This window comes from Chenopodium album, chromosome 21 (genome assembly GCF_948465745.1).
Source record: "Chenopodium album chromosome 21, dcCheAlbu1.1, whole genome shotgun sequence".
NCBI lineage: Eukaryota > Viridiplantae > Streptophyta > Magnoliopsida > Caryophyllales > Amaranthaceae > Chenopodium > Chenopodium album.
The window spans coordinates 22,198,954-22,343,132 of record NC_137854.1 but is presented as its reverse complement, the minus strand read 5'-3'; the positions used below and the strand labels follow the sequence as shown (position 1 = coordinate 22,343,132).

Sequence of the window (144,179 nt, the reverse complement as noted above, 5' to 3'; positions counted from 1 at the left end):
CACAGATAAAGTAATGGTCCCCTTGCAGCTTTAGTCCTTTTGCTAAGGGATGTTGTTGTGGGTAGTGGGCACCTTGCTGGTGCTTTGTTGCTGCTCTGCTGCTGCCATCTGATGCTTCTGCCTCCTGCCGTAGGTATGGATGATGCTAGCCTGAGTTTGGTCATTGCATTACCCCCCTCCCAAAGCACCACCTTGTCCTCAAGGTGGAAATCGGGAAACCGGTTGATGATCGATGTAGTCTCTTCCCATGTGGCCTCAAACTCCGGTGTATCCTTCCATTTAATTAAAACTTCCGGCGCTCCTTGAACTCCCCCCTTCCCTTACACAATCCTACTGCTCATCACAGATTCCGGTTCCACTACAAACTCCAAGTCAGGGATGATTTGACTCCAGGTATGGTACCAGAGCTCGGCTAATCACCTATTGCGCGCTTAAGCTCAGATATATGGATATATGGAGCACGGAGTGAATTCGACAATTGTCCGGTAGTGCTAGATTATTTGCAACCTTGCCCACCCATTGGATCACCTCAAACGGCCCATAGAAACGGGTTGACAGCTTCTCAAACGACCTTTTCGCCAATGAATGTTGCCGATATGGCTGAAGCTTCAAGAACACATACTCTCCCACCTAATACTCCTCATCCCTTCTCTTAGAATCGACACTTTTCTTCATAATCTGCTGTGCACGAATCAGGTTATGTTTCAACCCACCCAACATCACATCCCGCTCTTTTAGCGCTTCTTCCACCGAGTCAACTGCTGTCCGACTTGTCCGCACCTTAATTATCTTGGGTGGTTCCTTGCCATACAATACTTGAAAGGGAGTCATCGTATGAAAATTCGGCCCATGGTAAACTTACCCCAAGATTTAGGTTGGTCTCCAACAAAGCACCTAAGATAAGTCTCCAATCCTTTGTTGACCACCTTGATTGACCATTAGTTTGCAGGTGGTACGAGGTATTTCAGCGCAAATCAGTTCATTGTAAATGAAATAATTCCTTCCAAAACACACTCAAGAAGCTCGATTACGATCGGACACAATGCTGCCCGGAAACCTGTGTTAGCGCACCCCTTCTTTAATGAACACCTCATCACAACCCTATAAAGTAAGAATATTTCAAGAGGCGGTCCACCACTACAAAGATGGTGTCAACCCCCTTAGATCGAGGTAGCCCTTCCACAAAGTTCATGGTAATGTCTTCCCATACTCCCTCTGGAATTGAAAGAGATTGTAGACTTGTGGTAAACTCGTCGGAATTCGTTTAGAGTGCTTGCTTCTTTGACACACTCCACAAGCTTTGACATAATCAGCTGCGTCTTTCTTCCTACCTGCCAAAACCACTCCCTAGCCGCCAACAAGTAAGTTTTCGTCTCACCACCATGCCCCCCTTCCGACGAATCGTGATAGGCCCAGAGCAAATTCAATTTCAAGGCCGAGTTTCGTGGTATCACAACTCGCCCTTTGTATTTTACCCACCCCTGCTCCACCGAATAGCCTTGCAAAATATCCTCACCTTGCAAAATATCCTCCTTCAGCTTCTTTAAAATTCATCCTTCGCAATTTCCTCTTCCAATTGAACCCAATCAACCCCTTGTGTAGTCACTATTTATGCCAATACCGCATCATCATCCTCATCCTCATCCTCCCCCTTTCTATGACAGGGCGTCCGCGACCCTATTGGAGGAATTGGGTTTGTATTGAAGGTCAAAGTTGAACCCGATCAGCATCCGGATCCACTTTTGATACTCCATACCCACTTCTCTTTGTTGTGTGATGAAGCGTAAGCTTTGTTGGTCACTCCTAACAATGAATCTCCTCCCTAATAAATAGTGTTTCCATTTTTCCAACACCAAGCAAACCGTCATTAATTTCTTTCCATACACCGATTTACTCTGCCCCAACACCTAACTATAGAAAGCGATTGGCCTTCCATCTTGCATCAACACCGCCCCTAAGCCATACCCAAGGCGTCGGTCTCTACCACGAACAATTTCCGAAAACTCAGTTTTGGCAAAAGACATCGCCTCTTTTAATCTATCCAAGGCTTTCGTGGCTTCTAATGTCTACTTGAAGCTATCCTTTTTTAATTGATTGGTGAGTGGATTAACTATATGGGCATAAGGTGAAATGAACTTTCTATAATAGCCCGTTAGGTCTTGAAAGCCCCTTAACTCTCTCAATGTTTTAGGAATGGGCCACTTAATCATGGATCTAACTTATTCTTAGTTTACTGCTACCCTATGCTTTGGAATAATGTGGCACAAATAAGCAAATATTTGTAAATATTTGATTATTTTCTAACGTGGCTAAGATTACTTGCAAATGCTTAAACTAGAATATAATCAGAGAAAACAAGTACAACTTTATGTAAGGGCGAAATACCTCGTTCATAAGTATTGAAATGTGGCAGGTGCTTTGGTTAATCCGAACGACATTATTAAGAACTCATAATGGCCTTCGTGATTACGGAATGCCGTTTTGGGTGTGCCTTCGGGTTTCACCAATATTTGGTGGTGGCCGGCTTTGAGGTCGAGCTTAGAGAACACTTGTTCCCTGGTGAACTCATCTAACAACTCGTCGATGACCGGAATCGGATACTTGTCGGGAACGGTCTCTTTTTCATCCTTGTTCTTGATAAGTATCACCGGGCTCGAAAAAGGACTAGTAGATGGTTTAACAATTTCGGCGGCTAGCATTTCCAGGTGGAGCTTCTCTATCTCGTCATTTTGAAATTGAGGGTACCGGTAGGGTCTCATGCTCACCGGATTACTCCCCTCCTTGAGTACAATGGCGTGCTAATGTCCCCTTTCACTCGTTTCCGGAGTATCAAACACACCTTGGAGAAACTCGGGAGAAGCTCCTCCATTTGACTTAATTGCACCAAAAGCCCACTTTCCTCCTTCACCAACGACTTAATCATTGCTTTTAATGTAATTCCCGCTCAATTGAGGGAAGGATCCCCCTTAATGCTGATCTCATTGGAACTCATCTCTTGAGTTTTCCAATTGGTGAGCACTACCCTAGTTTCTCGAGCCACTGGACCCAAGTATGATGTCTGAGTTCCCTAATTGCAATGGCAGAAATTCCTCAGGAATGTCCACTCCTTCTCCTACCTTCGCCCATGCCCTCTCACCGCATCGTTGTTTCCCAACGACACCCCAAAATTCCCATTCCCCACCACCAACACTCGTAACTTTTTCACGATGTGGGTGGAAATAAAATTGTGAGTCGCCCGACTGACCACCACATCCACTTCGTCCATGGTACCCGTTAATTTCAATGTTTTCAGTCACAGTAAGGAATTAGGAATTAATAGAGATCACCGTCGATATCGCCTCCTCCTTCTCTAACTCCGGCCTCTCTAATGCTAGCAACTTACCTCCTTCTCCCTCCTTGTCGTCCACTAGTAGCACACTAAATTGCTTGGCTTGACACATGGTTTAGGCCCCACTGCCATCACATTTAAAGCACAAGCCTTTGGCTCATTTAACTTGCAGCTCTTTCTTAGACATCCTTCGCACACCGACCTTATTGAACTTTGGCCCACCTTGTTGGATGGAAAGTTAGACCGATAGGGAATGGATTGGGTCGCCTAACTCCACCTAATATTGTTGTGGCTGGGCTCTTGTTGAAATATGAGTACGACCCAGGTTTCGCAAAAGCCCCGCTTGTTTTCTTAGACCCATGGATCCGATTTCTCTCTTCAACTCCGGTCGCAAGATCCATGGCCTGTCAAACGAAAACGGTTCAGCCCGTATGTCCCCCCTAACCCATTAACAAATTGGCCTTTTATTATTCTCTCCGGCACATGAGTTAAAGGAGACGCCTTCTCTATGGGTTCTCTCCGATATTCCGCCACCGTCGAAGTGTGTGACACGGCGAGCCATTGTTCATGGAGCGTACTGGCGTTAGTAGGCCGCAACCGTAGGAGTGGGTTGAGATCCTCCCATCCCCTCAACGACGGTTCTCCCATTGAAACCATCTCAAGGCGTCATTCTCCATGGATACTACCGCGGCCTAGAGCTGTTCATGCTCCGTCAGTAGAATTGGATATATTGCTCGGCGCGCTCGAAAAACACCGACTTGTCTAGCTTCCGATTTCCTCGACCCCCGGCACTTTCACCGGATCCGGTACAGTTCTCTAGGTGGTTCTCGGGGTGGTCCCCTCTCCTAGTCTAGTCCCAAACCAGGCTTCCGCCGGCATCAGAGTGTTGCTCCGCTTCATCCTCCACCACGACCGGCTGCTTCTGTCGGTCCTGCAGTGACGTCATCACTCCCCTGATTTCGTCGAAGAGCTTGTCTTGGCTGTTTCTTTCCAAGGCTGGTTGTTGGTTGTGGTCCTTCCAAAATCAGTTGAGCCGCCCCTCAAGCCGCTGCGCCTCGGCTTCCTGCTGTTTGGTGAACTTTTCCGACAACGACTGTTGGAGAGCCACAATACTCTCTCAGTGACAGTCTTCGTCAGGATGTGCTGGATGGAGTTTTCTCCTCCGTCCACCTTCGACACAACCACGATCAAATGACCTTCTAGTGCCTCGATTCGCTGCGTGTTTGTACCAAATGCAACGGACAGTGTGCGAAATAGCAAAGAAAGTGACTCAAGAATGGAAGAAGACTAGTGTTTCCGATAGATAATAACCAAAAGGTTGAGTTTTACAAATGTAATAGCTTTGGGCTATCAATCTCCAAGTATTCCAATACCAATTTTCTGAATGCCTTTTTTACTACTACTACTACTTCTTGCTATATAACTACTAGTTATTACACTAATGTGGTCAATGCCTCAATTGCTACAACAACTATCTTTGTCTTCTTCCTAGTGCCTCCAAAATAGCACAGATAAAGTAATGGTCCCCTTGCAGCTTTAGTCCTTTTGCTAAGGGATGTTGTTGTGGGTAGTGGGCACCTTGGTGGTGCTTTGTTGCTGCTCTGCTGCTTCCATCTGATGCTTCTGCCTCCTGCCGTAGGTATGGATGATAGGTGGCCTGAGTTGGGTCATTGCAGGGAATTGGGATATGGTTCTTGCAAATTCTTCTGTGACTTTTTATTGGATAATTCATGAAAGTGGAAGTTTTGAATCAGTATAAACTATTTAATGCCAAAATTCTGGACTATCAAGACCTATTGCAAAGAAATTTAACATGATAGTGCATCATATGGAGCACTGACCGCAAATGCCATTTACCGTACAAGTCTGCTCTATGGCCATATGGAGAGCAAGAAAAAAAGCTTTTGATTTATTTTGTTATTTTTCATATTTTATTGTTGGGTTATTTTTTTTTTTTTTTTTTTTTTGGGGGGGGGGGGGTGTGTGTGGAGGAGATCGAAGTATATAAAAATCTAAGGTGGTTGACTGTTTGGCGGTGAATATAATGATCGAGCACTGATAACAACACATAGGGAGTGTTCAAGGTTCACTCGCATTGAAAATTGAGGGTTCTAAATCTGATTTAGGGCTTTGCTCACCTTTTCTCAAAATTTAGGAATGGCTTTGGGTATTTACAAATCAACTTCAATAACTCTCTAAATTAGGTTTTACGCCTGAACTAAGGATTTTAGTCTGACTGTATTTTATATAAGCAAGAATTTAAATCTGAAACAATATATTCCAGATTTTAAAGCTCTCCTAGCCAAAATAAACACACACAAAAATGAAAAAATAGCCTTATATAGATATTACAAATCACTCCTATACTAAATTCAATACTCCTAGGAGAGTTTAACAAGTCAGAAAAAAGAATAAAATTCACGCCTATAATAAATCTAGAAATTTAAACCAATTCTTGGTAGAAGAAACCTAGGAGAGCTTAACAAGTCAGAAAAAAGAATAAAATTCACACCTATAATAAATCTAGAAATTTAAACCAATTCTTGGTAGAAGTCTAATTATACTAGGACTCTAGCTAGTAAAATAAACTTGTTTTTATAAAAAAAAAAATTAATTTTCTTAAAAGATGAAAAAACCTATCCACATAGGATGGTAGTAAAATGTAAGTAAGCCAACTGTAAAAACAGATTCTACTCAAAGTAGGACAAAGACAACCAGGTTAATTGCACCAAGAGAAGCACATAGGAGGTGGTATTATAGAGGTTTAAAAGGGTGGTAATATCGAAAGGAAAAATTGAAATAAACAGTCCTAAATATTGTCATTCCGCTACAAACAGTCCCACTTTATGTTTATCTTAGGTTGGGCCAAACTTTGATATTCATTTGATGATATTGGGCCTAGTGACTTATTTACATGCTACAATAAGTAAAAATAATCACATGGAGTTTTTTTTTTTTTTTCTTTTCTTATTATAACCCTTGCCTGAGTTATCTCCAACTTTCATTCACTTCCCTGCTAGCCAGTAGCCATACTTCAGCTTCATCTCCATCTTTTCTTAGAAAAAATAAAAATATCATGTCTTTTCCCATTTATGCAACTCATCTTTTCTTAGCCAGTAGCCATACTTCAGCTTCATCTCCATCTTTTCATGTCATGTGCTAGGCACATGTGCATATTATTATCTACCATAAAATGTAAACAAGTTACCCGACCCAATATATCAAACACGTCTCAAAGTTTGACCAACCATGGATAATAGGTGGGACTGTTTATAGTGGAATAATATTAGTTGGATTGTTTATTTCAATTTTTCCATATTGAAAAGTGGTTTTTTGAGGGGTGGTAACAATTAATAAAACACTAAAAACATGCATCAAAACTTCATGTTCACTGTCTAATAACAAATTAAGTATGATGAACATTGTTGCATAAACAAGTTAAAAGAATTGGTCTTAGATATCATGAAACCAAATTAAAAAAAGTCTTACAAATTGTTAAGTAAATAATCTTGATTTAATTAAGCACATAATTGATAAGGGTATGAAATTTAGCAACTCCTTAAATCATAACAAATTTATTATTCCTGAACTAACCCTAAACGAGTGTAGTGGCAATTTCGGAGTCGAATTACAAGGACTAAAGGACAAAGATTTAAGTGAACTAAGGCAATAAAATAGGTCGAAAGTAAATTGGAAAAGAAATCCACATAAGTATAAATTGATTACCAAAGAGATAAAAGCACTAAGGATGGGGGACAGGGCATAGTGATGAATTCAAGCAACCAATTGCACATAAATAATCTTGAGCTCAATTAGGGGAAATTAACCCATTTAACTTACATTGCACAATCAAACATGATAATTATCGACTAGATTAATTAACTTTGACGCAACCTCCCTAGACTAAACATGGATGAATTTTATACTCTCAATTAACTCCATCTCGCATAATTAATCAAGAGCACGATAGTATCAAAGGGGCAATTAGTTATATAAAGTCATCATCCATATTCACAAATTGAGCATCAATTAGAATCTAAACACAATCAATTAATTATAAACATCAGTATCCCCTTCATCCCCTTCCTTAGTTTAAAACCTAGCCTAGCATAAAGAAAGAGACCATGAAAATTATGAAAACATTAGCAAAATTGGCAACCAAAAAAAATGAACAAATAATCAAGGACTAAATAAGAAAAACACTTAACAAGCTAAAAGAAAGGATTAAACTAATGAAAGCAAGTAAATAAAAGCAATAAATATAAGTAATAAAAGCAATAAATAATAATAAAAAGAGTAAGAATGCTCATTGGTTAATGGAGGATTCTTCAAATTCATTTTGTTACCAAAAAATTTTCTGAATCTTTCATCTTTCTTTGAATTTTCTTACTTTTTTCTCTCTGAAAACTCTAAGCTAATCCTAAAGACCTAAGAGAGAGAAAATAAAAGAGAGGCCTAATCTAATCCTATTCTAGGTTGATTAAAAGTTGGTCCTAATAAATTCCCCAAAAGGGTATTTATGTTACAACCTCCATAAAAGAAATTAGCTTATTAAAGATAAATGAAAGAAAGAAGTAAAAGAAAATAAAAATAAAAACAAAAGGAGATAAAAAAAAAGGACATAAAAATAAAAATCTCCCATAAAACAATCAGACCCTTCCACCCTTCCCCTATTTCTGTGCTGCCCTTCTCCAATAATCATCCCCATTTTACACATCAACATTAATTAAATCGCATGAAAGTCGGGACCCTTGGATATGGATGAAATAAATTATGACAATAGAAAATATTAAGCCGTAAAAACTAAGCAGCGAAAATCGGGAAGCAGAAGTTCAGCGCTCTGTCTCCAAATGGATTGTTTAATTTGGAATCGGAGTGCCTGCTCCAAAGAATAAAGTTCCCGCTCTAAGGCTAAGAACAGACTAAAACAAATGGTGTAAATAACTTTTGTGAACAGGGTAGTATAAACAATTAAATTGGAGAAAGTAACAATTCTTAAGCTACAAGGCCACAGGGGAAAATTGGAGCTAACATGCTTTATTTTGCTACTATGCTTTACAATCTTCCATGAGCTTTTTAGTGTATCTAATGTAAGATAAATCTAGGATTCCGTTTTGGAATGTATGTAGTGGCACCAAACTTATCAATATTGTAACATTTTATTATTTCATTGAATCTCTTTATTTTGTGCCAAATGAAGGAGATAATATTGTTTAGAAATTGAAGCTGCTAATGGTTCTTAGGAAATGCTTTGCTAGGGCTAGACTGAAACTAATGATTATAGAATTGAGGGATATTTTTTATTAAAAGCTATATATTTCTTTTAGAACATATGATTTCTATTAATCTATGATGATAGTTGTTCCATATTTCACGCTTAAATATGTTCTAGAGAGAAAATAAAGATAAATTATGGCCAGAGCTTGAAAAGGTATGCCTAAGGTGCAAGGCGCTAGGGGTCATGCGCCTTTTGTGGTCTAGGCAAGGCGATTTTGATGAGGCGTACTAATGCGCACCAAGGCACACTAAGGCTCACAAATATTTTTTTTCACTTTTTAGAATTTTTTATTAGTGTTTATTATATGTGCCTCGCATCGAGACTCATTAAGGCATGCCTTAGGCGCAAGAAAATATAAAGCGCCTTGGTGTGTCTTCTTTTCATACATTTATTATGGCTAGAATTTTTTTAACATATCACCTGATATGGATATCAAGGATATTTAAGATATTGTTACTATATTTAATTTATTTTTATCAAATAAATGTGAGCTTAAAGGAACCTAGGGTTATATTTTAATAGTATAGATTTAGGAAAGCTGCATGGTTTTTCTTATTCCTTAAGAAAAAGAGTTTATATGTGACGAAAAAAATTGTGTTTTATCTTAATTAGGAAACCTAGTTAACATAGGATTAATATGCTTACATAAAAAGGGCTCTTAGGAATTCATGATATGCTGGAAATTATTCTAACAATTAAATCTAGGGTTATCATGAATTCAATTAAACTAAGAGAGAGATAAAACAAGGATGGATTGAATATGCAAGAACAATTAACAAAGATTAAACAAGAACTAGTGTTAATCAAGGATGAAAAACAGAAAATTAATTGACAAGTGAGAGGAAAGAAATTACTAAAATTGATGCTTCTAGATTGAGAATAGTTGTTGAAAATGGTAAAACAAACTTCCATTAATTCTTGTACTATGATTGAGTTTTTGGAAATCTAAACTAAAGGAGAGAAAAACTATGCACTAACTATTATGATAAGCCTAAGGGAGTTAGGAGAGAAGAAGCTGTGTTCAAAGAAGCTCAAGGGAGGTATTTATATGATCCCCAAATAAAAAGGACGGAGAAAATAAGAATTGGCCCGACAGTAAGCCTTCACTGACGTCTAGCACGGACGTGCCGGATTGAGCACGGCTGTGCTAACTGGGGAGAAACGAAGCAGTAGCTACTGTTTCGAGGTTAGGCACTCCGCACGGCCTTGCCATATGATGTTAATAAAGCATTAAGTTTTGTGATAAAACTTATGAGAGTAGGTGATAAGCTTATTCACCCAATCTGGCGTATTTAGTTTGGTTTATTATTTGAATCATCTCTTCAAATCTGTTAATTTAGGTCATTTAATTCCATATCACCACCCTAGCTGTTGTGAATTTCGTTTGATGTAGCAAAATCAGCATCACCACTTAAAAAGAGTAGCATAGAGAGATTGGGTAGGAGACTGCTATTTTACGGGTATATTAGTGTATCTTAGTAAAAAAAAAAAAAATCATGAGAGGTAGGGAAAGTTTTGTTTACTTCATTAGATAAATTTGTGTAAAGATATTGACATTATTAATGTCTGCTAGCTGACTATTAAGGTCTGTCTTGGTCTATACTTGAAACTTTAGTCAAGTGTCAACACCTATTTTAATCATGAACCAATGTCAATGTTGGCACCTGGCATTAATTTTGTTGTATTTGATTGATTTGAATCAATAAGTAGTGTGCAGCTAATCCATTTCATTTTTCTACTTTGTAGGACCGAACATGGTGATGTGAAGGCTGATATCAATGGAATGAACCTGAGTGAGAGTACCTCGAAGGAAGCATTGGATCTTAAGTCCTCGGTTGCAGAGACTTTGATTTCTGAGATGCACGATTTATCTTTCATGCTTGAAAGCAGCCTCTCAATTCCGAACCCTGGTAGATGAAACATCATGTATTGACTTCTCTTCTACTGGATGCAGGATTCGAGCTTTTTATCGTCTCCGTGCATTGTATTTACTGGCATTGTATGTCCATTTGTATTTTCTAGCTTTGATCCATTTTGTCTTCTGATTTTATTTTTATTTTTATTTTTTTTTTGGCTGCTGTGATATTGTGATTTTTTGCACAGGTCTTGGAAGTGGTTATGAAAGTTTTGAATTTTGTTCAGATACTTTTTAGGTAATTAATACTGTGTATCATCTTATGCTACGAGAAAATAAGATTGATAGACCGTAATGAAACGTTTTGGCGTGTAAGCCATATATTGTTTGACTATCACTAATTAAGATGAACTGAACCATAGATCCGGTCCATAGATTGTTCGACAATCACAGAATAGTTAAACAATCATTTGCCATCGTTTGTAGCTATAACTTATGTGTAATTCACACTAAAAGAGCACAATTTTAGTTTATTTAATTTAAGAGTTGCCACCAAGTAGTTAATTCTAACCCCACTTGAAAACTCGTAAGACTCCTCTGCATTGGTCTACGAATTTTGATAAGTGGTTTATTTGACCACTTATAGTGGTGATTTAAATCCGATTTTGCAATCTTTTCCCCTCTTGTTAACCTGTTTTTGAATGAAAATGTTTTATCTCGGCCTTGTCCCCTCTTTGTTTGTGTTTGTCCATGTTTTGCAGGTTTTATGACTCAATTTGAGAAGCATTGACAGATTTTCCTATGTGTTTCGGGGAGTATAAATACTTCCCCTTTCTTTTTACCCTTTTTCACTATTCCTCACCTCTCATTCAAAATCTCATATTCTCTCTCCTCATTCCCCATCTACTTTTCACTCTAAAAACCTCATTTCTCCAACTTCTCTCTTCATATTCATCATCAAATCTCAACTTTCCCCGCTCAAAATTCATTAATTCTTAATCTCCATCAAATTCTCTCTCCAAACATCATATTTTCTCACAAATTTAAGCAAAAATTCGAAGACCCACTGTAGACACCCATTTGTGTCTCCCCAAAACCATACCCAATGATGAATACCTTTCACGTCGAACCATAATCGAATGAAGTGAAAGTGTGAAAAATCAAGTGTTGCAGTTAGTTTTTATTAAAATCTTTCTTTCTGTTTTTGTAGACACCCATTTGTGTCTCCCCAAAACCAGACCCAGTGATCGTCGAACCATAATCAAATGAAGTAAAGGTGTGAAAAGTCAAGTGTTGCGGTTAGTTTTTTTTTTATTAAAATCTTTCTTTCTGTTTTTGAAAACCAACTCTATTTTATGAAAATAGCCAATCTAGTTTAGTTTGGTCCATAATAAGGGTTCAATAATAGTGTAGTTGGATGGGGCTCGCAAAGAGCTTTCCAACGATATATTATAAGCCCAATTCCGATGAATATTGAGGAAGTTATGGCCAAAATACTATTTTGGGTGTTTTTGTCCCTCGGGAGAGTTACAACTTGAAGACTGGTCCGGTGCGGCCTGTACCTGCAAAAAAAACGAAGACACCGGCTGGTGGGTGCTCTGCCTCTGACGATCAAGTTAGTAACTTGAAGGGAGAGAAAAAGGTGCGGAAATTTAGGTGGGTATCTGCTCGGATTCCAAGCTCAGATGTCTCTATCAAAGGGACTGTTTGTAATAAAATGGTAAAACGTGCCCTCCAAAAGAGGGGAATCTCCCTATTTATAGGATCCTCAGGAATTGTGCCCCTTGATCAGGTCACAGAACCCTAATTATTGGTGGGCTGCGCCGCATTGCGGCTCTCTCGGGATTTGGGCCTGAAGGCCGCCATTTCCCCAATATTTCTGGAGTGACACGTGTCAAGCAAGGATAGGTCCACTTTGGACCACCCTGGAAATGACACGTGTCATCCTCTGGCTGGACCACGTGGCGGGGTAAAGTTACCCTAAACATTTGCCCCTCACAGATGTGACGTGGCATGCCACGTGGCATCTGTGACACGCGTCACGCTCCGGTTGGTGGTAATTTTACCGCCAAAAATCACTATTCACCTTCTGAGTAAATTACGGGATTGCCCCCGAATTTACCTTCTATATATTGCCATTTTACCCTCATTATTTTTGTACGTTCACAAAAACTTTCGAGAGAGAAAACTTTGAGAGAGCAGAAGTCATCCGTCTGAGTCAAGCGGAAGTCAGGAAATCTCATTTTCATCAACACAGCCGGACCTGTCTACCTTCAGATATCAAATCTAAAGGTACCGTCTCTGTCTCTCTCAACTCTTTTTCATTTTACACCGCTTGTACTTATTTCTTGCAATAACTGGATTCATCACCAACACACACGGCAGAGCCTAGGTTACAGTCCAGTCGGTCACCACGGACGGCTGAGTCTAGGATTGGGAGTGCCATCTCAGGGTGTTGGAACCACCCCTTTGCTTGGATTCCGACCATTTGCGTGTTTGTGAAAGGACACAATGGCTCGGACTATGCAGACGGCACAAGATCCAAACTATAGGAGCTAAGGCTCAGGAGAACTTCCGGGCAACCTTGCAGGCGGAGCAGAACCGCCTGGTTGCTGAGATGGATGCCGATAATGACGCGAGGATGAAAATCGCCTGGGCTGCCTTGTACCCAAACAAGGATTATGGCGTCTAGGCTCTGGCTCACAAGTACGCCGAGGAGGTGGTATACCTGAGAGAGAAGGGTGAGCCGGAGCCTGAGTCCTTCGCCGTCTGGGCCAATACCGAGCATCCTGAGCCTGATCTTCCCGACCCTGGTCGAGCGCTCGAGATTCCCTCAGACAATGAGGAGCAAGGAGAGAAGGACCAGGAGGGACCGCCTGCGGGGGCTTAATTTCAGCGGCTGTGTGCCAATTCCCTTTTTTTTTTCATCTGCGGCAGTATGCCAATTCTTGCTTTTCTGGCCTGTGTGCCGAGTATCTATGTATTTACCGGCTAAGGAGCCATGTTTATTCAACAATTATTCTCTTTTCCCGGACGGGGTCCGGTTAACATTTGCCCCACCACAACCGTTTGCGTATATACCTGATTTTTGCCTAACTTATCAAAAGCATGCGGCGATCCTTGCCCCTAGACGGCTGTGTGGTTGGTTTCAAATGGAGTTGGTTGATTGACTTGGGAACGTCTGATGCTGCAAAGAGCATGATGCGTTTGCAAGTCAATCAATCACAGTAGTGATTGCCCCAAACCAAGTGCACAGCCGTACATAAATAGGCGTTCCAGTCACTAACTAGACGGTGTTGACCGTCTAGGTAGAGATTGCATAGCCATTGCACAACTCTTTTGCCCCAAACGAGGATGTATGCAATTTAAAACGAAAAATGTTAAGTGAGAATCCGGGTTCCGAAACTTGGTCGTTCCTTAGACTGTTCAGGTATATGGATGGGCCGATTCGGCCGTCCAATTGTGGCCGCCTGCATTGGTACGTAGAGTAAGCAGGTTGGCTTCTCTCTGCGACGATTGCACCCGGAGGGGTGTCGCCGGACGCCTTTGTCCATATTGGGACGGGCGAATTTGTGAAAAAGCAGCCATCCGGCCATTGGCCTCTAGTCTAGGTTGAGACCGGCTGTATAGCCACTAAGCGGTTTTGCGCTTAGCTTAATTATCTAGCCATTGGCCTCTCGTTATATAGACGTTGATTTGATTTCCAAGTATCAAACTCGGAGAAGTAAACAAATGACCCGTCTGAGCAATGCCTCAGACGGCGTACAAAACTTAAAAAGATAAACATAATTGAAAACAAAAAGTAACTTCTCATTAATGTACTTCTTGTTTACAGACATTACAAATCTCAGAAGTAGTATTTTTTTAAATTATCTACGTTCCAAGTTCTAGGCAGGCGCCTACCGTTTGGAGTTTCCAGGCGGTAGGTGCCGTCTCTTACTTCTTCATAAATCCGGTAGGGACCTTCCCAATTTGGAGTTAGCTTTCAAAGGACGTCCACTTTCAAAGGACGCTTGTGTACTCTCTTGTTGTAGGCTGTAGTCATTCTCAGACGGTAAATCTCATAACGCAAGGCGGCATTGCCCCTATGTTCTGGAAGTGAGTCCAAAGCCAGGCGCATTGCCTCCCAGTTTGCCTCTTCATCGTATAGCATGACTCTGAGAGTCGGCTCGTAGTGTTCAATGGGCAAGACGGCTTCAGCACCGTAAACCATGAGGAATGGGGTTTCACCGGTTGCCCCCTTTGCTGTTGTCCGGATGACCCATAGGACATGGATTAACTCTTCTGCCCATAAGCCACCGGCTCTTTCAATTTTCTTCTTAATGCCGTTTAAGATCAATTTGTTGAAGGCTTCAACTTGGCCGTTTGCTTGGGGTCGGCTGACTGATACAAAATAACTTGAGATCCCTTGATCTCCCAACCAAGTTTTGAGCTGAGGCGTCTCAAACTGAGGACCATTATCAAACACCATAGACATAAGAACACCATACCGGGTGATGACGTTTTTCCAGATGAAAGAGATGACGTCTGATGTCTTGATATTCTTAACCGCCTCAGCCTCTACCCACTTGGTTAAGTAATCCACAGCCACCAAGATGTAACGCTTTCCGCCTGGAGCAGGCGTGTAAGGACCTAAAATGTCCATGCCCCATCTTGCAAACGGGATTGGGCTGTGGATGGCCGTCAGATCAGTAGTCGTATGGCCAAGCTCCACTATTTTTATCCTTAATTGTTGTAATATTATTTCTCCAGCGACGTGCAATGGTATTGAGATGGAAATAAGAAATGTTGCAGTCTCCATCACATATCCATTCGACTCTCGATTTGTGATACCATAATAATTCTTCCTGTTCAAGAGTATCATCAAGATTTACGACGGACAATGAGCTAAAGTCAAATTTTTTTCCAAGGCCACTAAATCCGTCGGAAACGAGTTTCCGACAGAATTTTCCTCGAAAATTTGCTGATTTCCTATGAACGTTTTTCCGACGAAGCTTTACGACGAATTTCCGTCGGAATGTTTATTTGCGACGGAATTCAGCCCTTTACCGACGGAAATTTCCGTCGAAAAAGGACCTTTTTCTAGTAGTGGGTCCCTCGAACGCTGCTCAAAAAGACTACGCTGGACCCCTGCAATTCGAGCAAGAAGATTTCTTTTTTTCTTGAAAATATTGTGGAACACATCTCGATTCCATTCTTGCAACTCATTCCCCACTTTTTTCAACAAAGGTACAAGCGGACTAGTTTTATCCCATTTATTCTCTAAGAATTCACGAAAATGGTCATGAGTTAGCCAAGCCGCTTGAAACTTAAAAGGTTTATTAATCGATGCTATTGGAGCAAAACCATTAGGGGATATCAAGATCGGACAATGATCCGATTGCACAGCTGGGAGGTTTTTAGCAGCAGCATTCGCAAAACGAAGGTTCCATTCCGAGTTACACAAGGCCCTATCCAAACGAGCACTAGTCCTTGTCTCAATTGAATTGCCTCTAGCCCAACTATGATTAGGACCACAAAATTATAGTTCCAAAAAATCCATGTCTTCAACCCATTCATTGAACTTAGCAGTACGTCTAGTTGTTTCAGCACAACTCGAACTACGTTCATGAGTAAACCAAGTATCATTGAAATCGCCAGCTAGCATCCAAGGCTTATTATGAGTTATTGTAAAATTTTTTAATTCATTCCACAGATCAACACTTTTAACCAGATCAGGGCTAGCATAAACAGCTGTAAAACACCAAGGCTCCTCACCCACCCTTCGAATATTCATAGTAATGTATTGATTATGTTGGTAAATAGGTTCGACTGTCACCAAATCAGGTTTCCAATACACCCAAAAACCACCACTAAAACCTTGAGCATCAACCCTAGTATGACCCGCATAGCCTAGGATATTAGAAATACGTTCATCTTGTTGTCCCCCCATATGAGTTTCTACAAGAGTTAACACATTCGGTCTATGATTTCTAACCACTTCTCTCAAAGCACTAATAAAAGCCCTACTTCCTGCCCCTTGAACATTCCATACCATGCATGAAATAGACTGGGAATTTGGAGCTAAATTTGGGATAGTGTCTTCCATTAAAGTAGGAATAGAAGGCAAAGAACTTACATAAGCACTGGAGATGAGTCTCATCAAACGGCTCACTTCATTGGGAATTCGTAGTGTCACTACTAATTCCATTGGCTCCGGAATTGGCTCCATCCATGATTCCATGATCACTTCCAACACGTTTGTCAGGGGGTCGGCTATGCCCAAGTATGGTTTCTCCATAGGTTGACCCACGCAAAGAATCTTGTCCGTTGGACTACATCTGATGGTGGGGGAAATATGTGTGAGTGTCTTTGGTGATTCATCTTGGGATGCTGTGTCAATTACCACTTGAGTTACTTCTTTGTTCTTCTGAAAATCTTCCTTCACAAGAGTATCAGTATTATTTTCCTTCCCTAGCTTATTTTTGGTAGCAAAAAATTGAGTAGCTTCTTTCAAATTTTCCAAATTTGTTATTGGGGCAAGAGGTTCGATATTTTTGGTAGCTTCCTTGGTGCCTTTAGACGCCTCCTTTTTCTTGAATATTTTTTGGCTACTAACACGCTTTCCATGATTATCTTTTCCATGAATAAAGGTATTTGCTTTAGGATAATTACCAAAATTATTTTGTGAATTATCACCTAGATTAATTGTGGGCATATTTACCTCACTATTATGGGATGATATATTTTGAATTTCAACATAATCCCCTGTTCCCAAGTTGATCGCTCCTTGCATTATATCATTCGAGATAGAATTTTCCAAATTAATATCCTCTAAATCGCCTTGACCCCCAAGCACATCAAAACTCGATTTTGTACCCTCGATACCTGCCGTTGATTTAGCTTGGTTTTTAGGAAGGTTCTGACCCACTTCCTTATTTTGCCCTTGGGCTTCCTTCCCCTGAGACGGACCCCCCTTATTAACTCTCGGGTTACGTCTTCGACCCAGTTTCTTGACTAACATCCAGTCCCCATAGCTGTCTACTTCTTCAGGTCTAGCAAGAGGTGCCTTCTGGTGTATATCAATAGCATTAATTTGTTCATTAACTTGATCAATAACCATTTTATCTGAGGAATTTTTCAAAGAACATCGATCTTCAACATATATGGCCAAGCTTTCCACACTTATAACATAATAACTTAATTCCTTCGTATTATATCCTCCAAATTCTTCCCTTCAACCAGAATTTTGCTAGCAAAGGTTTCGAAAGGTCGATCTCTACACTCAGACGAGTGAACTACCCCCTCTCAGCATAAGCTGTTGACTTATCAACTCTATTAACTCTGCCGATATTTGTCCCTATCTTCTTCAAGAACTCCTTATCGAAGTACTCCACAGATAAATTTGGTATTCTAACCCACGCAGTAAGAACATTAATATAGGCTTCTTCCGGAATGAAATTAGGAGTCCACTTACGAATAGTAAGGTACTTATCATCGATTAACCAAGGACCTTGAGTTAATACATAATTATAATCATCCACATTATTGAATCTTGCAATGAAATATTTGCAACCAATGTCTGTTAAAACCAATTCCCCTTTCAATTGCCATTTCCTTTTAAGCCTTTTCATAAGCCCCATGTATCCGAGGCTACCATCAAACATTCGAATAATCAACGTATGCTTCCAAGGTTTGCGCATAGCACGTTTTTCCTCCTTCGTGAGGAGAATAACAGGGCACCTTGCACTATCTTCGACACCCTCAGGAGCCTCATCATCATCAGAAACATCATCATCTTCTACATCAATATGGTCTCCCATATCAGCAGCAGCCTCCAATTGAGTGTCTCTAAGCAGGTCCCTAAAGGATTTGGCATTTGTACCATGAATTAGTGGAGGCATCGGTTGTTGCATAGGTGAATTTTGGTGCGTTCTTTGACCTAAATGGCCCTTCAAACCACCACCATTTTCAATTTTCATAGCAGAATCCTCTTGTAGGGCCTCAGAATTACTTTCTCTATCAGACAAGAGATGAGTAATCTTTCGTTTTGGTTTCTTTTTTGATCGATTCAATTGATCCACCATTTTAGAAGGGCTAGGGTGCAGGGGGTTGTCGCTCATTTGTAGAGAGAATTTTCTAAAGTGATATATAGCAAAGCTCAGATTATTGTATAATAATCGAAAAATTGTGGATTATTTATAGTATTTCGGCCAAAGTCAAAATTATTACATAAAATTTTTTCCTTGCTAAAGTTAAAAATTTAATATGGACCATGCGCCTTGAAACACAAAATTCACCCCCCTCTTCGAACTCGTTAACTCGAACATAAATAATAAAGAAGAAAAACAAGGAAAAAAAAAAAAGTTAATAGAACTTGCTTCTTCATCCATAGTCGAAATTTGAAATTAGAGCGACAAGAACAAATCAAAAATTCAAACTGGTTTTCCCGGCATCGCAACAAGGAACAATCCTCATCTTCCCACAAATTTCGTAGATCGAATTTCTTCCGCTTTTAATTTTAGGGTTTTACCTCCAATTTTACAATTCAATCAAGATTTATATATATTTGGTTTTGAATTCAGTTGATTAAGTTTGTAGTAATCAAGAATAATGAAGCGAAAACGTGGGCATAAGAAGGGGAAGAGCAAGAAACGAAAGTCGCAATCGCCGATTGTTCCGATAAACGCTGAAGAATCCCCAAATAATGACATTGAAAGTGTAAATTCGGAGGAAAATAATTCTGGATCTGAGGAGGAGGACAACAATAAGGTGGAAGAAGTGTCGAAACCGATATCGGAACCGGTTATGGTATCGGCACCAGCGATGCCGGTTAAGGCAGTGGAAACAATGCCTGTACTTCCAAAAGTGTTTCAAAGACCTACTCCAACTGCTGTTTATGGGCGTGTTAAATTGAAGCTGAAAACAACGCCTAAACCACCTCCACCTGTTGAGCCTCAGGTTGTTGGTTCATCTGTTGGTCAATTTCAAGGTGACGGGGTAAAAAATAGTGAGGTTGGTTGTGTAGTGGAGAAGAAAGATGATAAAGAAGTTGTTAGTGGTGAGAAGGTTGATGGGAGTAGTAAAAAATCTGGGGTTATTAAGATTGTGTCTTCGAAGAGTTCGAGTCCTTCGGGTTTGGGTGGTGTTGAGAGTGGTAAGGTTGTGAATTTGAAAAGTTCGAGTCCTCTGGCCTCGGCTGAAAATGAGAATGACAGTGGTAAGGTTGTGGCGAAAAGTTCAAGTTCTCTAGCCTTGGCTGAGAATGAGAATGAGAGTGGTAAGGTTGTGGCAAAAAGTTCAAGTCCTCTAGCCTCGGCTGAGAATGAGAATGAGAGTGGTAAGATTGTGTCCTTGAAAAGTTCAAGTCCTCTGGCCTCGGCTGAGAATGAGAATGAGAGTGGTAAGGTTGTGGCGAAAAGTTCAAGTTCTCTACCCTCGGCTGAGAATGAGAATGAGTGTGGTAAGATTGTGTCTTTGAAAAGTTCAAGTCCTCTGGTCTCAGCTGAGAATGAGATTGGTAAGGTTGTGTCTTTGAAAAGTCCAAGTCCTCTGGCCTCAGCTGAAAATGAGAGTGGTAAGGTTGTGTGTTTGAGAAGTTCAAGTCCTTTGGCCTCGGCTGAGAATGAGAGTGGCAAGATTGTGTCTTCAAAAAGCTGGAGTACCCTGACATCAGGTTGTAATGAAAGTGGTAAGATTGTGTCTCTGAATTCCCCAGCTGTAGGTGGTAATGGTAATGAGAGTGGTAAGGCTGTGTTTGTGAAAAATTCAAGCCCTCTAGTTTCGGTTAGTATTGAGAGTGGTAATGCTGTGTCTTTGAAAAGTACGAGTATCCCAGCTTCTGGTGGTAAAGAGAGTGGTAAGATTGTGTTTTCGAAAAGTTCAAGTCCTCCATCCTCGGGTGGTAAACAGATTGGTAAGATTGTTATTCGGAAAAGTTCAAGTCCCCCTACCTCGGGTGGTGGTATGATTGTTATTAGGAAAAGTTCAAGTCCCCCTACCTCTGGTGGTGGTGAGATTGTGGTTTCGAAAAGTTCAAGTCCTCCAGCCCTTGATGGTAAAGAGAATGGTGTTAATGATTTGTCACAAAATGAGGAAAAGATTGAGGAATACAAAGCGAGGTTTCCTCAACAAGAAGCTAAATATAACAAGGAAGAGTTGGAGGCTTCTTTAGAGGTATGAGATGGAGAGGTATTTTTATTATTTTGTAATAATGTTTGATTTTTGAGATGTACAAGTAGAATGTAGAGCTTTAGGATTTTATTTACTCGTATTAAGGGGATTTTAACTGGTTTTGATTTTCTTAGGTGATCCAGAAGATTATGAAAATGGATGCTGCTGAACCCTTTAATGTACCAGTTGATCCTATTGGGTTAGGAATACCAGTAAGTATGATGTGATAACTTTATTCAATACTGAGAAACCTGTTGTCATAATGCTTAGATTTAAATGTTAATGGGATGGCATGATACTTACTAAGATCAGGTTTGGTTTGGACTGGTGCACTCGAGAAATATACTTATCAGGTGTCTTGTCTGTCAAAAGAGACATTCTTGGCTTTAGCCGAGTTAGACGGAAACATTTTTAGGCTTATTTTCCTGCTGCATGCATTTCTGATTTTGGTGGTGGTTATAATGTGAATTATGGGTTTATACAATTTTATAATTTATACTTCCCCACTATCAATTTAGTTTCTTTGACTTAGGAGGCTTAGGAAATCATTTTGTGTAGCATTAGCCTGTAGTCTGTATTTTTAAAATTAGCTTTTGGACTAAGGCACTCAAGAAAAAGAAGAGTGTTTAATTTGTTAGTTTGTTACTTCTTGTTTACTCATTCAATAATGGTGTTCTAGGTATACTGTGTTATGATCTTAAAGTGGTCAATCATCTTGGTCACTCAAATTCTAAAAATGTTCTTAGTTAACAATCTGTAGGGTAGAGTGAGCTTGCTTTAAGCGTATTGCAGTTAATGATTGTTTGATACCTTCATACCTTGTTCATCTGAAGAGTGTGTACTTTGCTACTGTGGTTATCTTATTCTATTCTTTTGTGATAGGATTACTTTGATGTCATTGATACTCCAATGGATTTTGGCACCATCCGCAGCAATCTTGAAAGTGGAAAAAAGTATATGGATTCTGAGGATGTCTATAAGGATGTACAGTATATATGGGATAATTGCAGCAAGTACAACAATAAGGGTGACTACATTGTTGATCTTATGAAGCGAGTCAAAAAGAACTTTATGAAGTATTGGATGGCAGCTGGGCTGTATACTGAACAAACACAGAAGATGAAAGGTAAGCAAATATGTTCTCATTTATATGTTGATTTAATCTAGAGGCAGGTCATAAGCTGTTAATAGATCGAAGGAGGTTTCTTTGCTCATGCCTATACTTTTGTTTATACTATGTATAGAAAACAAAGGGTGACTCATTGGTCACTTGACTGTGGACTAGTTTGCAGATATTTAAGTGATTGTGGTTGCGAAATTTAAAATATATATAGTATATTAGTATGTGCGTTAATTTCAAATTTTAATCTGTATAAGTAATCAATATAGCTCCTATAGTAGAGTTGTAGAATCTTTAGATTTGGGTCCAAATTTAATGATAGTGGATGTATATTTTTGATATTGTGTAAACTAGATTTGGTAGTTCTTAGTAATTTGACAATCTCCTTTGCTAATTTATACTTTTGTACAAGCCTACATCTCCAGCCTCATCCTTGTTCATTCAAATCTCATCATTCAACACCAACCCTTCCATTGTATTTTAATTTTTTTACTTATGACAATTTTGTAACAAGTTTTATTGCATATTATCTTAAAAGTCTAACAGTTGAATTTTTGGGTAACAAAGTACCATCATAGTTTTCTTAAAAAGGCAATAACTTATATAATGCGCTAAGGTACAATGGTAAAATCTTGGCTCTAGATGTTGAAGAAGATAGAGCATATGTTTGTACCATTAGTGACTGGGTTAGGAAGTCATTCTTAACCATGATATGGGAATGCATCTGAAATATAGAATATAGGCATAGAATACTCATAGACTTTCTAGCACCTTTCCCCAGATGATTGTTTATTTTCCCCCTTTTCCCATTAATTTATTTAATATTTCCTAAACTTTGCAAAGGTGATCTTATCTTGAACTTCACATATATAGGCTAGCTTAATGTGTTTTTTTTTTTATTTTTTTATTTTTTATTTGTTTTTAATGGAGAAAGGATTTGTGGTACCTATGAGTCAACCAAGCATATACACGCCAATTTACACTTATAGATGTTATTTATTGAGGTATGGAAGTTAGAATTCATTTGAATTCTAATATCAAGGTCCAAAGGCTAACAGTTATAAGGTGAAAAATAAGTGTAGTGTTTTCTTCACATTTAATGTGAGAAGGTCCAAAGGCTGAAATTTGATTTGTACCACTGTTAGAGATTTTCTATTTTAACAGAATTTATGTTTAATTTTGTATATGCAAAATTGATATACATGTATAATGCACATTATGAATCTTGTAGATGAGATGAGAGATCCTTCTTAATGATTAAAGTTAAATCGTATGAGTAAGGCGATGGTTTGTGGATTAAGTTTGAAGATTTGCGGTTCAGTTCCATTCAATTCTGCCTAGTCCAATAATTTTTCTCTCATCAATTAAGCTCCCTCCTAATGGTTTAAATACTATTTTATTTAAAAGAGATGCCATTTGCTAGATCTTTAGTTTTCATAAACACAATTAATATTGTAACAACTATTTGTGGAAAAAAGTTTGTAATACGGGTATTATTTGCTCTTGCTTGGGCTCCCCACAACTTTAAGTTATTTTGGTGATAGGAAAAACAGGAGATTTGTTGCTCGCCTTGTGGACCAGGCAAGTGTACCCTGTGCAACTTATCTGTCTTTTGACATTAAACTTGATGGTCTTGGTGACTACTCCAAAAACTATTATACTTCATAACCAATGTAGCCAGGTGGAAAGTGGACTTGGTTCTGAGGTTTACTAGTTTCTGAGAGTAGTTTTCATATCTTTGTATGATTTCTACATAGGTGGTATTTGTGATTGGCTTAAGATTGTGTTCACCTATATTTCGGTCTCGATAAGTTCCATGTCCTTCACATTGTATTTGCGACGTGGTGATGTGGTTGAGATTTAATAACATGAGCACGAGTAATTACTGTCCCCAATACTCGATATGTCCTCGTACCAAGGACGATACTAGTACTTAACACAACTCTTTCTTTATAGTCCCTGTCAATTCCCCCATCCCCTCTTGTGTATAGATTATTTACAAAGCCAAAAGGGTAGAATTATACATGGACGTGATTATTACAAGTAAATATACGATTTGACACAAGATTATTAAATATTTCTTCCGTTCTTTTTTAGTTTACACTTTCTTTTATGATGTTTGGCAATGCACAAGTTCAACTATTAATGTCTTTATTATCAACTATTAAAACTTGTAAAAAGTTGATAGTTTGGAAACACATATTGAGACGATTTTAACAAAATTCCACAACCCACTTGACTATGTATTACCATAATTATAAATCACAAAAGCTAATCAATTTAGGGTTTGTGGATAGTGTCAAAAGTCAAAATGTGTTAACTATAATAAGTGGAGGAAATATGGGAGAGATGAGAAGAACATTACTGAGTCAGACTAGGATATTTCAGGGTAAGATTTGCTATGTCAAAACCCTGTTGAGACACAAGAATCATTCCGAATTAAACATAAAAGTTTTTATGTATTGAAAAGATAGTGGAAGTTAGCCATGAATTTCAAACTTCCAATGTCCAGTTACCATGAGTCGCCAGGTCTATTCAACCTCATTGTATTAGTGACTAAGTAGATTAGATCAGTGTTGATTATAATTCATTAAGGGTATTATTGGCTTGATCTCTACATTATGATAATCACTCTCTGTGGGGTTAAGCTGCAGGGGCTTTTAATAATTATTCAGTGGTAGAAATTCAAAGAAACTGGGCTAATTTGTATTCTGTGATTGCTGTTATATGGGCTACTTTTGTACCCTTATTTTTTTTGGCAATCCTTTTCTTGTTTCTGCTGATCATAACTTCATGTATTAAAAAAAAATTTCTTGATAATAACAAAAAAATTATCTGAGTTTCCTTGCAATTATTAAATTGGTGTCTGATATATGTAATAGAGGTTTATGAGGCCCTCTTTTCTTTGTTCCTAACCTTCTCTCTATACATTTTCGTTGTGGTTGGTTAGAAATAAATTTTTCTTTAGGTCGAGTGATTTTCTTATCTTTTTATGGCTTGTAATTATTTCTTACTTTTCTCTTTGTATACTCCTTTCTCCTTTCTACCCCAATTTCATTTTTCTTTTGCTCTTTATATGGTTATAAAAAACCAAAGAACTAGAGGTGATCATTGGGCGGGCCGGGCCGGACCGAAGCTAAAATCTATGCCCACTTCTCGGGCTGGGTCGGGCCAAGTTTCGGGGCCGGAATTTTTGTGCCCAAACCCGCCAAAAAAATGGTCGGGCCGGGCCTAAAAATCAACTAAATATGCGTAAAAACGTATTCCCAAACCCGTCCAGAAAAATTAATTTTTCGGATAATGCAAGTTTGATGCCTGATTTTAGTTGAAAAGAAGACCAATTTAAAATGTAATAATGTAAATTTTGTTTAATCTTGCACCCCTCCATACCTTCTCAAATTCAATCTTACTGTAAGCATGTTTTTTTTTTTTCCTTCTTTGTTTACTTCTGCTTCCATTCTGCTTGCGATTACTTTCACGACTTTGCTTTAAAGCATTATTTTTTATATGCGTTTGTTAGTTAGCCACTCTCTCTCTTGGGTGTTTGTGTCTTATAACAGCATATCAATGATGAGTGTCATGGTCTCCTATTATTTAGGTGAAGAAGGCAGTCCCCTGGATGAACCAACAACTTCAGGTCATGGAAAGAAGCTTAAAAAAGGAAAAGGGTATGTTTCTAGGGTCTGGGATGGAGAATTTCTGAAGTTGCAGCTATCTTATATTTGCTTATAGTTATTTACTTGTATGTTTTTTCAGTGAAGTTAGATATTAACCTATTCTTTTCTTACTCTTTTTTTTTTTTTTTTTTTAAAGAAAGCAATTAACCTATTCTTAGTGCATGTATCATTTCTAAAGTTACCAATACAGCTATAATATTAAATTTACTGGTGATAAATTGACCTAAAAATGATAAGGTTATGATATAATACTGGTGAATTATTGATACAGTTATTGCTCATCGCAAAGAGTATGCGGGTTTGGGCTGCTCCAAATTGCGGTTTTAGGCTACAACACGAGCCCATCCCGAAATACTTGCTTTATCCCAAATATTCCCATATGATTTTGCAGGTTTGGACAAGTGCTATTGTACAAAGCTCGTCCTGGCCCAATTTATCACCTGAACATCAAACTTAATTATTACATATGATACTGTTTATACAGGGGTTTTTTATGTACAATTGTCTCGTTTTTATTGTTAGTTTTGATTTAAATGTTTTACTTGCTTTGAATCTAAAGTAGCCCCTTGTCTTGTTGAAACCTACAGAGTCAAGCGTCACAAAGATGACTGTCTTTGTGCTATATGCATTATGAAGCGTCGGAGACGAGAGCGTGAGGCTCGTGAGGCACAACTGGCTCGTGAAATGGGAGGTCAAGTTGCTTCACCTCAAATTAAAGTCCCCAAGACTGGGCTACCTGAAGAATACAGGCAAGAGGTGTGTTACATATTTTTGATTATACATATATGATTATAAGTAGAGTACGGTCATGTTTTGCATTAGGCTATTAACTGAATAAATTTAAAATCTACTTTGTTCATTATTAAATTGAAAATTATCTTATTTTAAAAATATTTTTATTTATCTATTTATTTATTTATTTTTATTACCTGAGGATACAGATTCTATTTGAAAGGATGACATTTTCTAGGCCTTTTGCTATCTCATTTGTTTTTCCTATCTTCTTTATAGCTTGAGGCAAAATGCATGTTACTTCGTATTTTGCTATGAAATTTTCATACTCTTATGAGATATTAAGTACGAGTATATTTCTATTTCATGTCTTGAGCATTTAAGATTTTTTTTTTTTTTTTTTTTTTTTTTTTTTTTTTATATTTTATTTATTTATTTATTTTTTTTTTTTTTTAAGATACTAGCCTACTAGGTAGGTAACCAATTGTTTTCCTTCGACGGAGTAAGTTTTTGGAGCAATCTTCCCAAAGGATAATTATTACTTTCTTTTATGAGTGTAAAATCTGTTCTACGTATAACATGCAGGAACAAATTTTAATTTGATATGTCGAGAATTACTTGAAACATGCATTATTTTGTTAATTTCGTGTGACCTTTTTTTTAATGGCAAAAAACTGAAGTAAACATGATATACTTCCTCCGTTTCTTTTTAGTTGACGCGTTTCTTTAGTCACGTTTGCCAATGCACTTATTCAATCATCAATATCTTTAATTATCGATAAGCAAAAATTATGAAAAGTTTATATTTTGAAAGTATATAACGTGACGAATCTAACAAGATCCCACATGACCATATTTTTCATTACGTATAAAGCACAAAATACGGTCAAAGGAAGGTGTATGAATAGTGCTAAAGTCAAAACGTGTCAACTAAAAAGAAACAAAGGTAGTATAAGAATCATAAAATATTGATTTTACTAAAGTCGCTATTTGTTGGAGACTTGATATGTGTATTTGATGCCATGTTTTTGGCACATAGGAGCTGCATATGAAGCCATCTTAGTGTGATAGTAAGAAGCCTAGAACATTTCAAAAATTAATGTTCATGCCACTATGCCAGACAGCATCTAAATCAAATGTTAATGATTGGCCCTGGAACCTGTGAATAGGGTTGATGTTGCGTGTAAATTGAATATTTAACAAAGCAAAGCATTTGACACATTGCTCTTTGCCGTGATTACTTTAGGATATTTTACATGCTGAAAGTCCTGTTGAGACCTCGTCTTATATGGAGACTTCCCATGATGGGGATGCAGATGCTGAAATGGAAGACGGGGAGACGAAGCCTGAAGCTGTTGCATCTCAGTACAACAATGAGAAGTCCGAGATTGATAGAGCTTATTTACAAGATAAATCTGATAGATCTGGAGATATTTCGGAGAAATCATTGCATAGTGACAAAGGTGATGCCGAACTATATTTTCATAATGAAGTAAATGTTCAGGATGAATTCGGGAGTAGATTTAACAATATTGCCCGGCAGCAACCATTGCTTCAGCAAGAAGGACAAACTGCTGGATATCTGCAACATAGACAAGAGGTATTGGCTGTTATTATATCAGCCCTGCATTCTTCATCTGCTAGTTGCTTATGTTTATACTGGAAGTTGGTCACAGTTATTGAATCATAAAATTTCTACTAAGCACTATATGCTCGTTTGTTTAACCTATATTTTGATTACAAGCCAATGTGTTGTTATAAACTGTCCAATAGTAAAGACTGCGAAGTATTTGTAATGTTTACCAAGGTAAACAAATCATATCAACATTGCTCAAGATAAATGGGCTCATAATTTGATAGACATATTGGGTTTCTTCTAATGCTCCAGACAGCTATGTTGTCATTGCCTTTCTGAACTTTCATCAGATAATAAATGCACCTCTTTAGATGTAGACTAAGCATGTAAATTTGTCTCCAGATGCTAAAAATTCTATTTCTAAAGTTGAAGGAACATTTGCTTACTCTTATCTAAATTAACAGCATTAATCGTATTGGTGCAGCTATTGGAGATGGAGAAGAAACGTCAGAAGCTAAGAATGCTGGAGACTTTCCGTGATCTTGAAAACCCTAAGCTCTTAGGGTTATGTGAAACCCTCTTTCCGAACAATGTACAAACTGTTTGGAATGGAGCCAACTCACTGGTGCGATGTGAAAGAACATGCCACAGAAGAGACATTCATGAGGCTGTCGCGTCATTCATGAATCCTCCCTGCAAACCTGCCTCCTTTCTGAAGTAATTGTCTGGTGGATATACAAATTAAGCAATCATCTCCAGCATAAGATATTCATTCCAGCATTTCATTTGTATGACTTCACAAGCACCTCGTATTTCAAATAAAGGTTGAAGATTGAAGATACACGGGAGATTCTTGAATGTCAATTCCGCGGAGTAATTTTAACTAGGATTACTGACTTACTATTCTTAGAGAGCTAGATGCATCTAGATTGCATTAAATTCTATCGATAATTAGTGATCAAGACAGAACAAATTGATATCATGATTTGTAAGTAGCAAAATTATATGCAATATATGGGCAGTCTCTCATTGTCCTGAACCTCTGTCCTCGAGAAGCTTCATTTATGAAGCCAGCTTTAGGCTATAGCTTAACATATTTCTAATAATTATTAAGGGAATGTCTCGGGTTCTAGCAACTAGAGTCCTTGAGGCCTCCTCTAGTAATTGGCAGTTTTTGTTGGTATTTTTTGTGACTTTTTAGGTCTACCACCAATACCTATTTTTATAGTCGTACCAACATTTTTTTTTTTTTTTTTTTTTTTGGAGAATGGTCCAAAAAAAGAGGCTAGCTTCCAACTGACTCAACACTACAAGTAGAACTGTAGAACAAGGAAAGGTTTAGTTCTCATAGCTATACTAACACAAGACCTAAACTAGGGATTGGGGATACAACATTCATGGTCTGCATGACAGACATAGAGAACATGAAGGAGGATGGTGGAAGGAAAGATAGTGGTTGGCCAGGTTCAAGAGTCATGGGATCATCTTCAATAGAACCTATGGATTCCACTTCAAAAATGTTATTGGTATTTCTCTCGCAAGAACTTCACTCCCCTTTGTTTAGCTTGAACCTTCATCGCTATTATAGTCAGACATAGATAAATAGCTTCATCTCCTTCTCCACGGCCATAGTGTTGGCCTTACCAAACTCAACATGGTTGACTACATCAGAATCAGGAGAGATTATGACCAACCAACTCAATATTAGTATACAAAATGGAATTTATATGACATTAAATTTTGCTTGTTTCTATTTACAATTTTTAATGGTACTAATTATTGCTGCTTACTAGTTACATATCAAAATAAATTAACATTAAAGTTTAATAGTTCACCATGCATGCTTCACAATATTAAATGTAAAGAGAGTTTTGACCAACAACTGAACTTAGTCGACAGTGAAACCTTTGGGGTTCTGAGCTTTCGGCCTTACCTAGTTATCTAACCCTAACCCAGTCTTCCTTAGATAAGACATATCACATATCTAATTCGTTACCTACCGTACACCGTAGTCTCTAATCAAACAATCTCTATTGTTCTTATGATGAAGCTTTAATTTTAAACAGAAAAATAACTCATTTGACATATAACATTTAAGAGGATAACTTCCCTCCTGAAATAAACTTTTTTTAGTTTGAAAATATTACAACAGTCTAACTGAAGTTTAAACAGACATGACAAGAACTAGTGGTTTTCTCTACTTTAAGAGAGATGAAAACCCAATCTTTTTCTTAACTTCTAAGGTATGAGGCTTTTCTCTAGAGGACTCTTTATGATTTCAAAATGACTCTATTATGAAACTCTCTTCAAGCTTGCCTTTCTCTTGTATCCTACAATCCGTTACATAGCAAAGGATTCTTTCCTTTTGCTACTACTCATGAATTAGCAAATGCATACCAGCCACTTCTTTGTACAAAGCTTCTTTTTAAAAGAAATACTATGCACTAATATTTAATACATGGCTACAGTAAAAGTAACATGCATGATTGCTGTTGTAGGGCTCAACCTTCTACTATTTCATCCATCATTATCTTTAATTTGTAGGCTACTGTGAGGAGGGTGTGCCCGTCGTAGGGGATCCTTTTCTCTATGCCCATGACGCTTTAAAAGCCTAGGACTTTATACTTTTTAGGGGGTGTTAGGATTTGAATTCCTGACTATTTGGAAGACTTTGAATTAAAGTTGATTCTATCATTACGCTTATTTTTTTTTATTATTATTATTTTTTTAAGAAATTAGTATAGAGTCGCCAATGAGTTTTAGGAAAATTCATAAACCTCTTCATGCCTTTCTCTCACGTAGGGTTCAAGGGATATATAGGATGAATCATATGTTTACCCATGCCCAAATTGATCTACTAATAAGTTTGGGGGCGAGGGTACTAAAATAACGTCCCCTTTAGGGGGGAATCGCTATTCTAGCCCTAGTGCGGCCTCTGCTAGCTCTTCCTTTTTCACAATTTCAGTACCAAATAACATATATTTGGTTTTATTTACAAGCATTGATTACGTAATGATTACATTGCAATGAGTGTCGTTATTCTTATTTAATTCAAATTAGTGAAAAGAGCAAAATAAACAAGATTCGCCTTGACTTAAGTGATAAAACAACAATTAATTATTCTAATTCTAGTCTTTACTTAACGCAAGAATACTATGTGAAATTAATTAATTAAAAGTTTGTTTAAAGTGATAAAAAAAACAATAATTAATCAATTAAAATTATTTAAACCATAAAAGAAAAATTATCTAAATAAGTGCTTAGGAAACTAACCGTTTTTCTTTTATGCTAAATCTCCGTTTTAGATGTTTATAGACCTTCTTTCTTCTTCGTACCTCCAAGCACCTCAATGGATTCGGTTAAGGTTGGAAAATATTTGGGGAGAGAGAAGAAAAGTAGTATGATAGTAAGAGGTTTTGAGAGATTAGGAATTTCAGAATTTAGAGTTTAGAACTCTGTTTTTTCTTCTATTGTCCAAGGTTAAACGAAGACCCCTAATTACACGCGTAGGAATCTTGGTTTAGGGTTTTAGATCCGCGGCGTCAGGTGACACGCACAAATCTCAGAGTCACGCTTGTTTGGGTGTTTTTGTGTCCCTCGGGAGAGTTACAACTCAAATACTGGTTTCAGCAAGGATGCCTATACTTGCAAAACAAACGGAGCTCCGAATGGTCGGAGGTCCGCCTCCGAAGATAAAGTTAGTACGAAATCAGAGTAAAACGTGCTGAAAGAAGGTTATCTGCTCGGATGCCGAGCTCACGTGCTCTCTATTTTAGAGAGTAATAAATGTCGTAATGATTAAGACGTGTTGATGTGATGTTTTTTACGGTACCCCAATTATTGGGGGGAATCTCCCTATTTATAGGGTCCAAGAAAAGTGTACCTGTAGGGAATATTTCAAGTATTCACTAAAGTACGTTGGCGTTCCAAAGGGAAAGAAAAAGAGCAAAAAGAGTCGCCAACAAGTTTTAGGAACTTGTAAACCCAAAAGACAATCCAAAAGGACCATCAACTACTCCATTAGGTCTTGAACCAAACAGGGTCCGGGGATGAGGGTACGAATCCAATCTACAAAAGAAAGGACCCGTCCTATAAAATAGGCCTCTACTTTGTTCTGCTCGTATTCATGCGCGCTTTTCGAATAACATACAAACATTATATTAAACCTACCCTGTTTATCTATGTTGGTTGAATATTAATGCACAAATAATACTATTATTGGCGATCACTTGACTTAAAATCACATTAGTCTAAACCAAATTATTAATTATCTTATTAAGCGTGATTTCAAGTACCAATTCCCTTTAACAATCATAAAAGGTGTAATCAAGCAATAACAATAAAAAAATATAAAATCAAGCAACATAATAATAAACAATAACAACAATGATGATAATAGCATGATAAGGCATAATAAAGCTTAAAAGAATAGCAAGATCCTAGGCATTATACTAACAAGGTTAATAACAAACCCTAGCATGTCACTAAACAATAAAGATCAAAGTTTTAAACCTAGCATGGTACTAACATGATATTATGATATTAGAAAAGAGTAAAGGCACCCTAAACATGATACTAGAAAGCATAAAATAACATCCTAACATGATACTAGGAATCATAAAACAATAATAAGCATGCTTTCTACATTGTGAAAGAAATAGGAAGTAAGCTAATCTACTTACTTTGAAGCCTCGTACCTCTTTCTAATAACAAAATACACAAGTTAGTAAACTTCAATGAAAATAATAAAGAATAATTAAAGGGATTAAATTAAAGAAAGTTTTGACTAGTTTTGGACCAAACCCTCAGAAATTATCAACCTTTCACGTCTAGGGCGAAGGCAACTTCGAACTTGGCTAAGAGATTCAAGATCTTGTGAATGCGGAATATTGTGTTTGTAAAAAGGTAGTTTAGAAAGAGAGAGAGAGAAAATAAGAATTAAGTAATTCTTGAGAGGGAATAGAGAGAATTGAGGAAGAGTTGATGATTGTGAATGATTTCTGAAAACAGGAATTCGGACCCTATTTATAAGAAAAATAGTCCGGAAAAACATAGAATTTGATAAGGAATAAAACTCCACTCTGTCGCTAACAAACCGACCTTGTCGCCAGAAATTTATCTTGTCGCCAGGCGACAGAGTCTGTCGCGAGGCGACAAGCCTGTCGTTTGGCGACAGAGATAGTTTTTGCGGATTTTGTTTTTATCATATCTTTTGATCTAGAAGTCCAAATAAGTCATATAATATGTCGTTGGAAAGCTCTTGAAGTCTAATTTCTAATGCAATTAGAATCAAATTAAAATATTTTGTAGATAAAAAGATATGGCCGAAATAGTGAAAGGGTGTCAGTTTTGGATAGAGTTTCGTATATCTTTAATATCTTTTTCGTTATTGCTCGGATTTAATATTATAATATATCATTGGAAAGATAATTTCAAGATCCATCCAACCATATAAAATTTGGATAAAATATATGAGGCACGAAAATAATATCTGACTATCTTTGAACATCTTTAAATCCGAATAGAATTAGGAAAGTTTTAAAGAAGGAAAGTTTATATTCAAATCAAATTCTATGATCTTATCTTTTCAAAAAAGGATAATTAAGATATTTTAGAAACTTATAGAAGATTCTAATCAATCCTAATTAGTTTAGGAATAGGATTAAACCTTTGGACCCTCCTCATGATCATTGGGTCGTAGGTAAAATCCGGTTTGGGCCCAGTTTAGTATTTTGGCCATAACTTCCTCATTATTCATCGGAATTGGGCTTATAATATATCGTTGGAAAGGTCTTTTAAAGCCCCATCCAACTACACCATTATTGGACCCTTATCATCGACCAAACTAAACTGGATTGGACGTTTTTATAAAATAGAGTGGGTTATGGCCATTATTCGAAAATAGAAAGAAGGATTTTAATAAAAACTAACCGCAACACTTGACTTTTCACACTTTCACCTCATTCGATTATGGTTCGACGTGAAAGACATTCATCACCGGGTTTGGTTTTGGGGAGACACAAATGGGTGTCTAAAGTACCCTCCCTAGGTTTTAATGACCTAGGGATTAGGGCACGTCGTTTTGCGGCGCCCTTTGGGATTTGGGCCTTGAAGGCCTCCATTTCCAGGGGGCGCATATCTGAGTAACACGTGTCACCCATCCAAGGGTCCATTTGGACTTCTCTTAGAGGGACACGTGTCGCTCTCTCATTGGTCCACTTGGGGGTATTAAATACCCTAAATCATTTGCCCCTCACAGGGGAGACGTGGTCATGCCACGCGGCACCTGTGACAGGTGTCGGCCTCTGACAGGCCGAATCTATATTTTTACTATTGAGGGGAATCTAGGGTTTTTTACCCCAAGTTTACCCCCTCTATAAATAGGAAGTTGACCCTCCTTAGATTCGCACTTTTGCGTGAATCTTTGAGGAGAATCTAGAACTTCTGACTTTCAAAGACTTGACTTTTTCAGCATCCGACACTCGGCCTTCCGTCCTCCCGCTCCAGCGAACTTGAGACCAAGCGCCTCTAGTACCTTCTTCTAAGGTAACCGCCTGATCCTTTCTTTGATTTATTTTTGAATTCTTTCTTTTTCAAAAATAGATTCCCAAACGCACACGACACGGCATAGGGTAGTGATCAGCCGGTCACTGGGGACGGCTAAATTTAGAACTAGCGGTGCCGATTGCTTGTTCAAGGACTCTGCTTTGCAAACTTCCCCGAATCCGACCGTTTCTGTGTTTGTGCAGGATACCATGGCCAGAACCAAGAGAACTTCAAGAAAATATAATTCAAATGGTTCTTTCTACCATTCGGAAGGGTCTACCATTTACTCAGACGCCTCCATTAGGGCGCCTGTTAATGAGTTGTATGATAATCCTCCAAGCCCTTCTTCTGGCCCTCCTCCAACCCTAACCTCTACTACCATTCCCCAACTTCTAGCGGTACTCCCAATGAATCAATATTGTGGGAGGCTGAAAAACAGTCTATGTCCGAGCCTTCTGGACAGGCGTCGGAGGAGAGATTGGGGGAGGACCCTGATTGTAATCCCCCATTTTTATAAATATATTATTGTAATCCCCCACATTTTAATTTAATTATAATTTAATTATATATTATTCTTGTAATTATATTTATGGTAATTTCATTAAATAAATTATTTTATGGAAGGATTTAAAATAAAGTAGTGTATTTTTATTGATTTACAAATAATCCTAGTCTATTTAGGAATACTACTCCTAATCTAATTAGGAAACTAAAGCCCAAATAAAAACCCTTATACTCCTTCTCCTCCCTCAATTCTCACGTAAAAAAAAAAAAAAAAAAAAAAAAAGAAAAAAAAAAAGAGAAAAGCTCTCCTTCTTCCTACTGCTTTCACGAAGAGAAGAAAAAAAAAAAAAAACATACCTAAAACTGTTGCTACCGCCAGCAGCCACCACCGCCTCTGCCGCCGCGCCGCCAGCCGAGCCACCAGCAGCAGTTCGGCTCCTCCCTTTCTCCTTCCCCTTATTTCTCCTTCTCTTATTCTTGTTATTTTTAATTAAAGTTTTAATCTTTATTGAAATTTTGTTCATGAATTATTATTATTATGGTTTGATATTATACTTGGGTTATAAAAGATTATAAATTTATGAGTTTTATCATGTTTAATTTATTGAATAAAATTTCAGATTTGGTTTAATTAAAAATTAAGGGTTTAAATGTTGATTTTTCATGGTTTTAGGGTTTAAAACGTACTAATTAAGTTATCTAATTATATTATGTGTAAATTATGTTTAAGTTCAATTATTTTGATTATTATTAAATTTTCAGATTTTGTATCTTCTATTTTGAAGCCTCTAATTGCATTGAATTGATGTATTTTTGGGTTTTTAACACTCTAAATTGCTATATAATGACTTTTTCAAATAATTATGCTTATGGGATTATTTTATATGCTTAAACCAAATTTTCAGATTTATTTAACCACTTTAAAGTTGCTGTAATTTATTATTAAACACTATATTTTCATGATTTTAACACATAAACTTGTAGTTGGGATGTTGTACTATTAGTTTTGGCTAATGGGATTAATTTAAGGACTTTATTTTAATGGTTTGAGAGGTTTTTAAATACTTTAGTATTGCTGTTATTTTAATTGCTTTGGTATTGATTTATTCCTTATTATTTGGTTTAGGAGAGGACTTTGTAGAAGGTGATTTCTAGTCTCTAAAGTGGCAATCGAATTGTTTACTCAAGGTATGTACAAGTTACAAAACCTTGCTTTTAGGTGCATGTTTAAGGATGGATCGAGAACTTAGTATTATGTCTAGGGATGACTGGGTTAAATTGTTTGGTTATACATTGTGAATTTCATTTGATGTGCACTATTTCTTATTCCAATTATTGGTTATGTACTAATTATGCAAGGTGTGCTTAGAGGCAAAGGTATGTGATTGGTGAAACGATTTAATCATTACTCATTCATGATTTAATAAAATAGGATGAGTAAAGGAATAGTTCATGTCTTATAAGACAAGGTTAAGAGTTTGGGGTGCCTTATGTACTCAAGGTGTTTATACACCCAGGTAGTAAAGGAATAAATAATAAATGTTGCTTGCCACTAATAAATCAAGAATTGAAATTGGAAAGTTGTTTTACTTGATTGAATTGATATTGGATTGATTGAATTGTTATGCATACGAGTCATCACCAAGTATAAACCTGTAAATCACGTAAAGTGCAAGATGGATGAGCAATAAAACTCTGGATTGGTGCACTTCTGGAGTAATGACAATCAGGGGTTGGGGTACATGGGGTATTAGCCGTGTACTTTTCTCGAGGCCGTCTGATCTACGAGTCTCTTATTTCAAATATTTTTCAAAACTAGGAGTTAGGTGAGATCTCATACTAACTACGGTCACGGAGTCGCGCCCGTGGTCGTTGGATGTTTTTATTGATGTTTCCGAAAGGAGGCATGGGGTTTTTCTTTATTGATGTTCCAAATGGGACATGGGTTGGACAACCTTGTCTATTGCTAAATCCAATGAATAAATTGAAATGAGTTAGCTATTATTAGCTAGTGGAGTCTTAATAAATTAAATAATCGAGTCGTGTGTTGAGTTTGTTATTTAATGATGTGTATGATTGATTATTAGTAGCATGTTAAGTACTTCCTTATTTTACTTTGCAGATTGTATGTACTCAGCTTTGCTGATTGCGTGCTTTTGTGTGTGTGTCCTTCTTTGGTCATGGCCTTCACCTTTCAATGACCCTGTGACGATCCAATTTTTACACTTGTAATATTGGGAGCAGAATAACCGCAGGTTCTCTCACATGCAGCATTCATCAGGGTTGTGGGATCTTGAGAAGAGAGTTGGTTGCTTACATTTCTTTTGCCTTGCAAATTTGACTTTATTTTTAACTCAATTTTATTTGACACTATTTCTCTTGGTTTAAGCTTGTTTAAACACTGAATTTAATCACTTAGTATTTCTTTGGGGTTTTGAATAAGGGCCTTAATGGTTCCAACTTGTAATACTTATTTTGATTTAAATACTTTGCTTTGAGGTTTATTTAAAAATGTTTTGGTTTTCCGCTGCTAATTTCTGAGATAGCCTTAACGTTTGAACACGTGGCGGTAGCACACCAGTAATTCTCTTGAATTTGTTCAGGTTATTTACAGGTTTCTCACAGGTTTTTAAGAGAGAATTATTGGGGTGTTACAATTATAAATGAATTTTTATTTTATTTATAATATTTATGTGTGTTTTTTCGGGATTTAAGTTTTAAAGTTCCAAATTATTTTTGGGTTGATAATTGATTTTGTTCTAAAAGGATTTTTAATTGTCCATTGTACATTTATGCCATACATATTAAAAAAAGCTAGTCCATTTTATTTATCTAATTGGCCCATTAATTTTATGAGGCCCAATCTTAAAACTAACCCTACACCACTCTCTCTTCTATAAATACCCCATACATCCCCAAATTTTTCCCCACACAAAAGGTTAGTCTTATTTTTCCTCCTCTTTATTTTCTTTATTTTGTTTTTCCTTTATTTTTCTTTTCCTTTATTTTATTTTATTTTTCTCTTCCTTTCCTTTTTCTTTTTTTTTTCCCTTTCTTTTTCCCCTTATTCCTCCTTCACGTGAGGAAATCCTCACTTCCACCGCTGCCACCCTTATGCCGCCAGCCACCACCGGCGCCCCCCCTGCCGCCGCCGCCGGCGACCTGCCGGCCCACCAGCCCAGCCACCACGTGGCCTTCCTCTCCTCCTTCCTCCTTTGTTTCATTATTTTCTTGCTTAATATTTATATAATTAGTTTTGGGTTATGATTTTATGGTATAAAGTTTATATTTTTAGTATCAAAATCATGTTTTTGATAGCTTAAACCTATAATTTCATATTTTAATTATGTTATAAAGTTTCAGATTTTATAATTTATAAACCTAGGGTTTTAATTTAATCAAATTGGGATTTTAGGGTTCTAATGAGCAATTAATTTGGGGCTTTTGTTCCTATTGGATTTCTAATGCATAATTAACCATAAAAATATGTTTTTAATGAAGTTTTAAGGACTTTTAATGTAAATTATATTGCTGGAAATTTTTGTATGTATTAAAAAAATTTGTGATTATGGGTTGTATTCTAGGAGGTGATTTTTCCTTAGGAGACTTTTAAGTGATTAAAAGTGGCTCAAAGGATTGTTTGTACGAGGTACGTACATGTCTACTTTGTTATAAGTAGTATCATGTTAGGTACCGAAAGGAAAGAACTTAGTTTCATGATTAGGGAACACTTGGATGGAAATTGTTTGGTTACACATTGATTTAATTCATGTGCTTATGTTTATGAAACATGTTTTGGTGAATTGATTTTGTTTGTATGGAATTATGGATGCATACATGTTGAATTATATTGGATAAAATGTTTGTATGGAATGTTGATACAAGCATAATTTTATTGGATTGGTTTGTTAACCACATTTGGATTATTAAAGGATTGGAATTGAATGGTTTAAGTGGAATGAATTTATTAATTATTCCACAAGGTTATTATTATTTATTTATTACTCAATCATAACTTGTTAGTATGTTGAGTAAAGGTGAATTAAGCTGAAATGGCTAGGTGAGTTGACTATGTTCAACAATTTTGGATAATTTGGAAGTTTAATAGAATTAAAGGTCAATTTGTGATGTGATCACCATTGTCCTAAATAAGATTAAAAATGAATTGATGTATGATTGTCATGTATGGTCTTCTTAGCTTGATTGAGTCGGCTATTAATTAAAATTGTAATCACGTAAAGTGAAACATGGATGAGCAATAAAACTCTGGAAAGCGTGCACTTCTAGAGTATTGACAATTATGGGTTGGGGTACACGGTGGTAGCCCGTGGCTTTTCGAGGCTTGTTTGATCAACATGTCCTCTTCTCTTTTGGTATTTACATTTTATTTTATAATGAAAGTTAGATGGGATCCTAGACTAACTTTGTGAGAATGGATTCGCGCCCATTCTTGCATCGCGCTAAACTTTTATTTCAAATGGTCATTTGGGACCAAAATGATTCGGTGGATTGGACAACCTGGTCTATTGCTTACTCCAAACTAAATTAAATTAATTGGATTAAATATATAGAGTCAAGTGTTTGGATTTGTTTAGTGAGTATGTTGAGTCAATTGAATTGTCTAAGTGTGGAGTCTTGATTAATGAATTCGTATTGTATGTTTATTGACTTTAATTAGTTGAGCATGTTAGGTTTTGTGCGTTGTAGCTTGTATGTACTCAGCTTTGCTGATTGCGTGCTTTTGTGTGTGTTTTCTTTTGGTCATGGCCTTCGCCTTTCAATGACCCTGTGATGATCCAATTATTACACTTGTATTATTGGGGAGCAGTATTGCACAGGTTAGCTTGATGATGTGAAGTTCGGGATTTGACATACGCATTGTCAAGGGTTTAGTGTGGTTGAGAGTATTCGATTCTTGTGTTGAACTTATTTATATTTTGCTATTTCATTTATGTTTTGGACTTTGATTATTGGTTTGATTTTAAATAAGGGCCTTTATGGTTCCGATTTGTAAGCTTTGACTTATTCGTTTTCTAAAGTACGTTATTTTAAAGACTTAAGTTTGATTTTCCGCTGCGATACTTTGATAAAGCCTTAACGTTTTAACACGTGGCGGTAACACGTCAATGGTTCTCCACTATTTTATTTAAAGTAAGTGATTTGGAAAAGGGAGAATTATTGGGGTGTTACACTGATGGCACCAGTCGGCAGTCCCCCAGCTCTGATGATGACACCGGGTCATCATCTTCTGATAGTGTCTCCGTTGACTCGGAGGAGGCGCGATCAAGGTTGGAAACTGCCCGAGAGTCCCTTTCCGTTGAGAAGGGAGAGGACTGGGAGGAGCCATCTACTTCAAGGCGGATGGAACGTGCCCCTTATTATTGTCACGTTGCCGAGAGCAGGCGAAAAGCAATGAAATCCGGCCTTGGCAAGTTTCTTAATGACCATGTCATGGGACATGGTTATCTTTTGTCAGTGCTGGATGGTGAGGACACCGTCACTTGGCCTGAAAAGGCCAGCTATGGTGACGAGTGTTTTGGATGCTATGAGGCGTTCATCCAGGTAGGACTTCGCTTCCCTCTCCACCCGGCTATGGAGAGGATTTTGGACGGATACCAATTGGGTATTTGGCAACTAACCCCCAACTCTTGGGTCAATATGTTGGGCTATGTTGTCGCCTGTGAGATGCTGGCGGTGGAGCCCAGGTTTAAGGCAATCGCTCATATGCACTATTTGAGCAGGACTCCACTGGTCTTAATAAAGTCCAGCTGAGAGATTGAAGTCTACAACAACAAGCAGCAACAATTCCTCACTGTTCTCGCTACTGTAAAGGGGTCGACAAGTACTTCCTAGAGCTGACAACATTGTCGTGTCATGTCGTGTTCATACCTGTGTTTTAAATTAACCCGATTTTTCGTGTCGTGTCATCCGGCACAGACAGCAGAAAACCATGTCCCATGACATGGGTTGAAAGAAATTTGCCGAGGTCTTCCTTCATTGTTTTCCGCCTACTCTCGGCGACGTGCAAGAAATAAGGGGCACGTTCCAGTCGCCGCGAAGCAGACGACTCCTCCCAGCCCTCTCCATTCTCTACTAAAAGGGATTCTCGGGCATCCGCAAGTTTGGATCGCGCCTCCTCCGAGTCAATGAAGGCGCTTTCAAAGGATGATGACAGTGTCATCATCAGAGTTTTCCTCTGAGATAGGGGCCCGCCGGCTGGTACCAGCGGTGTCCTCCCCCATCTCAACATCCGGCACCGAACCACTCGGCACGGGAGATTGTCGTTCATCGTCCGACTTCTCTAGAATAAGGGAGCTCGGGGTACTAATATTGCTGGGAGGGTTTCGGTTAACCTCAGAGACAGGCGCCTTAATGGAGCCATCCGAGTAGACAATTGATCTTTCTGAATGGTCCCAGGTACCATCCGTCCTTAATTTTCGAGTGGTCTGCTTTATTCTTGCCATGGTGTTCTGTAGGGGCACAGACACTGTTGGTTTTGGAGAAGTACTCAAAGGGGAGTCCGCAAACGAGCATTCGGCACTCCTAGTTCTAGATTCAGCCGTCCCCGGTGACTGGCTGATCGCCAACCTAGATCGTGCCGGGTGCGTTTGGGGAACCATTTTTGAAAGAGAAAAAACGCAAAAATAAAAACAAAGAAAGGATCAGGCGGTTACCTTAGAGGAAGGTCCTAGAGGCACTTGGTCTCTAAGTCTGTTGGAACAGGCGAACAATTGGGCGAGTGTCGGATGCTGAAGAAGTCAAAGTCTTTGAAAGTCAGAGATTCAAGATTCACCCAAAGATTCGTGCAAGTGCAAATCCAAGGGGAAGTCAACCTTCTATTTATAAAGGGGATGAAAACCTGGGGTAAAACCCTACATTTCCCTCAGCTGTAAAAAACGAGAATCCGGCCAATCAGAGGTTGACACCTGTCACAGGCGTCATGTAGCTTGCCACGTCCCCCCTATGTGGGGCAAATGCTTTGGGGTATTTAATACCCCCAAGTGGACCATGAGAGGATGACACGTGTCATTTTGGGAGGTGTCCACTTTGTCCACTTTGAGCACCCAGATGCGCGACACACGTCACTCAGATATGGCCCCTTGGGAATGACGGCCTTCATGGCCCAAATCCCAAGGGGTGGCGCAAAACGGCACAGCTCAAATCCCTAGGTCACTAAACCCTAGGGTAGGGCACGCTTTCCTAGGACCCTATAAATAGGGAGATTACCCCAATAATTGGGACATCTTGAAACTTTCTATCGTTACGTCTTAATCATTAAGGCATTTATTGTCCTCTGAAATAGAGAACACCTGAGCTCGGAATTCGAGCAAATAACTTATTTTCCGCACGTTTTACTCCGATTCTGTACTAACTTAATCTTCGGAGGCGGACCACCGACCATTCGGAGCTCCGTTCGTTTTGCAGGTACTGGAGTCCTTGTCGAATCCAGTCTTTGAGTTGTAACTCTCCCAAGGGACATAAAAACACCCAAAACAATTACAACCTAAGAAAGTCCTTTTGACTTAGAGGTTGAGTCATATATTGGGGGAAGGAATTATGAGTTATAGCCTAAGGAGAGGGGATGCATATTCAAGACGTCAAGTAGCCCAAAGTATTTTCTTTTCTGGTTCCTTCGTGGAATTATTAAGATTCTCATTAGTGGAAGATTTGAGACTAATAGGGAGAACGCGGTAAGATCATTTGGGATGAACGTGGATTGTGGTTAATAGTTCTCTACACTTAGCATATTTTATGTTTCAATCAACCTCGGATATTTTGGAACGTGCATACCCTTACTTGCTTGAGAAAGTTGTTTATTAATTTGAAGTGTAGTCATTTTGTAAAGTCCAATTCGTAAAGGTTTTGATTTTGCTTTTCCTTTCTTTTTTCTTTTACTTTTTGTGGTTTGCCTAATGTATGTTGGTTGAGAGTTATGGGTTAAGCTCTTAGGAAACCTTTACGAGACCTCACTCGTCCTCACAGGTGACTTTGGGGTTTAAAGGGCTTGTTGTAGCTAATAAAAAACCGTGATTCCTACGTCAGTAAGTCTTAGTGTATATTCTCATCTTATGTCTTTCTTCTCCTTTTTGAAAAAGTCTTTCATCCTTATTTCTTGCTTGCTTGGTTTTGCTCGAGGACGAGAAAAAGTTTAGCTTGGGGGATTTTGATGAGTGTCATTTATGGCACTCATTTGATCCTTTTTATGGTGAATTTCAATATCTTTTGTAGCTCTTTTCTTTCATTTTCCTTAGTTTTGCTCCTTATTTCTTTAGTTTCTACTTTCCTTAGTTAGTTTTCCACTTTCTTGTATTTCTTGGTTTATTTTGCCTTTTTCCCTTTTATTTGTTTCTTTTCTTTCATTTTCAAGTTAAGATCGTTGTCCAAGGATTCCCAAGGTTCCTTCCCGAGTTTTGCATGGATTAGGATGCCTAGTGCTTTCCATTTGAACCTCTAGAGTGAAGATGTGCAAGTTCCAAGTTCCTTGGGGCGTGCATTCAAGTCGTGTGGGAACCATTCTTGGTGTTGAACCTACCGTAGAAGCCCCTTGAAATCTTCCATGTCCCGTATTCATCAAGCACACAAAGTGGAGCGCACGAGGAGCATCGAAGTGAAGAAGAGGAGACTGCCCTGTTCCTAGGCGCGGGCGCGCGTGTCCTTAACGCGGTCTTCTTTGGACGATTTAACTAACTTCTCATTGTTAGTTTTACTATATACAGATTTTTCTTCATATTTAGAGAAAAAAATTAGAATTAGAATTAAATTTGATTTTCTTAAAGAGAGAAACTCTAGTTCTTAGCTTTTTAGAGAGAGCAACTTGGAGATTTATGGTTGATGATTGATGATAGCAACATTTGGGCTAATTTTAAGTACATTTCCTTTGATTTGATCAAGTTTGTAAGAATTTTCTTTACTTTAATTCAATCTTTAGCTTTTGATTTCAATTGTTTGTTGATTATTCGAGTTATTGGTTGTTTGATTGAAATGATGATGATAAATTTGTTGATTAGTGTAGTTTTGATCTTGATTTTCTTGATGAATTGTGAGTAGTTTACTTGCTAGGGAGATGTGAAGCATGTATGAGTAATGGATCAATGCTAATTGGGGGGAATTGATTGAGTTAGCATTGTGATTAAATTGGTTGATTGATTATGTGCATGTGTGTGTTTAATTTAGGAGTGATAAATCTTATTACTCACACTAGATTGCATTGTGAGTTCACTTTGATACGGACATTGATTTGTGGCTCGCATTTGTCGATTGAATTGCTTAGTGAAGTTCCTAGTTAGAGTCTTTCGTAGTTGGCGCTAGTTAGACCTCTAAGAGAATAGCTTTTCATACTCTTTTGATTGCATCGTCGATTTTCCCTCGCAATACTTGACTTAATCAATCCCCAACCCGATTAGTTTGTGTCATTGCACGTATATGTGGATCCTAATCCCTAATGTTCGATATATTTGATTTACTTGATTGTTTAGTTGATTTTAGGTTACTAGATTTGATACATTTCCGTTAATTCTTCGAAATAGCTTAACCAAGACCGTAGCAAATAGCTCACATTCCTAGTGGTACGACCTTTGACTTGCCCCTATACTAGTTATTAGGGTTAGTTAAGTGATTTACAAATGTTGTTTGGCTTAGGGGTTAGTTCAACGACCTAGTCATGACCTCCTTGTCAAGAGACATCCTTTAAAGCATCTTCTGGGAACTTTAATTAGATCTTTCAAACAGGTCAGGCTGATGAGGTCGGACGAACTGCCCGTATCTACCAGTATCCGTTTGACCTTCAGGTTGGCCTCACTCACTGTTACCTCTGGGAAAGGCTCCACCTTAACCCCTTCGGCTTGCATTACTTTTCCTAAATTCCATGCATCCTACTTGATTCCCTTCATGGTAGGGCCGACCGCGGCAAAGCCGCCTGATATTATCTATAGGTTATATGATATCCTCTATTGGTTCTATGATATCATCTGTAAGCTGTATGGTATCATCATTGCCTAAATTATATCATTCATAGGATGGATGATATGTATCCTCTAATGACTGTATGATATCATTTGTAGGCTGGATGATATCCTCTATTAGTTTGTTCGATGATATCTTCTATTGGTTATATGATATCATCTATTGTATGTATGATAATCCTCTATTGATTCTATGATATTGTCTATTGGTTCCATGATATCATCGATCTACTGTGTATATATATGATATCATCTTGCCTATTGATGATATCATTTGTTTGTTTAATTATATCCTCTATTAGTTTCATGATATCATGTATAAGTTTGATGATAACCTCTATTTATTATATGATATCATATACAAAGTGGGATTGTTGTTTTAAGGCTTGACTCACCAAACTATTGATTGTATGATTTTTGTATTTATTATTTTACTTGTTGGCACACTATAGATTATGATAGGAATAACTCTAAGTTCAGCGAATTGATGAAAATAGTTTGCCTTAAGTTCAGTTTTATAAACCACTATTTCTTCTCCAAAATTTTGTATTCCCTTACAAACCCAATTACACCATTCGAGTCACTTTCTTAAAACTATGTGAAGTCAAATTGATGCACTTAAAAATTAAACCAGTGCTGAAAAAAAAAGCGTAAAATAATCTAATGAGTCATAATGTCTAATCAAATTAAACAAGTCCTTTAATCCTTCAAACTTTGGGATTCCAATCCCTTTTTGGACCATTACGCAATCCTAGCAATAAGTTTCATGTTGATTGGGCTAGCGAGTTGCACTATTTTTTGGCCTTTCGACAGTAGTTTTGATTATTGTCATTGAAATTGATCATTTTTATGCTTTCAAAGTGAAATTTCCCCACTTCGACTTTTCTGAACAAATGATCGTTCAAAAGCTCCTCCAAAGATTGCTGCAACAATTTTTGCTTTGTTTGTTGTTAAAATAAAATTCTAAAGCTTCATCCTAATGAAGATATTTTGTTCATTGTTAGTTTGTTACCATCTATTTAAACTCAACCCTAAACGGGTGCATAAACGTCCAAACAAGAAAATAAAAATGCGTAGCAACAAACTAATTGAAGTGTTGAACATAAAGTTGCTCAAGTTTGATAAAGGTATTTTACTAGAATCATTACCATTCATGATAGCAGATAAATGTAAGTTTCTGTAGTTGAAAAGGATCCATGCACATCATGCATGCATTAAAAACACTCTGTAAAGAAATGATCAATGACGAGCATTTGTGAAAATTTCTTAGTTAAGATTAAAAGCTACCACTGAATTTGTAATTTGTAAGATACCACTGAATTTGTTGTTCCTAATGCCACAAATAAAAAGCTAAAAACAATTAATAAATGTCAAAATCTTAATAACCTGGAATATGATGCTATTAAGATTTCCCACAAAAGGAGATCAAAACGAAATACGGCACCATAAATCTGAAAAGAATGCCCCAACCAATTCCGTCAAAATCAGCATGGTTTTTTCAGCCAGAAACAATTCACCATCAATTGAAATCATATTTAACTTGGCCAAGGTATAAGCCGCAAGCAGGAGCCATGGGACTTGCAGCAGTGACGGATCTTGCATTCAGGATACATTTCACTGACAATAATTTATCACATTAGTCTCAGAATTAACCCTTACAGGCTCATACACAAAGCGGAGATAAAAAATAAAAAGAGAGAGGAAAGAATTAAAACATAGAAACATACACAACACACGGGGAAACAAAAAGGAAAGATAAGAAAAAACTAACAGTTTACGATAAAGAAAGTTTAAGGAGAAAGAGTATCAAATATTAACTAAGTACAAAAAAACACACCATCAGCAACTGTTAATTGTCCTGTGCCAACACACTTGAGAACACCAACGAGCAACCTCACCTGAACATATTAGGCATATCCATCAACACGAATAATACGAAAAAAAATTTATTAAAGATTCATATCATAGGGTAGAAGCATAGGCCATTTTCTTATTTTACTATGTTCAATCCAAGAATATAATATAATATAAAAATGTTTACTGAGGTTAAGGATAACACATTCATTAATTTATTTTACTGAGAAAATTTTGTCTGATCTTCACATAACTCTTACTAAAAATAACCCATCAATACTATTTCGTATCTATCCTCCCCCTCTAGCTGCTGGGTTCATTCATTCCTATGAAGTTTTAATTTTAATCCTTGCTTATATATAATCTAAATATGACTTTCATTTAGCATTACTATTACCAGTCTTCACAGAACCACAGGTAAGGGATAAAGGATAACAGCACAACATAATGCTATTCATTCCCTGGCTTTAACCTTTGATATTTGCATTGCCAATGGTCATATATACACAGGACTTTACGAAAAGAAATTCATAAATGTTTATCAATGTCGTCATAGCTTTCATGTTAGGCATAAAGCTATATTATTGGTGCAGCTGCCAGAATGCTTTTGTTGTATTCATAAATGTATATTAAGGGAAATTAAAGAGAATGCACCCATCAAATCCCCCCCTCGCAAAATGACTAAAAGGTTCTGAAAAATTAAGAAAAGCCAACCTGATGATATAGAAAGGAGCGTGAACGTGCTTTAACTACCAAGCAACGGTGTCCTCTCCTAATTCCAAACTGTTGACAAGATTCAGTGAGCTTTTCTCCACTATTGTTTGGGGAATCCTGAACACTGAAATTACACTGCTCCCTCTCAGCAAAGGATGGAAAATATGGAACGGACACAGATTCGGTGACATGAAGCTCATCTAATGTTCTAACAGGAGACTTAGCCTGTGATATTGAAGAAAAACAGCATTAATAAAACAAGTCATATAGTTAAAACTGAAAACACGATATAGAAGAAATTCCATTCAATTATTTTTTTAGTGCCAAAAACAGATGATACAAGTTTTGTGCAACAAAATATATCCCTTTTATAGTAAATTTACAAGCAAACCCTTACTTCACACTAATCAACACATTAAATCATACTTCCTCCGTTTTCTTTTGGATGCAACACACACTTTTTCACGGTATTTAAGAAATGTGGGGTTCACATAATATAATACACTTTAAAATTGGATGAGTGCTTGTTAGAAATGTAATTTAGTGGGCCATGTGATTTAAATAAGGGAAATAGTATAGTTTTTCCCTAAAGTAACTTTCCTTTTATAGTGTGTTGCAAGTATTGTGACATTTCCTTTTCAGGAAAATGTTGCAAGTAAAAGAAAACGGAGGAAGTATATTATTAACTTATTAACCCAACTTAATCGTCCCTCAAAAAAACTATAACCCACTCTCCTCCCTCACACTACATCCACCCCTCACACCAACATTTTCTCTCTCCTCTCTCTCAAGCCACCCTCACCACGACTTTTCTCTCCTCTCACAACCACCACCACCACCATATTTTCTCTCCCCTCCCTCACCATCACCGCCACTGGTCATTGTCTCTTCATCAGGTCGGATCACCGACACTTCCTCCTCCCCCATTAAAGTCTTCACCACCGCCCCTCCTCTTCAGGTCGGGTCACCGCCGGCTTCCTCTCTCTTCTTTTTTTGTTTCCACAACACAATTAAAACTTCGGGTTGAGGTTTTATGGATCAAATTTGGCAATGAAAACTCTAGACGAAATTTGACCAAATAAACCCCTAATTGACGATGAAAAGGTAATACTTTCCAATTTAAATCTTTTTTCTATAGAGTTGTTAGTGGTGGCTTGGAGAGAGGGGGTGAGTGGTGGCTAATTTCGGGGAGCAGGAGGGTGAGTGTTGGTGGTTTCGGCCGGGGAGATGGATGGTAAGTGATGGTGGTTTCCAGGAAAGGAGGAAAGGAAGAGTGGTTGGTGGTGATTTTGGATAAAAAGGGAGGATGGTTGGTTGTTTTTTCAGGGAGAGGGAGGGTGGTAGTGGTGGTTGACTAGGTAGATGGTGGTGGCGATAAAGGGTGGGTGTTTGAATGGGGTGGATGTTGCAATGTATAAAAAAGCACAAGGCATACTGAAGCGAGAGGGGTTCTGCAGCGCTTAGGTGGGTGTTTGAATGGGGTGGGTGTTTGAATGGGGTGGATGTTGCAATGTATAAAAAAGCACAAGGCATACTGAAGTGAGAGGGGTTCTGCAGCGCTTAGGTGCGCTTCTTTGAAGTGAGGCGCAATATATGGGCAGAAAAAAATGGACAAAGTTTGCTTCAAGTGTCGCTTGTGCGCTTATGGTTGGCATGATTAGTGAGTAGTTCCCCCCATTAAGGGGATGGTTGTGGTGTAGTTGGATCTTGAACATATTTTAGGGTTTGGAGTTGATTTGATTGTGATTAAAGCCTTTATTTGCTTGATGTTCTTCATCTACTTGCCAGTGATGCTAGTTGATGCGATAGTTGAACTAGCTAGTTCATTTGTATCGATTGATATTTGATTGCACCTTCCAATATATGGTTCTAATGTGACAACATAGAGGCTATGTTAAGAAGCCAATTGGCCCCCACAGGTAGCTACACTGGATCTTTCATTGATATTCAAGCATATTTAGTTCATAATTAATTCAATTTCCATGCCTTTGTTTATGCTTGAGTGAATACTATGCCTAAACCATTTTCCTTAGGGTTTTATTTCTTGTTTTAGTTTCTTTAGACTTTAGTTTACTTTTCCTCTATTCTGAACTAGCTTAGTTGTTGATAACATTTGGTAGTGCTTAACTGTTTCCCTGTGGTTCGACCCCTATACTTACCTTATACTCGTATTAGCTTTGTTTAGGTTGTATAAATTGTATTTGACCTAGGGATAGAGATTGATGACGCGTTTATTCCCTTATCAGGATACCATGAGAAACAAGATAGCAGAGGACAAAGCAATCCAAAAGAGAAGAGTTTCCTAACAATGCTTTGGAGCATTGGGCAAAGAAGTTCCTTTGAAGGAACCGAAGCTTTGGAGAACAAGTTCCAAAATTTCAGTAGAGAAGTGAAGTTCCCTAAAGAAGTGTCGAGAGAAACACGAAGATTAATATATTTTTATATTTTAGGATTTATGTAAGTATGAGAATTATGTTTATTTTCTAAGTAGTTGTGTGGAATAAGCCTAAAAGATATTTTTATGTGTAGCTTATTTTTAGGAAAATAGTTGGTTTTAATTCTTATAATTTTGAAAACAAAGAAAGGATTTTATTTTCTTTTTATTCAAGAAATCTAGTGCAAAAATTAAATATGTTTTATATTGACCTAATCTTGCGGACTACTCTCCATGACTTAGTCCATGTCATGGTCTTGCACAATAAGGGAGATCATGTCCTTATTTTTCGGACATGACTTTCTTAGTGCCTTAGTGGGTATAGAGTAGTGGCGTAAAGTTTAAGATGCACAAAGCGTTTATCCTAAGCTAAGTAAGCCTGTAAATAGCAAGTTATTTCAGTTGGAAAAACTCACCGTTAAGTATAATTTTATCTTTTATTTTCTTAAACTGAGTTAAGAGTCCTATTCCACACTAGCAAATTATGGTGTTCTTATGTTCTTATACTAAAGTTAATCTTTTCGAGTTGTACTTTGGGAATTGAGGAATTTAAGTGCACTTTGTTTTAGCTTTGAGTGATGCTAGGAGAAGAAAAGAGAGAAAGAGAAAGAAGAGAAGAAAAGAGCTACAGGTTGAGTGACTTGTTGCTTGGGGCTTTGAGTTCCTTGAGAAACTTGAAGTAAGAGTCTTTAGTTTGTAATAGGCCATTGCTCTATTCTTGTAAAGAGTCTTCCTAAAATCCCTTGTGGTCGTGGTTTTTCTCCTTGTTTAGGGTCAAGAAGTTTTCCACATAAAATCTCTCTTGCACTTTTGAGTTCCTTGAGCTTACTTGTTTTAATTTCCACAAAAAGTTTGACAAATCTGTCATATTACGATTCAACCCCCCCTCCCCCCCCCCCCCCCTCTATAAGTATTCATTAGAATAACATATATGGTATCCTAGTACAATCTGTACTATTCTGCCTTTCCAGTCAATGAAACATGCTGTAGAATTTTTGTTTCGGGAAATATTATCTAAATACTGGTCAACAAATAACAAGTTTGACAAAAGCAATATGATCTAGCTTTTTGACGGAAGGGTTCCTGAAGCTGGTTATTGATAATATATTTTATGTAATTCATACAGAAAAGATCAACTCCAGTTCCTTGCTTCTACACTATAACTTATTAGAAGGAAAAAAAAAAAAAAAAAAAAAAAAAAAAAAAAGAGAGAGAAAAAAAAGAAACACTGTGTTAACAGAATAACGCTCAGTTCACTAACATGCTTGGGGTGGAGTGTGTACAATCTACATTGGCCTCAAAGTATAAACAATGAAGCTAAATTGTAATAGATGACAGTCAGAAAAAAGCAACTACATGAAGCAAACCAAGACATTATTCAGGTTCAGTTTAGCATCCATTCTAGCAAAAGTTAACCAAGTCAAACCTATGTCCATAATGTTGATAAGTTTGTACATTACTTAGAAGATTTGGGCACTCCCAGAAAAACATTACATGGAATTATCAGAAAAATTCCCGATCTGTTAACTAATGAGAATGAGAACCATGAAATTAGTGATTAATCAAGGTTGTAATTGATCTGTGGGGGCATAAATAGATAATTTTTTAACAGATGAGTATTGCCCTATAACCCAATGCATGACTTTGAACTATCAAGTGTCAAGAAGGGAGAATGAACCTGACAACCAGCAGCCCTGAATGAACTGAAATCATGGTGTCCAACAAGAACCTTGCATGCTTCCTATGGAAAAAAAAAAGATATCACAATTAAAGCACCCTAAAACATTAGTAGTATTAATAAAAAAAGACAACCACTTCAAAGTTCAAACCGACCTGCATAGTTTGAAGGTTTAGTTCCTCAGGAACATGCCATGCCCGATCTCTCTCAAATGTTGACAGTGATTCTGGACCTGATAGCAAGCGATAATAATACCTACATCAAAAATTAGAAAAACTCAGATTTACATTTCCACACAGAACATTACAACTCTTCATATAATGAAAGCCAATTATGTTAAATTCCATGACAGCTCTAGATCTTCTTCAATATTTATCTGCTTGCTGGAAAAGCCCTGGAAGAATGCTAAACAGGAACCTAAAGGAACCTTTACTATAGAAGCACAGTTTATAGCATGTTTGAAGAATCTAATCATGTATTATTGTTGCAGAAGGTTGTCACTGTGAATTGTAGGTGGTACTGAAAGACCTCTACAAAAATTAAGCAACAACATACATACAGTGCTACCGTTTGATAACAACAAGAGCAAATCAAAGTTAAACATATTGAAATTTAATTCCATGTTAAAGAAAAGAGTTTATAGAGAAGAAAAGGTGTCTATGGAACATATGAGAACAAACTCTATGGTTGTGGATTCTATGAAAAAGAGATTAACACCCAAGGTCTTTTATGAGCTTATTGCTGATATAGGTGTAATGTTCAGGTTACTGGAAACTTGGTGTTTAGATAGCTCATGCCATAGACAGTTAGACACGATTAATGTCTATAGATAATACTTTTCTCAATTAAAAAAGTTTTGAGTTTATGGTTCACTCTAGTCTATTTTGCTATGATCTCCCAAAACAGAAAAGTTGGACTAGTTGGAAATTGGCAAGTTAAGATCACTTTAAATGAAATAATCTATTTCACTCAAATTGAGTAAAAGGATAGGCATGGAGTAAACAAATACCTACGTGCGCTCTTGAGCCCTATATCTGGCATGAAAATCAGAGGGAACACTACGTACATCAATAACCATTATGTCACCTTCTTTCTGCCACACATTAGAATGTAATCAGTACTATTGAACGAGCATAAAAGCAAGAGGCAAGAAGAAAATATGTTGAATATAAATAAATGATAGTAGGTGGCTAACATAATGGCTCGCTAAAAAAAAAATTAAAAGTGATCAATTGAATATTTGTTAGACTATTCCTCTTCGCATCATAGTGTATATCAGTTAAGGTGACAAAATCAGTGACACTCATCAGGATTCAAAATACACAACATCTAAGCAACTTATAACCTTTCTCGGACTCTCTCTGCCTCTGAATTAACCAATTGAAATGAAATATTAACAATCAAAAAACATGGACTACCAACAAATAAAAGGAAAAAAAAAAAAAGTATTTTCAGGGTGAAGTGAGAGCACTAATACACGCTTTCAACACAATCACTAGGAAACATAATCCCTTTTTTATATATTATACGAGTAAATTAAATGTTGGCTATTTGTATTTTAGATTGCCAAATCAACATAATAAAACTATTCGGATCCATTATATTCAAGTATACTTAATTTTGTGTTTAAGAGTAGACAAATTAACAATATCAATTAGATACAAATGGTAAAAAACTATCTTATTCGTGTAGATTATAGAAAGTACAAAGGGTGAAGGGATTCAACATAATTATTAGGATACATCATTCCTAATTTATAAGAATGTCAATAGACCTTTATGAGACTCAATAAATAGTCAATTGACCATTCTTCTCACTGAACAATTGACAAATATATATATGAGAAATCCTCCTTATGTGAGAAATCTTTCATATGTGAGAACACTTTCATGTTCTAAATTTTACTAGTTTGTTCTAAATTTTAAATCAGATGTTCTAAATTTTAAATCAGATGTTCTAAATTTTAAAGTATGTGTTCTAAATCTTAAATGAGTTGAATTAAATGTTTTAAATCATTACTCACATGTTCTAAATCTTAAGTTATATGTTCTAAATTTTAACTTATATGTTTTAAATTTTAAATATGTTAGGGGGGCAAATAGTCCTAGGAAGCAAATAGGCAAATAGTTCTAAGATTTTTTTAATCACATGTTCTAAAGTATTGCTCGTATGTTCCAAACTTTTACTCACATGTTCTAAATGTTACTCATATATTCTAATTTAAAATTTAGTGTTCTTAATCTGTATTCAAATGTTCTAAATTTTAAATCAGATATTCTAAATTTTATTAAAATTTTCTAATTTTTAAATCAGGTTTTTTATACTTTTAATCACACGTTGTAAATCCAAAATCAAATGTTCTAAATTATTACTTGCGTAGATGTTCTAAATTATTACTCAAATGTTACTCACATGTTTTAAATTTAAAATTTGGTGTTCTTAATTTTTATTCACATGTTCTAAATCTTAACTTAGATGATCTAAATTTTACTGTATTAACATTTTTTAAATTTTAGGTTTTTTTAATTTTTAATCACAAGTTGTAAATCCAAAATCAAATGTTCTAAATTATTACTTGCGTAGATATACTAAAATATTACTCACGTGTTCAAAATTTTAAATCATGTGTTCTGAAGTTTAAATCATGTGTTCTAAATATATATATGTGTATATATACATATATGTGTGTATATGTGTAGATACACATATGTATGTGTATATATATATGTATACATATATATACACATACATATATACATATACATAGATTATATATGTATATATATGTGTGTGTGTGTGTGTGTGTGTGTGTGTGTATGCGATTAGGAGGGAAAACGGAGCTCAACCCTCCCCTCCCCCTTCCTCCTCTTTCCCTCTCCTTCCTTACTCTTTTATGATTTTATCTAGTCATCCAAACAAAGTGAAAAGGATTAGCATCAAAAAAAAAAAAAAAAACAAAGTGAAAAGGATAAGATACAGAATTCAACTTCCCTCCTTTCAAAAAGTGGTTCTTGATAACAAAGCAAACCAATTCCAAAATAAAAATTTATGTATAATGGACAATTTTTGGTCTCATATGATCTCTTGTCCGATCAAATGTTCGTTAAAAGCCTTGGATTCTGTTAGGCAATATGAAATATATTACCTTGTATTATCTATTCACTGTTATCTATGAAAAAAAAAAAAAAAAATTATTCTGTTAGAAAGAGTTTTATTTGTGTGAAATAAAAATGTCATGAAAAGAAATTTATATTTTATTATGAATGTCTTAAACTTTATATAGTATCAGGAATTATTGTCTTGATTGAAATAATTGAAATCAAGTTGAAACATCCAGGGCCTAAAGTGTAAGTTGCCTTCTTATACTTATTGGCGTTGTTTCAGTATCATAATTCACACAATGTCAACAAGAGCCTGCAGACATTTGTCAGCTAGAGGAATAGTTTATTTATTTAAACATCTCAGTCAAAAGCTGTCTAAAGATGAAGGGCAAGAGGGTTATCATGTGTTGACCACAAGACACGAACACTCCTTTGTACAGTAAAAAACAATGGTAATAATAAATATATATACTTCGTATAAATTTAATGTACAAACCACAAATTTCATAGAATAAAAGTCTGAACAGCATTAAGTTACCTGTAAAAAATGGTTCACAGCTCTTCTAACAACAGAAGGTTCGTGCGGTTGCAACTATATAAAGAAACAACAAAGAATTTGCATATCAATCAGAAAAGGATTTATAATAAATTTGAAACACAATTAACTGTTTACAACAATAGGTCAAGAGAAAGAGATGAATGGGAGGGGAAGGGAAGAGAATGCCTCATGCCAAAAAGGGAAAAAAAAAAAAAAAAAAAAGACAACAGATGCACAAAACCAAACAAAACAGGTAAGAACCTATTGGAATTCAAGTCCTTTCTAGATCATGGCTGGGTATCAAGTGGTACAAGAGAGTTGATGTCAAGCAGACGTATTATCTCACGAAGTACTGACACATGAAAACACATTTATGAGTTCACGGTGTATTACAGCCTACAAAGGAATTGGTATGCTACATTGATTCAAACTGGAAATGGGTACATTTCCAGTTTGAGGAGGGATGTTGGAGATTACATATTGGATTATAAAGTAGTTTGTTACTCATTTTCCTTAGCTAATGTACTAAGTAGTATAAGTATCATAAATAGTAATATGTCATGGTACCTTGTATCTTATCATTTCATTCTACAGAATAATACTCTCATTTTTCTCTCTTCCTCCAAACTCAAACTCAACTTCAATGGCTGCCTTCTCTCTCTTCTCTTTTCTTTCTCCTTAAACTCTCAAATTAATAGAACCTTATCCATGCTGTTGAATATAATAAATGCCAAACCTTAAACTATATGATTCCTTTGACCATCTTATACCAGCTGTTCAAGGAATTATTAAATACTTACAACCTACCAAACAGGGGTCAACATCCTATTTCGCTACAGATTTGATAATTTACCCAATCACCCAATGTATAACAAAACTAATTAAAAAAACATGGGGATTCTGAACTACTTCATCCGAGGTCTAAAAAAAAAAACAAAAACAGCCCCAACATCTGAAATCTTTAGTAAAGCAAACCTTTAACATTTACCAATTGAACCTTAGTCCATAGACATGATAACTTAATCATCTTCTCAAGACCATTCCAGACAGCAACTTTAAGGCCTTTTTCCTAGTTCTGACATGGATTCTATGTTCGCAACTGGATCAGGTCATGTTGACACAACTCATACGAGGACGAGCATCATAGAATTAAGGAAATACTCCTCTTAGTCTAATATTTTATGTAAGTAAGTATCATTATGTGTATTTTGCCGACTTTTGATTTTAGTAAAATTTTACAGAGTATTCATTATTTGATTCATCTAGTATTTTATTTTGCCAATTTTATATTTGAATTTGATAAAAATAATATTCATGAAAATAATACATATGTTAATGTAAAAAATTTCATCTAAACGAGATAGATTATAAACCATTCTCCATCATATGTTAATGTAGATAAATAAGTCCTACGCTGCTTCAAAATAAAAAATAATAAGTCCTATGAAATAAAAAAACAAAAGATCCACTAATTTTAACATTAAAGTTTTATATAAAAAAAAATGATAAATAAAAGCTTATAATCGCTCATATTATAGTGTAGCCTCTAAGTACAAATTAATCCCCTGAGAACAGCTTATTTTCAGTTAAGAAATCATCAAGTTGATGATAAAATCCATGGACGTTCGAGTGGACATTATGCGCTTGTTACACAACAACCCCTTTGAGGAAGAGCCAAGCAAGGAGGACAACAGGTAGGAGAAATGGAGATTTGGGCTCTAGAAGGATTTGGTGTTGCTCATATTTTACAAGAGATGCTTAGTTATAAATCGGATCATATTAAAGCTTGCCGGGAAGTACTTGGTACTACGATCATTGGGGGAACAATACCTAACCCCGAAGATGCTCCAGAATCTTTTCGACTACACCCATTTTAAGCTGGAGACTCGCTAAACCCAACATATCTTTGTCGTCGGTTTAATCAACAAAATAAAATTCTCTTTTCGTCCCATAATGTGATTACAAAATTTTAAATCAGGTTACTAAGCTTGGAGAGTAGAATTAGGGTGAGGTGAACTGAACTAATTAGAGCCGAAGTGAACTAATTGACTGAAGTGAACTGAACTGAATATTTTATGAGAGAAGGAAATTAAATTAAAAACTGAACTGAACCGAACTTATTGGAGTTGGAATTTTGTGGCCCAAGCACTTATTTGTTCAGGAGAAACTGATCCAATTCGGAGTTGTTGATATCGATCATAGAAAAAAAGTTCGAATTTATTCCGATTAAGCTTCCGTCCTATTAATCTGGAAATTCCTCTCAGATACAAGGAAATGATTCAGAGCCAAAGATTGTTAATATTGATTTTTTTAATCAACTACATATTTTTTTTATATATTATAACTATCATATTACTTGTGTGACTATACATACAAATATGTTAATCAACTTTGCTGCATAGTGTGTCAAATAAACTTCATATAAATAAAAAATGTACATCAAAAAACATATTACTAAACATACGACAATCGACTTGATGAGTGTAGGAGCTAGGAGTCATTTGACCTGGAGCCCTTGGAGAAGTGGCGGTTATTGTTTGGAGTTAGGTTCCTTAGGTTTTCCTTTCATCCGATTCTAGATTAGATACCTTATGATTTATGTAATTTTTGATAAAAAAAAATAAATAAATAAAATATCTACAAGTCTATAGGTTGAATCCGAGTCGGGTTTTGGGTCTAAATTTTTCAGACCCAAATCACCTATAGCACTTAAATTCAAACTTTTGTACTTTACCCAGATCCAATTAAGACCCATACCCTAAAACATGGGTTGGGTCTAGGTCGAGTCCTATACCCATTGCCACCCCTAGGTAATATATGATGAAATATCTGCATGGGTACGATTAGCTTGAGTCATTTTTATTTAAAAGTAAAATAAGTTAAGGCCATAAACCTTTTAATATCTCTAAATTTAAATTTCAACAATACATTAAAATTATGATATGCAATATCATGATACACATTTAGACCTGGTTATTATTGGGCGGGTCGGGATCGGTGCGGGTCGGGTCAAAGAGGGTCACATTTTATAGGGTCAATATTGGGTTGGGCGAATGCAGGTCGCGGGTCAATATTGGGCGGGCCTACAAAATATCAATTAAAATAAACATTGGACAAAGCCATTTTTAAGTATATATAAATACAAATTTATCTATGTAATATTTTTTTTCATTTGAAGAAAAATTTATCTATGTAATTATTTTTACACTATCTATTTTCTTTATCAATTATATTATAATAACATTTTGACCCTATATTGATCCTACCCAATAAGGACCCTATCCATTAAAGATTGTGTCCATTAAAAAACCCTTTAAACTTGAACGTGACACTATTATCATTGAGCATTTGAGCTACCCTACCCAATAACCACCTCTATATACATTATTGTAAATGAATAATCAAATAAAGTAAAAATATATAATTATTATACATTAAGCTAACTTTAGTTTCGATCTTGTTAAATTTAATACTCCCTTTCATAATATTTGTCCCATATAGAATCAATCAAATAAAATAAGAAAACAAATATATTTGGAATCTAACATTAAAGTACAACATACTTCATAATTAGTTTACCTTATTTAATTTTTTTGATTTTTTATTAGGAAAGCACAAGTCATAATTGCATAATTTAAGGTGAAAATTTCCTTACTTAGAGTCATGTCATCAATCCACAATCAATTCATTCCAAAAAAAATCAAGTTATAAATAAAATATACTTGTGCTCAATATGGGTAGATCTTTTTGAAATGCCCAAAATAGTATATGGGACTAACATTATGAAATGGAGAGAGTATTTGAACTATCAAAAGCGTGCAATAGCACGGGTACTCTACTAGTTGAACCTTAGTCCATAGACATGATAACTTAATCATCTTCTCAAGACCATTCCAGGCCTTTTTTTCCTAGTTCGGACATGGATTTGATTTTCGCAACTGGATCAGGTCATGTTGACAGAACTCATACGAGGACGAGCATAGAATTAAGGAAATACTCCTCTTAGTCCCCAAAATACCTCTTTCTATTTCCATTGGGAACATAAATTTAGGAGAGAATTATGTCTTTGTTGAAAAAAAAAGTGAATCAATATAAAGATTGTTTGCAAACAGATTGTAGCCACCCACACAGGACCTTAAGGAACAAAAATCTCAGAATAATTAGCTATGGCATGTGGTTGTGAAGATCCTCTGCAAGTAGCTTTAGAAGATTGCTTGCGATGCAATAGCTAACTAATAGGTATAACAGAAACTGATTACTCATACAAGATTTTTCTGTTAAGCTCACTCTGACACCAAAAGAAGCAATATGACATAGGTATAAAATATTAAGTACAACCAAAGGCAACAGTAATCTAGCAATATCAGGAAGCAGTCAACAACTATACTTATATATTAAAAAAAGTTCCTAAAACAGAATATGTTCCACGTAGTTCGACATGCAGCAATATGCGCCACATGTCATTATAAACATGACATATCACTATCACATGTATTAGGTTTGCATCTAAAAAATGCTTATGACAAGACTTGAACTCAAGACTAATAAATCTTAAGTTAAGAGTCTTACCATCTTAGCCATTTATTAATTGTGTTTTTTTATCCAACAAAATTATAGTTAACTTAGATGAGTTAATTTGTGTCTTATTATACTATTTGTTTCCATTATGTAATTATTGAGTTTGACAACTAAAAAATGTATATAGCAAAACTTAAACTCGAAACCAACAAGTTTTACTATCTAAACAATCAAATTTGATTACAAATTAAACAAGTACAAACTAGTAACGAGGCATCGTCCGGCCCACACACTAGTCATTTCCTAAAATTTATAAATTCAATTTAACTACTAAATGTCATTATAGAATAATTAATTTCAAAGTCATACTCTTCCCCATCCACATGCCTTAGAACTTCCCATTCTTAATTTACATCTACATATTTAAAGAGATTTGCATAAAAAAGAAACCAGCATTGATGTATGCAGAAATCACATTGACATATAGCCTCCTTTGTCCCAAAATGATTTGGGATCGGCTAAAATGAATCATCATAAGGATCTAACCACAAAAAAAGGAGCAACGAAAGGAAAGAAACAAAAGTGAATGAAAAAAAGAGAAAGAAATATAGCGAGAAAAAATGAAGGCCGTGTAAAATTAAAACCCAAAAATTAATCATAAAAATAAATCTTGAGAAAGTTTAATGAACAAGTAGTAAGGGTGGATAAATTATACTCCCTCCATTTCTTTTTACTCGCAACAAATACTATAAATGGAAGTCACACATTACTTGCAACAAACTAATTTATTTCCTTTTGTGGTAAGTTTTTAATGGTAAAATGACAACATTGCCCTTACTTTTTTTTTAACTTCTTTCAATTTTTCCTAAACTATACTTTACTTAACTCCTAATCTAATTTACTCGATCTAATCTAATCTAACCATTCCCACCAAAAATTACCCACCCCCATCTGATTTCATTATAAATCATCCAACTCCTCAACTACCCCAATTAGAAATCATACAACTACTCAACTACCCCAATCTTCATTCAATTGGCCTCGACAATGGTACACAGGCTCTCTTCTTTTGGAGATTTCTCTAGATGAACTTCATAAACCCTAGATCTACTCCATTTTTCTCCTTTCTCTCTCATCTTCGTTTAATGTTCTCTTTTTTCCATCTTCTCTGTGAATCCCTAACTTCAATTTCCATTTAATTTCTGGAAAAATGAGTCCTAAAAAAACAGAGAAAAAGTCCCTTGATCGTCCTAAGAAAGATGGTGAGTCCAGTTTCACTCGTTACAGGGCTCTACGAGGAACTGGAATCATGAAACCAGTTTGTCGTTGCTTTGCGTCGTTTTCCAGGTACTCCAGTGGAAAAATTGGGGCTAAATTGGTGGAGCATATCTCCAACGACGACGAGAAGGAGGTTATTATAGCAGATCCGGTGCAGACGCAGACTGTGCATGTTCCGGTGTCAGTGGTTGCACCTGTGTGTGGCTCCTACTGATGGAGAAGTGGTGGAGAGGTGGTTGATGCTGATGATGGCTTGATGGGGAGCCCTAAACTTGATGACCGAAGAAGGAGACGCTTGTGAAGGGTTCAAGTAGTGGTGGGTCTTCTCGGGGAAAGAAGCGGGCTAGATCTGTGTGGAAGGAGGACTACAGCGACTGGGATCCTTGCTACATGGCCTATTCGAGGGACAAATACCCTTATGACTTCTCCCCCTCTAATCTTGCAGCTTAACTATTACTAAACCCCATGTGCATTGTTTTTGCTTAGATCATAGTCCCTTTTAATGATTTTGAGTTTGATTATGTTGGCTAAAGTTGTTGGTGTTGGTTGTTCTGATTATGTTAGCTAAAGTTGTTGTTGTTAGTTGTTCTGATTATGTTGGTTAAAGTTGTTGGTTGTTCCGATAAATGAGTTATGCTTGTTAGATCTGAGTCCCTTTTAATGACCTTGACCATGTTGGCTAAAGTTATTAGTGTTGGTTGTTCTGATTTGTTGGTTAGTTGTTAGATTATGGTTATGCTGTTTGTTGTTTTGATTATGGTTGATATCTGTTTTTACTTTAATCTATCCCTTTTTAAAAGGGACCACTCTTTTTCCCACCCTTTTTAACTCTCCTAATCACATGCCCCTCCCTTTAATCTATCCCCTTAAAAACTTTTGCCTAGGAGTCCGTTCTTCCCCTCTTTGTTGCGAGTAAAACGAAACGAAGGGAGTAAAAGAGATAAAAATCAAGCAAATAAAAACACATTAAAAATTTGAGAAAACTTTACATAGATAAATATATAGAGCATATGTAAGAAATAAATTAACAAGTCATTATTACCACTTCACCTGGCTTCCTCTTACTAGTGCGTTCAACATCTACATGACAAACATTTGACAACGCATGAACTCCAGCATCCTGCATAACGGGAACATAATTATAAATTTCCCTTCTACTTTCGCTTATTCCTTAAGTTCCTTATGTGGACGCATAAAATCTACAATACTATCCACCAAATTATCCGTCTTCACAAAATATGATAATTATCATAAGCACAGATAAACAAATAACTATCAGCAAGATGTTATATTACATAATTAGCTGCTGTACCCTCCTGATATCTTTGCAGGACCATAAACTGCAAAATGTGAATGCACACTGAATATTCAATAATTAACATAAAAATCCATGGTGAGAAAGAGTTTTCGCATAGCACTTGATAAAAATAGTCTTTGTGCTTATAGGCCTTGTATGATATCTTCCCTAACTTATAGGCCTTCACTCTGGATTGTTTCAACTACAGCTAAAAAGGAGGGCTTGAAGTTCCCACTTTATTAGGTCGACTAAATTAGCCTTGACTCGGAAAAAAAAAAAAAACAAAAAACAAAAAAACAAAAAACAAAAAAAAAAAAAAAAAAAAAAAACCTTATACAAAAGTAATAATCGTAACTTAAGGAGAAATTGTTATAACTATTCTATACTTATATATTAAATAGCATTCCTAATAGTGTGTGTCACGTGTCATTCGTTCCAAGCACTATAAACATGCCACATCACCTGTACAAGTATAACATGTAATAGATGTAATAAGTTAATAACCAATCAAAAAGGCTAATACAAAGGCTTGAACGTAAGACCAACAAGTGTTACATTACAAGTATACCATCTTAGCTATTCATTACTATGATTTCATACCAAACAAAAGTATAGTTGACTCGGATATGATGAGAGTCTAACTGTACTATTTTGTTTCCTTTATGTAATGATCATAGCAATGTACCACCTTTAATTTTGGAAAATTGTTTTTTTTTTTTTTTAATTTATTTATTTTTTTATTCGATGAAATATAGTTAGTAATAATTTTATGTTTCGGTTAAATTATCAATAGTTGTTGAATATCTTTATATCATAACATACTTTTGAACATGGTTCTCCTAATACAAACAACCGAAAAATAATACTCCCTCCGTCCCATGTTATAATCACTGTTTGTGTTTTTTCACGTTATTTAAGAAATAGGAGGAGAAAGTGGATGAAATACATTAATAAAAGTGAAAAATACAATTATAGACAAAACGGGGTATAAATGAGCCGATATGTTCGTAAACTACTCGCAAACAAGCTCGGTCAAAGTTTGGTCAAAACTCGTTTGTTAAGCTAACAAACAAGCTTGAACAAAATATTTAACTCCTCAAATAGATGAAACAAGCTCGAACAACATCATGTTCGACTCGGTAATGTTCATGAACATCTCGTTTAAGTCAATTTATAAGATTTTTCACGCTCAATCAAAATTCGAAAAATTTATATATCTTTTATTTATACGTATTAGTAAAAAAATAAAAAAAGTAATTATTTCATCATGTAAAACCATGAAAACTCTATATTATCTTTTTCTATAGAAAAATTATAAACATCTTATATAAAATTAAATGAATGTGTTAAAATTTGAAAGAAACTATTTTTTTAATGATAAATTATGGCTCGTTTATTTAATCAAGCCCGATTTAGACCCGTTCAATACCGAACTTAAACTCAAAATGCAAACGAGTACGTTCGTGAACAAAGCTCGAACAAGCCAAATTCATAACGAGCCCGCTCGAACAAGACTTTTAAAAGCTCGTTCAAGCTCGAGATAGTTCGAACATGAATAGTTCTGATTAAGCTAAGCTCGAACAAACTAAAACTCTGCTAGACTCTAAATGTACTATTTTGTTTTCTTTATGTAATGATTATAGCAATGTAGCACCTTTAACTTTGGAACAATGTATTAAAAACCTCAAGGCGCAATAAGGCGATAAGGGTTTTGTAGCGCCTAGGTGCGCTTAAAACAGTTTAAAAAATTGGCAGAAAATTGCTTCAAAAGCGCCTCCTGTGCGCCTCATGTGCGCTTCGCGCGCTTTTTGGTGCGCTTCACGCGCCTCAGGTGCGCCTAATTGAAAACGCCTCCCTAGGCCAAAAAAAGCTCTTACCCCCTATCGCCTTGCGCCTCTTTTTCAAACACTGTTTTAGAAAATTGTATTTTTATTTTATTTGATGAAATATAGTTAGTAATAATTTTATGTTTGGGTTAAATTTTCAATAGTTGTTGAATATCTTTATATCATAACATACTTTTGAACATGGTTATCCTAATACAAACAGCCGAAAAATAATACTCCCTCTATCCCATATTATAGTTCCTGTTTGTGTTTTTTTCATGTCAATTAAGAAATAGGAGGAGAAAGCAGATGAATTACATTAATAACAAGTACAATATATTAACCCAAGGCGTTGCCAAGGCCACACACTAATTAAATTAGAGAGAGGGTTAAGGAGGAATCAACCTACAAATGGACTTTTATTATTCAGGCAACATATGTAAGACCCTGCAACAAAATCAAAAGAGACCACCTACACTTATTACCTATGCCATTACAAGATTGTGGACTACAATGTAAAAGTGAAATGTAGCTAGTGAGAAGGAAATTCAAGGGGAGGGAAAAAAAAAGTGTAATCTGGTATCTTGGGAAAGATGTAGTCTCTCAAAGCTACTACCTTGAATAGTGTTTTGCTAAATCTAAACTTAAAGTTCCAATCTTTCTTTGCATTCCTGTCATTTTTGCTGCGAGGTCAGAATGTATTGCAATTCAAGTCATCAGGGAGATGCTCTTACAGAAAGGAGAATATGGAGGCGGAATTTGTTGCTATGGAGAGAGATGCACTGTGATGGTTCCAACAATAGCACCGCCGGTGACCCATGAAAGATTGGGCTGATCTAAAAGGTGCATTCTTTGTCAATTCAGACCAAAAAACTCTGGCACTCTTCATGAACAGTGGCTAGCCGCCACCCAAGTTTCGAAGAGTATAGCCAGAAGTTTATTTTGCTTACAGCACCACTAGATGATGTGCCGGAATGTAATATGATGGCGCACTAGCGCAGTTTATTAAAGGATTGAAAGAGGAGATAAAGGCACAGATCCAAATTCTTAAACCATTTAACCTGGAGCAATCCAAGGATTTAGCTAGTAGGGTTGAGGAAAGAATGGGATTGGACTGTAGAATGGAGCAACCAAAGCAGTCAAATCTAACTTGACTATGGGCCATTCTAAATCCTTCAGGCAGGCTGCCAAGCTGCCAGTTTACACTTGGGGAGCTCAATCCAACCCAAGTTCTGGAAAGTTGGGAACTGAGTTCCCAACAAATCCCAAGCCTCGATAAACCACAATTCCAAAGTTTCTACACTTTCTACTCAGAAGAGAGGAGAAACAAAGAGACTAGCATAGCATGTGCTACAGGAAAAAAGGACATAGGGCTATGCTAACGGTGTCACTGAGAAATAGGTAATTAGACATGTATGTAATAAGAAGTTGAGTGTGCTTCTTGGCTGCGCTATCGTGGCTGAGAAACCCAAAATCTGGGAAAATGGCTACTTCATATGAGCAAATTCCTCTTGCAATACCTCGCCCCATATACCTCAACTAAACATACACCTTTCAAGGTTGTGCACAGGAGGGACCAACTGAAACTAATTAAACTGAGAAAGGGCATACTCCAGTTTATACTTTAGAGGAGTGGTTGCAGGGAGTGATTACATACTAGATGAGCTCCACATCACCCCTAAGATAGCATAGTTTCTCTCTTTTGTCTGACTTAAAAGGCACATAACTCCAACGTATCTAGCCAGTTGATTTTGAAAGAGCCATTTTTAGGCTTAAACAGCAACACCAGACTGACCGACACAAATTTAAGCTTATAGCCATCTGTAGATTTATTTGATGTTGCTGATCACCCCAGAATGATCAAATCATGATTGAATCAAATATTGTGTTAATCAACTCGTCAAACACGCAGCAAGATGAGGTAAACACTATAATTACAGCTGAAGTTTGGTACATGCATTTCAGCTCACTCTTCACTTCATTGAGCTAGGCAGTTAAGCTAAAAAGCGTGTCTCATATAATTTGTCACATTTCACATTATAGGAGAAGAAGGCGATAAAACATTAACATACCGTTCGACTAGAGCCAAAGATTGAAACTGGTTGTCCCACAAATTTCTGAAAAGCAGTCTGCACAAACCACAAAAAAAAAAATTAAAAAAAAAATAAAATAAAATAATAATAATAAAACAAATCAAAACAAAACAAAAAAACAAAAAAGTTTCATCAACCAAACAGCAAATTAAGAAAATTGTGAATACAAAGCTTGAATTCACAAAAAAGCAAACCATCAACCACTTAAGAATCATTGCAACTACGTTGTTGCCTCGATAGAAAATATAAGATAAATATATTCGGCCCTTTTGGTAGCCGGTACTAAATTGAGGTAATGGAGTTAAATTTTAAGTGTAATTTAGTATGACAAACAGCTTATAATCTGCTATTCAAAAAAAAAAAAAAAAAAAAAAAAAAAAAAAAAAAAAAACAGCCTATAATCTCCATAAGAACACGATCTCAAATTATCATCCCCAAAGCATGTGTATTGTTCATGTTTTTCCATTATCACTTGGAAGGTGGTTTTAGGTGGGAATGAAATTTTATGATATAAAATAGACAATTTTGATGTCATCTTGAATGCTCATGGGAATGGATATTGATTTTCTTTTAAAATTTATGTACAAATTCATTTTCATTAGTATTGTTTATGACCGGTTACCAAATTATAATACAAAAAAGCAAAAATCCCATATTAAAAAAATTAAGAAAATTCCCAACATAAACCTTGAATTCGCAAATAAGATATATTTACATCAACCATTTATTAAAAAATACAACCATTGTGTTACATAAAATTTAATAAGATTATAGATTAGCCACAAATTCAAATTCACAGATTAGCGAAAATATCATCAACCAATTATGACTATACCCTATTGGCAATGACTTTGTTGCCTCATTAACAAATACGAATTATATGATTAATCCCATACACAAAGTAACTAATAGTTCCTTTGTTATCGAATACTTGCAACACACCTTTTTTTTTAGCACGCGGTTTGAGGAAAAGATTAGAAAAGTTAAACAAACGTATTAAATTATATCGTAAAATTTTAACTATTAACAACTGAATACTTTTTTCTTATCAGTAGAAAAATTATTTCAATTAATTTGTCCTTTAACCTCGTCTAATATCAACCAAAGTTATGCGTACAAATCAAATGAAAATGGAGGAAGTATCAAATTCAAGTTCACATAATAGCTACCTTTGATGCCTCATTAGCAAATTCATAAAGGCCAGATGCTTAACCTCACATTCGAATTCTCAATACAGCAGATTTCCATCAATTATTATAACTTCACAAAAATAAAAAAAAATTAAAAAAAAAAAAGTGAAATGAGGAAGGAGAGAAAGACACCTGAAGAACACCGACAGCAGTTCTCTGATCGAGTTGTTGCTGGGAGCCGGAAAAGTGGGTGCCAATGTATTCAAAAGCAACAAGATACCGCTGTAATCCAGGTTTAGGTGGCTTCATGCCTTCAACTTGTTGTTGTTCTTCTTGGATCCTAGGGACTTTGGGCGGCCGTTGAGGTTGGTCGCCGTTATCCGACGATGTTGATTCTCCCTGGATAGCACCACACTCGACAGAGCTCATCGTTCTGCTGCCTATAGCCTTTGGAAAGTGGAAACGCTCACTCACACTAGTATCGTTCAAGGGTTTTGCCGTACTTAAATTTTCATGTTTAGTATCAGAAAAACAAAAACACAAAAAAATGGAAAAATTGTTCCCATTAATGTAAACTTTGCCTCATCCGTCAAAAATCTTGTTTTTTTTTTTTTTTTTTTTTTTTTGACAAGAGCAAAGGAGCTACAAACACGACGACATTTCCTCGTGATATCGTTAGCCCGTTTTACCTGTTCCCTTGAGACCTTTAGGATTGTGCACCTCAGGAAAGAAGCCCCCACTTCCCTAATTTCCTTAATCAACCAAGTAATCGAGACATCCTTACCATGATTATCTTGCAGGTTATTAAGGAGGGAAATGGAGTCAGAAAGCAGAAGGATACCATGTTTCCCCTGTGTCCTAGCCCATTTCATTGCCTCAAGACATGAAAAAGCTTCACACTGAACCGCTGAAGAGGCCACCCCACATCTTCCCCCTTCCATTGTCCTACCGGTAGGGCTAAACTTTACTGCCGCCCAACCAACCCCTGCTCTAGAGGTCTTCTTATCCCATGACCCATCTGCTTCCACAATGAAGTTATCATAACCAGTCATGTTCCTTCCCAAATGCACATGATTAAAGCCAGGGGGAATGATTGGGTCATTACACCTCAACTCCCTTTCGGGATTTCCTTGATTACCCTTATAAATGAAGCTTTCATGGTCTTGCATTGCTTGGTTTATAAATTCCTTCACCAAACTCGCATTCCCATTAGCATTCTTGAAGCATCTAGCATTTCTTGACTTCCACAAACCCCATAATGTTGCTATGAACAAAGCACTACGTGTACTATACTTGCCATCCTCGCTGTGAAAGAGCAGGATATAGCTTTGGATCCACTTCCTCAGAGAACTAGAACCAGTAGGATCATGGCTAATAGGAAGGGGGGAATCACCCCAAACTTCCATTGCCAGAGCACAATAACGAAAGAGATGTTGGCTGTCTTCCGGATCCGAGCCACAATAATCACAAATCTCCTCGACTGGTAACCCTCTTCTTGCAAGATTGACCTTAACAGCGATACTATCATGGCTGAGTCTCCATAGGAAGAGTTTCCACTTAGGTTGGATGTCTAACCTCCAGACCAGCTTTACAAACTCTTTGTCACTCATTGAAAAAGAGGTAGGACTCAACCCTACCTCCTTCATCAGAAAATAGTACCCCGTTTTTACCATGTACCTCCCAGAAGGGTGAAACTTCCAATAGATAAAATCATCATCCCCTTTATGCGGGAGTTCCATTGCTAAGATAGCCTTTGCACTATCCCAATCAAAACACCTCCTTACCTATCCCGCATCCCAGGAACCTGTATTTTTGTCAATAAAGTCCTCTACCATCCAACTTAGCGCCGCTCCCAAAGTTTGGTTAGAGTTCACCATAGGAATCTCTCCCTCCACCCAAGGCATACTGATGGCCTTACCTGTTTCCCATTACCAATTTTCCAAGCAAACCCTTCCTTGAGCACCCGCAAAACTTTTTGGAGGCTAGACCTTCCCAAGGAAGGAACACCCTTTCTTTCATAAGGCCTAGCCATATTGCACACACCACACGATTGAAACCCTCCATGTACTTTAGAGAGCAAAAGCTGAGGATTTAAGTGCATCCTGGAAGATTGCTTGAACAGGAGAGCATCATTGAGGGCAGATGTACCTCTAATTCCCAAACCCCCCATACTCTTCGGGATTTGGATGATGTCCCTACTTACCCAGTGCATCCCCTTGCCACCTTTGTTGGACCACCAGAATCTCGTAATAAGCGAGTCAATCTTGTTAGCAATGCTTTGAGGGAGCTTAAGACATTTCATAACATGTGCTGAAATACTCACAAGAGCCGTGTTGATGAGGACTAACTTGGCCGCTTGTGAGAGGTTTAGAGAGGCCCAAGACACAATTTTATCCAAAACTTTATCCACCAAACATTGGAAAAGCCAGCTTTTTCTTCCCCTTAATATCAATAGGAGCCCCTAGGTGAATACCCATATTATCCGTTTCTGGCATAGAGAGGATGTTCTTCACCTCTATCCTCTCGTTATTACCCAAACCCGGAGAGAACTTAACAAAAGACTTATGAAGGTTTAACTGTTGCCCTGAAGCTTTACCAAACCTCAGGAGGATATCCTTTATACACAAACAAGCCTCCTCATCAGCATTGAAGAACAACATGGCATCATTTGCAAAGAACAGATGAGAGATAGAAGGAGACCTCCTTAAAGCTTTCAAACCTTTGAATTGACCTATCTCCTCTGCTAGCAAAAGCATTCTAGAGAGGATATCCATGTAGAAGATGAAGAGATATGGAGAAAGCGGATCCCCTTGCCTCAGCCCGCATTTAGGTGCAAAATGCTCTGAGGTTCTCCTGTTGATGACTGCTTTAAAACTCACCATCGAGATGCATTGCGAAACCATCCTTAGCCAATGGCTAGAAAACCCATAAGCCTGTAAGATCTTAAGAAGAAAGAGCCAGTCAACTCTATCATAGGCCTTTAACATATCAATCTTAACCGCAGTGAAGTTCGAGCCCTTTCTTGAATTAATCAAATGCATAAGCTCATGACTCAACAGAATATTATCCTCCATATACCTCCCCGGAATAAAGGCATGTTGGTATTCTATGATAATGTTTGGAAGGATACCCTTTAACTTGTTAACCAAACACTTTGAGATGCATTTGTAGACTGTGTTGCAAAGGATTATAGGCCTAAAATGATTTGCTAACTCAGGAACCTGAACCTTAGGGATCAAAACCAAAAGAGACTAGTTCCACTCTTTGAGCATATTTCCTGTTCTCAAAAATTGTTGTACACTATCCACCACTAGCCCTCCTACCTCTTCCCAGTAAGCCTGGAAAAAATTCGCAATAATACCATCTAGGCCCGGAGACTTTGAACTATGCATACCAAACATAGCCTTTTTGATTTCAAATAACAAAAACAAAAAATCATGTTTAAATAAAAATTTAAAAAGTGCTTTTACTTTGTTTTGAATAAACTAAGGCCCCGTTCTTTAAAACTGCTCTGCATTGCTCTGCCCTGCTCTACTCTACTCAAATTAAATCTGCTCTACTCTGCTCTGCTCAAATTAAATCTGCTCTACACTGCTCTGCTCAAAAGAAATCTGCTCTGCTCTATTTTCAAATAATAATTAATAATAACAATATTAATAATTAATATTCAATAATAATAATAATAATTAATATTGTATTGACGATAATAATTTATTATTCTGAATAAATATAAAAATAATTTTAATAATTATTAATATTAATAATAAAAAATATTTATTAATCATAATAATAATTAATGATAATAATCATCAATAATAATATTAAATAATTCAAATTATTATAATATTTAATAATATTATTAATTAATAATTTCTAATAATTATAACAATTCTTTCAAAACAAATAAATAATAACAATAATAACAATTAATAAAAATTTCTTTTATAAATATTTGATATTAGAATCACAATGTGTAGAAACATTTTATGTGGGTATTGATGGTTAGTTCATTGAGTTGAATTATTTTTCAAATCCTTCCACACAATTTAGGAATTAAAAAAAAAAGCTTGTTTTCAAATAGTACTTTGTATATCATTATTATTTTTAGTGTTAAAAATATATGATTAATACAAATTTATAAGTAAAATCATTATTACTCATTAAATCATTTTATTTTAAAATTTTTGTGAAATAAATATAACTAAATCATTGTCTTTTTTCATTCTACTATTAACATATGCTAAATATGGTACACATATATTTATGTTTTCACTCACCTAAATCAATGGTATATGCACTTAATAATAATAATAACAATAATAATAATAATAATATAATAATAATAATAAATAAATAATAATAATAACAATAATAATAACAATAATAATAATAATAATAATGATAATGATAATGATAATAATGATAATGATAATAATAATAATAATAATATTAATAATAATAATAATAATGATGATGATGATAATGATAATGATGATAATAGTAATAATAATAATAATAATAATGATGATGATAATAATAATAATAGTAATAATAATAATAATAATAATAACATTAATAATAGTATTAATAATAATGTTGAAATCTGCTCGGCTCGGCTCTACTCTGCTTTACTATCCTGAAATCTGGTCTGCTCTGCTCTGCTGAAATTTAATCTGCTTTGCTCTGCTGACCCCTGCTCTGCTCTGCCTAGAAGCTCAAAAGAATAGGGCCTAAGTGGTGTTTGGTTCGCAAAGTGATATAGTTTGGAATCAGAGGGTTAAGGTGGTGTCGAGTTAGAACTTGATACTTAATGTCATGTGTTTGGTTTAATTTTGGAATACAATATCATCCGCTTAATTTCATGTATTTGATACCTAAGGAAATGGAATGAGTCAAACCCATCTCCCCCCCCCCCCACCCCACAAGGTTTCTAAACGACATACCTCATGAATTTGAGGTATGGGTTTAAAAATCATATTTTTGACTCCAAACATATGGTATGGATTTTGGTCATTTTAAACTCATACTTCATACCTATAATCCACAAACCAACCCCCCCCCCAGCATGTATCAATGAAACCATTAATCCTAAATACATGGTGCCTTTCCCTTCGTTGGTTTATTATTTTAGATAAATCTAAGAGAACGGTTATATGAAAGAACATGTCTCTTTGCTATATCTAAGATACCAGAAATAAAATCCGGTCTCTTTGGCTAAGAGTTCTACTTCTACTACCTAGGGACCGGGCCTTTTTCGGTATCTTAGCCATATTTTGCCTAATTTCTTAAACTATTTTTGTAGTAGTGGTGTTTGACTTTCATTTGATTTAATTAGCTTTGTTGAATGCATTTGACTTTCATTTGATTCAAAATGCTTTGTTTGAATACATTTGAATTTCATTTGATTCAAAAGGCTTTGTTTGAATGTGTTTGACTTTCATTTAATTCAATTAGTTTTGTTGAGTGCATTTGACTTTCATTTGATTCAAAAAGCTTTGTTTGAAGGTGTTTGACTTTCATTTGATTCAATTACCTTTGTTGGATGCATTTCACTTTCTTTTGATTCAAAAAGCTTTATTTGAATGTGTTTGACTTTCTTTTGATTCAATTAGCTTTGTTGAATGCATTTTACTTTTATTTGATTCAAAAAGCTTTTCTCTGAATTTGTTTGACTATCAATTGATTCAATTAGCTTTGTTGAATGCATTTGACTTTCATTTGTTCAAAAAGCTTTGTTTGAATGCATTTTGTTTAGGGTAACAATACCCTAGACACGTGGACTAATCAAAGAGGGACACGTGTCAAGCCTAGACAGGTCCAACATGGGCCACTCACCAACTGACATGTGTCAGCTAAAATTGTGGCCTTCAAAGCCTAATTCCCAAGAAAGCCACAAACGACGCAGCCCATAGAGCACGTATTCCTATGACCCTATTAGTGGTCTTCAAAGCCCAATTTCCAAGAAAGCCGCAAAACGCCGTAGCCATAGAGCACGTATTCCTATGACCCTATAGGGAGATTTCTCTCATTTTGGGGGCACGTTCATTTATTATAACTACCCTACATTCTCTCACATCAGATAAACACCTGATATCGGAATCTGAGAAGATCTCACTTTTACTTTTCTGCACTCTTTACATTCTCCAACACGTTCTAACTTGATTGTCGAAGGTGGAGCTCCTACCACCCAGAGTCTCCATTGTTTTACATATACAGACCGCGCTGGACTAGTTTTCGAGTTGTAACTCTCTTGAGGGACCAGAAAACACCCAGAACATTTGGCGCCGTCTCTCGGGAAAGTACCTCAAAGATGGTTCAAGAGTCTGTACCACCGCCTAACCCCAAACGACATCAGGTCGATGGAGAAGTCTTTTCAAACAGTGATCATGACTACGACTGAGAAGTCGAAACCCATGTGGCCTCTGATGGGTCACTCATTTCAAGGTGCATCCGTTCCAAGGATAAACCGGAACGAAACGCAAACAAGGCAAGTCCTAGCAACCCTCTTGTGCAACCGTCTATTAACTAGGCAGGAGGATCAACCCCAATCACTCGAGACGAACTCATGAAATTCATGAGTAGTTTCAAAGGTGAGATCAAGGACCTAATTGACGTGAGGTCAAACTAGGTCGTTGAAACTAACCCTCCCCTAGGCCAAACAAAATTTGTAATCTCTCAACACACCCTTATACAAGTATAATGGTAAGTCGAGGATCGAACCACTAAGGAATGGGGGGCGATCATCTATTGTCAAAGTCACGCTATTTCGAAATAGTAGGGTAAAGGTGTGTAATGCTAGGATAACTAAAGCAAACGAGTTTGGAATCAAGTATATAAAGCACTAGGGCTAGGATCCACATATAGTCGTAACGGATTCAGCTAATCGGGAGGTCAAAATGACTAAGTCGAGTGATGCGAGGGAAAACCAATCATGCAATCAAAAGAGCATATCAAGTTATTTTCCTAGAGGTCTAACTAGCGTCAACTACGAGAAACTCTAGCTAGGAACGTCACAAGACACCTCAATCGACAAATGTAAGTCACAAATCAATTGTCCGTATCAATGGAACTTACAATGCAATCTAGTGCAACAATCAAAGTTAGCTACTCTTCAATCAATTACACACATGCACATGATCAATCAACCAATTTAATCACATCATCAACTCCATCAATTTTCCCCAATTAGCATCAATCCATTACTCATATATGCTTCACCATCACCCTAGCAAGTAAACTACTCACTAGCCATGGAAATCAAGATCATAACAAAGCTAAACAAAAAATTCATCATGATCATATTAAACAAGCTAAAATTAATCACAAATCAATCAAACTTCAATCAAACTTGAACAATCAACAAAACAATTAAAATTAAACTAATGACCAAACTAAAGATTGAATTAAAGCAAAGGAAATTCTTACAAACTTGATCAAAATCAAAGGAAATGTAGCTAGCTTCAATCATCAACAATCCACCATGAAATTCTCTCACTAAAAACCTAGAGTTTCTCTCTCTGAAAACCTCTCTAATTGTTCTTCTAATTAATCTCTCATCTTACTCTAATGATCCTCTCTCTAAAAATAGAAGGAAAAACTATATATAGGAAAATTACAAAAGAGAGTTAGTTAGATCGTCTAAAAGAAACCCGGGAAGGCGCGGTCGCAACAAAGGAAGCGCGACCGCGAGAAAATGGGTACGGAAGCAGAGGCCGAGAGAGGCGCGCCCGCGCCACCAGGATGCGCGCCCGAGCCATAGTCGCGCATGCCCGCACCTGGGAGCAGGACACTTCTCCTCTCTTCGAACTTGCTCTTCCTCGTGCGCTCCACTTGGTGATGATGATGAACACTAAGGTAGGCAGTCTTGAAATGGCTTCCATGGTGGGTTCAACACCAAAACGGTGCCCCCACCGTATGCATGCACCAACTCATGAACTTGCTCCTTGTGTTCCTTCAAACTTGAGCTCTAAATGGCAAGCAAGAGGCATCCAAAATGATGAGAAATATGAGACGAAAACTCAAAAATCCTTGGAGCACGATCATAACCTGAAAATACACCAAAACAAGCAAATAATAGGGAAAAGACCAGATAAACTAAGAAAAGCACAAAGATAGAAAACTAACTAAGGAAAGCACAAACTAGAGAAATAAGGAACAAAACTAAGGAAAAGAGCTATGAAATAGCATGAAATTCATCCTAAAAGAAGCCAATTGAGTGCCATAAATGACACTCATCACTAATCAACAAAAACAAGGCTGGCTTAAGTAATGGTCAATCGGCTAAGAAAACTCCTTAAGCTGAGAGGAGGAAGGCAGTCAAGGACAGGCAGCCCACTCAACATCTAAAGGAAAAGGCCGCCGCAACGCATGACTAGTCTAAAACCTTCTGCCTCAAAAGGGCCCAAGGAGAGTCATCCAGCAGGTTCAACCGAATGGCAACAAGAAGTCATTCTCCGACGCTCGAAATATCATTGAGTAGATGAGAAATTAGCAGCTGTCTTAGTTAGCCTACTCGAGCTTCCCAGATATCTTCAAAAACACTTATGCAAGGATTTCCCAATCCTTACATGAGAGCCATGTAGGCGGCGAGTCTGTCCACACTGACCCTCAAATAATCGGCTCAGCTCCGTATGTGCCTCAACTGCCATACTGGCAATATGTCCTTCCATACATGCAGCTAACCTTCTATGGAGGTTAGGCGACATACAACTTCCAACCCCTAGACTGGTAGCTCCGTCTACTCAAACTTGGTGAACAACCTTCTGCGTTCACCAAGGAAATAACCTAGGCGACACAACCGGCCAAGGTTAAGAATGTGTTGGTTGGTACATATGATGGTACCACAAACCCTGAGCACCACCTTGTTTTGGGTAAAATTACCCCGCCACGTGGCCCATTTAAATCAGGACACGTGTCCACCCAGTATTGATCCAAATCGGGCCACTATCAAGGTGACACGTGGAATCCACTATCAGGAGAAGGAATGACAGCCTTTAAAGGCCCTATTCGCCAAAAAAGTCGCCAAAACGGGGCAGCATACCAAATCTAGGTCATTTGACCTACGTAAGGGCACAATTTCCAATGACCCTATAAATAGGGAGATTTTCCCCATTTTGGGGACAAGTTCATTTATTACCTCAAACCTACTTTCTCTCACATCAGAGAAACACACCTGATCTCGGAATCCGAGAAGATCTCACTTTTACCTTTTTTCCGCACTTTTTATTCACTCACACACGTTCTAACTTGATCGTCGAAGGCGGAGCTCCTACTAACCGGAGTCTCTGTTGTTTTGCAGGTACAGACCGCGTCGGACCAGTCTTCGAGCTGTATAACACCCCCAAATCTCCCTCTACGGAAATACTAGTATAATACATATAATTATACCATAGAGATAGATTTAGGCGTATTAACGCCGCGTGATTATGCAAGGCTACTCAAACTTACTAAATAAACCAATACTTTGCAGCGAAAAATTTCAATACTCTTCTTTATTAATAATATACTGAAATAGTAACCACTGTCATGAGTACTCAAAATTAAATACAAGGACCTATAATTCCTAATCTAGGTGAAACTATTCCCGGGACTCCAAATGCTTAACATTGACTCCACCTGAAATTAGTCAACACTGCTTACCATTACGATAAACAGGGAGAACCAAAATAAATAAGAAGTACGGGTTAGCAAAATATGCTAATTAAGTACGATAAGTGCAAGATAATTAAACTCAATTTATTTGCAAACATACTTTTGAAATCAATTCCAATCATTATTCCAATAATTCCAAACTCATGATTCAAAACCAATTCTCAATATTCCAATAATTCAATAAATAAGATTTATAAAACCAATTCAAATAAATAATAGTTAATAAAATTAATTCCTCTCCCAAGTGTGCACACCCCCCAATCTAGTCTCCTTATGTTACAAGGCTATTCTCGAGGAAAGACCCGGTCATACAAAGTCCAAGGCCTTATCAATAAACCAAATCCGCATAGTGGGATTACCAACATGCTTATAAATCATTAATAAGAACAAAATTTCAATGATTCAATAAATCCTCTTTTGAATCCAATAATTCCAACCTTTAAAATAATAAATTCTAAAACTCCTTTTTATTAAAAACAACATGCTTCCAAAATCAAACCTTTTACACATGAATAATCATTTAGTTAATCAAAACATGTGATAAAGATCAATACTTCACTTAAATTATTAAAACCAATCATTTTAAACATACTTTTATTTCATAAACCATAATTCAATTCAATTTAATTCAATCATCATAAAATCATTCAAACATGTATATTCAAACCAATCACTTTCAAGGTATCTAGCCACCTAACGTACCTTGATCCTTGCTTAGCCAAAAACATTTCAAAACAACCCTCAAGGATCTTGATCAAAGACACCCTACAAATAAATATAACCTTAATTAATATAAGGTTAACAAATAATCACAATAATTAAATTAAAAACCTCCCAACTATATGTACATGAACTTTTTTAAATTACTTTATCATAAACATTATTAAAATCTTATTTTATAAGATTAAAACTACTCATAATAATTTTTATAAATCTCCCATAATTATAATAATTGAATAAGAGAAAAGGAGAAGAGAAGATAAGAAACCAAGGAGAAAAGAAGGATGGAGAGGCTGCAAGGGCAGTAGCACAACGACAGGTGGCTGCTGCCGGTGGTGGCTGGAGGTGGCAGATGGCGCCGGTGGTTGAAGGCGGTGCTCGGTGGTGGTGGTCGCGCAAGGAGAAAGAGAAAAGAATAAGAATTTGTGAGAGAAATTATGAGAATTTGTGTGAGGGTTTGATCATGAATTGAAGGGGTATTTATAGGCTAGTATGAGCATGAATTATGGTAGGAAAATGTAGGAAGAATTATAGTTAATAGGGTTTGAGGGATTACTTGGAGAAGTGAGTAAAAGAATTAAGGAAGGTTATGATATTAAGGTGATTGTGTATAATTAATTATGGAAAGTATGTATGTCATGAAAAATAATAAGGAAATTGGAATTACTTGGGGAATAATTAAGAAGAATAAAAGGCAAGAGAATTTGATGATCAAATATTAAAAAGATGGAGAAATAATAGAAATAAGGAAAATAAGAGATTTTGGGAGATAATTAAAATACAATTTTACCATAATAAATTCCCCTAAAATAATTAAAGAAGGCCAAAAATATTGAGCTTTCCATAGCTCAAATTTTCGAATTTCTCAAGGATTATTTAGGAAGATTTTGCTCGATTTTTAAGGAATAAAAATAATTGTATAAATAATATAGAATAAATAATTAAAAAATTAATTAATTAATTAAATGCCAATTATTTACCAATAAATAACCTAGAAAAATCAGATTTTCCATACATGGAAAATCCGAAATCCCTAGCTTATTACTGGGATTTTTCGGCCATAATAATTAATAAAATATTATTCTGCTTTAATTAAAATATCTGAAATATGTAAATAATCCGGTTTTTAAAATAAGATAAATGGATAAGAATCTTATCCAGACTAATGATTAGTTTTCAAAAATACTTTTGGCGCCAAAATTCAAATATAATTTTTGCTCAAAATAATAAATTTACTAAAATACCCTTTTTATAAAATAATTTCTGATTAATTAATTAGGAAAATACGTATGAAAATACGGGGTATTACAAGCTATAACTCTCTCAAGGGACTAAAAACACCCGAAACATTTGGTGCCATATGTGGGGATAGTACCTCAAAGATGATTCAAGAGTCTATACCAACTCCTGATCCTCAAATAGGTCGTCAGACGAAATCTCAGCTAGAGTTCTTTATAGACCAGGACAATGATGACCCTCAGGTTGAAATGTATGTGGCCAAAGATGAGTCATTCGTTTCCAGGTACATCCGTTCCAAGGAATAACTGAAACGTAATACCGACTAGGCGGGTCCAAGCAGGTCCTTTGGGCAGCCAGAAGGGGAAACCCAGACGACAAAGGGATCAGCCCCAGTCACCTGGGACGAACTCATGAGATGCATGACCAGTTTTAAGGGCAAAATCAAGGAGTTGATCAACGAAAAGAACAAGGCTGGCACTAGTAAGGGTCAGTCGGCAAAGAAGACTCCATCAGCTGAGAGGAGAAAGCCAGTCAAGGACAGGCAGCCGACTCCACATCCCAAGAAGAAGACCGCCGCAAAACTTGACTAGACAAAGATCTTCCTGCCTCAGAAAGGTCCGTTGGGAAACCCCCGACATGATTAGCCGGGTGAAAGCAAAAAATTAATCTCCGACTGTAGGGAATATTTCAAGCATTATGATCCCAAACTTGAACCCCACTGTGATCATACACTAAAGTACGGTGGCGTTCCAAAGGGAAAGACAAAGAGCAAAAAGAGTCGCCAACAAGTTTTAGGAACTTGTAAACCCAAAAGACAATCCAAAAGGATCATCAACTACTCCATAAGGTCTTGAACCAAACAGGGTCCGGGGATGAGGGTACGAATTCAATCTACAAAAGAAAGGACCCGCCCTATAAAATAGGCCTCTACTTTGTTCTACTCGTATTCATGCGCGCTTTTCGAATAACATACAAACATTATATTAAATCTACCCTGTTTATCTATGTTGGTTGAATATTAATGCACAAATAATACTATTATTAGCGATCACTTGAGTTAAAATCACATTAGCCTAAACCAAATTAATAATTATCTTATTAGGCGTGATTTCAAGTACAAATTCCCTTTAGCAATCATAAAAGGTGTGATCAAGCAATAACAATATAAAATATATCAAGCAACATAATAATAAACAATAACAATAATGATAATAATAGCATGATAAGGCATGATAAAGCTTAAATAATAATAGCAAGATCCTAGGCATGATACTAGCAATATTAATAACAAATCCTAGCATGTCACTAAACAATAAAGATCAAAGCTTTAAACCTAACATGGTACTAACATGATATTAGAAAGGATAAAGGCACCCTAAACACGATACTAGAAAGCATAAAAACATCCTAACATGATACTAGGAATATTAAACATCCTAACATGATACTAGGAATCATAAAACAATAATAAGCATGCAATCTACATTGTTAATAAAATAGGGAGTAAGCTAATCTACTTACTTTGAAGCCTCGTACCTCTTTCTAATAACAAAATACACAAGTTAGTAAACTTCAATAAAAATAATAAAGAATAATTAAAGAATTAAATTGAAATCAAATTAAATAAAGTTTTGACTAGTTTTGGACCAAACCCTCAGAAAATATCAAACCTTGCACGTCTAGGGCGAAGGCAACTTCGAACTTGGCTAAGAGATTCTAAGTCTAGTGAATGCGGAATATTGTATGTAAAAAGCTAGTTTAGAAAAAAGAGGGAGAAAGAAAGCATATATTGCTCAAGAGAGAATAGAGAGAATTAAGGAAGAATTGAATGAGAATTGATGATTCTGAAAACAGGGATTCGAACTCTATTTATAATGAAAATAGTCCGGAAAAATCATAGAATTTGATAAGGAATAAAACTACACGCTGTCGCCAGGAATCAACTCTGTCGCGACGCGACAATGTCTGTCGCGAGGCGACAGGGTCTGTCGCGCGGCGACAGACTTGTCGTTTGGCGACAACCTGTATTAGCGCGTTTTTATTCACGCGGAATCCGATCTTTAATCAACTTGATCTACGGAATCCGTACAGAAGATAAAATATATATTTTTAAGATAATAAAACAATATTTTACTCCAAATAAAAATCTATTTTAAAATAATTAATTATTAAATCTAATAATATTAGAATTAAAAAGAACTTTCTAGAAACTTCTAGAAAACTATAATTAATCCGAATAATTTTAGGAATAATAATTAATATTGGGCCCTCCTCTAGATCATTGGGCCGTATTTAAATAATTAACCAGGCCCAGTTTAGTATTTTGGCCATAACTTCCTCAATATTCATCGGAATTGGGCTTATAATATATCGTTGGAAAGGTCTTTTCGAGCCCCATCCATCTACACTATTATTGGACCTTAATTATGGACCAGACTAAACTGGTTCGGCTATTTTCAAATAAATAAAGTCATTTTCAAAAACAGAGAGAAGAGAACTTTAATTAAAACTAAACCGCAACACTTGACTTTCAATCACTTTCACCTAATTCGATAATAATACAACGTGAAGGGCATTCATCACTGGGTTTGGTTTTGGGGAGACACAAATGGGTGTCTACACCGACGCTTGACAAATCATTAAGCGAAGGAGAAACCAGCAGCTGTCTGAGTCAGGTTCTACTTCTAGCTTTCTAGGCAGCTTGAAGGAAACATCCGTTAGGAACTCACAGTTCTTAAACAAGAGCCATACAGGCGGCAAGTCCGTCCACGCTGGCCCTCAGATGATCGGGTCAGTCCCGTATGCGCCCCAGACGCCATATGGGCAATTTAGCCTTCAATATATGCAACCGGCCTTCTATGAAGGTCAGACGGCATACAACAATGTCCAACCCCTGGACTGGCAGCTACGTCTACTCAGACTTGGTGAACAACTTTCTGCGTTCACTAGGGAGATATTTGAGGCGGCATAACCGTCCTAGGTTAAGAATGTGTTGGTTGGTACTTTCGATGGTACCGCCATCCCTGAAGACCACCTCATGGCATACACCAACCTCATGTATTTATAGGGGTTGGATGATGCTACGTGGTGCCGTTGCTTTCGGCTACATTGAAGGGCATCGCCCAACAATGGTTTGGCAACTTGCTAGCCGGTTGTATAGACGGCTTCAAGAAGCTTGCCTTCTTATTTGCGTCCAACTTCTCCATGAACATCCCTACGAAGAAAACAAGTTTAGACTTGAGCACCATTAAGCAGGGGAAGAAGGAAGGACTCCGCTCGTACGTCAAATATTTTGGTAGCTGTTGATTACTTTGCCAAGTGGGTGGAGGCAAAGGTGGTTAAGAACATCAAGATAAAGGATGTCATCTCTTTTATCTGGAAGAACATCATCACCCGGTTTGGGATACCTATGTCTATGGTGTTTGATAATGGCCCGCAGTTTGAAACGTCTCAGCTTAAAACTTGGTTGGGAGATCAGGGGATCTCAAATTATTTTGCATCATTTGGCCGACCCCAAGCAAACGGCCAGGTTGAAGCCTTCAACAAACTCATCTCAGACGACATCGAAAAGAAAATTAAAAGAGCCGGTGGTTTATGGGCAGAAGAGTTAATTCATGTCCTATGGGCCATCCGGACAACTGCAAAAGGGGCAACCGGTGAAACCCCATTTCTCATGGTATATTGTGCTGAAGCCGTCTTGCCCATCGAGCATTATGAGCCGACTCTACGGGTCATGCTATACTATAAAGAGGCAAACTAGGAGGCCATGCGGCTAGCATTGGACTCACTCCCGGAACGTAGGGGCAATGTCGCCTTTCGTCATGAGATTTATTGTCTAAGAATGACAAGATCCTACGAGAAGAGAGTACACAAGCGCCCTTTGAAATTTGGGGACTTTTTGCTACGCAAAATGGAGGCAATCGATAGGGCCAATAAGCTTGGAAAGCTAACTCCTAATTGGGAAGACCCCTACCAGATCTATGAGGAAGTAAGAGACGGCACCTACCGCCTGGAGACATCAGACGGTAGGCGGATGCCCAGAACTTGGAATGTAGACAATCTAAAAAACTACTACTACTAAGAGTTGTAAATTTTTGTAAATGGAAAGCCTATCAATGAAAAAGCCGCTTTTAGTTTTCAAATTATGTTATCTATTCCCTTATATACATGCGTCTGACACGTGTGCCGCCTGTTCAATGTACAGCCGGTATACCTACCTGATAAATCAAGATATAATTAGAAGTTAACACTAACGTCCAACTGACGTGAGGCAAATGGCCAAATAGTAAACTAAGCACAAAGAGGCTTAGTGGCTATACTGAAGGAATTGTGTCTTCGATAAGTGCAATTACTAGATATATCAAGGATCACTATTATGGAGATAATAAGTTCATTCTATTGGGGCGTCATCCTCTGTTGCTAGACTATGAGAGATGATCTTTGGGCTAGTCAAATGGTCCAAAGCCCTTTAGATTGGATCCTATATTGGTCACACACAAGGGTAATGGGTTAAGCAAGTTAGAGGCCCATTAATGGGCCTCATGAGCAATTAATTAGTCATAAGTATGATTGGGCTAAGTGTAGTTTGAGTGGGATTAGGATTTGGGCTTGGAGTTGGACTTGGACTATTATTTAGAGATATGATCTATAAATAATAGTCATGCCTAGGGTTGTTTAAGTAAGTCACAATAAACATACAGTGAATTGTGAATCTAAGCAACCAACATCCAAAAGCCCTCACCCCTCTCTCTCCCACACGCACGCCTCTCTCTCCCCCCTCTCACCCACGGCCGGCCACCCCTAGTGGCCCACGTGGTGTTGTGCGGTGGTTCTTGGCTAGTTGATCGTTCGTTCATCTCCGTAGAAGGTCGATATAAGGGTTCTTTCGCGACTAACTAGCATTAGTGGAGGTCTTAATCTGTGCCCGTGGACCAAGTAGAGGAATCACATTTGAGGTTCTTTATCTCCCCTTTTGTTCTTGCTCGATCACCGTGGAATCACGCTTCAAAGGTATAATTCTTACTTCTTTATGTGTTATGCATGAGATCCTTGGTTTGGTGCTATGTGAATATGATTCATGTTATTTCCGCATTTAGTACCTATAATCTCCTACAGTGGTATCAGTTAGCCTCTTGCATTTACATATATTGAGTAATAATTCTTTGATAATCCACAATTTTAATTCAATTAGGAGGGATAATAATTTAATTATGGGTCATTTGTTATTTTAAATGCGATTTAACAATATAGAATCATTAAAGGTGTTTAATTTGCTCCATATTAGCCTTGAATTGATCCGATTTTTGCCCTATAATACTCGAAAAATTCAAACCCCATAAACCCTAATTTCGAAAATATCGAATTTTAAGCCCTAATTTGTGAAATTTTGTGTTTAATTTTGATTTATTTCGATGGTAATATGTTTAAGGAATTTAATCTATTTGATTACATGTTAAAATTATGAATTTTCATGATCAAATTATTTAATTTAAGTGTTAAATTAAATTGGGGATTAATTCATCAAGAACCCTAATTTCAAAATTGAATATGATTTAGTTTTGGAATTAATTGGACCACATAAAGTTTAATTTAATTTTACAAAAATCTGTTTTTTGTTTTATTTAATTAAAAAAAAAAGAAATTACAGCAGCAGCCACCGCGGCTGGGTGGCGCTGCCACGGCGGTGCTGCTGCTGGTGGTCCAGGAGGGAGGGGCGGGCTGGGATCGGATCGCTCAGGGGCAGCGCAGCAGTGCACCACGCCGTTTCGTGTGCTGCTGCTGCTGTCCTTGCGTCGCTGCAGGGGCAGCGTACACCGCAAGGTGTACGACCACCATGGCTGGCTTCGGCTGGCCACACCACGGTGGCTGACGCAATTTTCAAAAAAAAAAAAATTTATTTTATTTTATTTTTGATAAAATCAGATTTCAAATTTTAAAAAGATAAGTTTTAATTTTGAAAAGATAATTAACAAAATTAAAGTTGTTATTTTTGTTAAGTTTGGATAATTATGGAGCAAAAGATTATATTTGGATAATGATTGATTAAATAATGTGATTATTTGATTAAATAATGTGATTATCCCATAATTATTTATGGATAATAATTGATTTAAAATATGTGATTGGTTAGTAATTAGGATAGAATTTCCTAAATTAGTTAGGATAATCATGGAAAATAAATATGATTTATCTTCCATAATTCAAATATGCATGATTTGATTCTATCTCATACCTAAATTAAAATATATGATATTTTATGATTGGTCATGAATAATATATGATATTATCTAATTACAGTAATTAATTAAAATATGAGATATTTAGAGCCATATTTCCTTTATTATGATCATTTGATGTTATAGTTTAGGAAAGCATGATGAGTGATTTATTATATGGCACTTTATAATATATGATATTGTTTATTGCTATATATAGACTAGTATGGCCCATAGAATGTATTTTTGTAATCTAAATACGGTCTGCGTACCGTTAAGTATTTTTGTAATTTATTTTATCTTATTTAAGTAGTAGATAGAGTAGGATAAAATTACAGGTTGCAGTTGATCCAAAAGCCAATGAAGTGAAGGCCCAATGGAGCAAGATGGTTGAGATCCATGAAAGTTCAAGTGGGAGCATTTTGCTTTATTAGTTTTCTTAGGATTAAGGGGCCATACTATGTCATGTTTTATTGCATTAGTAGATTATGCATGTTTAGGTTTATTTATGTTGCTTGATGATGCGCTAGAGTTCACTATTTAATCACAACACAATAAATCTAGATCCCAGTAATATTGATGCAGCTTTTCCAATTAAAAACCCGACGAAACCTTCGATCGTTTATGATGGGTCGGCCTCAGCAGAGCATCATAATATATCTTGGGGAAGTGGGGGTAGATCACGTTCTACACTTTTAATTGGCTATATTCAACAAGGTTACCTAAAGATCAGTTTAGAACCTTGAAGCTAAGGGTAATAATTGAACATGTGATGGTTAATTATTCAACCAAGAATTACAAGAGTTGTAATTAGTGAAGAGTTTACTCACCTTGAAAATGTAATGGTTGATGGCAGGGCCTCAGTCCGGTTAATTATTGCACAAATAAAGGATCTTGGAATCATTTTATTCAATAGGGATCAATTTAAAATTGAATAAAATGCTTTAAAGTTACCAATAAATACTAAAATTGCTTGTGGTACTTTAAATTTGTTAAACATAATTATTGAATTTTGCCTCGTTTTGTTTTTGTTTGTAGATGAATAACTTATATGACAACACAGATTTACCAATGAAACTAAATTTAAGGCTAAATCTCGGAAACTACAGGCAATGGGAGGACGAATTGAGAAATGTTCTCACAAGCCACAAGCTTGAAGCTCGTCTGTATGTACCCATTGGGAACAAGTGTGCTCTTGGTCAGGATCCTGAAAGGCATGCAAAATTAGTTTCGGATGCACAAAGGGTCAAGTACCTAATACTGGAATCTATTCCAAACTGTTGGTATAATAGGTTCAGATGGTATGAGGTGACCAACTTGTATCAATGTCTTCGTGCTATCTGTAGAGGTGGCATGGGGGCATTGGGTAGTGGAGGTAGCAACGATCCAAATGTAAGAGAGGTCATTAACTCGATCCCTCAGATTTACTATTCCTGGGCTGACAGTTTAAGGTATGAGACTTACAAGATTCATGGTAAGATAATGGCAAAGAAACTCTTACCTGGTCAGTCAGTGAGGAACCATGTCAATGAATTGATTGATATGATCAATCAAATGGATATCCTTGGGAAACCGATCGATGATGACTCCGCGCGTGACATTATCTTGTTCTCGCTCCATGATGGTTTTGATATAGTAAGACTTTCTCATAATGATGAGGGATCATCAGCAAATTTGATCAACATCTTACTTAACCATGAAAAAGAGTACCTGATAAGGAGAGATTGCCAGTGCTTCTTTTGTGGTGGATGGCAAGTCCATACACCAGGGTGTCCCCATTACACACCAGTGAAAACAGAAGGTAAGGAGTTACTTGATGTTTTTGTTGTAGAGATTAATCTTACTTCATCTTCCACTTGGGTATTCGATACCGGTTGTGGTGCTCATATCGTTAATGACGTGCAGGGCTTGAAAGGAAGTAGGAAGCTAGATCCAGGGGAAGTAACACTTTGAGTAGGAAATGGAGCAAAAGTTGCTGCACTTGCTATTGGGAGTTATCATTTGAGACTTCCTTCTGGACTTATTTTAGTACTTAATAACTGTTATTTCGTACCCAGCATTACTAAAAACATTATTTCAGTTCCAGTTTTAGATACTGAAGGACTTTTATTTGAAATAAGAGACAAGCGTTGTTTTATTTTGAAAGAAAACATGTTATATGCTAATGCTAAGTTAATCAATGGCTTGTATGTCTTAGAATATGCAACTCATGTCTACAACATAGATCATAAAAAGCAGAAAACAGATGGTTCAAACCCAACTTACCTATGGCATTGTAGACTTGGACATATTAACCAAAAGCGCGTCCAGAAATTACATAAGGATGGACTCCTTTCTTCTTTTGATTATGAATCATTTGAAAACTGTGAGTCATGCTTGCTTGGGAAAATGACTAAGTCACCCTTTAAGGGTATAGGTGAAAGAGCTAATGACCTTTTGGGACTCATACATACAGATGTGTGTGGACCAATGAGTTCAAAAGCTAGGGGTGGATTTAGTTACTTCATTACTTTCACTGATGATTTAAGTAGATTTGGTTACATTTACTTAATGAAGAACAAGTCGGAAGCCTTTGAAAAGTTCAAAGAATTCCAGAATGAAGTACAAAACCAGCTTGGGAAAACAATTAAGGCATTACGATCTGATCGTGGTGACGAATATTTAACCCAAGAATTTGATGAACATATGATTAATTGTGGAATACTTTCACAATTAACCCCTCCAGGGACACCTCAATTAAATGGAGTGTTAGAAAGGAGAAATAGGACTCTACTAGATATGGTTCGGTCCATGATGAGATTTACTGATCTTCACATATCTTTTTGGGGATATGCATTAGGAGCAGCTGCCAGAATACTAAACAGAAGCCCATCCAAAGCAGAAGAAAAGACTCCATATGAGATGTGGAATGGAAGAGCTTCAAAGTTGTCTTTTCTCAAGATTTGGGGATGTGAAGCCTATGTAAAACGTTTACAAGGCGATAAACTACACCCTAAATCAGACAAGTGTTTCTTTGTGGGCTATCCCAAAGAAACAAAAGGGTATTACTTCTACAATCGCGAAGATAACAAAGTGTTTGTTGCTCGCGATGGTGTCTTTCTAGAAAAGGAATTCCTATCTAGAAAGCCAAGTGGGAGTAAAGTGGTTCTCGAAGAAATTCGAGACGAGCAACAAATGGATGTGGATAACACCACGTCAGAGGCGAATGCGCATGAGACGATTAATCATGCGTCGGAGCAAGCTAATTCCACTAGCGAGACTCCTATCGTCCCACTTGAATCTAATTCATGCGAAAATCTTCAAGGAGTTGGAGAGAAAATTTCTACTGTTGCTCCTACCCCACGTAGGTCTGCCAGAATCAGAAACAAACAGTTTGTTGAGGTTCTGTTAATTGAGGATTCTAAAATGTTCTTATTGGAGAATGAGGAACCCACAACCTACAAGCAAGCTTTGGTGAGCCCCAACTCAAATAAATGTCTTGAAGCCATGAAATCCGAAATGGAATCGATGTCTGAAAATAAAGTGTGGACCCTAGTAGACTTGCCTAATGGGGTAAAACCCATTGGTTGCAAATGGGTCTACAAGATTAAAACAGACAAGGATGGAAATGCCTACATCCATAAAGCAAGACTGGTTGCAAAAGGGTACAGACAGATTCATGGTATTGACTATGATGAAACATTTTCCCCAGTAGCAATGCTTAAGTCCATTTGGATTCTTCTAGCGATTGCCGCATTTTTCGATTACGAAATTTGGCAGATGGATGTCAAAACCGCCTTCTTGAATGGGTTCTTGACGGAGGAAGTGTATATGACACAACCTGAGGGTTTTGAAGATCTAGAAAATCCTAGAAAGGTATGCAAGCTTGAGAAATCCATTTATGGATTGAAGCAGGAATCCAGGAGTTGGAATCTTCGTTTTGATGAAGCGATCAAAAGGTTTGATTTTGTCAAAAGTGAAGAGGAACTTTGTGTATACAAGAAGTCTAGTGGGAGCAGCGTAGTTTTCTTAGTCTTGTATGTGGATGACATACTACTCATGGGAAATGACATACCAATGCTTGAGTCATTCAAGGAATGGTTAAAGAGTTGTTTTTCCATGAAAGACTTAGGTGAAGCCGAGTACATTTTGGGAATCAAGATCCATAGAGAGAGGTCTCGAAGGATGATTGGACTAAGTCAAGAGACTTATATTGATAAGGTTCTTGACAGGTTTGAGATGACAAACTCCAAGAGAGGTTTTCTCCCCATGTCCCATGGCATTACGCTCAGTAAATCTCAATGCCCGGTTATGCCAGATGAGATGAGACGTATGGCTATCATTCCTTATGCTTCTGCATTAGGATCAATTATGTATGCCATGATTTGTACAAGGCCAGATATTACATATGCTCTAAGCATGTGCAGCAGGTTTCAAGCAAATCCAGGTGAAGCACACTGGACAGCTGCCAAGAACATCCTTAAGTACTTAAGAAGGACGAAAGGAATGTTTCTAGTGTATGGTGGCGAAGATGAGTTGGTTGTCAAAGGTTATACGGATGCGAGTTTCCAAACAGACAGGGATGACTTTAGATCTCAATCTGGATACATTTTCTGTCTGAATGGAGGAGCAGTGAGCTGGAAGAGTTCGAAGCAAAGCACTGCCGTAGACTCTACGACAGAATCAGAGTATTTGGCTGCTATTGAAGCAGCTAAGGAAGCAGTTTGGATAAAGAAGTTCCTAACTAAGTTAGAGATTGTACCAAGTGCTCAAAATTGAATCGAGATATACTGTGACAATAATGGAGCTATTACTCAATCAAAGGAAGCTAGGTCACACTTCAAATCCAAACATGTAGAGAGGAAGTTTCACCTCATTCGAGAGATCGTTGACAGAGGAGATGTCAAGATGAGAAAAATTCACACGGATGAGAACATCACTGATCCGCTTACTAAACCCCTTCCAATGCCTAAGCATGAGAAGCATACTAGTGCAACTGGATTGAAGCGAATGATGTAATTAGAAGTTGTTATTTGTTTTTGAGAAAAATAAATTACATGTGTAATACATTCATTTGCAGAATTATGTTTATCAGAAATTATCATTTCTCTTATTTAATTGTGGTTTCAATATTAAATAAAATGTCCAAAATAATTATGAATTGTTGGGCTCACTAGGTTAATGACCTTTTGAATGAAACCCCACAGGTGAACAAAATTCATACATTATTTAAGTTCCTAGTTTGGAATCATTAAAGTGGACATAAATGATTTCTTAAACAGGACTAGCATGTTAAGATTGATTGGATAGCGCAGTTTCATGGGCTATAGGAGCGTAGTGATGCTCGGTCAATCACATGGATATGCATGAATGATGCATGATCGAACTATAGACCAACTTTGAAGTTCAAGTATAGAGCTTCCGGATATATTAGTGGATTCCTTTGACATGAGTGGAACATTGACCTCATTCAATGGATGTCATAACTGTGGTACATTCCAACGTCTTCCCGTAACTGGAGATTATAAAGGGTGTTTCCTGTTATTTCAGAAGTTGAGTGGGAGCTTTGGTTGCCACAAGATTGGATAGAGTCTTCCTATTGAATTAGGAATGTGTCTTATTTTGGCCTCTTGAAGAGGGAGAATTCAGAAAATGCATGGCCTTGCTCAAATGTGTTACATAGTAACAATTTGTTTTGTAATTCTAACTCAGATTTCAAGAAATGATTTGTAGATTAATAATGATTACATAAGATGCAATCATATTATCAAATCGACACAAAATGACTTAAGGAATTTGAATATTGCGCACTTGTCTCAGACAAGTGGGAGATTGAAGGAATTGTGTCTTTGATAAGTGCAATTACTAGATATATTAAGGATCACTATTATGGGGATAATAAGTTCATTCTATTGGGGCGTCATCCTCTGTTGCTAGACTATGAGAGATGATCTTTGGGCTAGTCAAATGGTCCAAAGCCCTTTAGAATGGATCCTATATTGGTCACACAAGGGTAATGGGTTAAGCAAGTTAGAGGCCCATTAATGGGCCTCATGAGCAATTAATTAGTCATAAGTATGATTGGGCTAAGTTTAGTTTGAGTGGGATTAGGATTTGGGCTTGGAGTTGGACTTGGACTATTATTTAGAGATATGATCTGTAAATAATAGTCATGCCTAGGGTTGTTTAATTAAGTCACAATTAACATACAGTGAATTGTGAATCTAATCACCCAACATCCAAAAGCCCTCACCCCTCTCTCTCCCACACGCACGCCTCTCTCTCTCCCCTCTCACCCACGGCCGGCCACCCCAAGTGGCCCACGTGGTGTCGCGCGGTGGTTCTTGGCTAGTTGATCGTTCGTTCATCTCTGTAGAAGGTCGATAGAAGGGTTCTTTCGCGACTAACTAGCATTAGTGGAGGTCTTAATCTGTGCCCGTGGACCAAGTAGAGGAATCACGTTTGAGGTTCTTTATCTCCTCTTTTGTTCTTGCTCGATCACCGTGGAATCATGATAAGGGAATAATCGCGTCGTTAGACGACTACACCTAGATCAAATACAATTTATAACACTCTACTAACCTAATACGAGTATAGGGCAAATAGAGGGGTCGAACCACAGGGAACGATTAAACACTACCAAATGCTATCAACAACTAAGCTAGTCCGGAACAAGGGAAGGAAAACTAAAGGTCTAAACAAACTAAAACTAGAGATAAAACATTAAGGGAAATGGTCTAGGAGTAGCAATCACTCAAGCATAATAAAGGTATAGAAGTTGAATTAATTATGAACTAAACATGCTCGAATATCGAAGTAAGGTCCAACCTAACCGCCTTCCGGGGTTAATCGACTTCTCCTAACATAGCCTCTATGTTTCCACATTAGAACCATATATTGGGAGGTACTATTAAATAACAATAGATAATAATGAACCTTAACTAAGTCAACTTCCGTTCCTTGTTAGCAAAGATTCACCTTTAATCAACCAACAATGTGCACTTGCAAGAAGATTAAAGAATATCAAGCATATAAAGACTTTAATCACAAATAAATCAATTCTAAACTCTAGAACATGCTCAAGATCCAACTACACCACAACCATCCCCTTAATGGAGGAATTACTCACTAATCATGATAACAACAAGATTAATCAACAAATAATCAAGAATCAACATGATCAACAAGCAATACCAACAACAAAAATAATAATCAAAAGAAAACAATAAAAATAGAGGAGAGAGAGTTAGAGATTCTCATTGATTGAAGGTGAAAATCTACAAACAAGATGATCAATCTTCTTCTTCAAAATCCAAGCTCAACAATGGTGAAACCCTCACTTTCTCTCTCTAAACTATTCTAATCCTAAGCTAAACCTAGAGAGAGAAGCTCTCCTAAAACTAATTAGAGAGTTAGAATAATAGCTAAAATGTTCTCTCCCTAAAAGGGAAAAGTCAAGGGGTATAAATAGAAAAATAAAACAAAGAGAGACGGAGAAGCCAGTGCGTGCGCGCAACAAGACCCGTGCGCGCGCACAGAAAGGTCTGCGCTCACGCACCCCTTGTTGTTGCTGTAAGCGCTCCCCTCAAGCCAAAGATGCACGGCTGCTGGTGAGCTCGAGTGCGCTCTCATGCATCATGCTCGTACGATGGTGATGAACAAGGCAGCCTCAAATTCTTCACTTTTGCGCACTCAAGACCATGGCATGTGATGATGGTGATGCACGAGAGCGCTAGCCATGAGTGGAAGTTTGCTCCTTGCCTTGAACCATAGCCAACCAAACGACACGAGGCCATTTCTCGAGCATCCAAAACACTTAGAGATCCTTCCAAACAAGATTCCGAGCCTCGAACAACACCTATAATAAAAGAGGGTAAAGCGAGTAAAGTGGAAAAGACGAAAATACCCCTAAAATGCAAGAAAACACAAAAATGGACTACAAACCTTACTAGCAAGAAAACAAGAGAATAAAAGGGAAAAACACGAGAAAAAAGACATAAAAGGACTCTAAACTACTCCCTAGGAGTGACATAAATGTCACTCATCAAATTCCCCCAAGCTAAACCTTTGCTCGTCCTCGAGCAAAGCTAAGGAAAAAGAGAACAAGATGGAATTATTGAAAGCAAAAGAAACAAAATAGAAACAAGGAGAAAGAATGTACAGTAACTCACTGTCTTAGGAATCACGGTTGTTTTTAGCTACAACAAGCCCTTAAAACCCCCAAAGTCGCCTAAGAGGACGAGTGAGGTCTCGTGAGGGTTTCCTAAGAGCTTACCCCACAACTCTCGACAAAGACCAAGGCAAGGCAAGAAAAGGAAAAGGGAAAGAAACACGAAGGGAAAAAAAAACAAAACACAAGCTCATATATGGACAAGAGATAAGGACAAGTACTAATGAATGCAAACCTTTCTAAATGGACAAATGTATGCACGTTCCAAGATGTCAATGGTTGATTGAAACATAACACATGCTAAGAATAGAGAACTACTTAGGACTCAATCCACCCTAGCCCCAACCAATCGGGCCACGTTCTCTCCACTAGCTTCAAATCAACCCTTAAGCTAGCTTCTCAAGATTCCACGAAGGAACCGGAAAAAGATAAAGAAATGAAAAACTTCGAGAAGGTAATCCCGACGTCTCAACTATGCATACTCTTTCCATAGGTTTGAAGTCTATCTCCCTCCACCGTTATTTTGACCTAACCCACTGGAGTCTAAGGGTCTTTTTATTGGTTGTAATGTAAGGCAATATATACTATTTCCAGCAATATATACTATCTTAAAACCCCTCATAATTTAATTAAAGTAAGCTGAAATTATATTTAAAACACCATAATTAAGTCCAAATTAATGGGTAATTAAAATTCCTTTAAGAAACATAATATTAAGTGTTGTACATAAAATTCCAGCACTTTATTTTAATTAAAACTTGCTGTAATTAAGCCTTAAAACACTTAAAACAAAGATCTAAACCAATATACATCATAACCCTTCAATAATTCATAAATCAAGAACCTAGGGTTTCAAAAAATTGGGGCTTTTTAATTAAAAATGAAATCTAAAAATTAATCAACATAATAATTATAATAAAACATCAAAATCAAATCCCAAAACTCATAATTTACAATTAGATTTAAGCATAGATTAAATTAAAATAATATGGTTAAGTTTTTTTTTTCTTTTTATTTTATTTTTTTTTATATACATGCTCGAAAAAGGGGAAGAGGAGGCAGCCACCTGTTGCCGGCTGCTGGCAGCGGCGGCCACCTGCTTTCGGCGGCTGATGCTGCTGGCAGCGGCGGCCACCTGCTGCCGGTGGTTGGCAGCGGTGGGGGAAACAAAGAGCAGCCGAAAAAAAGAGAGGGGAAGGGGGAAAAGAAAAAGAAAGAAAAATAAGGAGGAGAGAGAGAGAAATTTACCTTGGGTTTTCTCCACTCTGGGCAAAGTTGATTTGCCTCATAAGTGGGATATTTATACCCCTTCTCTACCAATCCCTTTTTCCCTAAACTTTCCTCTTTTAATTTTTCCTAATCCCTTCCCTAATAAAACTTGTTAAAATTAAACTTTCTTAAATTAAAATCCCAACTTTTATAAATAAAGAAATTAAATAAACATTCCTTTATAAAAATATTAGTTAAAATACCATAATTAAGATATAAAAATTATTCTAATGCTTAATAAAATACATATTTTAAATAAAATACGTATAAAAATACGGGGTATTACATTCTAACTTAGACTACTTCCCAAAATTATACAAGTCTTCCCAATAGGGGCAAACGGACATGGAGTATAATTGGATTACTAAATTGTGGCTATTAACTTACACAAACAGCCAAGTCTTAATTGGACCAAGTAGTATAAGTATGCCACAGGAACCCATTTGAAATGGGGTAGGCACATTAGGCCGCCTGGTAAATAAAGGATCGATTGTTATCGCGGTAAAGCATAACAGGTGGACCAATGCAAACCTTACATCCTAGTTCACACAACTTGTAATATTTGTAGCACGAACAACCATCTGACTATAACGAAGAGGTCAAATGACCGCTTGCATTAGCACCGGCTGCTCAAGTGATTGGTCATTTGACTTGGGGCAATCACCTTAGTGATTGATTAACTTAGCAATCAGTCATACCCTCCTCAAGTATCACAAATTTCCAAAGTCAATCAAACAACTTGTAAACCTAAGCGCACAGCCGCCCAGGGGCAAGAACATCCGATATACTATTCAAAGCTCATGTTTCAAATTTAAAACACAACTGTTACAAACCGACCTAATGGCCAGATGATTCATCATTGAAAAGCTGACCCCTTGGTAAGTCAAAATGAAAATTAAATTGTTAACCGGTTAAACAACTAGTGAGAAAAGAAATTGTTAAGTAACTTGATGAGTGTCATTTATGGCACTGTTAGGGTAGTTTTTCTTCATAGTTTTATGCTCGCTTTTAGTCTTTTATGTCGTGTTTTTAGGTAATAATGCTTGATTTGCGTGTTTGTATGTAAGCATAGAGAAATGCGTGCTTTTAATGGTTTTCTCATTATTTTATTCATTTCTTGGCTATTTCTCTCGCTTCTCTATTTCTTTGACTTGTTTTTGTAGGTGTGTCGAGTTTCCCGGGATTTAATTATTGTGGAGGAAGCTCAAGCGCATTCAAGAAAGTCAACGGAGCCAATAAGCAAGCAAGCTCGGCCAAGAAGCTGCCTCGAGCAAGTAGCTCCGAGCAGCCACGCACAGCAGCAACCAGCAGCTGCGGTCCGCCTGCGGGCTCACCACGGGTGTGGCCTTAAACCCACGGGTGCAGGCTCCAGCATTGTGGGCGCGGCCGTGGTGCCCTGTTCCAGCCAGCTCCCCACTTATGCATTTCCCCTATTCAACTACCAATAGCAGCCTCGCAACTATAATTACCACCTTCTACCGCAACACAAATGACTCCAACTGCCAACAGCACCAGCCGTAATAACCACCCTAATTTCGCCACCAATTTCCGTCAATAATCATAGCAGCAACTGACCTTAATATTGTACTCTAATGGAAGAATCAGAGATGCGCTCATTGTGAGGGTGTTCAACCCTTTGTGCGTGCGTACAGCTGGGTTCGAATTGAAGCCTCTGATTTTGATGAAGTGTGATGATCGAACCATGATAATTGTGATTTGTGGGGTTGATGTGCGAAACATGGGATAATTTCACTAGGCGAAAAATAGGCTTGGCCACCGGTTCAAAACCCCCCTTTGCCACCGGTTTTGAACCGTTGGCCAGTGGGGGGGTGGCAAAAGCTAGCACAAATGGCCACCGGTTCAAAACCGGTGGCAATTTAATTAATTGCCACCGGTTAACCGGTGGTATTAATTAATTTAACCGGTGGCAATTTAACTTTGCCGCCATTTTTTTTTGGAGGGATGGCAGGTTATTGCCACCGGTTGCATGGCTGAACCGGTGGCCATTACTGTAATTTTTTTTTCCCTGCAATAATTCCTGTAATTCCAGCTAAATATTTCCTGCATGTAATTCCTGTATTGCTGCTATTATTTCTGCTGTAATATAATTATATATAACAAGATTTATAAATATATATTTAGACATTAATTATTAAAAACCAAATGCAATATAATAAATAAAGTATCATATACTACATAAGTACAAATTTGCACAATACTAACTTATTAACAATAAATATAAAGTAGTCTAAAGTTTAATCAACAAAGTTTAAATTCAAAATGATGTAACATTTACAAATTGAAAGTGATGAAAGATGCCAACATGTCTCGTACTTCATTAAGGTCCTTGCTTGTTAACGGATCACCCTTTAGCACCTTGCAAAACTTGGAATATATAAACATTATGTTAGAATAAACATGTGTAAATAAATATGCAAAAAATTAACTCACATAAAAAGAGCAACTTACTAAGTTTTAGGACGCATTTTTAAAAACATGTTTTCTACCTTGCCCATTTTCAACATTTTTTAACTAATGAGCTAGTTCTTTCTCATTACATGTCAATCATACTTAGTTTTAGGTGGCTAAGCCTTTTAATCAACACAAAAAAGCAACTTACTAAGTTAAAGGACGCATTTTATTCCTAAATGGCCTATATAAGGCCTAAATGACTTCTACCTTGCCCATTTTCTACATTTTTTAACTAATGAGCAAGTTGTTTCTCATAACATGTCAATTATAATTAGTTTTAGGTGGCTAAGCTTTGAAATCACAAAAAAAAGCAACTTACAAAGTTAGAGGACGCATTTTCATCCTAAATGGCCCAAAAAAGGCCTAAATGACTTCAACTTTGCCCATTGTCGACATTTTTTAACTAATGAGCTAGTTCTTTCTCATTACATGTCAATCATACTTAGTTTTAGGTGGCTAAGCCTTTTAATCAACACAAAAAAGCAACTTACTAAGTTAAAGGACGCATTTTGGTACTACATGGCCTATATAAGGCCTAAATGACTTCTACCTTGCCCATTTTCTACATTTTTTAACTAGTGAGCAAGTTGTTTCTCATAACATGTCAATTATACTTAGTTTTAGGTGGCTAAGCTTTGAAATCACAAAAAAAAGCAACTTACAAAGTTAGAGGACGCATTTTCATCCTAAATGGCCTAAATAAGGCCTAAATGACTTCTACCTTGCCCATTTTGTACATTTTGTAACTAATGAGCTAGTTATTTCTCATAACATGTCAATTACACTTAGTTTTAGGTGGCTAAGCTTTGAAATCACATAAACAAGCAACTTACAAAGATTTAGGACGCATTTTGGTACTACATGGCTTAAATAAGGCCTAAATGACTTCTATCTTGCCCATTTTCTACAATTTTAAAATAATGAGCTAGTTAATTCTCATAACATGTCAATTATACTTAGTTTTAGGTGGCTAAGCTTTGAAATCACAAAAAAAAAGCAACTTACTAAATTTTAGGACGCATTTTCATCCTAAATGGCCCAAAGAAGGCCTAAATGACTTCAACTTTGCCCATTGTCGACATTTTTTAACTAATGAGGTTATTCTTTCTCATGACATGTCAATTATACTTAGTTTTAGGTGGCTAAGCTTTGAAATCACATAAAAAGAGCAACTTACTAAGTTTTAGAACGCATTTTGGTTGCATGGCTGAACCTTTCGAAGAATTCTTTTTTGACACTTGTTCACTCTTCGACCCTTGTTCACTCATCTTCTTTGTAGGTTGATCAACGCTTTTGGGCTTCTCCACCTTCCTTCGCTTTGAGGTTTGGCCTTTTTTCGAAATCTAATCAATCAAAGTAAAAATAGGATCAAAAATGATTGGTCGGGGGTCAAGCTATACGAATGCAATAAACAAGGATTTAACTGCCAAGGATGCACCGGCGGCCGAGGCAGCAGCACCTGCCAAGGCTGCAGCGGCCGAGGCAGCAGCTGCCCAGGCTGCAGCAGGCCAAGCAGCAGCTGCCGAGGCTGCAGGAGGCCACCCAGGCAGCAGCTGCCGAGGCTGCAGCGGCCCAGGCAGCAGCTGCCGAGGCTGCAGCGGCCCAGGCAGCAGCTGCCGAGGCTGCTGCGGCCAAGGCAGCACCTGCCGAGGCTGCTGCAGCCCAGGCAGCACAATTTTTTTTTTTTAAAAAAAAAAACCGAATAACAACTAATGGCATGCAGATTTGTATTTATTATTCCGCACCCATTTTGCGCTGATAAGATAAAGCCGTCTTGCAAAACTCTTGAACCCCATTCCAAAATTCCAATGTATCACGTCTACCATACATCCAACCACGAGCCTTCTCCATTTAGTAAAGTGTCTCTAAACATATATAGCAACATATTATGAATAATGTACAATTGCTACATATTTTACGTAAATCAACTTCAAGTATACACCGTGAATAAACCATTCATATAGTGAAAAAATGCATGTTTCCAAAGTGTCCTTATCACTCCAACCTAACCCATCCTTGAATGTCTACTCTCACTAGTGAATGTATGTCAACTTTCCAATTTTAAGGAAAATCCGGCAGCACTTCCCCCCAGTTCTCCAAGTACACGATGTAGATAATTACTTACCCACATATGTACCTAGAGAACATGGTGAAGAAATGAAAAGCCAAGATGTTCCTTAAAATCGAAAAAAAGACATACATTCACCACCTAAGTGAGTGTAAACATTCAAGAACAGTCCCAACCGGGGACTATTCAAGACTTTCTCCTAATGAGAAAGCCTTGAACGGGTATCTAGGCATATGATGATGCAAACATTCAACATATTATGGCAATTATTTATAATTAAAATAGACACAATTTGTAATATCATGAACAAACTTTTATCAAATGGATAAATAAATAGAAAGAAATATAGCTCCATAAAGTTTCTAGTTCATACCAATATAGCAATTATAATGGATGTAATGTCTCAAACTTCCCACTTTAATAGCTAACAAACTTGTGCTTCTCTACATATCAATCTACAAAAATAAAAAATAAAACAACAACATATAAAAGTTAGTAATTTTGTCAAGAACTATATATAAAAAAACCTAAAATTACACATTAACACATACCAATTAATAATTACAAATTAAAACTTACTACCAAAATTCAACTAATTAAGTAACAAGGTTACTAATAAGCTCTAATTTAATAAAAATTACCATTAAAACTAATGAAAATTCAAATAAGTTTTCTCCTAATCTCTACCTAATAATAATAAAACAACCTAAATTGTTCAAAATATCTTAATAAAATAACCTAAAATTCAGAAAAATTAGGGTAAATTATATTCAAAACTTAATTTTAATTTTGCCTAAGCATTGTTGAAAATGCAAAATAAATTAAAACTAACCCTAGGTGGAGATGAAAGGGAGGAGAGATGCACGGTGGTCGGTGGTGGAGGACCCCACAAGTGGCGGCGGCTGGGCACAGTAATGCGGCGGCGAGGGCCGCGTTGCTGCTGGAGGAGGGCCGCGAACAGGTGGTGGATTTCCTCAGTGAGGGCGACGCGATGGGTCAGTTGCAGCTAGGAGGAACGCCGCGAACAGGTGGTGGAGGGGGTGCTCGACGGTGGTGGAGGGTGCAGCGGCGGCTGGGCGTCAGAGGTGGAGTTCGTGGTGGTAGCTAGAGTTGGAGTGTCGTGAAGAGAGAGTTAGAGCTCGAAATTTTTGGTGGTCGAATGAAACAGGAACTAATTAACTGATGAATAAGGACGCGCGATTTTTTTTTTTTTTTTAAATACTCAGTTATTGCCACCGGTTCAAAACCGGTGGCCTTTAGATTATTGCCACGGGTTTTGAGTGAACCGGTGGCAATGTGTGTTTGGTTTGAACCGCGCATTTTTTAAGCCACCGGTTTTTGAAAACCGGTGGCCTTGAACCGGTGTTTTTTTGAATTTTTCTACTAGTGTTTCCCAATTAAATGAAGCCAAACTGAGTCCATTGACTTCGGTTGATTGGAGTTTTTATTTCTTTTAATTTTCTTTCTTTTCTCATTTTATTTTCTGTTACTTTTGTTTTCTTATTTATTTTTACTAGTTGTTGGAGCGCCCGCAATGCGGGTGCCCCCCCCAATTTGATGTAATTGAACGTGTCTTGTAGAATATTTGGCGTTTTTATCGGGCGTATAAGATTTTGAGGGTATGGATATGTAAAACAGTTTGTATTGTTGATCAGGTGTGCTTTTGAATTTTTGTTCGTGGCTAGTAAATAAAATGAAGAAAAAGGAATTACTTTAGAGGTCCAACATGGATCGTAAAAATCATTCAACCTTCGAAGTATATAAACTTTTAGTAGCAAATTTAGCTTGATTAACCAGTAGTTTTCGATTCCATTTTTGTTACTAGTTACAGATTTTGTCATCCACTCAAAATCAGTAACGGAATGAGGGCTTCAATTCAGTTCTAAATGGAGGAAGAGGTGAGTGAAAAAGTTTTATCTAAGCCTACAACAGATCAGGTTTCAACAACAATGGTCAGAAATGTTGTATCCTTCAGCATTCTTGAAAAGGCGGGCATCATCTAGGAACAAACTGCATATAGGCATGTTATACACTCACTTTTTCCTTCACACTTGTTTAACCATGTTCGTTAATATTCAAATTACAGATCTAATGACCAAATTTTTTTATTTTAGGGGCAGGTTGCATGAGATTTTGAAATTTGGCTTGGATATTTTGAAGATTCTAAAATTTGCCTATGGTATTTTGAAGATTCTGGAAATAATCTATAGTTTTAGAAATATTCAAATCAAACCTTAGCCTTGGGTATTTTGAAGTAACTAAATTTTGGTTTCGATATTTTGGAAGATTCTGAATATTGACTTGGATTTTTTGCCACAAATAAAACAAAATGCTTCCTAAATATAACTTATACATGTTGGTAAGCATGTGCCTATGAATGCTGTTACTATTTATAGGCTAAACTATATTATTTCCTCAATGAATTTAACATATTTTTCAAATTACACTACTTGCAGCTAAAGATGGAGTGAATATCAAGCTTATCACATGTTCCTCAAGTGAAATTCAACACAAGATGGTTACCAAGCATGAGTAGGCAACAATGAACTAATTACAAAGCCTTAATTACTATAATCTTTAAGGCATGGCAACAGCAAAATGACTCAGTTATCAAAAGTCTGTTTGAAGCCAAACCATCAGCAATATTCCAGGAATAGCGGGGAATAAAAATGATGAATGATCAACAATCTGTTTCATTTTATTAGCAACTAAGCTATTATATTTCTTGAAATTATGTATAACCTCTAATTTCTAAGAATTTGTATAAATTAATTAATTTTCAATGTCTAAGGACTGAACATTTTATTAGCAGCACAGGACAGCCCCTAACATTTGCACATTCCTTAAAATAAGGCCTATACATGATTACAACTTATTAGAAAATGATTCTTTGGAACATAACATTTTTTCTTTTGATTATGTCCCCTAATTTTTGCTCATTCCTAACTAATTAGAAGCACTGGACATTCACTGATTTATATTCACTCTTAAAACAACAAATGGTAAAAATATTGTTTCGTTGTTCACTTTAATTATAGTGTGACATCAAATAATACAATACTCATTGCTAAATTATATTTGTGTACCTAACAATCAAATACAATATGGTATTAAAATGTCAATTTATACATGAATAATGCTACTTAATTTTGACAACACCATAGGTGAAACAACTCAAATTTGGAATTATTCACTCATCAGTGTCACAATTTGATCACTCCAAATTTATGCATAATGAATTGATCACTCCTAAGTGAAAATGAAATTGATCATTCCAAGTTTGATCACAATATCATATATCATAAACAACTAACAATCTAATGCGATTGATCATTCCAAATTTGATCACAATATCATATAAAAGCTTAAAATAGAACCATACCGAAGAAAACCAATAAGAAGAAGATATATGATATTAGAGACTAAGAGAATACCCAAAATATTATCATTTCATATATGGAATACATGTATTTAACATATTACAAAAGGTGCATTCCAAATAAAAGAGAGGCCATTACATATTCTAAAATTGCATTAAAATGCATTCATGTTCAAAATTAACCACCCATCGTGTACAAAATTAAGATTAAGCATAATCAACCTTATATATCAGCATCATAAATTCTTTCCAAATGATAAATAGAGTGCTTATCATTATCAGAATCATAGTCTGATTCCTCAGAGAGCTGTACCGGAGAATCGGGCTCATACCATCTCTTAATTCTCCTAGCTTTCTCCTTCCTCCTCTCTAAATTTTGCTTTTCCTTTGCTCTTTCCTTTCTCTTTCTTTCTTCTTCCTCCCTTTGTGTTACTCTTTCAGCCATCTTCTCTATTGCTTCTTCTTCTCTAAGCGCTTGATCAAGGTCATCCTTGTGATTCAGGAGCTCCTTCAGCGTTTGCTCCATTCTAATTCGCAGTTGGTGAAGGTATAGTACATACCATTCACATTCTTCCAGCAATTCCCTCCTCCTTGCTTTATCATTTTTGGTAACTTACAACCTCTTCTTAATGTCTGAGCAATTTTTTACCATTATCCTATACCCTTTCTCTGCTTTTAGCCACAAAGCAAGCATCTTAATCACATTAAAACGAAAGTTCACCACCGCCCTAAGCCTACGATCATCTGCACTTTCTTCTTTACAATTATATGAAGAACCTTTTGCCATTGAATCTATTTAGGAATTGCAAATAAAATCTTTACTCTGAGAATTCTAGGGTTCGTAGGTTGTGATGAAGAATGTGAAGAAATGCAGAGAAAGAGGAGTTTAAATAAGTCTAATATGAAAATAGCTCTTCAAATTCTACTTCTATTGTAGCAAAGCAGAGAAAACGAATAGTTAACATGCCCCTTTGTATTCAGACTATAGGCTATGTACCCGTAAAAAAAAAGACTATAGGCTATGTAATAGTCACGACACTTACATGCATATTTAAATGGAAAAAAACACTTTAATAATCCCAACTATGGGCGATTTACCTACAACAATCCCAACTAAATTTTATTTTTTAACAATCCTAACTATTACATCAGTTTTCCTCCAGCAGTCCTAAAAATCGGTAACCTGCTAAAAGGGTAATTTTTTTTGTTTTTTAAATGCCACATGTCAACACATGATTGGCTTAATTTTTTTTTAAAAAAAAAACCAAAAAACAAAGAAAAAGAAAAAGAAATCGAATTCAACCAGCCCAGCCAACCGCCGCCATTCTCAGCCACCCACAACCAATCGAAACCGGCCGACCACCTCCCTAGCCTTCTGAAAAATGGCCGGTCGGCCCTCCATACCCTCGAAACATACACCCCCGATCGACCCCAACACCCTAAACCATTCTCCTCCCTTCCAACTCCTTCGCCGGAAAATCGATTTAAACAAAACCACCAACAGGTCCTCCCAACACCACTAGCCACGGTCCACCCCACACCAACACCAAACTACTCGCGTCGCAGCCTGGTCTCCGCAACAACAGCAGCAGCAATCGTAGCAACAACAATAGTAGTCGCATCAAACCCAACACCACGATCCTCGATAAATCAATTCGACCTCCACTAACCACATTTTACATCAATTTCGACCCACCAATCGCAACAGCAACATGAAACCAACCCCTCCCTCCGCGGCGCAACCTCCACCACCCGATAATTAACAGGCACGCCGCAACTCCACCACCCAATAATCAACATGAACGCCGCAACCAACTCCAGAGCCGGTTTCTGGGGTTAGAGCAGGCCGGTCGGCTGTTTTCAGGGGTTAGGGGAGGCGGCCAACTGTTTTCGATGGGCTATGGTTTGGCCCTTGGGTTTCACGGTGGTGGCTGTTAAGGGTTTTTGGTTTTTTTTCTTTTTACTTTTTTTCTTTTTTATTTTTATTTTTTATTTTAGACCAAATCACGTGCTGACACGTGTATTGGTTACCTGCTACAACAAGTTGTTGACTTGGTGTTGACCGATTGGGTCTGTTGGAGGCAAACTCAGGTCATAGTTAGGATTGTTAAAAAATAAACTTTACTTGAGATTGTTGTAGGTAAATTGCCCATAGTTGGGATTATTAAAGTGTATTTTTCCTATTTAAATTATTAAAATAAAGAAACACGTAAATCACGTGCGATTTATTATCATACGATTAATGATTAATTTTTTTAAACAATAAAATTCAATGTTAAAAGCAAATATTTTTACATTTTATATAAATATCGTACGAAAATTTATTCATCTATAGGAAAAATCACCCATAGTTTTAAATAACAAGAATATACTTATCGATAAGTCTCACAATTTAATAATTAAAATTGATTATGTAGATAGTTGCACTTGATCATTCCAAATAAGGCCGTATAATCCCAATACAAAATATACGTGTCCAAATTCAGATTTTGTGATTCATTTATAGCTTTAGTTGACACGAGCACACCCAAAAGGTAGGCATGTTATATTTAGGTTGAAATTTCCCAGTGGAAATTGACACACATAACTCAATCATATAAATGCGCATTTGTTTTGTTTATGATATTTGATTCGTTTAAACGAATTAGGCTTAAGGATTTTCAACTTGTTGTTTTGACCTTAGCATTTTCAAAACGTTGATTTGGCTTAAGGATTTTCGACATGCTTATTTGACCTCACGACCTTCATTGCTAGGACTATTTTCAAACGTGCTTAACATTTACAACGCGGGCGGCCCCCAACTTGATGTAATTGTACGTGTCTTGTAGAATATTTGGTGTTTTTATCGGGCGTATAAGATTTTGAGAGTATGGATATGTAAAACAGTTTGTATTATTGATTAAGTGTGTGTAGACACCCATTTGTGTCTCCCCAAAACCAAACCCAGTGATGAATGCCTTTCACGTCGAACCATAATCGAATGAGGTGAAAGTGTTTGAAAGTCAAGTGTTGCGGTTTAGTTTTATTTAAAAATTCTCTTCTCTCTGTTTTCGAAAATAACTCTGTTTATTTAAAAATATCCAAACCAGTTTAGTTTGGTCCATAATTAAGGTCCAATAATAGTGTAATTGGATGGGGCTCGAAGAGACCTTTCCAACGATATATTATAAGCCCAATTCCGATGAAAATTGAGGAAGTTATGGCCAAAATACTAAAATGGGTCCGGTTAATTATTTACATACAGCCCAATGATATAGAGGAGGGCCCAATGTTAATTATGATTCCTAAAATTATTAGGATTAATTATAATTTTCTAGAAGTTTCTAGAAGGTTCCTTTTAATTCTAATATTATTAGATTTAATAATTATTTATTTTAAAGTGGACTTTTATTTGGAATAAAATATTATTATTATTTTAATATCATTATTATTATTATTATCTTTGAAAAATACGTTTTTATCTTCTGTACGGATTCCGTAGATCAAGTTGATTAAAGATCGGATTCCGCGTGGAAAAACGCGCTTAAACCTGGTCGTCGCCAAACGACAAGGTTGTCGCCTCGCGACAGACCTTGTCACCTCGCGACAGACCTTGTCGCCTCGCGACAGAGTGAATATCTGGCGACAGCGTGTAGTTTTATTCCTTATAAAATTCTATGATTTTCCGGACTATTTTCTTATAAATAGGGTCTCAAACCTCCGTTTTGATTCATCAATTCTCTCTATTCTCTTGACGTGGGGAAAACTAGGTCATTGGGCTAATCTTCCCTAAGCCAAAAAAAATTTATAAACACTCAACAAACCTAAATACAAGTATAGAGGTAAGTCAAGGGTCGAACCCAAAGGAACGGTAATGTCTAAGTGCTTCCAATTATGTGCCTAAGCTAGGTCGAAGTCTAGGGTAAAAGGTGACTCTAACAACTACTAAAACGAAGAAACCAAACAAATATAAGAGCTAGGGATTAGGATTCACTTATAATAGCAATGAACAATGCAAATTGGAATGGAAAGTCGACTAAGTCAAGCAATGTGAGGGAAGATCAAACATGCAACCAAAAGAGCATATCAAGCTATTCTCCTAGAGGTCTAACTAGCGTCAACTACGATAAACTCTAGCTAGGAAACATCACAAGACACCTCAATCGTGTAAATGCAAGCCACAAATCAATGGTCCGTATCAATGTGAACCTACAATGCAATCTAGTGCAATAATCAAAGTTAGCTACTCTTTAATTAATCACACACATGCAAATGATCAATCAACCAAGTTTAATCACATCATCAACTCCATCAATTATCCCTAATTTACATCAATTTATTACATCATAAGCTTCACCAAATCCCTAACCAAACAACTACTCTAACAACATCATGAAATCAACTAACAACAAAATAAATCAACAATCAACAATCTAGAAGAACAATTACTCTAATCAAACATCAATCATCAAATCATCAAAATCCAATCAAAATCAATCAATCAAAACAATGAATATTAAACAAAAGCAATAAATGAGATAGAGTTTAGAAATGCTCTTTGATAATAGAGTAGATCTCCAATACAATTGTCACCATTGAATCTTCAATCTCTCAATCACCATTGAAATTCCTCACTTTCTCTCTCTAAAATCTACTCCTAAAATTAACCCTAAAAACTAGAGAGAGAAGCTCTCAACTAAGCTAGGAAAATGATCTAATTGTAATTCTAATTCTAATTCTAATTCTCCTTGTTTCTCTCTCTACCCAAAAATGGGTATTTATAAATACAAGGATAAAAGAAAATAAAAGAGAAAAGAAAATAAAAATAAAAAGGAAAAGAAAAGAAAAGAAATGAAAAGAAAATAAAGTAATAAAAGAAAATAGAAAATTAAAAGAATAAAAAAAGAAAACAAATAACAAAGAAATAAGGAGGTCGGTGCTGCTCCAAACAATGAGGAAGTAATCCCCTGCTTCGCACCAAATCATGCTGCTCATCATCAACAATCAACGGCCCAAGCTTCTCATCATCATCAATCAATGGTCCGAAGTCATACCCAGCTGTGCGCTTCATCACCTATCGATGCTTCAATTCGAACCCAGCTATGTGCGGCCGCATTCTTTGAATGTGCGCCCGCACCTGCTGAGGTACAAATGAAGTCGGAGCTGCGGTGGTTGCGGAGGTGATAGGTGGCGCAATTTGTTGCGGAAGCTTGCTGGAAGAGGTGGCGTAATTAAGGACAGCAGGGGCTGCTTTGTGTGGCTGTTTGTGGTGGCGGAAATGTAGTGCGATTGGGCTGCTCCTGCTGATTAATTGCTGGTGGAAATGGTGATGCGATGGTGGCGGATTAAAGGGGCAGCAGGTGGCGCAATTGGTGAGGGATAAAGGTGGCGAAGGTGGCTGACTGTGGGTGGAAGTTGCGGTTGTTGCTGTTTGGGTTGCGTGGGTGGCTGTGGTGTTTTGGGGGTTCGATAGGTGGCGTTGCGGTGGTGTTGCGTGAGGTAGAGGCTGTAGTTGTTGTTGGAGGATATGTGGCAGCAGGGGCTGCAATGCGAGGAGTTTGCTGTTGATGCGAGGAGTGCGGGAACAGGGGAAATAAGGGAGAAGTTCCTGCCTGCTGTCAACACCATCACCATCATCACCATGATGGTGACGAAGACCCAAGTATGCAGTAGCTAGCACCAATTTGGACTTGGAACCAACACCTACAAAACACACATAAAACCGAGAAATAAAATAAAGTAAAATAAAACTAAAACCAACAAATAAAAGTAAAAGAAATAAAATGAAAATGAAAATAATAAAGGAAGGAAAATATAATAAAATGAAAATAAAATAAAGTAAAGAAAATGAAATGAAAATAAAATCAAATAAACTAAAATAAAATAAAACTAAATCTATAAAATCTAAAATAAAGGGAAAACAACTAAAATAACGAAAATAAAAGAAATAAAGGAGAAAATACTAGAAAACCATAGAAATGCTCAAAAGCCGTAAAATAAGAGAAGAAAGGTAGAAAAGAGAGAAAAAGCATAAAACCGAACATTTATTGAGCAAGAAAGCTATGAAAAGAGGATAAAAAGGACCTAAATGCTCATCAAATGTGTGCCATTTATGAAACACATCATCTCTCATCAAGAATTACTTAATTCTTAATCTCTCTCTCTCTTTTTCTAAACCAACCTTTTTTACAAATACAATATTCCGCACTCACTAGACTTAGAATCTCTTAGCCAAGTTCGAAGTTGCCTTCGCCCTAGACGTGCAAGGTTTGATAATTTCTGAGGGTTTGGTCCAAAACTAGTCAAACTTTATTTAATTTGATTTCAATATAATTCCTTTAATTCTTTATTATTTTCATTGAAGTTTACTAACTTGTGTATTTTGTTATTAGAAAGAGGTACGAGGCTTCAAAGTAAGTAGATTAGCTTACTCCCTATTTTATTAATAATGTAGAAAGCATGCTTATTATTGTTTAATATTCCTAGTATCATGTTAGGATGCTTTTAATGCTTTCTAGTATCATGTTAGGATGTTTTTAATGTTTTCTAGTATCATGTTTAGGGTGCCTTTACTCTTTTCTAATATCATGATATCATGTTAGTACCATGTTAGGTTTAAAGCTTTGATCTTTATTGTTTAGTGACATGCTAGGATTTGTTATTAATCTTGTTAATATCATGCCTAGGATCTTGCTATTATATTTAAGCTTTATTATGCCTTAACATGATTTATTATGCTTTGTCATTATGTTGCTTGATTTATTTTTATTGTTATTGCTTGATCACACCTTTTATGCTTGTTAAAGGGAATTTGTACTTGAAATCACGATTAATAAGATAATTAATAATTTGGTTTAGGCTAATGTTATTTTAATTCAAGTGATCGCCAATAATAGTATTATTTGTGCATTAATATTCAACCAACATAGATAAACAGGGTAGGTTTAATATAATGTTTGTATGTTATTCGAAAAGCGCACATGAATACGAGCAGAACAAAGTAGAGGCCTATTTTATAGGGCGGATCCTTTCTTTTGTAGATTGGATTCGTACCCTCATCCCCGGACCCTGTTTGGTTCAAGACCTTATGGAGTTGATGGTCCTTTTAGATTGTCTTTTGGGTTTACAAGTTCCTAAAACTTGTTGGCGACTCTTTTGCTCTCTTTTTCTTCCCTTTGGAACGCCACCATACTTAAGTGTATGATCACAGTGGGGTTCAAGTTTGGGATCATTATGCTTGAAATATTCCCTACAGTTTTTGGCGACTCCACTGGGGAGGATTTCTATTTATATTCCTGAAATTTATTTTGGCAATTATTTAGAATGAGCGGATGAGACTCGAAAAATTCTAAGTATTTCATGTGCGTAATTTGATTAACATTATTGTCATATGCATTAAAAGGTTCTCATTGGATAGACCAATGAGTCAAAAACATAGGATTTTTACACGTAGGAAATTTGAGAAATATCTTTCATGACTAGAATCGAAAAAACGCTACGAAATCTGGAAAATTCTAAGAACACAGACACTTGCCAAGGCATGTAGGAACTAGCGTCTAGAAAACAGGGCTTGTCGCCCGTAAAGAGCTTCTGTCGCTTGGCGACAGAGGTTCTTTTGCGGCGACAGTCCCTGTAGTCTGGCGCCAAGTTCTTCCAATACCGAGCCAGGGATCTGCCTTCTTATTTTAACCATTTCTAGTACAGTTGGCTCGATTTTGCTTATTGATTGAGTCCTTTTCTCACTTTTCTGAACCCATATGTGTTCTACATATGGACATAACCCTCTGGGGGTTCTTGCTTCACCTGCCCAATTGAATATCCACTATATGTGCAACAACGGGTACGTGCAAAGTTTGTGAATCCACCAAACCATGGAGTCGAGTTCGATTTCATCACGAACTCGCGGGGTCCCGTCCATTCGCACCAACCCTCACGGTAGGCTTATGTGCAATGCATACGGATTCATAACCATGGACCTTTTTTGACTTAACCCATATCCTTGAACTTTAGAGAACTAGAGCCATGGTTAGGTTGCAAACTCATTGCATCATATTGTGACTGTGTGAACTACTTGTGCATCCTTGTTTGTGCATACTATATATGTGTTAACCGTTTGATTGACTTGTGATTAAGATTAAATAAATTGACTAATGACTAAAAGGACTTTGTCTAATAATTAATTAATTTCGAATTAATTAAAGGCTAATAAATTAATTAACTTGACTTAGTACGACTTTAGGTATGTCCACATAGAGTAAAATTACTGGAAACAGTCCAGATTGATGTTCCAGCAATGGCACAGAAATTTGGGTTGTGGCGCCGCTGTTTAGTGTCTGTCGCCTGGCGACAGTTCTGTCGTCTGGCGACAGGCTTTAAACAGCGGCGAAAGTCCTGTCGTTTTAGCGACAGTCCAATTTCTTGCTCGAGTCATCACGACGAGTCTAATTAAACAGTCTACTAATCAGTTTACCAATTTATTAATGGTTCAAACCACGTTCAAGTCTTTAATTGAGTCTTGGCACTTAAAGTCCAATGGTCATACACTAAGAGTCAAAGCATGTCATTCACACACATTCATAAAGCACACACGTAACATGTTGTCACATTATGACCATGTATAGAGAGTCTTGCATGCGTGTTTTCCGTCATCTTTTTAGGGGGGTAAGTCGGATACTAATCCTCCAATTTAAAACTTCATTAAATCTTCCCTTAAAATATATACCCTATTTTTTCCTTTTCTTTTTAATTTTTAAATCATAAAGTCAAGTCAATTAGAGTCGAGAATTAAAACAAATATGGTTTAACTTACAGCGCGTGGACAAGAAAGGAAGGGCGTTTAATCAAGGACAACACCTTCGTGCAAATCTTACTTTTTGACAAACCGGTTAGTAGGAAAAGGAAAGCTAAGAAGACAATGGCTAGTCAAGAAGAGCTTAATGAAGTCAAGGGACAGGTAGCCAACTTTGCTGAAACATTGCAAAACTTAACTCTGCAAATAAGTGACCCTGCGAGACAAAAACAAATGGACCTAATCCAGGAAAGCTTGGGCAAGCTGTCCAACGACTTTAGATTCCAAGGGATTAGCTCACAAGGGGTCTAGGTGGATAAGGACCTCCTCCCGCAGAAGTTCAATCCCAATGACATCCCTAAATTTAAGGCTATGGATAACCCTTACTTTCATTTAAGAGCATTTGAAACTATAATGAATATTAAGGGGATAGATAAGAAAGCTTTTCATTCTGTATTTTCTTTGTCTTTAGAAGCTGTATGTCAACAGTGGTACTTTTCACTTGATAAAGAAAAGACCTCTAGTTGGGAGTCTATTGTAAGTGCTTTCATTGAAAGATATAAATGCAATATTCAAATTGAAACTGATCATAGAGAGCTTGAAATTCTAAAGGAGAAAGAAAATGAAGGTTTCACTTCCTTCTTTAATAAATGGAGGAAAACCACTGCAAAAATGGTTGAAGTACCTAGTGAAAAAGACTCTGTCAGGATGTTCATTAAGAACCTCCAAAAAAAATTTTCTAAGCATCTTAGGTACCAAAGCAATCTGCATACCTTTAAGGCCGTCTATGATATTGGTATTAATATTGAAGATGACCTAGCCAAACAAAAATATGCTAACAATAATTCTAATAGTGGCTGGAAGGGTAAGAAGAACGATAATCCTTCTTCATCTAAATCCACCCACTCAAACAATGTTAGCACCTTTAATTTAAATGAAGTCCTAGCAATGAACAACAATCAAGGACAAAAGAAACCATTTAGGAAGAACTATACTCCTATTGGTATGAGTTATGACACCGCATTTGATCGTCTACACGCAAAAGGTCTTATAACTCCTATTGGACCATTTGGGGACCCACCTGTCGAAAGGAGAACGGCTAGCTGGAACCCAAATGCACACTGTAAATATCATCAAGGCAGGGGCCATCCTACGGAAAATTGTTGGAGGCTAAAGGAAGCCATTCAAGACTTGATTGATAGTAACAAGCTTCCATTGCCCCCTGCAAGTAAGAAGCCAAGCATCAACACCGCACCACTGTCGGATTCCTTGGCTATTTCTGACGAAGAAAATCAAGTGGACCCATCTAGTCTCATAGAACCTATCGAGACTATTGAAGAAGAAATCTTCGAAGATGCTGTTGAACCTCATGACCAAGAACCTGCAACTAAGCAAGACGTCTATGTATTAACACTAGTATTGTCGGAAATGTACAAGTTGTTGTTCCAAACCTATGAGGCTTTAAAAGAGAAAAATGAGTTGCTCAAGAGTAGACCTCCATCCAAGGAGAAGAAGCCCTTTTCTCTCCAAGTAATTGACACTCCCAAGAAAAATAACAAACGTTATACTCCAATTGGGACGTCATATGCTAACATATTCAAAATGCTCTCCGAGAATGGTAAAATCCAACCTCTCGAACCGAGACCATTTGAGTCACTAAAAAGGATGGACAAATATTATTGTTCATACCATCAATCAGGGGGACATACAATAGAGAATTGCTTTAAGTTCAAGGATTTGGTTCAACGATTGATTGATGATAAGAAACTGGTTCAACTCCCACAGGATGCTGCAATCAATGGAGTGTGGGACAGTGATGATGAGGATGTCTACCTCAAAGATATCGAAGAGACTCCTCTATCAACAATATACCCAGTAGGTGACATTTGGGACGAGGAAGATTCGCCCATAGATGTCCTCACCAAGTCCGGGAGAATGCAACCTCCCATTTTAACACAACCTATGCCCATTATTCAGCAAATTCCCATACCAATCATAGAAGACAACGATGTTGTCAAACAACTAAAAAAGACTAAGGTTGAAATGAACGTATGGAAGCTCTTAGCCACATCCCGAGAGCATAGAGTTGCAGTCATGGATGCTTTGGCTAAAATAGGCATAGATTCGGACACTACTCCTGAGGGACTAGCTAACTTCCTCACGAGTGATCTCCCAAGTCCAATCAACTTGGTTACTTTTTCGGATAAGGATTTACCACCGGAAGGTGACAAACACAACAAAGCTCTAAACCTCACAATAATATGTAAGAGGATGAATGTTCCTATGACTCTTGTGGATAATGGTTCGGCAATCAATGTTTGCCCACTTAGAACCGCGAGAATGTTAGGAATAAGAGATGAGGATTTGTCCCCATCAACTCAAGGAATAAGGGCTTATGATAACTCACGCCGTCAAGCATTAGGAACAATCACCATGAATATAACGGCGGGTGTAATTGAACATGCCACTACATTCCAATTAGTGGACATTAAAGCATCTTTCAACTTGTTATTGGGACGCCCTTGGCTTCATGATCTAAAGGCCGTCCCTTCATCTCTTCACCAACAAGTGAAAGCCATAGTTGGAGGAATTCCAATCACCATCGATGCTTCATCTATGAGGATCAAAACGGTGGAAAATCCACTAATCAATGTAGAGCACGATGAAAATGATGAAGATTTGTGGGGCTTTAGCGAAGAGGTCTCCCTAATAGAGGAAGATGAAAGGACCCCTCTTCATTACGACCTCCATTCAAACATGGTAACTAATGCTATTCTAAGAAAACAAGGCTACTTTCATGGAATGACTCTAGGAAAGAAGAAAGGAATAGCTAAGCATATGGGATTACCTGGCCTCCCTAAGTTGGATACTTTCGGACTTGGTTTTGAACCAACTCGCGAAGATCTTAAGTGGGCCCAGGAAAAGTCGAGAGCACGAAAGAATGCTCGTGCACAAAAAAGGGAAATACCCATGGATCAATATCCTCTTACTCTAAATGGACAATTTATGAGAGAAGGAGAGGATTACCCTTGTCATGAATTTCCTTAACCTTTCGTTGTAAATGGCATAAGAAAACCAGGGTTCGAGATCTTTTTGGATTGTTACTTCCTAGACGAAATCCCAAGTCCAATTTATAAGGAGAAAGCACCCCCTTGCTTTGACTTTAACGTCATGGGACTCCTCTTTGGAAGAGAAAAGAATGAGCCAAGATATGCGGAAGACAACTCTTCACTCATTTAAACGGTCCTTCAAAGTGAAAACTTTGATCCCTCGAAATTCATCACTCCAATAGAAGATCAAGAGCGAGGATGGCGCAAAACAGTGAAGGTGACCACTACAAATGGAAGGAAGATTTCAGTAACTACAGGACAAGGGCCAATGTTCGAAGAATCGTCTGAGTCAGAGTCCGAGTCAGAGTCTTCCCCTATCGAGTCTTCCAAATCCTTAGTTGTAGCACCCCCACCTTCTATTTCTACTCCTAGGATAGTTAGCAATCAAGTCCCAACGGACATTTCTCTATTCGATGTAATGATTTCAGAATTCAATAATATGTCTTCTTCCCCTTATTCCTCTTGCTTTTCTTTATCTAAAGATGACGAGCATTGCTTAACTAATGATGAAAATGACAAAGAAATAATTAAAGCAATGGAAACACTTGAAAATAAAATGCCAATAATTGAGGATACATAAACAGTTGACATCTCAAAAGATTCAACCATTAAAAGAGAAGTTAAAATCGGACTAACACTAAGCAAAGATGAAAGAACCGATTTAATTAATCTAGTTAAAGAATTCATTGATGTATTCGCTTGGTCATACGAAGATATGCCAGGCATTAATAGAGAGATAGCTCAACACACAATACCATTAATTCCAGGAATAAAACCTATAAAACAAAAGTTACGTCGAATGAAACCCGACGTAGCTCTTAAAATAAAAGAAGAAGTACAAAAACAAATAACTGCAGGTTTTGTTAGGGTATCTAAATACCCCGAATGGGTCGCCAATGTCGTCCCAGTTTCGAAAAAAGATGGTAGAGTTCGAATGTGTGTCGACTATCGAGATCTAAATAAGGCAAGTCCAAAGGACGACTTCCCTTTACCACACATCGATATTTTGGTAGATAATACAGCAAATCATGCGCTTCTCTCATTTATGGATGGGTACGCAGGATACAATCAAATCCATATGGCTGAAGAGGACATGGAAAAGACAACGTTCATAACACCTTGGGGTACTTACTATTACACGGTAATGCCATTTGGGTTGAAAAATGCGGGTGCCACTTACCAACGAGCAGCGACTGCCCTACTCCATGACATGATGCATAAAGAAATGGAGGTTTATGTAGATGATATGATTGTAAAATCCAAAGACCGCCCAGGACACCCAATAGCCTTAAAAAAGTTCTTTGAAAGGCTAAGAAAATATAACATGAGGTTAAACCCTTCTAAATGTGCTTTCGGAGTAACCTCAGGAAAGCTCTTGGGATACGTCATAAGCTCTAGAGGAATAGAGATAGACCCCACCAAAATCAAGGCAATCATGTCCATGCCACCGCCCAAAACCGAAAAGCAAATTCGGGGATTTTTTGGCCGGTTGCAATACATAAGTAGGTTCATATCCAAGTTAACCACAATATGTGAACCAATATTCAAGAAGCTTAAGAAGAATGTACCAATCATATGGGACGACGAGTGTCAAAAAGCCTTTGAAAAGATCAAAGCCTATCTCTCGAATCCTCCTGTATTAGCTCCAGCACTCCCTGGAATACCCCTAAGGTTATACTTAACCGTTACAAAAGAAACAATGGGAGCCATGCTCGCGCAAGAGGTAGAAAATAAAGAAAATGCTATTTACTACCTAAGTAAGAAAATGCTCGAGTACGAGACACGCTATACACCACTAGAGAAGTTGTGCCTCGCATTGGTGTGGGCCACAACTAAATTAAGACATTACATGCTTGTACATACCGTTTACGTAGTATCACGAATGGATCCTCTCAAATATCTATTCGAAAGATCTAAACTTAACGGGCGTATCTCAAGGTGGATAGTAAACTTGGCCCAATTTGATATAAGATTCATGCCTCAAAAGGCAATCAAAGGATCAGTGGTATTGGATTTTCTAGCAGATTTTCCAATAGAAGATTCGACACCATTAGAAGAGAATGAATTTCCAGATGAAGATTTAATGATGACGGAAGATGAGACATGGACTTTATATTTTGATGGAGCCTCAAACCAAAAGGGATGCGGCGTAGGAGTGTTACTAGTATCACCTAAAGAGGAACATGTTCCTATGTCCATTAAATTAGATTTCGACGTTACCAACAACGCGGCCGAATATGAAGCATGCGTGGTAGGCCTCGAAACTGCTTTAGCCTTAGGAGTAAAGAAACTCCGGATATTTGGAGATTCTTCATTGATCATCAATCAAATCTCGAAGAGATGGAAGGTTAGGAGTGAAAGCTTAGCTCCCTACCAAACATATTTGGAAACCCTCACTGATCAGTTGGAAAAGGTGGAATACACTTATCTACCTAGAGAGGAAAACCAATTTGCCAATGCCTTGGCAAGACTAGCCTCAATGGTTAGGATTCCTAAGAAAATTGAGCAAATGCCTTTGACCATAGAAAAAAGGCATAAACCAACATACATTCAAGCTATAGAAGACGATGAAGTGATTCAAGAGGAAGAACATGAAGAAGAACCATGGTTTACGGACATATTAAATTATGTCACCAAAGGAGAATATCCTCCTCATGCTGACAAAAGGGCAAAAAGAGCACTAAGGCTTTTAGCTTCCCAGTTTGTACTCATAGGAGATGAGTTACACAAAAGGGTACCTAAAGGTCGAGCTTTATTATGTGTAGGCAAAAAGACGCTCAAAGAGCTATGAAAGTAGTCCACGAAGGAATATGTGGAACACATGTTAATGGCAAAATGCTAGTCCAAAAGATAATGCGAGAAGGATATTATTGGACTACTATGAATAGGGATGGTCATCAATATGTAAAGAGATGCCCCAAATGCCAAATTTATGCAAATTTGCAACATGTTCCACCATCTCTCCTCTACACATACACTTCACCATGGCCTTTCTCTACATGGGGAATAGACATAATTGGAAAAATTACACCTCCCGGAACAGGAGGTCATGAATACATCCTAGTCGCAATAGATTACTTCACAAAGTGGGTAGAAGCACAATCATATGCTAAACTCACCGCCAAACATGTAGCACTCTTTATCGAAAGAAACATAATTTGTCGATACGGAGTCCCACATGAAATGATAAGTGATAATGGAACTCACTTTCAAGCTGAATGTGAAGAATTGCTACTAAAGTATGGTATTCAACATCATCATTCTTCCCCTTATAGACCTCAAGCAAATGGAGCAGTTGAGGCCGCTAATAAAAATTAAAAGACAATTATCGAAAAAATGACTAAAAATTATAAGGATTGGCCTGACAAACTTCACTTCGCACTGTGAGGCTATCGCACGTCAATCCGAACATCAACAGGAAATACGCCATTTAACCTAGTATATGGAATGGATGCCGTACAACCTGTAGAGTTAGAAATACCTTTTCTACGCATTGCGTTAGAGAGTAAACTTGATGAAGTCGAATGGACTAGAGCACGGTATGAAGAGTTAATTCTACTCGATGAAAAACGACTAGAAGCTCTACATCATACCCAATGTTATCAAACCCGCATAGCTAGACATTTCAATAAGATGGTCAAGACTAGAAATATCAAGGTTGGGGACTTGGTATTAAAAGCATTAAGAAAAAATGTTTTGGACCCAAGAGGCAAATCTAGGCCTAATTGGTCCGGACCATACATTGTCAAAACAATCCTGTCAGGAGGCGCGGCTAAGTTAACTGACATGGATGGTAACGAGTTTTCAAACATGACAAATCTTGACCAACTTAAGAAATACTACCCATAATTACTTGAGTAAAACACTCAAGAGAGCTACGTTTGGCCTGATTCCTTAAACAAAGGATACGTAGGCAACCCCAACAGGGTGCGGCCACTTTAATTTTTCAAAATCTCGCATCCCAGAGTTAAAAAATATATGTCTGCAAAATTTCAAGACTGGCGCCAGAAAAAGGACTTTGTTGCCAAACGACAGCTTTGTCGCCAAGCGACAGAGGCAATTCGTCAGCGACAATTATTTGGGTAACAGCGCTAAGTTTCTGCAAGCGTCTGGGCAGATTTTGTATATTCAGGAAATTTGTTCGACTTCCGTACTCGAATAAATTCTCCGAAAAATAAATGTTGTAATTGTTTTCATTGCTTTAAATGTAAAGTTAATTTAAATAAAAGATGAAATTTTATTAATTATTAATAAAATTACATTATTGATGAAATAAAGCTTAAAAATTAACTAAAACAAATCAAAATTGTCTAATAAATCAAAAGAAAAGCAATGCTCTAATCTTTCTTCTCCTTCTTAATTCTTTTCCAATTTTTGTCCGCATTCTCTTCCTCTTCATCCATAACCTTTGCTAGGAGACATCCATTAGAAGATCTACACTCTATCTTAGTATAGATAGTTTCCCCCTCCGCTAAGACCCCGTGTTTCTTCTCCACTCAAGCCTTCTTTTCTGTAGAATCAACTTTTCTTTTTCCTTTGTTTTTCTTAGAACTTTTCTTTTTTGGCATAATAGGAGTCTTAAATTCACTTCTTTCTCCTAGGCGTTCTTTAGCAGGGACCTTTTTGTCACCCAGACGATTCTTCACATCGGTCTTCTCAACCTTGACTTGGGATTCCTGAAGTTTTCGATCAAGCCATTGCTTTACACTGTTTGACAAACAAGGTGGAACCCTGTGGGTAATCACCTCCCATAAGGGCCTACCACTCCAATATTTGTCAAAACGCTCAACTTCTTGCGACACAGGAAATTCATAAGGACGGCGGAGATCTCCTGTAGGGATTGTTTGTGCAAGACCATATTGTCTCTTAACTCTACAAGGGAAATAAAAAGTCAACTTTGATAAGCTCGGGAGACGGCAGTATCCTTGGCTATTACAACCAACCATCTTCTCAATATTCCACCAAGGGATGACCCAGTTCAGAGTAAAATCACCAGCAACAAACACCTTGCTCCACTCACGGCGACCTATCCTCAAAAATCGTTTCTTTCGCCGAACCACGCAATTGGGAGTGTATTTTTCGATATCATCAGGAGGATTAATAAATTTTAGCCTCTCCATGAGCCATATCTGTAAACATACATTTGATTAGCATCGCAGTGTAAAAATATTTTTAATTCCTTGTAATTAAGAATACTATTATTTTATACCTGTAATAACATTGGAGAACCTCGAAAAGGTGCTTTTGGATTCTTTCTCAATGCATCTAGCCACAACATGGTCTCTCCAACAATTAGTGGCATTGGGTTTCTCCTGGATTCAACTTGTTCTATAACAGATATGATTATTGCTTGGCCTTCATTATCTTTACCACTAATTAAAAGAAGTTGGCTAAACATGCAAAAGAGGAAAGCTCTTCTTTTATAGACATGAAAAAAACCAGAATTAGGTTTGTCAAAATAATAACGTGCCAATTATTTCAAATCAACTACATTGCCATGCACTATATTTTTTAAGTCCATACCCCCTTAGACCAAAGAAACGCTCGAAATCTTTGTAATAATATTCACTTACTCTAGGCATTACCGCAAGATCCGTGGAATAAAAGCCTATAATTGCTCCAAATTCTTCCGGTAAAGGGCATATTTCATCATGGAAAAATCTAAAACAGTGGGTATTAATATCCCAATATTCTACGGCAGAATAGATAAAGTCTATGTCAAGACTCACCCCCTTTACACCATACATACCCCCCATATGGAAAATGTCTAATTCTTTTTTCTCTTTGGAAGTTAAAAGACGACACCACTCATTAATATATCCGCAAAAAGTTCTTTTAGGTAAAGGCATGACTACTAGTTAATTTACTTAATTAATAATCTGATCAAATTATGCAGAAAATGTAAGTTCTGGGGGCTATTTATAAGCTTTTTTCACAGCAGAATTCAACTCCTGTGAGAATTAGGAAAATTAACTTTGTCGCCAAGCGACAAGTCTGTCACGTGGCGACAGGTTTAATTACGCGGCGCCAGTATTTTTTCAGCAGCGACAGCTGTTACGCGTTGAAAACCGTGTTTTACTTGCTCGAATTCAACTTTGACTTGACTTATCCTTATTATTTTCCTCTTTTATCCATACACTTTTTTACCCTTATTATTATTATTATTATTTTATTTTATTAAGCTTAATTAATTTTAGGCTTATTTTTAGTAATTATACTTTTGTTCCTTCATTTTATTTTTTCATTTTTCTTTTGGGGGAGAGAGTTAGTACCCTCCACTTATATTAAAAATGACGGAAATTTTGCGCAAAAATTACACTTTCTCACACACTCACACGCACATAAAATGAAAAAAAATAAAATAAGAGGTAAAATGTTTAAATACATAATAAGTGCATATATACAAAGTGTCTAATACATGAGTCATGTAAATAAAAATAGACAAAGTCCTACAAAGTCAAAATAAATAAAAATACAGGTACAACTACGGTGCAGGAGGTTGCAAATGGTGAGGGACACCAAAAGTGTCAAAGAAAGTCCTACCCCGTGGAGTATGTCCATCACCATCCCCCGAACCACCAGTCGGCGCAAACTGCAACTCAGGGCCAGGCCATCTAACCTCACCTTGGTACCCGACGGAAAGAGGCTGGGGCTGCAAAGGCTGCTACGACGACGAGCCAACCTCGTACGTCCCACCACCCATCCCACCTCGGCTGGTCAGCCCGGTCGGAGCATCCTCAGGAGATGATGCTGAGTCCTCCACAGCGGCGGCCTCAGAACGACCACCCCGACCACCTGAAGTAGTCCGACGACGCCTCGAGTCAGACCTAGTAGTCTCTCTCCTAGGCTCAGGTCTCGACCGAGTACGTGGAGAAGGAATAGGCTGTCCCTGCAAAAGTAAATCAAAGTTAGCAAACACAAGTAAGAGGCAAGATAAAGATACTAAACGTAAGAAATAATACCTCCTCAGCGTCGTTGCTACGACAGGTAGCACGGTTCCGCAACCTCACGAGCTGGCTGCATGCACCTAGCCATAGCTGGCACCACCTCGCGAGAAATCTGCAAAAGTAACTAAGTCAGTAGCAACTATAAGCAAATATAAAGACAAGATATGTGAAGTTACTTACCCGAGTCTAGTGACGAGGAATAGAACGCTCCACAAACTGCTCCCCCTCTGGAGCTGGTGGAATGAGCTCCTCGATCGGCCCGTACATGCCCTGGTAACGTATGGACATCCTCGGGGGAATGAACTCCCTACGACCGGCCTGGTAAGAATAAAAGGTTAGGAAAATGCTTGGGGGCTACCCAATGAAAGACAAGTCAAATAAATAAAAGCATATCGCTGCCTCCTCTGAAAGGACATGGGCCGATACTAGCAACGGTAGCAGATCCTCCTCGTAACTCTGCTCGAGGAGAATGTAGGATCTCCAAGGAGTACCCCGAGAAGATCCACTAGCTCGATCCCGCTGCAAGGCGTCATGAAACATATGCCGGGGTGGAGGAGCAGGAACTACAAAAGTGTCTGAGGAGTGCTGAATGGCTACCCTCTTCCCCAGGTAGACCACCGCGTCGTACGTCCCCAGAAAATAACGACGCTCAGCAGTGTACTGCGCCGCCAGCGCAGGAATAGGAAAAGCAGCCCAGGGTCGATAGACCGGGCTGGGCTCCTGCAAAATCACTATATAAGGAACTAATACCAAAAGGTGATAAAAGAAAAAGTAATTGTTATGGAAACCTACCGAAAGGATCATCTCTCGAAGGAGTAGCACCTCCGGTGGACCTCTGCGGCCTCCCCAACTAGCAGCAACGGGGAGCACGCGAGGAGAAGGCCTCGCAGGCGCAAGTGAGGGGCTCGTAGAACCATATCTATATGAAAGGCAAAAGTCAGTAAAGATTATGCTTCTAACCTAGAGTTAAATCTCAAAAAGAAAAGAGATATACCTCGACGACCCTCCAAAAGCTGGAAAGGGCCACCTCTCCAGACAAGGCCCTATGACGACAAGAACGCCGCAGGCCCAGTAGAAAGTCCGCATAGGCCATGCTGGCCCAGTCATATGTCCCGACCAGGTGAAGGTCGCGAACGGCGGACAGGTAGTAAAGAAGTACTCTACTACCTCGATCAGGGGAAAACGTCCCTGACAGCAAGATCAACACAAAGATACGCACCCGCTGCTCTCGAGTGGTGGCATCATCCTCAAAAGCTGTAGCCAGTGTGCAGCGACGAATGCATCGGGAACTCATCTGTCCCGACTGAGCCTCAGCCCGGGCCCGAACAGCAATCGGCCCCAACAACTCCTGAACCTCCGGCGAGTAGACAGTGATGTCGGTGTCGAACGACAGAGGAGTAGACTGGAACTCTAACCCCGTGATGAGGCTGAAGTCAGCTGGAGTGACAGTCATCTCACCCCAAGGAAAGTGGAAAGTGTTGGTGGCATCCCAAAAGAACTCCACCAAAGATCGAACGACGAGGTTACCCCCATCGTATGAAAACATGGCCCGGGCGGCCAGAAGAAGAGGAGTCAACCCACATGACTCCCAAAGACGACGCAAACCCTCATCTCGGCTGATGAAGTTGTCGTAGAGAGAACCGATGGTGGAGTTACCCGAGCCATGGCTACGGGTCCTCCCACTTGCAAGACCACGCCGGACTCGCTCCGACAGGTGGTGAACTGGTGCGTGAAACAGGGTGCGCTCGTCCCAATCTGGCATGAGACCCAACCTGGAAGTAGAAGGCACGTCCTCGCCCTCACTAGTAGGCTCGTCCTCTCGGTGCGATTCTCTCGATCGAGAGCCAGAACCACGTCGTCTAGCCATGCTAAAGTATATAAAAGTAATTAATTTTAAGGCTCTACAATATCTAAGGTTCGCCTAGGCCGCATGATACTATGTTCGCAAAAAAGAGTACGTAGTACTAAAACAGAGCAAAAATTCAACTAAGCATGTAAGAATTTTTCAAGCAAACAAACAATTTCTTGCAAACATATGATGAATATTGTGACAAATTGTACAAGTAAAAGCAATAAAAATGCGAAGAACGAGTCACATTGTTCTTCACGACCTCAAGAGGTCCAACAATGGTGAATTGTTCATTTCTTCACCAAATTGAGTCAAACAAGTCTCAAAATACTCCCAAGGCAATATACAAGCATAATTAAACAAATTCAAGGCATAAAATTCAACAAACAAAGTAAATTAAGCAAAAACATTTCGATTTTTTCGAAAAACAGCGAGCAAGAACATGCAATTTATCAAAAACCGAGTAGAGTTTGAGCAAAACTTACATAGATCAGGAAAATAGATGAGAAAAGCTTCGATTTGCAACAAGTTTTAGCAAATTTGGTTGAGAAACGAGTAAGAACGAGCGTTTTGAAGCTTTCGCGAAAATGAATGAAGCAGAGCAGCAAATGAGAAAGAAGAAGAAGACGTGTTTTAAAACCCCGATTCTGTCGCCAAACGACAGGATTGTCGCGAGGCAACAGACGCGATTGCTGGCGACAGCTGTCTCTGGCTAGCGCTGGAGCGGCGACAAGATACTGGGCCCCACATTATGACTTTGTGGACCTATTTTAGCAGTTTGGGTTCCTTGGTACGCCAGTTAGCCCCTTTAAGCAAAATTGACATACTTTAGTCAGCTTGATTGCAATTGCATTAAGTGATCGACTTGATGAAAGATCGTCTCACTTAGATTAAAACGCCTAAGTATTGGCTCATAGCAAGGCACCGATATAATGGTTCATTAAAGTAGAAGCACCGAAGCATTGGAACAAAAAATAACGATATGTTAAATACACAGAATGATTCTTTGGCGATATCCCAACATAGAGAGGAGTTGTCTAGTGGCGAAATACAGCCGTGGTGAGGTAATGTCACAAGTTTTGAAGATGGCGAAGTAAGGTCACCTTCTACGGTCCCTCAAGGTAAAGAGGAGATTGTCTATAGTGGCGATGCACTGCCGTGGCGATGTACGGCCACAACCTTGGAGATGACGACATACAGTTATTTTCGACGATGTTCCCGAAATACTGTGGAGGATTGTCACCAAGAGTATTGAAGATGACGACATATGGTTACCTTCAATGATGGCGTTCACGAGGTACTGTGGAGGTTGTCACAAACAACAAAAGCAACAACGAAACTTAATTCTTAATCTCTCTCTCTCTTTTTCTAAACCAACCTTTTTTACAAATACAATATTCCGCACTCACTAGACTTAGAATCTCTTAGCCAAGTTCGAAGTTGCCTTCGCCCTAGACGTGCAAGGTTTGATAATTTCTGAGGGTTTGGTCCAAAACTAGTCAAACTTTATTTAATTTGATTTCAATATAATTCCTTTAATTCTTTATTATTTTCATTGAAGTTTACTAACTTGTGTATTTTGTTATTAGAAAGAGGTACGAGGCTTCAAAGTAAGTAGATTAGCTTACTCCCTATTTTATTAATAATGTAGAAAGCATGCTTATTATTGTTTAATATTCCTAGTATCATGTTAGGATGCTTTTAATGCTTTCTAGTATCATGTTAGGATGTTTTTAATGTTTTCTAGTATCATGTTTAGGGTGCCTTTACTCTTTTCTAATATCATGATATCATGTTAGTACCATGTTAGGTTTAAAGCTTTGATCTTTATTGTTTAGTGACATGCTAGGATTTGTTATTAATCTTGTTAATATCATGCCTAGGATCTTGCTATTATATTTAAGCTTTATTATGTCTTAACATGATTTATTATGCTTTGTCATTATGTTGCTTGATTTATTTTTATTGTTATTGCTTGATCACACCTTTTATGCTTGTTAAAGGGAATTTGTACTTGAAATCACGATTAATAAGATAATTAATAATTTGGTTTAGGCTAATGTGATTTTAATTCAAGTGATCGCCAATAATAGTATTATTTGTGCATTAATATTCAACCAACATAGATAAACAGGGCAGGTTTAATATAATGTTTGTATGTTATTCGAAAAGCGCACATGAATACGAGCAGAACAAAGTATAGGCCTATTTTATAGGGCGGATCCTTTCTTTTGTAGATTGGATTCGTACCCTCATCCCCGGACCCTGTTTGGTTCAGGACCTTATGGAGTTGATGGTCCTTTTGGATTGTCTTTTGGGTTTACAAGTTCCTAAAACTTGTTAGCGACTCTTTTGCTCTCTTTTTCTTCCCTTTGGAACGCCACCATACTTAAGTGTATGATCACAGTGGGGTTCAAGTTTGGGATCATTATGCTTGAAATATTCCCTATAGTGTGCTTTCGAATTTTTGTTTTTGGCTAGGAAATAAAATGAAGAAAAAGAAATTACTTTGGAGGTCTAACATGGATCGTAAAAATCATTCAACCTTCAAAGTACATAAACTTTTGGTAGCAAATTTAGCTTGATTTACCAGTAGTTTCCGATTCCATTTTTATTACCAGTTAAAGATTTTGTCATCCGGTCAAAATCACTAACAGAATGAGGGCTTCAATTCGATTTTAAATGGAGGAAGAGGTGAGTGAAAAAGGAGAGAACTTTTTGGGAAGAAGAGAGTGAAGCAGGAAGAAATTCGAGAATTGGAGATCGACAGAAGAGAGAGGAAAAGGAGGAAAATCCTAAACCAGCGGGAAGGACACGAATCACACAATACCATGTTAGAGGCCATTCTTGTAGTTTAAAAAAAAAGGAGGAAAAGGGCAATTTCGGTAGCAGAGTAATTACAAAAAGGACCTAGGTGGGTTTTAAATTAAACAAAGGGCAGTATGGGTGTTGCATAGTAGATAAGCTACAATAGTACTTGATTTTAAAAATCATTTTTTTTTTACAATCTAAGGTTTAATCTATTTCGGAAAATTAATTTTTTTTTTGCTAGGCAAAAAAATTTCACTTTATTTAAACTTTTTTGGAAAACTTATGACGTGTTTTAGTGTAAGAGTTTTTATATGTGTGGAAAAAAAAAACAAAGACACTATTGTAACATGTATTAGTGCAATTCTTCTTCTACTTTTGCATGGTATGATAGACAATTGAAAAGACACTATTAATAAGTGACGGTTTGCTCTGTGTTATAAGTAAAGAACTGATCAACACACATTTCCAAAAGTTTTTTGTTTTTCTGTGAAAGCTCAAGAGTCTTAATTCCCCCTTTCATCTTCTCTTTCTCGCATTCTCAATTGAAAATCAAACATCAGTATGGATATCAATTTTGATGATGATACAATCTTCGACGACCGGTATAAAAAATTCTTGGAGAAGCGTAAAGAAAATCTTCGGGGTCAATTTTTGGCCGCTGCTGAAGCCGGTTAGAAGCGACTAAGAAGCTTGATGATTTGACAGAGGAGATGAGAGATATCGATGGTCAATTAGCCAGGTGCCGCGAGGTTGCCGAGAGGAAAAAAAGGAAGGCCAATTTTGCTGAGGCTGTCGAGAGGAAGAGAAAGGGTAAGGAACCTAAAGTCGGAAGCAGTTTTGCGAATCCTATTATAATTGATTGCGACACTGACGAGGACATGGACGATGGTGAGGAGCATGTTAAATTTGTCATCGAGGCAACGGTGGCTGCTTTTGCTGAAGAAGTGCAAGGGGAACCTGATGTTGGGGTAGATGATGTTGGTGTGGTGCAGCAGGGGCAGCAACAGGCGCAAATGAATCATGGGTGGGATTCAGAGGAAGAGGAAGACTATGAAGAAGACGAAGATTCAGAGGAGGATAATGGAGGTTATGATTCTGATTATGAGTAATCTAATTAAGTATTTGTTTTTTTAAGTAGATATGGATTTTGGGGCCAATTAGTTGCTTAAAATATTAGATTTATCTAATTTGATGTAAGTTTTTTTAGGTTAAAGTTGGAACCTGTTAATTATGTAGGTTTCTATGCTGTTGGTATTATCAGTATTATATGCCCTATCAATGTTATGATCTATGAACTTTGATCATTGTTGGAATATAAGTATTATGGTTTTAATTGTGACATTATATATTTGTTGTAGTTTAATTGATCTTTGAATGAATATGTCAATTCTAGACTTATCAAATGAATTTCTTAGTTTACCTTAGTTCATAAATATTGGATAACTTATAAATTGAATCATAGATCAACAATACAATTAGTAAAGCATGCTATGTAGTCTATGCCGAAGGATTTTAAGGGTAGTTATTATGATTGATCTATATATAAATAGGCATCATTTCATTATAAGAAACACAAGGTAAGCAAAGTGAGAAGTGCTATTGTAGCTTATTTGCAGTGTGCGTCCTAAAATGCCCTTTGTTTCTTTTGTTTTTTCTCCTGTCCTTTTTTTCGTAGCTAATTTGGTTAAAATTATCATCCATACAAATCCTCTTTTTCCATAATTCCTCTCTTCTACTCATTCATGTCCTCTCTCCGTCCTAGAGTACTCCAACAGTCCAACTCCATCTCTCTTTCTTCCATTGAAGCATATCTTGGGTTACCCATTGAAGCATACCCTGGGTTTGCATTTGCTCTGAATATATTGTCAAATTGATAATGCCTGAAATAATGTACAACGATTATAATTTATTTGCATAATATTGTATAAGTGTCAACCATGTAGTGGCAACTCATTGTACATGCATCAACAAGTTAACAGTTAGCTAATTAGTCAAACTTGAGCTAACTAAATAGACTAATTTGGCACGTTAATCTATTGTTCAATGATACTGCCAATTAATGAACCTCAAATCATTTAAGCTCAATTATGTGTTAAAGAATTCTTAATCTATACACAAAATTCAAGAAAATGATGATCATTACATAGTTTGTAAATCTTAAACTTGTAGCTCTTTTCTTTTGATAGTTCAGATTTCAGGCGTTATTCTCATTCTGATTTTCTTCAAAATCATGGTGACCAATCTATTCTTCTCCTTCTCCTAATTTTGATTCTTCTATTGAGAGATTTTATTTCTCTTATTATAATTAATCCACCTTCTGTTCTTCTTAGAACTTCTTCTAGACTCAGTAAAGTTCTTAATAAAAGAAGTGAGTGTGCATAATCTTTCGATGGTTCTCGTTTGATTATAAGTAGATGGTTCCTAGCACCCACAACAATAATCAATCAGATTTCATCAACATAAACAACCACAACAGACTGAGCATGATTTCTCTTTGTGTATTATGAACAAATCTGATTAATACTATTGTGGTTGCTTTTGATGATGATTTACTCATCACTGGTAATGATGCCAAGATTATTCTTCTCTCAAAGGAGATTTGCATTTTGCTTTTATAATTAAAGCTTTGGGTAGTCTGTAATATTTCTTAGGGTTTGAGGTTTCTAGATTAACTTCTAGAATATTATCGAATCAAAGGAAATAGATCTACCCAGATATCAGGGGATGGAGAATTGCAAGGTGGTTACTTTTCCCTACCTAAAAGGCTAAAATTACATGTCCATGATGGTGATTTGTTGTTAGATCCTGAGATTTACAGAAGATTATTTGGGAAGCTGTTATATTTGTATCTGTCAAGAGAAGATATCTCTTTTGTTGTGCAACAACCAAGATCGTTTATATCTCTGTATTAAGGTTTTTTGAAAGAGTTCTAATGAGGCAGTATATAGAAGTATGAGTTATACAATAGATGAGATTGTTTGGCTTAAGCAGTTAAGTGTGTTTATTCCTACTTCTATTACTATGTTCCGTGACAACGTTTTTGCAATTCATATTGTAGAAAATCCACGTTTTCATGAGAATAGAAAATAGCTCAGAAGTAAATTCTTAAAGCTTGATGTTCACTATGTCAGGGTGAAAGTTCAGCCAATTCTTATTAATTTGAAGCATGTCAGATCTGCTGCACAGCCTGCTAATACAATGGCTGAACCATTAGGATAAGATCAGCATTGTTTTCTAAGTAACTGAGTTCACAACTTCAGAGTTTCTAAATCTTCCTATAAAAAGTTGACCAGCATCTGATGAATTAATATCTACATGTACTGGGAATAAATGACAGGTTTCTCGGAGATACCAGTTTTCTTGCAGTTGATTTAATTTGATTTTCTAGGGTTTAATTATGATATTCATTCAATTTGAATTGGTTGAATCAGGGAGTTTTGCTTGGCTTAATCTTTATAAGATAGAAAGCAACGGACTTTTAACGTCTTTCTTAATTTATCTTGGTTTGTCACAATGCTATTCCAAGGCCAGTAGCAAGATTGCCTGTAACTTTAGGTGCTGCTTTTCTAATATAATGATCGAACAATTAGGTTCAGATCAACATTGTTGTTTTTGCTATGAATGCAGCATTACCTGGTGGTCTTGGGTTTTTATATACAGAATTCTGTGAGCATTATAAATGGGAAGCATCAAAGAAACAGTGGATCCAAAGATCAATAGATAGAATTCAAGTAGGCCGTTTGCCCTTTAATCCTTCATGATTTCAGAAGAAGGGAGAGAATGAAGTGGGCTGGTAATAAATGGAGCTTAGAAGTTGCTTTTTATATTCCTCATTAAAAATTATCTTAGGTAGAATGATAAGGGTGAAAGTTTTAGATAATTTTTCAACTCAGATTTGGGGAAAAGACTTAGAAGGAGTTGCATGGTGTCATAAAAGTTGAAAGCATTTTTTAGGCTTTTGTTAAAGAAAAATGATGTACAAACATCATTAATAAATGATAATTGTTCCAATATTTTGTTTAAAGCCTAACTTGAAGTTTTCATAATTGTGTGTCTGTAGCCTGTAGGCTAGCAGCCTAGCACTATGACATTTAGAATAGGTTGTTAATGATGGAAATCATTTATATTTTGATATATTGAGTAAGGATGATTCTATTGCATACTGTAGATGGGTTTATTTGTTCAAATAGATTATTCTAAACAACAATGAAATTGCCAAAAACACAAAAAAATGTTCCCTTCATTACTCGGAAAAAGGTTGACCCAAATGAACTAACCCCAAAACCTACAAGACATGGCGAGGGGAATTCAACATATTTCTTAATGGGAAAAAAATCAACTCCCAAAACCTCAACTTATTACCTAAACCATATCAAAAGAACTCTAAAGCAAGCACCCCCTCTGAGCTCATGCTCTTGGCATGATTGAAGTTAGTTATGCCACCTCTGCTACTTTGTATGTAAACTTATATCAAGATATACAGACTAAGTTTGATTATGGACTATCTAATCTATAGACTTAGATAATGAATTTGATATACCGACAAATTTTGAGATGTAGATAATATGTTTCAGTTTTAATTTTTTGTATTGTGAGGGTATAAAAGCAGTTATGGATGTCTTGAATAATGACTGCTTGCGAATAACCTTGCCTATCAGCATTAGTTTAGGTAACATTTGCTTGTGATCTTAGGTTAAAGGGTACTTTGTGTAAGCTGTGAACTTGTATACCCTTTGGGTTAGTTGTGAAACTGTAAGGGATTTCATTTGGAATATTGCAGAACATTACTGCAGTTCATCATTGCTAATTGAATACATAAATTCTATTTCATTGCAGTTCATTAGTGCTAAGAGGGAATATTAATCATCAGTAAGTTGAATCTTTTGAAATATTGCATCAGAAAGAATCTTGTGTACTATAGATTTTTTTTTTCTGTGAGCCTAACGTTATAAAAACATGTATTGAGATATGTGCCTTTTACTAGGTTATGGTACTACTTATTAAATAAGTTTATATATAAAGGCTTAAAAAGCCCATGGCTTTATATATATCCTTGATTCATTGCCATTGTGTAGGCTAATTTTTTTTTTTTTTTAGAAAAAACGCATACTTGTATTTCTTGCTATCTCGGGTGCCATGGGTGAATTTGCACTATCATTCACTATTCGTGTGGAAGCCGAAAATCGAGACAAACTGGTAAGGCAACAATTAGGGTTTCTTTAATGTATATGCCTTGATTTTATTTTTAGAAATAGCCTTTTTAATCTTTAATTCTAGGGTTGATATGCTACATTGCTTCTAAACTTGTTGTTTTAGATTGGCTATAGTATAGAATGATTCAAGACATTAGTTTTGTAATTTATAATTATCTGAAATGGTGGAGGGCTAACAATATGAATGATTATAAGAATATATAGGTTGATTTGCTTCCGTGTAACGTAATTGTGTTTTCACTTACACCATATTTAAATGAGAATTGATCAATACTCTCATATAAAGTGAAGAGGACAAGAGACCAAGAAAATAAAACCAATCAAGCAAGAGGTAAATAAAAATCATACAAGCAAACAAAGCATGCATACAACAACATGTATTGGCAACCGAGTCATAGTATAAGTTCCCCCCAAGCTAAACAATGATACATCTCAACATCCCAACAATACAAGGCAAGCACATAAAACATAAGGGATGGAGGCAAAAAGCACAAAAATCTAGGGAACTAATGACCACTACCACTTGGCCCCGCCCCATTGGGGTCATTGTTGCCCATTTGGTCATCGAAGGTTGGGGGTGGATATGGATCCCAACCTCCAGTGAACCCTTCGGGCCATCCATAATGCCCCTTGAAGTTGTCTTATTGCCAAGGGGCAAAAGGAGTGAAGTTCTCGAGAAAAGCAAGCTCGAGTGGGTGGTTATGGTGTACATAGGGGTAGTTAGGATCACCCCTATAGTCACACCCTCCGGGAGCACAGTAATCATAGTTACCTTGCTCATCCGGGTAGGATCGACGCTCGGAATCGGGCTCTGGAGGCCCTTGCCAATACGGATGCCCATACGAAGGTAGAGGACTTTGTTGGGGCGGAAAGTAAGGATAGTTAACCGGGGGAACAATGTTCCCGCGGTTAACTTCCGCATAATACAATTGTTGTTGTTGTTGTTGTATAAACATACCTTGTTGCATCTCGGATATATCTCTCATTAGGTTGTAGATGGCCTCAAAGTCTTGGTCGTACATCCCCTCCAAGCGGATTTGCAAACCGCTCATTTGGTTGCTAAGTGCCTCCAAATCGGCACTAGCAAAGGATGATTGTTGCCCTTGTTGTTGTTGTTGACGTTGACATTGTTATTGTTGATTTTCTTCTTCTTCTTCTTCTTCTTCTTCTTCTTCTTCTTCTTCTTCTTCTTCTTCTTCTTCTTCTTCTTCTTCTTCTTCTTCTTCTTCTTCCTCCTCCTCCTCATCGGAGTTAAAATATGGCCGCCGGTAGCTCTTGGGAACATGCCACACATTGGCGGTGTCAATCCGGTGGAGAGAAGTCAAGGATGGGTTGGGTAGGAAACACCAATGCTTGTTGTCTCTTAGCCACTCATACTTCCCCTCTTCATATTGCTTGGAAATGAATTGGACTTGCCCAATTGTCGCATGTCAAGATAAAGAGTGGAGCCATCCCCAACTTCCTTGCAATAGGGCAAGTAGTGATCAAGGTTGAGGTGCGTCAAGAGCCTAGTGACCATATCCCTACATGGAATCTCCCCGGTGCTCCAGTTCCTCAAAGCAATACAATACGTGGAAAAGACGTATCCCAAGTTCAACCGGCCAAAATACTCTCCTCGCGTGGCCAACCGAAGAATCTTGAGCTCAAGCTTGCTCATTTTCCCCAACTCTTGCTTGGGGAACACCACATAACCCAAAAGGCGATGTACCACCCGAAGACAAGGTTGGTACACACTACTAATCTTGGCCTCTTTGGTGATGAACTCACCAATCCCGGAGATATCTTCCCACCATGCATCTTGATCATACTCCAGCAAGATATAAGGCTCTAGATACAAAATGTCTCCATGTGGATCAAAGTCTAGAGCCGCATTGAATTCTTCCAAGGAGCGGTCGAAGAATTCGTTGAAAATTTGAATCGCACCCTATATGAACCCTCCACGGGCACAAGCTCAATTGTAGCCATGAGTTCCAATGTAGGCTCTTTGTAGGTGCGGTAGGCGTCGGCAAGAAAGGAACCCATCCTTAAGTTCAACAACAACTCCCTTACATCTTCATCAATTCCCAACTTTGTCATGTCATATTGGAAATAATGTCGAGTGGGTTTAAGGGTTCGTTCATCTTTGAGTTTGTTGTAGCGGGTCTTTTGTTTGGGGTCGAGGAGTTTTCTTTTTGGAAGTGAAGTAGGAGGTCGTTTTTGTGAAGTAGATCGAAGTGCTAGGGGTAGGTTTTTCAATGGAAATGTTGGTTTTTCGTTTCTTGGTAAGCTTTTTGATGAGGTTTGACATGGTTGAAGCAAGCTTTGATCACCAAAAACAATCACAACAATACCAACACCAATCTCCAAGAATCACCAATCCAACCAATACAACTTCCACCAATATTCAAAATCAATCCAAACAACACCAATCAATCAAGAAAATCCTTTACAATCAACCCAATATGCAAGAATTCCAACCAAAAACCACAATTGTTCCTTACTACCAACACTACCAAAATTCAAATTCCACAAATTTCAACCAATTTGCTCAAAATTGCTACAAAATCAACAGACAACACAATGTAAGGTGAAATCAAGCAACAAACAACTCAAATTATCATCCAAAAATCAAAATCAATCATCAAAATCAACAAAACTCATACTACTACTATTCTTGCTCATGAAAATTTCAATACATGCATATATATGACATAATTACACAAATTAAATCTAGAGAAGATGATTATACCATATATGAAGCAAGATTGAACCAATTTGAGCCACCAATTTCAACCAAACACAAAGCCCCAATTTTTACCCAAACTTGGAGGAGAGAGATTATGGGTTTAACTTGGTGAATGAGTATGTTTTTGATGATTAAAATGAAATTGTAGATGATTTTGATGAATTTGGAGTGAAAATTTGTGGAAGATTGATGAGATTTGATGAAGTAGAGGAGGGTTTTGAGGTGCGGTTTATGGAGGTTGAGGGTGATGGAGGATGAAGCAAGTAAGGGGAAACAAGGAGAAATGAGGAAAAGAAAGAAGGAAGGAAAGAAAAAGGAAGGAGGGAGCCTCGGCCGCGGCTGGTGCGCGGCCACACCAAGGTCGTGCGCGCTCGCACCAGGCCTGCTCTTCTTCTTTCTTTTTTTTCATTTTTTCTAAGGTATTGGTGCGTTCATGAATCATGATGGTGATAAACACCAACATAGGCAGTAGCAAAATTCAATTTTAGTAAGTTCAAGGCTAGAGATTTATGAACCCACAATAAGAACCCACCAAGCATAAACTTCCTTCAACTTTTAAAGCATAAATTCCCTAACTTACCTCACTAAAAATTCTTACCCCTTTACCTCAAATTTCGATAAAATCGAACATAACCATATCAAATACCGCAAAACACCTTCTCATTCTTCATTCTCACTTGGTGAAATCCAATCCCGAAAATGCATCCTACAAATCCAATCAAGTAGAAAAGTGAAAGAAAAGAAAAGGAAATAAAAGAGGGAAAAATAAGAAAAATTCAAAAATCAAAAAGAAAAGTTAGAAACTCCAGGTTGCCTCCCAAGAAGCGCTTGCTTAAGGTCCTAAGCTCGACCCTTCCTCCAAATCACGGAGGATCAAAGAACACCACCTTCTTCAAGGTAGCGGAAAGAGCAAAATCTTCTTCAATCTTTAGCAACCTTTCATTGTTGCTTGGTGAAACCTCCTTCAAACACTTCTCAAATGCAAATTTTTCTTTTCTTAACTTATTTTTCTTTCTCAACTTCTTAGAATCACGAGCCTTCTTCTTTGGCTTGTTGCTCAATGTAGATGGATCTTCAACATCCATAATCATAGAGACATCCCCTTCATCTTGAGGAATAAGTTCAAACCAACTAGGAATCTCAACTTCCTCCTCGTCTACAAGCTTGGGAATCATCATTTTCTCTTCACTAATCTTCATGCTATCAAAACTAGAAAGAACATCATCAAAATTCTCAAGAACATCGTTAGTTGAAGAGTCAATCATACACACATTGTCAATAGAACGAGAGGAATTTGCACACATAATTCCTTGCACAAGAGACAAAGACTCATGCATTGGTTTCAACTTAAAATGTTCCTCCTTCTTACCAACTCTCAAGGTAATACAGCCTCCTTTCACATCTATCAAAGCTCCCGAGGTGGCTAAGAAAGGTCTCCCTAAAATGATAGGAATGTGTTCATCTTCCTCAATTTCTAACACGATAAAATCAACGGGAATAGTGAACTCTCCTATCTTGAGTGGGACACCCTTAACTCTCCCCTTAGGAATCTTAATAGATCGATCGGCCAGAAGGGTTATATTGGATGGAAGAAGCTCACCTAGCTTGAGTCTCTTGAAAACCGAATAAGGCATGATGGTCACACTAGCACCTAAATCGCAAAGAGCATTTTCAAACATCAACTCCTTGATTTTTCAAGGAATAGAGAAATTCCCCGGATCTTCCATCTTTTTCGGTAACTCCCTATGAATTAGAGCACTAAAGCACTTTCCCACTTCGACCGAACCAACCTCATTACAATCTCTCTTTCCATCTAGAATCTCTTTGAGGAATTTAGAGTATTTAGGCATTTGTGGGATAGCTTCGGTGAAAGGGATAGAAACATGAACTTCCTTGAGCATCTCAAGAAATTTACCGAATTGCTCATCCATTTTGGGCCTCAAAAACTTTTGTGGATAGGGTAGATCGGGTATTCTCACTTCCTCACACTCTTTCTCATTATCCTTCTTTTTCTCTTGCTCTTCCTCATAACTAACACCTTTAGACACACCCTTCTCATCTTCCTCTCTCAAACCACTCCTCTCCTCATCCTCCTCAATGGACCTAGAAACTCCCTCATTAAGAACTCTTCCACTCCTAGTGGTGACAGAATAAGCGGGTTTCTTAGGTTCCACTCCTTGAGAAGGCAAAGAGGATGGACTAGCACAATCCTTAAGAGCGTTTGCAAGTTGGGTTACTTGTGTCTCAAGCATTTTGTTATGAGTCATCATCTCATTAAATTTCTTGTCACTCACCGCCATATAGGTGTTAATGATCTTGGTTTGATTGTCAATCAACTATTCCAAATTTGACTTAAATGATGATGGTTGTGAATAAGAATTTTCACCATTGGCTTGGGGCTTTGGAGCAAAACCGGGAGGGGGTCCCCGTTGGTTGTTGTTTTGAAAATTTCCCCAACTTTGGTTATTGTTCCAATTCCCTCGGCCTTGACTATTGCCACCATTATGGTAATGGTTACCAAAGCCTTGAGATTGACCTTGATTACCATACCCATGGCTTGGGTTTTGATTATTATAACCTTGGTTGTTATAGTTCCCTCGAAAACCTTGGTTTCCTTGGTTCTTATACCTTCCATTGTTATAATTATCAAAACCACCTTGAGGGTGAGAATTCCTATTGCCAAATTTTTAGGTCCTTCAAACCTTTGACCACCATTAGCATTAGACACAAAGTTCACATGTTCACATTCATTATTTTCAACATCATCACATCCATCAACAAAAGCTTGTGAACACATGGAAGAATCATGATCATAAGAACCACAAGAATCACAAAATAGACATCCACTTGGCATATTATTAGAAGTATAAGGAGAAGAATTAGAAATTGTACCTCTGCCTTTGGGTTGGGAGGGAAGACTCAAAGAATTCGTAGAAACACTCTCAAGCTTCGCTTTGATCGATGTCATCTCCTTCCCTAGATTTGAAATTTGGGGTGATAAGTTGTTAATTGCGTTGAGATGATCCACGGAATAAACCGTTGAGCGCCACTCTTACTCGTAGACTCTCTCTCTCCTTATTGCCAATCTCGATAGTATCTCACAACATCCTCAATTATGTCAACTACCTCTTCTTCCGTCCTATTCATTATAGGACCACCGGCTCCTCCATCTAGGCATGACTTGCCTTGAGCACTCAAACCTCCATAGAAAATTTGTATCACTTGATAGGTAGGAATCCCATGGTGTGGACACTCTCTTTGGTACTCCTTGTACCTCTCCCATGCTTCATAGAGATTATCATTGGGTCTTTGCTTGAATCCTTAGATTAATGCCCTAGCCTCCGCCATCTTCTTTTGAGGGTAAAAGCGAGACAAGAAAGCTCTAGTGACATCATCCCATGTTCTAAGCGAATTGGGCTTAACCTCTTTATCCAACCAGGCCACTCTAAGGCACGACCAATAAGAGAAAAGGGAAATAACTTTAGCCGAATGAACTCTTGAGATATGTCGTTCACCTTAATGGTATTACAAAACTTCTCAAATTCCTTTAGGTGATTCAACGGGCTCTCACTCTTGGCTCCACTAAATTGCCTCCGTTCTATCAAAGTAATCATGGCCGGTCTTATCTCAAAATCGTTCGCCAGTGTTGTAGGTGGAGCAATGCCACTCTCAAACCTATAAGCACCGGAAATGCCTAACTCCTTTAAAGCTACTCTTGGATTCTCTCCCATTCCTTGTTCTTGCTCTTCTTCCTCGAACTCTTCTTCACTTGAGGAACTTAGGCTCAAAGATCGATTGGATATCCTTCTTCGTGAAAGAGTTCTTTCAATTTCCGGATCCAAAGGAACTAAGGACCTATCTCGAGTCCTACTATGCATGCAAAATCTCAAAAGAAATTGTTAGTAACACGGCTACAAGTGTAGCCTAAAACAAAGAAATAAAATCTTTTTTTGTTTTTCAAATAGATGGAATAGACTCAACAACAATACACAATCACGACACCATTCCCCGGCAACGGCGCCATTTTGATCGATACGGAATTGTAGGTCATTATCTACCCTCCCCAACGGTCAAACAAAATTTATAAACACTTAACCAACCCTATACAAGTATATGGTAAGTCAAGGGTCGAACCCAAAGGAATGGTGGGCTACTGTCTATCGTAAATGGTCAAGCTATCTCGAAGTCTATAGGTAGGGTTGTGAATTCTAAAGCTAGAACGAACACGGCAAATAAGCTTGAAGAAATCAAATGTAATAAGCACTAGGGCTAGGATCCACATGTATTCATAATGGAATTGGCTAATTGGGAGGTCAAATTGGCTAAGTCAAACAATGTGAGGGAAGATCAATCATGCAACCAATAGAGCATATCAAGCTATTCTCCTAGAGGTCTAACTAGCGTCAACTACGATAAACTCTAGCTAGGAAACATCACAAGACACCTCAATCATGTAAATGCAAGCCACAAATCAATGGTCTGTATCAATGTGAACTTACAGTGCAATCTAGTGGAACAATCAAAGTTGGCCAATCTTCAATCAATCACACACATGCACATGATCATCAACCAAATTTAATCACACTATCAAATCCATCAATTATCCCCAATTAGCACTAATCCATTACTCATACATGCTTCACCATTGCCCTAGCAAGTAATCAACTAATCATGGTAATCATGGTAATTAAGATCAAAACAAAACTAATCAACACATTCATCATGATCATATTAAGAAATCTAAAATCAATACAAAAATCAATCAACCTTCAATCAAATATCAATCAAACTAAAACAATTAACCAAACCTATAAAAAACAAATGAAATCAACTAGAATCAAACTATATATTGAATCAAAGAAGAGTAATCCTTACAATACTTGATCAAAGATCAATTGAAATGAAGAAATCTTGAATCATCAACAATCAACCATGATATTTCTCTCTACAAAACTAGAGTTTCTCTCACTAAAAATATGATCAAAATTATCTAGTTTCTTCTCTAATTATCCTCTAATCCTCCTCTCTCTAAAAATAGAAGGAAATACTATATATAGAAAAGATACAAAGGAAAAGTCGGTTAGATCGTCCAAAAATAGACCTCGGGAGGCGCGGGCGCACGAAGGGTACGGAACAGAGCACCCAGGCAGGTGCGGCCGCAGCTAGCTGGTACGCGGCCGCACCACCCAGGTGCGCGGCCGCACCCTGGTTGTGCGCGCTCGCACCTGGCAGCAGCCCCAACTCCTCTTCTTAGTCCTAGCTCAACCTCGTGCGCTCGTCTAGGGGATGGTGATGAACACCAAGGTATGCAGTCTTGAAATGAGTATTTTGGTGGGTTTGTGGCAAAGATGACGCCCCCACCGCATACGTGCACCGATCTCTTGACTTGCCCTTTAAGTTCCTTCAAACATGAAGCTCCAAAAGCTAACACAAGGCATCCAATTTGATGAGAAATGTAAGAGGAAAGCTCGGGAATCCTTGGAAGCTCGATCATAACCTAAAAACAAACGAAAACAAACAAATAAAAGGGAAAAACGAATAAACAAAGAAATGCACAAAACAAAGAAACTAACTACTAAAAGCACAAACTAACGAAATTAAGAGCAAAAATAGGAAAAACTAAGGAAAAGAGCTACAAAATGGAATGAAAATCATCCTTAAAGAGATCAAATGAGTGCCATAAATGACACTCATCAAATTCCCCCAAGCTAAACTTTTGCTCGTCCTCGAGCAAAACCAAGCAAGAAAGAATAAGGATGAAAAACTTATTCAAAAAGAAAAAGAAAAACTCAAGACGAGAATATACACTAAGACTCACTTTCGTAGGAATCACGGTTGTTTTTAGCTACAACAAGCCCTTTAAACCCCAAAGTCGCCTATGAGGACGAGTGAGGTCTCGTAAGGGTATCCTAAGAGTTTACCCACAACTCTCCACCAACATCAAAGAGGCAAAACCATAGAAAGAAAAGAAAAGGAAAAAGGAAAACAAAACCTTTGCGAAATGGACTTACAAAGAGACGATAATGCAAATGAATGAAAATCTTTCTCTAGTTAAGGTATGCACTTTTCAAGATATCTAAGGTTGATTGAAACATAGGGTATGTTAGGCATAGGAACTAGACATCACAATCCACGTTCATCCCAAACGATCTTACCGCGTTCTCCCCACTAGTCTCAAATCTCCCTTTAGTGAGCATCCTAATGATTCCTTGAAGGAACGGAAAAAGAGATTTATTTAGGCTACTTGACAATCTTGACTATGCATCCCCTTTCCTTAGGCAATGACCCATGATTCCCTCCCCTGAATAGTGACTCAACTTTCTAGGTCGAAAGGTCTTTCCTAAAGGTTGTAACGTAAGGCATAAAGGGTGAAGGTAGGCTAAAATTTGAAATTTGGCGGTTTTCCTAAAAAGTGAAGCAAAAGGGTGATCAATCCTTAACAACACGATCAAGAAATCACCAAACAAAAACAACACCCCCAAGCTTATTTGAAGCTTGTATCTTTGAGAGAAAATTTCAAATTTTGTGGGAGAAAAGATGGGAACTTTGAGGGGGGAAAGAGAAATTCAAAAAGTAGTATCTTTCTAGGCTAATAACCTAGGCTCTGATAGCAAATGATATGAAATAACCAAGGAAAGATAAGCAAAAGAGGAAAACTTTCAAACAAGCACAATTTCCAATGCAACAAAATAAGGCAAACCTATCTCAAAATCACAAAGATAAATGAAATAGGGGTCTTAATTAAAGCTAACACCAAGTAGAGCTAGGATTAAGATGTAACCACAAAGATTAGAAGGAAGCAATCACAAAGAAAGCAAGATAATCACAAAGATTATGGTAGGGAGAGAAAGTCTCTTTGATTACAAAATCAAGCAAAGTTCAACATTAGGTTAATTGCAAAAATGTCTTAAAAGCAACTTAAATAGTTCATACAAGCTGGCTAAAAATGGCAAAAGGTTCGGCCGAACTCAGGGTAAGTTCGATCGAACTGCTGGGTAGGTTCGGCCGAACCTAGGTGAGTTCGGTCGAACTTGTCCTGTTCTTGGTTCGGTCGAAATTTTGGAGTTTGACCACTGCTGCAAAACTGTCAAAATCAGGTTTGAAATTGCTTGGGTGGTTCGGTTGGACTTCCTTGGTTCGGCCGCACCTCTTCAATTCTTCCGGTCTTCAAGTGTGATGATGGTTAACCCCGAAAGGTGACCTGCAAGCCAGAAGCTTGGCCCGACTTTGTGTCACGACACGTGGCATGTCTTCCACTTCTTCCACCAAGTTCCATGCACCCGCGTCAACTGCTGTTTTACTGGTTTGTCTGTCTTCGATAATTGATTCTCGCTAACCACGTCCTACAGGGATCATTGAATCAATAACAATAAGCCTGGTTTGAAGAGGCTCATATACGGAACGTCTCGAAATAATATCGGGAGCAGAAGATACAATTAATCGAGATTCATAAGCTGCAATTTCACCCCGACCCTTAATAGGTTTAGCTAGAGCATTTGTAACACGACCCAAATAAGCCTCACTCACGGGTATCTGAGCAATTCATCCGGTTGCTTTTACAAAATTTCCCTCTTGTATCATCAAACCGTCAACCATTAATACAACACCAACATTATTTGATTCCAAAATATATATATACATATATATATGTATATATATACATATATATATGTATATATATACATATATATATGTATGTATATATATATACATACATATATATACATACATATATATATATGTATATATATATATATGTATGTATATATATATACATACATATATACATATATATATGTATATATATATATATATGTATGTATATATATATACATACATATATATACATACATATATATATATGTATGTATGTATACATATATATACATACATACATAAAATAAATATATATACATACATACATATATATATATGTATGTATGTATGTATATATATACATAATATACATACATACATATATATATATATATATATATATATATATATATATATATATATATATATATATATATATATATATATATATATATATATATATATATATATATATATATATATATATATATATATGTATGTATGTATATATATACTTCCTCTGTTTTCTTTTATTTGCAACACTTCCCTAAAAGGAAATGTCACAATATTTGCAACACACTATAAAAGGGAAGTTACTTTAGGGAAAAATTATATTATTTCCCTTATTGAAAGGGAACAATTTTGTATACACCCGGTTTTCAGTAATTTACTGTACATCGGGTACACTTTTGTCAGATTTAGTGTCACTTTTGTCAAATTTAGTGTCACTTTTGTCAAATTTATCAATAAAGCAAAAATAACTCTTATATATGTCACGGTAACTTTTGTGCGTTTTAGTGTAACTTTTGCACATTTTATTATCACTTTATAACGGATGTTCATTAATTTACTGAACATCCGTTTTATTTAAAAGTTTGTGTATTTAAAGCACATGGCCCACTAAATTACACTCATAACAACCACTCATCCCATTTTAAAGTGTACTAGATGAAAGCCCATGCGATGCACGGTTTTTTCATATATAAATCTCAAGAAAATATATTTTCGTATAGATTCTATGTTTTTTTTTATTATTTGATTTATTTTACTATCTAATAGTTTCAGACAAAAAAACACATAATATTTTAATTAAAGTATTATTGCCTATTATAAAAGTTTTTTTTTTTTTTTTTGTTAAATGTAATTTATAATTCAACTTTTTTTTTTTTTTTTATTGTTGTATTGTATTTTATTGTGGTTGTTAATTATATGACAACTGAATTTAAAAATATGAATAAATTGTAAATATGATATCTTTCAAAAATAAATTTGTAAATGTGATATTTTATCTGTTACATATTAGGATAAAATCTTTAATATGAAATGATATTTTTTTTATTTTTAAATAATTTAAATCCTAAATCATTATTAGTTATTTTTTAAAAGATAAAAATATTAAAAAATAATAAAATCATGTATACTATTTATTTCTATATAGATAGAATCACCAACTCCGTTCACACCCATATCTCTTCCATCTAATCAAAATGGATAAATAAAACATGTTAGCAAAAATAAAATTTATATAAAATTAATCTTTATAGTCTTATAAAAGAAATCAATATATATATTAACCAGAAGTGAAAAATTGTTGTGAAATTGATCTAAAAATTTTAATTGTACAAAATCAAATCTAGATCTATGCATTGGAATTTCATCATCATCCTCAATTGCCCGAACAATAATATTTTAAAAAATTAAATCATTATTTTGTTGTCACTAACAAATCGTGCGATATTACTTCTTATTTGTAACGATTGAAAAGTATCTAATAGAGTAAACTTTTCTTTCAATTTATTTTGGACGAAAAGTTACAAAGTTGGCTTTAATTGAGGCATGAACGCAATCATCCTGTAATTAAAAATAAAAATTAAGTTAATTTGATGGCTTGATTATGCTACCTAAATCACAAAAAAATTGTTTTAATCATAAAATTGATTAATAAAAACTTAAAAGGTTTATAATGTAAACGATTTATACAGATATAATACCTCTTCGTACTTTGATTTTCCAATCATTTTTTATTGAATTTAACTCTCTTATTTAATTAGATCTACATGTAAAAACAAAATTCAATGAACAAAACATAAACATATAATCATTAAGTTTTCCAAATAAACACAATGGAAACAATAATCACAAATATATACATTTAACACATGAAATTTAAAAATTAAACTAAGAATTACGCAACCATTGATGACCTAAAACGGACACAAAATTCGCTTGATTTGGTTTTGTATTGATATGAGATTTTATGTGTGTCGTAGAATGCGTCAATTTATAGTGGTAGGCATCACAAATTTTAATTTAATTACAATTAAAAAATAATATTTATTTCTTATCATAAACACTAAAAAGATTATCTTTGATATATAAATTCTATATCTAAAGATGATTTTTTTAAAAGATAAATTTTAGTTTTTTAAATAAATTAAATCCTCATAAATCATTATTCGTTGTTTTTACCTACGTGGCAAATTTCTTAAATCTCATTCGTCGCTTTTATTAAGGTGGCAAGTGAATTTTTTAGTTCTAAAATAAAATAAAATTCTAATTTTAAATTGGTCAAAAATATACCTTTGCTTATGTGGCGCGCCGAATGCTCTCCAAAAATGCCTACTGCGATGCACGGTTTTTAAATATTTCATTTTTGTATATATTTTTTTTTTTGTAATTTCTTAATATTTTTTGTTTTTATTTTATATTCTATTATTTTAACATTAATTTAAGATAAAATATTTTGTTAAGTTTTAAATTGTTCTAATTCAAATTTCACGTATATAGAACTTGAATTTATAAATTGAA

General features: G+C 36.9%; 4 protein-coding genes and 1 non-coding gene across 5 annotated transcripts in view; 3 read left to right on the top strand and 2 right to left on the bottom strand.

Moving 5' to 3' along the window:
• Positions 1 to 10,747, top strand: part of LOC145601598 (uncharacterized) — a 15,339-nt gene extending 4,592 nt beyond the window's left edge. The window contains exon 3 of the mRNA XM_081657642.1: positions 10,353 to 10,747. Within this exon, the coding sequence (XP_081513768.1) occupies positions 10,353 to 10,524 (172 nt within the window). The 3' untranslated portion in view covers positions 10,525 to 10,747. The remainder of the gene's footprint in view (positions 1 to 10,352) is intronic.
• An 8,041-nt stretch (positions 10,748 to 18,788) lies between these two features.
• On the top strand, positions 18,789 to 28,757 carry LOC145602371 (uncharacterized). Its single transcript, XM_081658566.1, has 7 exons — positions 18,789 to 20,616; positions 20,748 to 20,825; positions 21,496 to 21,739; positions 25,332 to 25,401; positions 25,998 to 26,166; positions 27,389 to 27,742; positions 28,203 to 28,757. Exons 1-7 carry the CDS (start codon positions 19,054 to 19,056, stop codon positions 28,437 to 28,439), a joined length of 2,715 nt encoding a protein of 904 aa, XP_081514692.1. The 5' UTR covers positions 18,789 to 19,053; the 3' UTR covers positions 28,440 to 28,757.
• A 17,139-nt stretch (positions 28,758 to 45,896) lies between these two features.
• LOC145601909 (uncharacterized) lies at positions 45,897 to 67,672 on the bottom strand. The gene is made up of 10 exons (XM_081657995.1): positions 67,384 to 67,672; positions 66,041 to 66,097; positions 61,888 to 61,965; positions 55,050 to 55,103; positions 52,424 to 52,503; positions 51,566 to 51,665; positions 51,411 to 51,473; positions 47,299 to 47,523; positions 46,568 to 46,628; positions 45,897 to 46,347 (listed from the first exon to the last, which is right to left on the bottom strand). Exons 1-10 carry the CDS (start codon positions 67,618 to 67,620, stop codon positions 46,250 to 46,252), a joined length of 1,053 nt encoding a protein of 350 aa, XP_081514121.1. The 5' UTR covers positions 67,621 to 67,672; the 3' UTR covers positions 45,897 to 46,249.
• LOC145600559 (uncharacterized) lies at positions 67,667 to 103,140 on the bottom strand. The gene is made up of 8 exons (XM_081656443.1): positions 102,971 to 103,140; positions 102,787 to 102,880; positions 70,515 to 70,595; positions 69,607 to 70,412; positions 69,395 to 69,478; positions 69,110 to 69,293; positions 67,881 to 68,975; positions 67,667 to 67,693 (listed from the first exon to the last, which is right to left on the bottom strand). The coding sequence occupies exons 1-8, from the start codon at positions 103,138 to 103,140 to the stop codon at positions 67,667 to 67,669; spliced, it is 2,541 nt and encodes an 846-aa protein (XP_081512569.1).
• Positions 103,141 to 137,010: 33,870 nt separating this feature from the next.
• Positions 137,011 to 137,116, top strand: LOC145603277 (small nucleolar RNA R71). Its single transcript, XR_014104795.1, has one exon. It is a non-coding gene; the product is annotated as a small nucleolar RNA R71 (small nucleolar RNA).
• The last annotated feature ends 7,063 nt before the right edge of the window (positions 137,117 to 144,179 follow it).

Bases quoted from the DNA above. Each gene is read 5' to 3' on its own strand.
- LOC145602371 (XM_081658566.1), top strand. From the start codon at position 19,054: ATGAAGCGAAAACGTGGGCATAAGAAGGGGAAGAGCAAGAAACGAAAG. The intron at 20,826-21,495 runs GTAAGTATGATG...CTTTTGTGATAG, and splicing joins CTATTGGGTTAGGAATACCA to GATTACTTTGATGTCATTGA. The intron at 21,740-25,331 runs GTAAGCAAATAT...CCTATTATTTAG, and splicing joins ACAAACACAGAAGATGAAAG to GTGAAGAAGGCAGTCCCCTG.
- LOC145601909 (XM_081657995.1), bottom strand. From the start codon at position 67,620: ATGAGCTCTGTCGAGTGTGGTGCTATCCAGGGAGAATCAACATCGTCG. The intron at 61,966-66,040 runs GTATGTTAATGT...CCCGTTATGCAG, and splicing joins TCTTTGGCTCTAGTCGAACG to GATGCTGGAGTTCATGCGTT. The intron at 46,629-47,298 runs GTTGGCTTTTCT...TAATATGTTCAG, and splicing joins GCTCCTTTCTATATCATCAG to GTGAGGTTGCTCGTTGGTGT.
- LOC145600559 (XM_081656443.1), bottom strand. From the start codon at position 103,140: ATGGCAAAAGGTTCTTCATATAATTGTAAAGAAGAAAGTGCAGATGAT. The intron at 70,413-70,514 runs GTAGGAGGGCTA...CCTAAGGTTCAG, and splicing joins TCCAGGCTTACTGGGAAGAG to GTTCCTGAGTTAGCAAATCA. The intron at 69,294-69,394 runs GTAAGTAGGGAC...GCAATCTTCCAG, and splicing joins GTGGCAAGGGGATGCACTGG to GATGCACTTAAATCCTCAGC.